The following is a 110,091-nucleotide window of genomic DNA, read 5'->3' on the forward strand; positions in this document are numbered from 1 at the left end:
CCGGCCCTCCAGCGCAGGGCTTTTCCTCCTCTATAGTATCAATGGATAGTTCTCTAGAAAATGCTGGCTCTGTCCAGGAAGTAACCAGATCCTGCCCCCTGGGAACCTGCAGTCTAGTTAGGGAGACTACATTTACTCATTCACTCAATAAATATTGATTGAGCACCTGGCCCTATCCTAGGTCCTTTTCTAGGCACACAAGACACAAGGGATGACCAAGCACACACGATCCCTCCCTTGCTGGATGGAGGGGAGCACAATACAAACTTATAGAAGTGCAGAGACCAGTGTGACTCAAGCTGTCCTGGGCGACTGACCATGGGGCAGCATTAACAGTGTCAGTTAGAGGAGCATCTGCTCACTAGTGGGTGAAGACTGAAGCATGAGCCTGCAGGGCTGTACTGCACACGAGGGGAACCCAAAACACAAGACATCCAGGCTGGAAGACGCAGTTCCCCCGGCAGAATGCTTGCCCTACACTTGCACAGTCCAGAGTTCAACTCCCAGGACTACATAAACCAGGTCTGGTAGCTCATGACACTTCTGAGGTAGAGACAGGAAGTTTAAACCCATCCTCTGCTACCCATTCAGTTTGAAGCTAGCCTGGGCTACCTTATCAAACAACAACAACAAAACAAAACAAACAAACAAAAAACAAAAAAAAGGGGGCTGGAGAAATGGTTCAGTGGTTAAGAGCACTGACTGCTCTTCCAGTGGACCCGGGTTCAATTCCCAGCACCCACATGGCGGCTCACAACTGTCTGTAACTCTAAGAGCTGACACCCTCATACAGACATACATGCAGGCTAAACACCAATGCACATTAAGTAAAAATAAATAAATTAAAAAAAAAAAAAGAAAGAAAAAGAAAGAAAACCAAAGGGCTGGAGAGATGGCTCGGCTGGGTTAAGAGTGCTCACCACTCTTCCAGAAGACTCACCCAGTGCCCATGTCAGGCAGGTAGCAACCACCTGTCACTGCAGCCCCCTGGGTGTCTGCTGCCCCTGACCTCCTCCTGCGCCTGCACTAACACACACACAGATACAGACACAGCACATAACTCAAAATGCCGGATGTGGTGGTGCACACCTTTAATCCCAGCACTCAGGGAGGCAGAGGCAGGCAGAGCTCTGAGTTTGAGGCCAGCCTGATCTCCAAAGCAAGTCCAGGACAGCCAGAGCTACATAGAGAAACCCTGTCTCAAAAAACATGCAAAAATAAAAATAAAAAAAGTCTTTAAAAAAAAGTATAAAAGCCAGATGTGGTGACACACACCTTTAGTCATGGCGCTCAGAAGAGAGGCGGTGGCGGGCAAATCTCTGAGTTAGAGGCCAACAATACCCCAACAAACACATACAATCATCAGAAAGTGTGAGGGTCAGCTTTCCCACTCCTGGAGCTCACAGGCATCAACCTGAAGTAGTTTGTGACAAAGGTGAGCATGGATGACAGCAGAGTCAGGGCTGGTTAAGATCTGAAGAGGTAGCCAGCCAGGCAGGGGTGGTGCACTTGGGAGGCAGAGGCAGGCAGATCTCTGAGTTTCAGGCCGGCCGCTCTACAGAGTTCCAGGACAGTGAGTTCTACCCAGAGAAACCTGTCTCCAAGAAACAACAAAACAAAACAAAAGAGATGAAGGCAATTTGAGCTGAAGAAGACCGGAAAGGATGGTCTCAGTAGAGGAAAAGTGTGGGAGGCACAGGCTTGCCTCTGCACAGCGCCTAGTGGTCATAGTGAGTTGAAAATGAGTCACAGTGAGTTGAAAATGAGGTGGCGGCTGAAGAGATGGCTCAGTGGTTAAGAGCACCAGCTGTTCTTCCAGAGGTCCTGTGTTCAATTCCCAGACAACCACATGGTGGCTCACAACCATCTGCAATGGGATCTGATCCCCTCTTCTAGGTGTGTGAAAACAGATCACTCATACATAAAAATAGAGAAATAAGTATTTTAAAATTTTATTTAAAAAAGACAATGAGGCGGCTTATAGACGCTGAGCTTGGAACTTTGAGTGCCACTTGAAAGGCTCCCTCACTGCTTCCTCACAGAGGGAGCCTTAAGGAAGTCCAGACTGACAGTCCAGGTGCAGCTTGGAAGGCTTGCCACCTCTCTCCAAGGATTTCAAAGTCTCCAAGACAGGTTTTCCCAGCCCTCCACGCTTGCCTCACTGTGTCTACTCAGAACACAAGTTCTATCTTACAAATCTGCAGTGCTGTTATCAGCAGGATGAATCATTTCTTCTTTCTCTCAAAGATTTATTTATTTTTATATGCACTACTGTTTGGCCTGCATGTATGTCTGTGTGAGGGTGTCAGATCCCCCAGAACTGGAGTTAACAGACAGTGGTGAGCTGCTACGTGGGTGCTGGGTATTGAACCGGGTCCTCTGGAAGAGCAGCCAGTGCTCTTAAACACTGAGCCATCTCTCCAGACTCCATCTTTATTTGTTTATTATCATTATTATTCGCATTACAGGGGACAGCCCAATGGCTCTGTGAGTTAAGGTACTTGTGGCCAAACCTGACAATTGATTCCAAGTTGTCCTCTGAATTCCACACATGTGTACCATAGAAAGTGTGAGCGTGCATGTGTGCGTGTGCCGCAATGTGTTACGCATGGAGGTCAGAGGACAAGTTGGGAAAGTCCTCTCCTTCTACCGTCCGGGTCCCTAGGACTGAACTCATGCTGTCAGGTTTAGCAGCAAGCCGCTACATATTCTACACTCACAGAATCAGCTCATGAGGCTTATTTTTCCTTCCTTCCTCCTTTTCTTTTCCTTCCTTCCTTCTCTCCCTTCTGGCACTAGTACCAAGGATATGAAACCCCGGTTTCTTTTTTCCTCTCTCTCTCACTCTCCAAGACAGGGTTTCTCTGTCCTAGAACTCGCTCTGTAGAACAGGCTAGCTTCAAACTCATAAAGATCCATCTGCCTCTGCCTCCAAAGTAATGGGATTAAAGTAATGTGCCACCATGGCCCAGCATGACAGGTTCTCACCATGTAGTCCAAGTTTGCCTTGAACTGGTTTTGAGGCCCAGAAGTTTTGGTTTCTTAAAAAACTCACTTATGTTATGTTAATATGTTTTTGTTCTAATCCCAAGTGTGGGATTTTGGTTTGGGCTTTAATTTGTCCATAGCTGACAACTCTCTCTCATGCGGGGTGTGGTCTTTGCCAGCTGGTAACATCCTGCCTCGTACAACATGGGCACGGTCGAGGGCGCTAAGGCTATAAATGAGGGCCCAGAAAGAGAAAGGGTTGTGGCAGTGGTGACAAGCGGCAGTCTGAAGAGACCAGAGATGGAGACCACCGCTTGGAGACAGACGACAAAGAGAAATATTTCAACACGGTGGCTTGGAAGACACTGCTTGCTTGCTGTGCCCACTGTTAACAAAGATTGGTATGACCCCCAACAGAACACTGACCCTAAACAGCCAGAAGAAGTAACAGGGTCTGCAACCCATCTCCCCACTAACCTTCTTTCTCCTACATAGGGTTGGGGGTTGTAAAGGAGAGGCTTTAAGGATAAAAAAGAGGTTACAGGGGGCTGGAGAGATGGCTCATCGGTTAAGAGCACTGAGTGCTCTTCCAGAGGTCCTGAGTTCAATTCCCAGCACCCACATGGTGGCTCACAACCATCTGCAATGGATCTGATTTCTTCTTCCAGTGTGCATGAAAAACAGAGTGTTCATGTACATAAAATAAATAAATCTTTAAAAAAAAAAAGAGTTTATATAACAGGTGTGGTGGAGCACCCCTGTAGTCCCAGCACTCAGAAGGCAGAAGCAGGCAGATCTTGTGAGTTCAAGGCCAGCCTGGTCTACAGAGCAAGTCCAGGACAGCCAAGACTACACAGAGAAACCCTGTCTCCAAAACAAACAAAGAACAAAACAAACAGGCTTTCCTGGGCCTGTGATCCTTCTGCCTCAGCAGTGCTGGGATTATCTGGCTCCAGTTTTTAATTTCTTCATTTTATCTTTTCTGCAAATCATAGTCCATTTTTCCTATCTAAATTTATAGTGTTGTATTTCTTTTTGTTTTGTTTTCTTTTTTGAGACATGATTTTTCTGTATAGCCTTGGAGGAAGACCAGGTTGACTTCGAACTCAGAGGAATCTGCCTTTCTCTGCCTCCTAAGTGCTGGGATTAAAGGCATGGGATACCCACTGTGCCCAGCTCGAGGTTGTCGTTCTTTTAGAGAAATTCAGTAAATAAAATCCTTGTGGTTGTTTGTTTTACACTTTTTTGTTGTTTTGTTTTGTTATTTGGACAAGGTTTCTTTGTGTAGCCCTGGCTGTCCTGGAATTCTCTTTGTAGAGGAATGGCCTCAAACTCACAGCATTCTGCCTGCCTCTGCCTCTAAGTGCTGGGACTGAAGGTGTGCACCACCACCCCTGGCTGTTGGACACATTTTGAGTTATGAGGTTTTTCTTGTTTTATGTGTTCTATGTATCACAGCCTAACCCTCAAACCTACTGTGTAGATAAAGGTGACCTTGATTTTTCTAACCCTGCTTCCTCTGCCTCTTCAACGCCAGGATTGCAGCCAGGAACCACACCAGGTCTATGGAGGTTGAACCAGGGCTTTGTGCTGGGCAAGTGCTCTATCAGCTGCGCCACATCCCCAGACCCTGAGCTGTGCTTCCTACATCACTTTCACCCTAGCAAATTTGGGTCACCCAGGCACAGGCTCTCAGATGCAAGGACCATGCTCCAACCCCTACAACCTCCTCCCAACAGCCATCCCAGGTCCTGATGCCTCAGAGTCCCAGCCTAACACTCCCCCGTGTGACTCTGGGCATGTAACCCCCTCTGTGCCTCAGCCTCTGTAAGATGAGAACAATGCCAAATGCCTGCATAATGGTTGAGCGGGGACTCGGTAAAGGAGCTTTGCGGCTTTAATGTGGTGTTGCAGCACGGGGTATGAGTCCATGTTGTTTTAATTATTTTATTATTTTCTGTGTACATATGTTACGTACCACTGTGTGCCTGGCACAAAGTAGGTCAGAAAGGGGCATCAGATCCCCCAGAACTGGAGTTACAGACAGCTGTACGTGATCTTAACCACTGGGCCACCTCTCCAACCCAGAGCACTAGCTGCTCTTCCAGAGGACTCGAGTTCAGTTCCCTGAACCCTTGCCAAGGAAGTCATAACTGTTTGTAGCGATACGGAGTCTGATGCTCCAGCCTCTGAGTGATTGCACTCCATGACCATACCCGTGCGTACACACACACACTCACACACTATTTTAAATGCTTTTATTTATCACGTGTACATGTGCGAGCCTGAGTATATGCAGCACACCACATGTGTATAGGTGTCTGAGGAGGCCAGAAAGAGTGTTAGATCCCTCAGATCAGGACTTACAGGCAGTTGTAAGCCACCTGATACGGGTGCTGGGAAATGAGCCTGAGTCCTTGGCAAGAGTAGCATGTGCTCTTAGCCACTGAGCCATTTCTCCCACTCCTACTTTTTGATACAGGGTTTCTCTGTGTAGCCCTGGCTAGCCTGGAACTTGCCGAACCATCTCTCCAGCCCCATCATCTGCTTTCTTACTCTTTCTCTCTTCCGGGAGCCTCCCCTTCCCCATTAAACGTCTTTGCTCCTGGACTCCAGGAGGGGTTTTCTGTCATCTTCTCTTTGCAGCTGTCTTCTTTCTGCCTGTCTCCCTCCCCCACTACCCCTCACACTCTTCACCTTTGTGTCTCTGGATCTCAAGGCTCAGCGCCCTGAGTTTCTCCTGGCCGGCCCGGCCCCTGATACCACCTCAGTTACAGCCACACCTGTAACCTATCTCTGCGTATCTCCGGGAGACTATGTTTCACTGTTTCCATAGTCTGCCCTGCCTCTGCCTACCTGGCTAGGGGGTGCTGATCTCCTACCCTGTTTCCCGACGACTCCTTCTCTCTCTGTAGCCCAAGCTGGCCTCAAACTCATGATCCTCCAACCTGCTCCTCCTGCCTCAGCTGCTGGGATCACAGGCAAGCAGCAACCACCAGGCCTTGCTTGGGTTTTTTTTTTTTTTTTTTTTTTTTATCCCCACAGCATTTACTGGGCAGCTATTTCACACCGGAGCCACCTGAGTCCCCGGAAGTATCTCGGTGACCAAGACAGGGCTCCTGCCAGCTCTCAGGGAGCACTCATTCTGGTGGCCGAAGAGACACCGAAGAGCAGAAACTCAGCAGTGTGGCTCTTAGTGTGCCTGAGGTCCCGAGTTCTGTCCCCAGAACTACAAAATGAAAACAAATGACCCCTATTACCTATGACTCTGGCTGCCCAATTGGTCCTACTAGGCCCTCGGCAGGCCTGAGGGCAAGCTGCTGAGTGTCCTTGACAAATCTGTGACTAAATATGGACTTTGTGTCCCTCAGGAATTAGATTCAAGTGTTTAACCCATTTGCTGTTTCTGAACAGTGTTCGTTCTGAGCCAGGCTGGGAGAGAAGTGATTAAAAACAAGACAGACAAACAAAAAAAGCCCTATGATGCTGAAGGGAGGCAACATTTGCTGGGCCCAGTGGGATGGGCTGGAAGCTCTGGTGTCCCATGAGGCAAGAAGACCCATCACCTCACCTTCTCCTCTCACTCTGGCCTATAGAGGATTAAAACAGATCTGAGCAGCTGTGATAATTTTATTTAAAAACTTATTTTGAGCTAACATTTGAAAAGGGTGATATTTTATGTAAAACTCAGGATTCCCTGCTTCTCAGGGGAAAAGTATCAGAAGTTCCGGCCCCATGGGACACATTCCACCTGCCAGTACCTGGTATCTCTGTAAGTGGGGGCTGTAACCCCAAGTCCTGGTTCACCCTTGAGGCAGAGGTCAAAGTCAAGGGCTCCTGTGTGGCTGCAGAGCTTCCCTGTGTGGTTCTGTTTGTGAGTGAGAAAGAGATGTCTTCCTTATCTCCATGGAGGGCAGGGTGAAGGTGGGGAATGGTGGCAACAAAAGACAGGGGCAGGGGCCGGAGTGCACCCTCCAAGCTCGCAGGCTTCACCTCACATCCTAGCTTCTCTACCCTGTGTGTCTTCCTGAGTGGCCCAGCCCTCTGACCGCCCCTCTGCTGAGCTTCTGTCCCCTCCACACTAGCAGCGAACCATGCTTCACACTAGAGGCGGGGCGTCTGAGCAAGAGCCATGTGATCCAGACAGAAAGAGACGAGGGAGCCACGAAGGAGTTCTTAGTCATTCTCAGCATACGTTTATTAGGTGCTTACTGTGTGCCAAGGTGTATGCTGGGGGCTAGGAACAGTAGAGCGACAGGGAAGGGCCAAGGTCAGCTGCTGAGTTATCAGTGACACTATTGACCCTGCTGAGTGTCAGAACACACCCTCAGCCTCATCCTAAGGCTTGGGCTGGGCCTTTAATATGGCCTGGATTCTGACCTGCCTAGATGCTCCTAGTAACAGAAAGGGACACAACGGGCCTTTCCTCCTCTGCCTCCTGGCGTTACAGCACAAGGCACCCCTAGACATCACTCTCAAGACAGACACACCAGGACATCTCAGCAAGAGCATGTGTGCGCGCACACATACACAGACACATTCCAGCACAAGGCAACCCTAGACATTGCTCTCAAGACAGACACACCAGGACATCTCAGCACCCGCACACACATGCACACACATTCTACAGCACACAGGCCACCCCTACACATCGTTCTCAATGCAGAAACACACATACACACGCACACATAAAGGAAGGCCTGGCCAAGCAGTCATTTGAAAAGGCAGTCATTAAAAAAGTGCTACCCCAGGACTGGGACTTTTGACCCCAAGGCTCTCTGGCCAAGCCTCTTACCAAATGTGAAAGTCAGAGCTAGAAAAGTAGGCAACTGGGCAAAGAGAAGGTAAGGCTTCACTGTAGGAGAGGCTCTGAGGGGACTGAGGTCAGCAGGACTGACCTTCCCACCCACCTGGCCACTAGGCCGGCATGGTCAGCCGCCTGAAGTCAGTGTCAGTCTGGAGGGAAGCGGTGCCTCCTTCCCTGTGCCGTCCGCCTTTCTCCAGGGCCCCGGAGGCTGTTCCTGCTGCACGTCACACACACTGCTGTTGGTGAGATCTACCTACAGGTCCCCTTAGCCACACCGGGAGAGCACAGACGCCTCCACCCCACGTGAGAAAATGACACTCAAGCTTTCCCTGAGAATGCAGTCTGGCTGCTCACGTGTGGGCTCCCCTCAGAGAACAGTCAAGGTTAGGGAGCTGCCCACAGTCCTGTCTCGGATCTGTCCATCTAAGAATGACTCACTGCAGGGACCAGGGCGTGCAAGATTGTTGTTGTGTTAGCAGGGCCACAATGCCTTCCTCACAGAGGACACTGACACTCAACACTCAAGCGACTTGTCCACACCCTGGGCCTCAGGGCAAATTAGAGCATGGGGATATAGTCTCAAGACCCTCAACCCAGGGAAAGGGCTACAGCCTGAGGATAAGGAAGCCCCCCTGGAATATTTGGGTGCTCTTGTGCTCACAGCCCACCATCTATGTGTGAGGGAAGTAGCCTTCACACTTGGGCTGGGCCCTTATCAGTTATCATGTCACAGATAAGGGCCTCACTGTCCCCAAAGCCCAGGAGAACCTCTTACCGCCCTTCATAGACAACAGCATTGAGACTATAATGGCCTGCTCTGTGGAGGCAGCTGCAGTGCTCTGAGCAGGGTTGTGCTGCAATTCAAGGTGTGTGTGGCCACCATCACTGGCCGGCTATGTACAAGCTTTCATCAGAACTTCTTGCGGGACAGAACACAGGAGGTAACCCCCCCCCCAGGGCCTTTACTGTCTTTGGTTCCAACCTCATGATATGTCCCTAGCACGGAGGCACTCTGTCAGTCAGCACCTCCTCAAACTACGTTCCTCCCCAGAGGGGCACCTTAACCTCTGGGAGGCACCAGAATCAAGCCAAGACACAGGTGAGACAGGCAGCCTGCCATCTGTTTTTGTTGTCTTAGAACACAGGAATCTCCTGGAAGCCAGGTTGGCTTCAAACTCACCCTGTGGCCAAGGATGATCTAAACTCATGTCACCACCTTCCAAGTGCTGGGATAACAGGTATGTGCCCCGTGCCCAGTGTGATTCAGAGCTGGGCATCAAACGCAGGGCTTTGTGTGAGCTAGGCAAACACGCTAACAACTGAACTACATCCACAACCAGCCCTGAGGCCTACAGTCTTAACATTGCAGGACCTTCCAAAAGTATGTCACACACGCAGGAGGAGCATGGCTCCCATCAGAGACTACTCTGCAGCATGTGTGTGAAAGCAGGGTCACAGCTCAGGCTGGAACATGCCACTCTTTGCCCCCTGGTACTGGCATTAACAGGACCATGCCACATTTCCACAGCTCAACCATTCAGACAGCAACGCAGAAAACATCCAATTTTTTTTTCCACATCCTTATAACACTTGTGTTTTTGCTTGTTTTTTAGGTCTCATTGAGTAGTCCTGTCCGGCCTGGAATGCGTGTGATGTAGACCAGGCTGGCCCTGAACTCGGAGGATCCTCCCGCCACCGTGCCTGATGCTACATGCCTTCTCAGACAGCTGCAATGTTCACGACCAGGGGAAAAGTGTTGTGGGTACTCCCTGTGAAGTAACTGCTCTGGCACTACCTCAGTATACCCTGACGTTTGACTAGTCCTTCTCAGAAACAAACCCACCAGTACTCTATCACAGACCAGTGTTCCGGGAGGTGGCTTGGAAAACCCAGATCCAGTTCTTTTGGGAAACAGGGCCTTGTCCATGCTAAGAATGAGCTCTACCACCAAGCCACGAGAAGCCTCAGAGAAAGCTACCAGTAGCTCACTGTTGTGGGGTTTATGATTTGAATGTCTGAGCAGACTGGAGCCGAGACTTGGCAGTCCACTATGACTACAGAGCCCGACCTTGGCCTGGGGGCAGCTCTTGTATCTTCCCTCACCACATCTCCACACTACTCAGTGGATGACTCCTGTAGTTGCCACGTAGCGTAACTCCTGGGTCACAAGGTGACAAGAAACAGTCAAGGCGGCTTCAGGCTTGGCCTGTCTAGTTGGAACAGACAGCAGTGAAGGCAGCCCACACGCCTCCAGTCCCATCTGCCTGAGGTACGGGGTAGGCAGGGCTTCTCTTTGCCTGTGGCCTTCCCTAGACTTCTCACTCGAAGCCAGGCTTGTCACCAGCAGAACACAAATGGGCTGGAACACAGCCCTGGAACTCTCCATGTAGACCAGGCTGGCCTCAGACTCGGCCTGCTTCAGCTTTCTAAGTGCTGGGATTAAAGCGTGTGTCACTGTGCCTGCCTTCTCTCCTCTTCCTTCCTGGAAGAACCTCTTACCCTGTCTTTCCTCGCAGTCAGAAAACAGGCACATACAATGGTAGTCAACTGGTGTGTGAGGAGGGGGCATCCGTTACCAACAGAAAAATGGATTTATTGCTTCATAAAAAGAATTCTGATGAAAATTAAAGAGGAAACCATAGACTTAAAAACCAACTCACCCCTCTTGGCACCCCAAGAGGTCTCAGACAGGGGTTCTAGGGGCCATTAAGGTGAGTGGGCTATTGAGCCAGGCAGGCCTGCTAGGCTTCTCCCACAAGAACAGCTCCAGGGCCCTGAATGCAGTCTGCCAGCAGGGGGCGCTGCAACCACACGGCCAAGCACAGAGCTCCATCAGAAAGCAAGGCTGACTGGGTAGGCTTGGCTGGCCTCTGGTCTGGTCCACTGGTACAGGCAGCCCCTGGGCTAAGCTCCCTACCGTAAACACACACGCACACACTCACCACATAAACACACACCCCTTGGTTACTCACTAATCCTCTTCCCTACTTGGGCTTGGCGCTTCACACCTACCACTCCCGACCTTGTTCCCACCCCAGAAAACAGCTGTGTGTGTGGGTGGAAGGGTGCCCTTGTGGTGTCCCCTAAGTTCCCTGCAGGTTGTAGGCTGGAACAAGGGTGGCAGTAGAGATGTACTTGCTACTCTGAGGAAGCCTTGCCCACGGCTCTTGAGGCCTTGTGTTAATATTCTGCCCTCCATCCCTTCCCCAGCCTCAGACAGTGGGGCTTCTCCACAGGCCTTCAAGGAAAAGACCAGGCGGTGGGGTGGGGTGGGGTGGGCGCTGGGATTACAAAGGGGATAGCACCAACAACAGGAAGCGGGTCCTTCCTTCCTCAGGCAGCCAGACTGGCCTGGGGAGGTGAGGGGCCAAGCAAGGGGAGCGCAGACAGTGCAAGCCTTTGTCTTCAGGTAGGCGTGGTCGGTGGACATGCAGCTCAGGGACAGGTCGTGTGGTCAGAGGATGGCGGCCCCTCCGCTTTGGCAAGAGGCAGAATCCAGATCAGTGAGAGAGCCTGCTTGACGGGGGGTGGGGGGGTCACCTTGGCTCCAGGTATAAGCTCCATGGAGAGCCAAGATCCCAGAGCCCCTGGGGTGACAGCTAGGCTAGGGCAGCCCAGCTTCTGGCAGTGGGAGGTTCACTGTCCTGGGCCCTCTCCTGTCCCCCCACACCAGCACTTCACAGCCGGGGGCCAGGGCTTTGTGAGGAAGTACGGGCTCCAGTGTAGCAAAGGGCAGGATCCAGGGAGCTCACGGGATCCTCTGGGGTGGGGAGATGACAGCACTCAGTCACTGAAGCTCAGGCAGGAGGCCACAGCTGAGGCGGCGGGCACTACACGAAAGCCTCCCGGTTGGAGGAGCCGTTGATCTTAAGGAACAGCTTGCTGTCTTCCCTCTTCTGTTGAAGCTGCCTCTCCAGCTGCCGCCGGTAGCAGATCAGGTAAAGTGGCAGGCAGAAGCCCAGCATGCTCATGATGAGCAGACCCACGTTCACCTGGGGAGGTGGGGAGGGGGCTGTCAGGGGCTGTATTCACCGCAGGGCAGCGCCCTCCCTCCTGGGCACACAGGTTTTCGGGGAGGAGGTAGTCAGAGGAGAAAGGAGTGAAAACTAAACAGGAAGTGTCAAGAGGTCGCAGGGCTGCCACTCCACATTCCAGTATCTAAATGTCCCAGTACTCCACGTGCCACTCAGCAGTCTTCAGGGACTGGGCTGGGACCGGACAACTCATGTCTGCATTAGAATGATGGGAAGCCTGGGATTCACCCCAGAATCAGATCCAGAGAGGCCATTTCTATCTCCTCCTGCCTAGCCACCACTCACAAGGAACCCCTGATTGCGTTCTGTCCAGCACTCCCACACTGCCTGCCGTCCTTGGGCTCCACTTCCCAGGAACAGAATGAAGAGACACCCTGACCCTTCTTACCCACAGAGGGTCTCCTCCAAGAGGACCCATCATGGCCAGAAACAGCGGCTGCTGCAGGAGAGCAAAGAGTGCGCTGACCAAAGACTGCAGTCCTGTGAGGCTACCAAACTGTGTGGAGGGGTACCTGTTGGGGCAAGGAGACCTGTCACAGCCAATGCCATTCGCTGGCTTCCCAAGCCCCTCACTGGCATGGCTCAGGCCTGCTGGTAGGCAGGGCTACCCCCCCCCCCCCGTGCCTGCTGGGAGCGCCTCGGGACGGTTGGGTGCTGATCCCTGAGGCTTCAGACTGCTCAGATGTGCCCTCCGTCTGTGGGTGTAGGGCTGAGCGGGGTGGAAAGTGTGGTGCCAGCAGAGTCTGTGGCTTGGGAAACACTCCCGGGGAGCAGGTTGGAGGCTGAGCATGGCTCTGCTGTAATCCCCCTCCAGGAGCATTGCACAATCACGGAAACTCAGCATCACAACTCTTGCCCGACTCCCTCACACCCTGCCAGGGCAGCCACAACTTCCTCTAGGACTGGGGAGGGCCACGCGGGGGACAGTAGGACCTGGAATGACCCCTGTAGGGTGCTGCTTAAAGAGGGAAGGAGTTCTGGGCCTGATCTCGGGGAACATCAGACTCTTGCCCAAGAAGTACAAGGGAGTCCTAAGCTAGGATAGGATAGGCTGCATTCCTGTCACAGACAGTGGGCTGAGCCCTGGGCAAGAGAGGCAGGAACAGCTGTGTAGCTTCTTGGAAAAGACACAGGCTTCACTGCAGCCAGGGTCCAGGGGGGCTATGGCCAGCGAACGGCCCTTTGAAACCCTGGGTGAGGACAGCCCAGGGTTTCTGGGACCAGTTACCCATGACACTGCCCCTACTAAATACACTTTAGTATTTAGCTTCAGGCAGCCAGAACCCAACCCTGTCCCAGTGAGCACCCAGGGATGGTGCCAGGAATTGGCTGAGTGGCAACCCCTAGGGCTCAAAGGCACTGACCCCAGCCGAGAGACTGACTTCGTGTTAAATGCCAAGGCTTGTGGGCACCCAACTGTCTGCCTACCAACTCACCTGCTGTCAGGTATGTATAATGGCCTTTTTCTGATACAGAGAGCCGAAACAGCCCTTGATGCCAATGAAACACAACAGAAGGGAAGGACGGGCCAGTTTCAGGGTCTCGGTGCCACCTGCGGTACCCTTGGGTTAGGGCCACCACACCACCCAGAGCCCCCGGGGACTTACACAGCAGCATATAGGCCCCCTACGGCAGAGTGGATGAATCCTCGCACAATTGTGTGCAGGACGAAGGAGAAGATCTGAGGGAGGGAAGGAGGGAGAGCAGAGTGTGAGCAAGAAAGCCTCCTCTGTCCTTTCCCTCTGGCTCCTGGAGACACAGGCACAGGAACTAGAGCCAGTTGGACGGCCCCAGCTCTCAGAGCAGAATTTCCTGTCCTTTTGTTTTGTTCTGTTTGAAACAGGGTCTCACTGTGTAGCCCTGGCTGCCCTAGAACTCTCCACGTAGACCAGGCTGGCCTCAAACTCACAAAGATCTGCCTGTCTCTGCCTCCACAGTGCTGGGATTAAAGTTATGTGCCGCTATGCTGGGCTGTTAATAGAACTATATCATTAAAAAAAATTTAGCAGTCATAGCTGAAAACCACAAGTTTTTATATATATACATAAATTTTACTTTTGTATACCAGTGTTTAGCCTGCACACACACACACATACACACACACACACACACATACACACACACACACCATAAGTGCACCTTGTGCCGGAGTCCAGAAGATGGCTCTAGATTCTTTGAAACTGGAGTTACAATGTGAGTCACCATGTGGGTGCTGGAAACTGAACTCAGGTCCTTGCATAACAGCTTTCATTGCTCTTAGTCACTGAGCCATCTCTTCAGGTCTGTCATTTTTTAAACTGGGGCCAGAGAGCTGGCTCAGCAGCTGAGAACACCGCCCGCTCTTCCAGAGGACCTGGTTCAATTCCCAACAACTTGGCAGCTAACAACTGTCTGCAACTCTAGTTCTAGGGGACCTAATGCCTTCTTCTGGCCTCTGTAGGCACCAGCACACACTTAGTACACATACACACACACACACACATTAAAAATTTTTGTTGTTGTTGTTCTGAGACAAGGTTTCTTTGTGTAGCCTTGACTGTTCTGGACTCACTTTGTAGACCAGGCTGTTCTGGAGCTCACAGCAATATGCCTGCCTCTGGGTCCCTGAGTGCTGGGATTACAGGCATCTGCCACCATTCCTGGCAACTTTTTTCTTTCATGTTTATTTACTTACTTATTTATTTTTTTGTGGGTTTTTTTTGTATTTCGAGACAAGGATTTTTCTGTATCGTCCTGGCTGTTCTGGAACTCGCTATGTAGACCAGGCTGGCCTTAAACTCCTACCTCTGCCTCCCAAGAACTGGGATAAACTTTTTTCTTTAAAGAATTACACTTACTTATTTTGTACATGCAGATGTCGGTGACTCTGTATGGGGATCAGAGGACTTTTGGGAGTTAGTTCTCTCCTGCCTGGCATGTGGGCCTCAGGGTCAAGGTCACCAGGCAAATATCTTCCACTTCTAAACCACCTTGCTGACCCTTTCATGAATTTTGTAGCCAGTTGCTATGTAGTCATTATGAAAATTTTAATTACATAAACTTGCAATTAAGAAATTGACTATCTTAAAACAAAGGTAATGAATGCTCCAAGTTTATCATTTCCTAATTCTTTCCCTAGTCTTACTACTGAATGTTCTGAGGGCATCTTCATGTATGTGTAGAAGAGAAATACCATATTGCTGTGGTTTACTGCGAACCCTTCCAAACTCCACACTCACTGGTGTTTTATTGAAAGCTTAAAGCCAGCCATGATAACAATATTCATACAAGGGACACTGCAAACAAATGCATAAAAGCGCAACATGCCCTTACCAAGCTCTACAAATCTGTATTTTATGTGAGGACTTTTCCGGAGGTCTCCCTGCCTGATGATCCAGGCTCTACTTACCGACTGTCAAGGGGCTGTCTTCACCTGCCTGGCACATCTCTATTACAGGGTTTTCAAGGCCTCTTCCTGGGAAGGCCACCACTGGCCAGCCCTGAGAGGCACTAGCCATCTTACTCTGCCAGAGGGCCCTGTGTCTGTCCTTAGTTTCTTTCATCTTGCATCAGCATCGAGGGCCTGCGCTCAGGGATGTGGGTGGTGGGGGCCCAGGGCTACCCTGGCAGGCTTGAAAGCTTATGCAGCTGTGGATGTATACAGGCTCTGTCTCTGCCTTCAGAGAGACTGTCTTCCACTGAGCATCTTCCCTCCGTTAGACGAGATGGTCTGGACAAAGGTCCTTGAGGCTCTTTGGCTGGTGCAAGTCTCCAGTGGTTTATCAGGTGTGCACACCCAGTGCTAGCACATACATGTTTCAGCAGCTGTGGGTGAGCACACCTGTGTGCTCAACATAGCTCAACACCTGGCACCTTGTAAACAAAGAGCCTCTTCGTTTCTTCCCGGAGCTGGCGTGAGACATCGCTGCACTTCGGCTGCACCCAGTGGGACGCCCAGGAGCCTCTCACGTGCGTCCTTCACCTTGTAAACTAGGGCTCTGGGCCTAAGCAGACTGCTAGAACATTTTCACAGCCCAAAGGGTGGGGCCCAGGCAGGTGCAAGTCTACTTGGCCTACAAACTCTAGCAAGTCAGGTTTCAAAGACTCAGAACTCTTGTGCAAGGCAAAGCATGGTGGTATGCTCTTGTAATCCCAGCACTTGAAGGGCCGAGGCAGGAGAATCAAGTCTGTGGCAAGCACAGAAAGACTCTGTCTCAAAAGACAAAAGATATCTTGTATAAAGGAATTAAGCCTTTGAACCCTGACACCAAGCCAGGATTGGTCACTCTGTGTTCCCTCCAGGATTACAGCCGTGTGGACACTGCCGTCTCTGCCACTAAGAGTGCTGGGGTTAAAAGCTTGTGTCACCACTCAGCCTCAGACAAAACCTCTTTAGACTGTCAAGATTTCAACGTCTGAGAAAATGTAAAATCACACAGTTCCGGGAAGCAGATGGTGGTGATACCCACAGCACACCAGGTGCCTAAGGACAGAGAACAATGTGCCTTCTTGGAGAAGAGTCCAAGAAAGCTAATCTTCGTAGCTCACCCTTTGCTTCAGTCCATAGCTGGGGAGTGGAAGAGGCTTAAGCAGACCGCCAGCAAACACTGGCAGCTGGCCAAACTGAACGAATGATGTCACATGCACGCGTTAGCCTCTAAACACCTCTCATCTGTGTCCCTCTCCCCAGACCTACCTGTAGAGGCAGATTAGGAATGAGGCAGGTGACCCCAAAGCCCACAAGCAGCACGTTTGTGAAGGCAAAGGCGCGCATGGCGTTAGTGACTTTCTGAATCTGCCTGTCTCGTCTGGGCTTCTTCTCCCCTCTGTGGAAAAAGCACACACAGAACTTAGGCTGTGGGGGTGCTCCCTAGAGGAAGGTGGGCCTTCCCCAGTGATCCCAGGTCACTCAACCCCATCTCAGAGCAGCACTAGGGATGCTCTCTGGCCTGCCGTCTCAGATGCTGGTTCAAGCGGAGGCTCGCACCTCCGAGAAGACGGCTTCACCCCGCAACCCTGCTCAGCGAGCTTGCTGACGGCGGGGGGGAAGGGGGAGGCGAGGAGCGGAGTGTGCCCCAGTGAGGATGCAGCAAAGCCTCACTGCACCCATATCTTGCAGGAAGCTGGTAATAAGCCAAATACAAGCGTGAGTTGGTTTCCCCTTGGAGGGCAGGATAGGGTGAGGGGAAACAAACACAGAGCAGATGGAACCAGGATGGCAGATAGCCTTTTGGCTCTAGGGCCTAACCTAGATAACAGAGAGTCTCTGTAATTATTTCCTCGTGGATTAACTATTACTGATTCCAGCCACACCACCCACACTGAAACCCCATGGATGATCACAAGAACGGATGGCAAATGTTCAAAAGAGGGCAGCAATTTGCAGGTCCACCACTTTCTAAGTATACCACCTCTGAGAGACTCAGACACCCAGCCCTGGTCCCCTCATCTGTAAAATGGGTACAGCATCAACACACGTTGCATCACAGTACCAAGCTGAAGTGAGACATTGTATGCGAAGTGCTTGGCATTGGGCCTGACACAATAAATACGGGCCTGTCATGAGATGGGCGTTGGAGAAAACAGCATTTAACTCATCCTCTGATCTTAGAGCCTAGCCCTTTCACAAAGCAGGCCTCCAGAGCCCTGCTTAATCTTCATAATCAGCACATCATTAGCACGCTTGGTTAGAGAAGCTGACAACCTCAGTGAGTGGAATGACCCCAGCCTCCTTGAGTGGCTTGTGCCAATGATGTGAGTGTCAGCCTGGAGTCCTGCGTTTCCCTCTGCTTCCATCTGTATCACTGTCTCCCAAACGTCATCACATCAGAAAATTCCACCGAGGCAGGAACGTGTGCTGGACTGGCAAGGCCCCTGAGGGCACCTCCTGCTCCTCCTGCCCGCCAGGCCCCGAGTGAGCAGGCTGCGGCCTACGTACTGAGCAGCGTCCTTCTCCTCAGGCTCCTCAGAGGTCTCTTCACACTCCTTCAGCCTCCAGTCCATGATGTAGCCGATGACAGGCGCGGTCAGCAGGCAGAGCAGCTGGAGTGCACCGAAGATGGACGTATAAAGGGCAACTGGGAGGGAGACGGCATGTCACGGGGGCTCCAGACACCGCCCTGGGGACCAGCTTCAGTGGGGTCTGCAGGTACTCAGGGGTCTGCCTTGGAGCCCCTGGTCACTATGGGTTGAAAGGAACCTACAGATTTTAACCTCTGAATTCAAAGCTAGAACGAAGGCCAGTTTTCTGCTCTAAACCTCTACTGCTTCCCCTCAAACAGCTAATGAAATCCAGTATGTCACAATGACCCCCACAGTCGAAGTTTCAGGAAGTCACTCTGACTGGAAAACCACAAAATCACCGATGCCCATGACTGGGGCTTTATATGTGACTAACCATCCTTTTCTGTCCCCAGAATTGTACCAGGAAGGCACCCTGTTCACAGGGACTCTGACGTCAGGGCTCCCATCTTCAAAGAGACTCAAAATTACAGGGGGGGCGGGGTATGAAAAATAGTTGACCGCTAAATACTCCACCCTTACCCCACCAGTTTAGTCAAAAGGGATGTTTGAAATCTGAGGCAAGAAGTCTCTGGGCTGAGCAGACAGTACTGAGGGTGTTGCAATTCCCCTAGGGACGACCCCCCTGCTTACCAGTTGCCATCACTTCATCGAGAAAGCAAAGGTGGGAAGGCAGAAAGGAGAGAGGTCAGCGACAGGAGTCCAAACAAGAAGGAAAGGGGCTAGCTAGTTGTTGGCTACCTAACGACACACACCCCACTTCCCACGAGACCCCAGAGCACTCAACAAAGGCCTTGCCCACTCCAGCTCTGGGGTCAGATGTGTGAGAGAGCCCAGCCTAGCTGATATTCTCCTGGCTGCTGGTTACTAATCACGGGCAGGCTGGTGAGTCAGGTCTGTGGCCCTAGCCAGGCACCATGATGGGGAAGTGGCATGCTGAAGGCAGAAGGCCTGGCAAAATCAAGAATTCTACCATGTGGCCCTGTGGGAAAGCTACTCTGTCACTGTTACCTCCTGCTGCACTCAGAGAGAAGGAAAGGTCAGAGGATCGGTGCCAGGCACACTGTCACCTGACCCCACAGCTCTCCCTAGACAGCCAGTCTTCTTCCCTTACCAGATCCCTGGGGGCTGGAGACACAGGGGCAGGGCCCTGTCCACTATACCCCAGACTCCCTCTCCTGATCTCCTCTACTTCTTGAAGTTGATCAATGTTTTTTTGTTTGTTTTGTTTTTTGAGACAGGGTCTCTCTGCATGGCCCTGGCTGTCCTGGAACACACTCTGTAGACCAGGGTGGCTTTGAACTCACAGAGATCTGTCTGCCTCTGCCTCCCAAATGCAGGGATTAAAGACATGCACAACCACTGCCTGGCTTCCCCCCCCCCCAAGATAAGGTCTCACTGTATAGCCCAACTGGTCTCAAAATCATAATCTTCCTGCTTCAGTCTGCCTAGTGTCTGAGACTGCAGAAGTGTATCAGATGCCCATCTTTTTTTCTGTTTTGTTTTTTCAAGACAATATTTCTCTGTGTATCTCTGGTTGTACTGGAACTCACTCTGTAGACCAGGCTAGCCTCCAACTCAACTTTGCCTCTGCCTCCCAAATGCTGGGATCAAAGGAGTATGCCACTATTCCCGGCTTGAGATGTCCTAACAGCTAAAGTGCTTGCCATGCAAGCTTCACACCCGCGGTCAGCCTCCGAAATCAACAGGAGACTTCCACATGAGCAACCAGCATCTTTACCTGATGAGCTCATCCTAGTGAAAGGCTTTTATTTGACTGAAATACCAGAAGACTAAGCTGGGTGTGATGGTAATGCCAGTACTTGGCTGAGACAGGAGGATCACCTCCTGTCTAAAGGTGACCTAGTCTACTAAACAACTTCCATGCCAGCCTAGGCTACTGCCTCTCAAAAAAAAAAAAGAAAGAAAAGGAACGATGCGGTCCACACTGCAGTCATAGCTACAGCACACTGAAGTAGGAGGCGCCTTGAGAGTCTGGGGGAAGCGGCAGGAAAGGCCACCCAGGCACACTCTCTAACTCACACAGGCCTCCAATATGCTCCGTAACCTCAGATGGCTTTGAACCTCCTATCTTCCTGCTTCCACCTCTGGAGTGCTGGGCGTAAAGGTATTCGGCACCAAGCCGATTTCTGTGGTGTGGTGTCACACATGCTAAGAGAGCACTCTCCCAAGCAAGCCACGTTTCCAGTCCAAACCCCATATCGTTTAAAAAAAAGGTTCCAGGGTTATAAAGTTAGGAGATTATAGCTGGGTAGTGGTGGCATACTCCTGTGATCCTAGCACTCAGGAGGCAGAGGCAGGCAGATCTCTGTGAGTTCAAGACCACCCTGGTCTTCAGAGTGAGTTCCAGGATAGCCAGGGCTACACTGAGAAACTCAAGTTTCAAAAAAAGAAAAAATAATAATAAATAAAAAAGAAACAAAACAAACAAACAAAAAAGCTAGGAAAATATCTTTAGACAAAGCTAAGGGTCATTTTCTCCTAAAGGACCCCGAGGCCATTACTGTGGCCTCATCATGATTTTCTTGCTCATTACATTCAGCATCCTTCCACTTTCTCTCCCCCACGGAGAAGCCAGAAGGTGCCTGGAGGTGAGAGCAAGCCTTCCTGTCCCTGCGGAAAACTGGTATTTGGCTCCTTGCAAGGACTGCATTATCTTTCCCTCAGTAAAAACAAGTTAGCCAACAAAAGAAAGTGGCAGGCTGGTGAGACAGAGAGGATTTGCTGAGTGTGTCTGTGCTGCCTGCTCTGGATGACTAAAGCTGAGTCAGCCGGGCCCTGGGGAAGTACTGACTTTCTCTTCAAAGCAGAGCCCCTCGCCAGCCCGAGACCTGCTGCTGTTTTCCTGTGTGTTATCGGTTGTTTCCCAGAGTGAACAAGCCTCAACTGGAGCTACTTGTTCCTGGGAAGCCTCTGTTTTCCCTGGTTCCCAGGGCAGGACAGAGCCTAGAATGGGCCCCCACTGACCAGAGTCCTCTGCCAGGACAAAGGTCCTCCCTCAGGCCCCAGGTTGTCCAAGCGCCAAGCCACCACTTCAGCTCAGGGATGTGATTGGGAGGGGCCGGGCTGCTGTCTTCTGCTCTGGGCAGTGTTTTCAGTACAGACACCGCCCTCAGCCTTCCCTGCTGGCACTGGAAACACACACACACCCCACACCCTAAACACATGGAGCTATTTCAGTCCTCTCCCTCCTTAGCAGGGAAACCCTGATGGGGACATGAAAGAACAGTCAGGCTGGCTGTGACAAAACCGCCCTGACAAGCCAGCAGTCTCAGATACAGCCCTACAGATCTGGCTTAACAGAGTAACACTTCAGCTGGTGGGGCTGGAGGGCTTCACCTAGCTGGTGACAGTGACAACACTGCCCTACCCTGGCGGGATACACCAAGGCCCAGAGGACACTTACCTGTCTTCTGGTCTCCGCTGACCAGGAATTCAAGGATGCTGTTCATGGCCCCCATGTAGAAGATGAGCCGTAGCTGGGTGACACACATGGTGACCAGGCTGAGCAGCAGGATGGGGCTGAACACGCTGTGCATGAATGAGGGGGCAGCTGTGGGAAGAAAACATGAGACTCAGGACCAAGACACGTGGCCCATCTAACATCCGGGCCCTGGGAAAGGGAAGAAGGCCCAGTATACAGGCTGTGCCGGAGGTGAGGGTCCAAGAAGAGCCCTGTTGAGGTCTGTGCTGAGCCTCATGAGCAGCCTCCCTAAGCTCTGTGAAACTCAGCACTGTGGCTGTAAAATAGGATGGATGGTACCTCTGCCCCTTTTGAGACAGAATAGGTATTCAGGGCCAGAATGCCCACAGAGCCTCAGCCAATGTTTGCTAATCCAGGAAGCCCTGGGCCACACCTGTAATGTAAATGAGGGTTTACCATCGCTCTCCCCACCCCCAGCTCCCGCCCCAGATCTCCTGGGCCAACCTGGAAGGTGAGAGCCATGTGTGGGTACCTGCAGCATCAGGCTGGCACTTCACCTCCAGGTCAACAGTGGAGAGGCACAGCTTGTGGCCCTCCTGCAGGGCAGCTTGCTCCTTGGTGCTCCTCATGGAGCTGCCCACGCTCAGGCGGCGCCCCACTGTGGTCACCTGCTTGTAGAACTGCTTCCCTGTGATCTTGTGGTCAAAGCCCAGCCAGCTGAACTTGATCTTCACCCTGGTGGCCACAGGACGAGTGTTTGTTGGTGCTTCCTAGGACCCTGGCCAGAGGGAGTGTAGGGCAGAGAGCACGCCTACTTACGTGTAGTCCATGTCTTCTGGGCCTGGGAAGGGCTCAAGTGGCCAGTTGAAGAAACAGTTGAGGAAAACCAGGCCAGAGCAGCCGGCCCAGACCACCAGGATGACAATGAAGGAGGCACCAGCATCATAGATTAGCTGTCAGGTGAGGGAGAAGTATTATCAACGGGAAGCCAGAACAGGCACTGGGAGCTCTCGCTGGGCTGGGCTGTATGAAAAGGCACAGCCTTGTGAGCTGGGCTGTTCAGCTATAGAAACTCACGTTCTGGCAATCCCAACCTGTCTGCCCCTGGAATCCAATTTGAACCAAATGTCACCATTAAAAGGTGATGATCACCTTATCACTGTCATGCCTGTCTTACTGGGTCAAAGGGAACAGTGCTGGCTAAGATTTTTCTGCTCCTTCTGAGGGTTTTTCTTCTTTGTTTTGGAACAGATTCTCATGTAGCTCTGGCTGGCTTCAAACTCCTGATCCTCCTGCCTCCACCTCCAGAGGACAAGCACAATCTTGCACTGATGTTTCTCTAGTCTTAAAATACACTTGCAGGAGCTCCGAGTCTGACCAACACCTCCCCTTTAGCTCCTCGTGAACTAGGCACAGACACTACTCAAGACTACTTTGGCCAGGTTGAGTGATGATCCTGGTGGAGGGCAGCTGGCTGTGCATTTTAGCACCAATTGTCACCATTTCCTTTTCTTTTCCTCTTCTCTATTTTCCTCTTCTCTATTTTTCACAGTCCTAGAAATTGAACTTACAACCTCCTGTGGGCTTGCCAATTGTCTGCCAGTGAGCTTTACTTAGGGCCCTTGAAAAACTATGAAACAGGCTAGAGAGATGGCTCAGAAGTTAAGAGCACTGGCTGCTCCTCTAGAGGACCAGGGTTCAATTCCCAGCAACCACATAGCAGCACCCAACTGTCTGTAACTCCGGTTCCAGGGATCCACTGTACCAGCCATGCACATGGTACACACATGCAAGATACCCGTACATAAAATAGTTATTTTATTATTTATATAGTATTCTGCCTGCATGTTAGCCTGCATGTCAGAAGAGGACACCAAAGCTGGGCAGTGGTGTTGCACACCTGTACTTCCAGGACTCGGGAGGCAGAGGCAGGTGGGTCTCTGTGAGTTTGAGGCCAGCCTGGTCTACAGAGCGAGTTCCAGGACAGCCAGGGCTACACAGAGAAATCCTGTCTCGAAAAACAAAATAAAACAAAACAAAAAAAGAGCACCAGATCTCATTATAGATGGTTGTGAGCCACCATGTGGTTGCTGAGAATTGAACTCAGGACTTTTGGAAGGATAGTCACTGCTCTTAACCTCTGAGCCATCTCTCCAGCTCATAAATAAACAAATCTTAAACAAACAAAACAAAACAACAAAAAAACTATGAGACAAGTACAGACTAACTGCCCAGGTTGCCCTTGAACGTGCCTTGTAGCCCAGGAAAGCCTTGAACTTGCCATCCCCTCCTGTCTCAGCTTCCTTAGTAGTCATGATTCCAGGCCTGTGCTCCTAAGCTTGTCTTGATCATCCTCATTTTTTTGCAGACCCAATGTGCGGGTCTGCTAAGTGCCCTGGCAAGTAGCTGCCAGCTACCTCGGTAAAGGCCAGCAGTTATACACAGAGGGCATTGACCTTCTGCTTCCTCCACCATCCAGGAGCAAGAGAAAGCTCACAGGAGGGATGGCCAAATTCCTACCACCCACCACAGGGATCCCCAGGTTCCCAGCCTCCACCTGTGGCGCCCTCTCATCATGGCATGTCTGTACCCCCAAATTCACCTTCTCCTTGATGCCAGTGCTCAGGGAGGAAAAGTCCCTGGTGGCATCCTGAGAGAGCGACAGAATAGGGGAGGGAACTGGGACTAGGAGATTTCGAGCCTAGGCTCCTTCCTGATCCCACGTGACTTCCACAGGCTCAGAAGCCTGCCTGGGAGGGAAACAGCTGAACCAACTTGGCGGACAGCAGAGCTCCGGCTGGCTAATGGGGAACAGCAGCCCAACATCAACAGGCTGGAGGCTCCCGGGACCAGAGACAAGCTCACCCACCCCGCTTTCCCTTCCCCATCCAGTCTGGGGTCACACACCACAGCACATCTCAAGCCCTCCTCTTCCAGGGGCCCCAGTGGTTTTCTTTCCTTGCGCCTGTGGCGCCAGGTGCATCCTGCCCAGGTGGGGGGCAGCTGAGGGGCCGCCGCTAGTGCTCACCATGACTTCTCTCTTCAGAGAGGCTGCAGAGGCCTAAGCCAAGGTCTCTGTCAGCCCCGATGCTAGGGAAAAGTACCATTAGGGGAGGCGAAGAGACTCCAGCTGGCCACACCCTCACCTTGATTCCTGGGAAGGTAACCGCCGAGGAAGCGTAGGATCCAATCATCAAGGCAATAAATGTGGACCGAAGGTCACCGAACATATTGGGCAGCTAAGGGCATGGATGAAGGAAAAAAGGCTTAGGTCACAGGTGTGTCTCGCCTTTTGACACTGTGACACAACACTGTCATCTGCAAAATTCATACCAGAGAACTATGCAATTGAGGTTACAAAAGTGGCAAGAAGGTCTCCTTTTAAGTAAGCTTATTGGGCTGCGATCATAGCTGTCCTGGGCCAAGTCTGGACTTGCCTGAGGGAGGAGGGAAGAGAGCAGCTAGCAATGGCCAGGCCTCACGTCTCACCTGCTCTCCCTCTGTGGAATTCACAGCATAACAGTCTAGGCAATTAACTGCACGATTTCCCTTCCCAGGCAGAGATAGAAAAGGGACACAGCATAAGGAAGAAATCCAACTCCAGAAGAAAAGACACGGCACTGACTGTCTGCTCTGGCCTCTACCACTCCTGACAGAGACCAGGGAGGGCCCTTAGCATATGTGAAGGAAGCGTCACAGAGCAAAGTTGTGAGCCGTAAGCACTCATTAAAGGGAGAAAGCCCGTTAAAAATAAGAATCTATTTGGGGAAAAGAGTGCCATTTTATAAATAAAAATATCCAAAGAGTCCCCAGAGGACTAGATGTCAGCAAAAGCTGCTTTCGGTTTTGAGAGAATGTTTCTGCAAGGTGCCAATCATGATCCTGACAAGGGAGGTGGCTCCCATTCCTGCCTCAAAGTTTTTGAGTGTAAGTAGAAGATTCTCTCCAACCTGACACTCCTGGGAGTCATCTGGTACTTCCAGAAAGCCAAGATTAGGAAAGCTTAGGCAGTCTTTAACATGACCACTGTGAGCATGGGTGCAAAGCAAGGGCTCATCTGGAATGATCTCAAAGCCAAACCCCAATGATTCTGCAGAAGCTCAGGCCTTCGAAGACACTCGGCCGGATCCATGGCTCCGCAGTTAAAAGCAACTGTTGCTCTTACAGAGGGCCTGGGTTCGGTTCCCAGCACCGACGGGACTCACAATCATCCTTAACACTTTCTTCTGGCCTCTGTGCACTGCACACACACTATACATACATTTGCACATGTAGACAAAACACTCATACACATAAATAAAATATCTTTAAAAAAAGGTATCCCAGGCATGGTGGCACATGTTGTTAATCCCAGCACTTGGGGGGCAGAGGCAGTCTGATCTCTGTGAGTTTGAGGCCAGCCTGGATGACAGAGTGAGTCCAGGACAGCCAAGGCACACAGAGAAGCCCTGTTTCGGAGAAGAAGAAGAAAAAAAAAATGACAACAAGCCATGGATGGATTCCCACACCCTGGAGTAGAGCACAGCCTGGCCTCAAGCAGCCACAGCTCTTCTCCCACCTCAGGAGCTTGGCGTGAACAGTGCCACTGGCACCGGGGACATTCTTTTCAGAGTTATGTCTACCTGTCTCATTAAATTCAGCTAGTGTGTGTGAGCCTAAACTACACTCCTTTCCTCACTAAGATTCCCCCAGAATCCCACATTCACCTAGGTGACTGAGAGAGGTCTCAAAGTTCCCTGAGGCTCACAGCATGACCCTAGCTCAAGACAAGAGAAGGCCACTGTGAGCCCATTCCTTCGCACTAAACCGGGGTAGCTGGAATGCTATGCCTGTCTCTCATTATTTCTGCCTGCTTTTGTTCATGATTAAATAAATAAGCAATGAACCTTATAAAAAAATTTTTAAATGTCTATACTCTGAGAGAAGCAGGGGCAGGAGAATCACTACCGGTGTGAGGAGGCCAGCTCTGTCTACATAGTTAATTTCAGGCCAACGAGGCTATACAGTGAGAGCCAACCTCAAAAGACAAAGGGAAGAGACAAAGGTGTAGCTGTGCAAGCCGTTAATCCCAGCACTCAGGAGGCAGAGGCAAGTGGATCTCTGTAAGTGCAAGACCAGCCTGGTCTACAGAGCAATTTCCAACCCTGCTTCAGTAAATTAGATAGATAGATAGATAGATAGATAGATAGACAGACAGACAGACAGACAGACAGACAGACAGACAGAGATAGATGCAAACATACATACATACATAGCCAGAGTGCTGGCGGGAAAGGGACTTGCTGCCAAGGCTGACAACCTACCTTCAACCCCTGGGAGCCACACAGTAGAGGGAGAGAGCCAAGCCTCACAAGCTGTCCTGTGACCTCCACACGTGCATGCACACACAGCCGCACTAGGGTGGCCATTCTAGGTTAGGCAGTAACAAGGCTTGGGGGAGCCCGGAGGGAGCTAGTATAACCTTCCAGAAGGAATAGACAGTACAGCCCCTTTGGAAAGAGTTGGTTTTTCAGACAATTAAAACAAAGTAACCCATCTATTCTCCTCTAGGTACTCCTAGGAGATAGAGAACTATGCTTTGCGCATCAATGTTTAGGACAGCACTCTTCATAATAGCGAAAGTGGAAACAGCCCACCACGGTGAACAGATAAACAAAAGGTGATAAATACATAACTGCCAACAGGAGAGAAGAACTGAGTGGTGCTCCATGGTGTGAGCCTGGGAAAACAGTACACGAGGGCTCAGGAGACCACACCTGGAGACATGGCTCCTTCCAGCACCCACGCGGTGGCTAACAACCACCTGGAACTCCAGCTCCAAAGGATCTGATGCCCTCTTCTGACTCCGCAGGCACTGCATGCATGCGGTGCACATACAAACATGCACGCAAAACACCTTTACTCAAATAATTTTCTTAAAAGAGCATGTTATATGCGTCCATTGTATCAAGTGCCCCAAGTAGACAAATTCAAAGAGTAGATTAGTGATAGGCAAAGGCCGGGGTACAGGATTTCTGTTTGGGGTGGTGGAGTTGACTGAAGGGATGACTACACACCTCTGTAAACACATTAAAACACATTGGAGCAGGGCGCAGTGCCTGCACTCTGGGAGGCAGAGGCAGGCGGATCTCTGTGCGTTCGAGGCCAGCCTGGTCTAAAAAGAAGTCCAGGAGAGCCAAGGCTACACAGAGAAACCCTGTCTCAAAAACCAAAACAACACAACTGCACGCTGGACTTGCATGCTCTAGGTGAAGTGAATGGTAAACAAATTCTAGGTGATTAGGACTTTTCAGAATATTAGTAAGAAACAGGATAGTTTGGGGGGGGGAAGGAACATTAACAAATTTATAAGTCTTATGGTACAAAGCCAGGGTGATGAGCTAAGCTTTTTCCAAATTCTTAGCACAGAAGCTTTTTCTCCTCATTCTAGACTTTCTGGGAGGGGTGGGAGGGGGACAAGTGAGGGGCATAGGAGACAAAGAAAATGTGACACGGCCAGGTGCACATGAACCCGCTCAGGTGAGCGCTGAGTTAACTGCTCCCTGCACACCTGCCTGGAAGGAATGGAGCAGTTCAAGGGCACACTCCCGTCCCACTGCGTGTATTCAGGCAGCAAAATACACCTGCGGGAAAGGCGTCTGTCCGGGAGAAGCACCGCGCAGCAACTGCCTGTGTGGAGAGAGGGAAACACTGCTGCAGGGGACTCCAGTCCACTCAGGAGGGTGGAGAAAGAAAGATGATCAAAGGGGTCACGCAGGGAGGCCAGTGCCCGTCCTCCTCCAGGCAGCGTCCACGCAAACACCGAGCATGCATTCCCGCACACAGCTACTATCCCTCAGGGAAAATTCCCCACATTAGAATCTGCCCTGAACCTTCAGCAGGGCTAGGAAACAGGCCAGAAAAGCAGAGCACGTGCTGACCGACCCTTTTCTTTCTTCTATCTTCATCTCAAGCCCACCGTAACCGTTACCCAGGATAGAGGCCAACGTAACAAGGGCCCTGCTCTGATCTCCTCACACCAGACGCCAGAGACAAAAGGGCAGTTCACCTGCTCCTGATGAAATCATTTGCCCTGGGCAGGATGGATAGCTGCAGCTGAGCTCTCCCTCCTGGCTACCTGCCTGGAGCATTTCTGATCAGTTTTCTGAGACAAGATCTCCTACGATCCTTCAATCTTTCACCTGGCCCCTCCCAAAGTGCTGGGAATACCGGCATGGGCCACAGCCTCCTACCTGGAAGAATGTTACCAAACCGAGAAAACTCATGTTATTTTGGCCGGCGTGCCCTTCTGAGGGGAGCACAGAGCCTCAGAGCAAACCACATTAAACGGCCTCCCGCCAACGCCCATTTCTTGTATTTTAAATTATGAATATTTTTTCTAATTACAAGAGGAATGCATGTCCACTATAAAACATTTGGAACAAAGACAACTTGTGGGAATTAGTTCTTTCCTTCCACCACTTGCATCCCAGGGACTGACCCTCGGGTCATCAGCCTTGGCAGCAAGCGCCTTGCTTCACCCACTGAACCATCTCACCAGCCCTACATACTGTTATACACTTTCTCCTTCTTCTGAGGAAGTTACACTATGTTGCCCAGGCTGATCTTGAACCCCTGGGCACACGTCATTTTTCTGCTTTAGTCTTTCTAACAGCTGGGACTACAGGGTTGCAACGCTGTATCCAACTAACCCTTCCCTCCCCCACCCCCCTTAACTTCTCTTTTCTTTGGGACAGGATTTCTCTGTACAGTAGCTCTAGCTGCCCTGGAACTCCTTTGTAGACCAGGCTAGCCTCAAATTCAAGTACATCCACCTGCCTTTGCCTCCTGAGTGCTGGGATTAAAGGGGTGCACCAGCTTCTTTACTCCCCCTTCTGTGTTGTTGCTAGTATTTTATATGTACGGGTGTTTTGACTGCATATATGTCTATGTACATGCATGCAGGGACCCAAGGGGCCAGGTGCTGGATGCCCTGAAACTGGAGTTATAGATGGTTGAGAGCTGCTGTGTGGGTGCTGGGAACCAAACTCAGGTCCTCTCACAGAGCAGACACTCCTAACCACTGAACCAACTGAACCATCATCTCTCCAGCCCCTTCATATTGGTTTTCACTTTTGCATGTTTCTTTGTTTTGGTTTTTTAAGATTGGGTTTCTCTGTGTAGCCTTGGCTGTCCTGTAGGACCAGGCTGGTCTCGAACTCACAGAGATCCGCCTGCCTCTGCCTCCCTGAGTGCTGGGATCACAGGCAAGTGCACCTTGTACAATCACGTTTGTTTTTAAGATATGGTCCCATGTAGCCAGGTTAAGCTTCATACTTGCTATTAGGGGCTGGAGAGATGACTCTCTGCCACCACCTCCTAAGAACTAGGATTACAGGCATGTGTCTTGACTTTTCCTTTCTGATCTATTATTATAAAGTATTTTCTAAACTATTTACTGTTCCTGACACAATTGAAAATAACTGCCTAGTAGTTCCTTATCTGATGGTCTGTAATTTAGGTCTCTGGTTTTAGACCATAGGTCCTTTTATGTTTATTCATACAAAGATTTAGTCATTTGGGATGGGGAGCGCCGTACTGGAACTGTAATGCGGGGCCTGTGCACACCTTAGGGAGTTCTCTACCACTGGGCTACATCTCCAGCGTTCCCTTTAAACGGGGCCTCACCAATCTGTCCAAGGTGGCCCCGAATCACTCTGCATCCTAAGCAGGGCTTTAACGAACCATCTTCCAACCCTAACCTCCAAGTCACTAGCATTGCAGGCCTTGCACGGCCAGGCCTGTCTAATTTGTTTTTAAAAAACAGGTTCTTACCATATTAGCTGTGAGGATCTTGAACTCATGATCTTCCTGCCTCAAGCTAGAGCATGAGCTTGAACCACCACATTCGGCTCAATGACTAATAGTCCAGGTGTGTTTCAGCTTAGGGACGACCTAGGCTTGCGCTGCTCTGTAGGGAGAGGGAGGATGTCCTTGACTAATGAAACCCAAAGCATAAACATCCTGACAACAGTCACAGAGCCAGGGTTTCCCTTTGGTACTGGTTACCTTGTACCTAAGTAGTAATGCTAATTGTGTTTTCTCCTTCAGGCTGCGTCCTTCTCTTTCCAAAGAGGTCCTGCCTGCCAGAGATTTCCCTCATTGGCTGGCTCAGGGGCGGCACCCTCAGATTTCCCTCCCATTAAATAGCATGTATACTAATAGCAACTATTTTTAGCACCTGTATCTGTAACATCTTCGAAACCATGAAAGCTACCGTCTAAATGTTCCTTGTCATGTTCATTCACTGCTTACAAAACTCTCAGTCTAAACCTGGCACGGTGCTCACCAGCCCTCAGGAGGGAGAAGTGGGAGGATTAGAAATTCACAATCATCCTCAGCCAGCCTATCTTAGAACAAAACATTTAAGAGTCAAAGGACTCCCTCAAGCTACTAATGGTCAAACTCAGGATTCAAAAGTGTAGCCAGTTCAAGGCCCGGCACAACCTTCTGTTTGGGTCTCAAGCCATTTCTCCTCACATGCCATCTTCCCCCCTTCCATGTCCCTTATGAGGCATCCTGTCTGATTCTAGCTCACTGGGGATTAGACCTCTGCCCTCAGCTGACCTGTGATCCAGGGCCATCCCACCTGGGGACCTGAGTCTGTATACAGACTCTCCCTGTTTCTTCCAGGTCTGGGTTCCCTCTCTCTCTCTCTCTTAGTCTCTCTTCCTTCTGCCCCTGCCCAGTCCTGTCAGATAGAGCGATGCCGAGAAGTGAGGGTGGCGGTGACAGCGACGTGGTTAGTGCTCGCTGAGTAGTAAGCTGACTTGCCTTAGCAGGGCTCGAGGGCATGCTGGAGGGAAACCAGCTCTGCTCCCAGAGAGAAAGCTGGAGCTGTGCTCCTGGCTCCCAGGCACACTCACAGGTAGGGCAGTCAGCCCCTCTCCCAGCTCTATGCTTTCTGCTCACAGCCACTTTGCTGCCTCGAATTCTGCTAAGCAGAACCTGTCCTGCGTGCCTGAACTCCTGGGCCTCCTGGTAGGCCTTCCCTCACCCTGATGACTCACCCTCCCTGAGTGCCTCAGCTGTACCATAAACAGGCCCAGCTGTGTCACATTCCCACAGGGGAAAACAGCAGCTGCGGGCAGCCCCTCCTCTGGTGTTCAGGCCACTGGACAGGAATCCCCACAGGCCACTGCCAAAAAGTTTGGACCTTTTTCCTTAGGGACCCTAAGAAGCACAAAGACGTGTGCATCTTTTCACAGGGAAGGCCGTGGGGTGACACTCCTTTTCCTAACCAAGGCTTCCTGGATCTATGCGCCCAGGGGATACACCCTGACTCTTGAATGAAGTTAGAGAAGCAGGCAGGGAGCAGGGGCTCACATTCTAAGCCTGTGGTCCTTCAAAGGAATGAGTTTTTTCCTCAGGTGGCTGGCATACACACCGAGTTCAGCAAAGCCTGTATAAGCCAGGACCTGGCCTACCTACCCTAGTACAGACTATCTACCCGGGAACTAGTCTGTACAAGTGGACCCAGCAAAGCTGGGTCATTCCCTAACTGAAACAAGCAGGCTCCCCTCAGCACACATCACGGGGAAGGTCCTTGCCGGTCACCTTTCCGCTTCACTGGTGCAGGGTGCAGGGGGAACTGCTTTCTCCCAGCCACCTCCCGTTCCACCTGCTAGACTCAGATCTGTGCCGACACCCCTACTGCCTCCTGTCAACCCCTGCACATGTCATTTGGGGGAAATCCATCAGGTAGAACCCCTCTGATGGGTCAAACTTCCCCAGGCCAATGCCATCAGCTCACTGCTTGGCTTCCCAAGGTATGGGTGGAAATAAGAAATCAGAGGTTAGGCGGCCTCTGGTCCTACCTACTTGGCACCTGGGCTGTACAGGTATGGAAGCAAATGAAACTCTGCCTGCCTGTAGAATGGGGCTGAGAAGGAAGGCTGCTGGACTCCCATCTGCTCACAGGGGCCGTTTGCATCCACACCTGTCCCTCGGGTCCTTAAAAAGAGGGATGTGCATGTACCGTTTTCTTCACGCTCCAATCTAATTCCCCTGGGATCGTTTCTTCCTCGGGTTTAAAGCCAACTTCAATGAACAAAATGGGAAAAGCTCACAGAGAGATTTTTTTCCCCCCTGGGCATTTTGTAACCACTTTTCTGTGAAGATTCAGACCAGAACTCCCCATCCCGCCCACACTGACAAGGGTCAGGGTAATGAAGTGGAAAAGATATGTTCACAATTTTGGCTGCATCTGCTCCCATCTCTAAGCAACCCAGGCCCTGGATTGTGGGGTGGTGGCCCAAAGACGCCATCAGCCACCGGCTGATGTTTGTGCTTCAGCTGATGGAGCGAGCTAAAGGGCTGTACAAACTAAAGACACTGAGCAAACAGACCGGAGTGTGCTGACCAGATGTCCGGGGGAGGCCAAGGCTCCACAGCACGGGTGTGTGCCTGCACCACCGGACTGGCGGGCCCCTCCCTCAGGGATGCCCAGGCTCCATGCTCCCAGAAACCTCAGAGAAACGGCTCTGTTGGGCAGCCTCTGAACCTTCACACTGAAAGAAAGGACTACCGCGGGAGGACAGGGTATAGACTCCCCAGGCTCTGTGAGGGTGGAGGGTGGGAGGTGAGAGTGGGTGAGGGTACGAGCTATGGGCCACCTCCTCCTGGTCTGTGAGGAAAAGGCATTTTGCCAAGTTGGGGCCCCTTCTCCAGCAATGGGTATAACAGCCCACAGCCCAGGTCACACAAAGCCCCTTGGGCCTGAGAAAGTCCCCAAATGAGGGTTTCCCTGACAACACATTTCCCCCACATCCCCAGGTTATCAAGGAGGCATTCTCTGTTTAAAAGTCCTTGCAGATTTGATTTAGAGAGTTCTAAAGGCAACCTTAAAAACTTCTTTGTCTCCAAAATGGAAAACACAGATGGGGGACACAAACAGAAAGTGCCATTGTGCTGCCAGTGCTGCGTCTCTAGGAGCTGGTCCTGACAGTTCTGCTTTCTAAAGGCCTGGGCTGTGTCAGAACCACATTAGTACTGCTCAGCAGAAAGCGTCACCAGCCCAGGAACACTGCCTAACAGCGTCAGTCTGTCCTCACTGACCCGCTTCCTACTCCCTCTGAGGAGAGATGAGGTCCCATGGGAAGCCTCGTGGAACCAGGGAATGTCCGAGGAGATCCTGCCAGCCTAGGGGGTGGAAAAGGCAACTCAAAAAGTGTCTAGAGAACTGGCCTGTACAACCTGGGGGTCTGAGGGGTGTTGATGCTCTGCCCTCAGGTGGAGAACAGTGTGGCTTCTCAGAGCCTTTAGACCAAAGGTTGGCAAATGTTTTCCATTTAGAGCCAGAAAGTAAACATTTCTCTATGGGCCATATGGTCTCTGTCATGACAGCCTGAAACCCCTGTGGCATGAAAGCATCCACAGACAGTATGTGAGCAAACAGGCATGATGTGGTTCAGGCAAGCCTTGTTTATACGAACAGGCAGAGGTCTGGAGATGGCTTGGAATAGCAGCTCACTGACCCCTGCTACAAGACAATAAAAGCCAGAGGACAAGCCCTATACTTCCCTTACAACGATGGCTCCCTCTTACCAAGTGCTTTACAAAGTGCCCATTCACACGAAGCCTGAAGTGACAGCCCGGAGCTACGAGAAACACACACACACACACACACACACACACACACACACACACACAGAGTGATGCTGAAAGCAACAGACATTCTACAAGCCAATGCCCCTGAACAGAACTGTATGTACACATTCGCTTGGGGTCTAAGTGCATAATTTTCTGGAGCCTATTCAGGACCATATTATTAAAATCTAAAAACCCTAGGTATATCCTTTACTCCTACAGAAAGATTATTTGTATTTTTCAAAGAGATTTTTACAAAGCATGAAGAAGAATAAGATGAAGAAGAAGGAGGAGGAGGAGGAGGAGGAGGAAGCAACACAAAGGAAAATTAGATAAACAATACAAGGAAGCAATTCTGAAAAAACACAGTGATGTCAGGGCCAGGGATGGTGAAACACATCCATCGTGGCACTTGAGAGGTGAAAGCTGGAGGATCGGGAGTGAAGGCCAGCCTGGGCTACACAGCAAGTTCAAATGCCACCACTGTCCAGCCAAACTGCCTAATGTTTAAAAGATGAAACAGCAATGCCAGGCCAGCCAGGGCTGCACAGTGAGACCTTGAAGAAATGAAACACAAATACGTAGAAGATGAAAGAAGACCAGCAAGATGTCTCCGTGTCTACAGACAAGTGATAAGCAAGTCCCTTCCTCAGAACCCATGCGGCCGAGGAGACCAGCTCAGAAAGCCGACCTATACACCCAAACAAACAAATCAAATCAAACACACATTAAGAATATGTTAAAGATGAATGATGTCTTGAAGGGGGTATGAAAAAGGAACTTTCAGACATGTTACTGGGACTATTAACTGAAGATAGTGAACTCCACTCCAGGAGTCTGCTTGAAAGCATATATTAAAATTTAAAACATGCAGCTGAGCGTGGTGGTGCACACCTGTAATCCCAGCACTCAGGGAGGTGGAGACAGGTGGATATCTGAGTTCGAGGCCAGCCTGATCTACAAAGTGAGTTCAGGACAGACAGGGCTACAGACAGAGAAACACTGTCTCAAAAAAACATTTTTAAAAAGAAAAAAATTAAACATGCTAATCCTGGGACCTAGAAATTCCACTTTCCAGAACTTCTTTTCACAGAAATACATACACAGACTGTACATCTCAATAGTGCTCACGAAGGGGAGAAGCGGAGACCAACCCGGACACCCTTGAGTGGGAAAGTAGGTGAATGAAGGACAGTCTGTCTCTACTGCAGGGTGGCACAGAACTCAGCAACAGCAGGGACAGTCGCTGGAAACTAAGAGTGCGGAGCTCTAGGTACTGGCAGGGACATGGAAGGCACATTGTGTAGATAAAGCCAGAGGAACAGGACTGATGTGCACAGACAAACCAATACTGAAGGGTGCGCTCTACAATCTGTGAAGGTAGACATTTAGAATTTCGCAGGCTATAATTCCAAAATGTTACACAACAACAAAACAAGAGAAGTCAAAAGAATACCTTTCCCTAAGAGTGTCTTAGACAAGAGCTTCCGGCTTCATTTTAAAGGCCCTCTTTAATGTTGCGGACATAGCAGGAGGGAATATGAACAAGCAGAAAGGTAAGAATGTGTGAAAATGTCATCATAAAATATACTATTCTGCATGCTAACTAAAAAGAGTGATGAAAACGGAGGTAGGCACACACAGAATAAAGGCTCCCTCTCTTTTCTGTGTTTTGGTTTTGGTTTGTTTCTTTGTTTTTGAGATAAAATCTGCTGTGTAGCCCAGGCAGACTTCAAAGTTTTGATTCTCCTATCCCGGCTTCCTGAGAACCCAGATTTCAGGCACATAACTGTATCTGCCCTACTGAATTTCTTTCTTAATTCTGGCATTGTTTTGTTTTGAGGTAGGAGTTGTTTGAGACAGGGTTTCCCTGTGAGCCTGGCTGTCCTGTAGCTCAATGTGTAGACCAGGCCTCGAACTCACAAAGATTCTCCAGCCTCTACCTTCAAGTGGTGGGATTAAAGGCCTGGACCCCACAGCAGGATCCTACAGGACTTTTTGTTTGTTTGCTTGCTTTGGTTTTTGAGACAGGGTTTCTCTGTGTAGCCTTTACTGTCCTAGAACTTGCTCTGTAGACCTGCCTCCCTCTGCCTCCTTAGCGCTGCGCATTAAAGGCCTGTACCACCACCACTGCTAGGATTTCTTAAAAGGAGGACCTCCCCATATGGTGTTTTTCGTCTATTTGTCTTTTACTGTTTGAGACAGGGTTGTGAGGAGCCCAGGGTAGCCTTGAACTTCCCATGTAACTGAGGATGACCTTGAACTCCCCGATCCTATGTTCCTTCTAATCATAGGGATTATAAGAACGTGGGCTCATATCTAGCTATTCTTTTTATTAGTTCAGGGCCACAGAGGCAAAGCCTCATTCTGTAGCCCACGCTGGCCTCCGTCACAGCAACTGTCTCACCTCTGCCTCCCAAGCGCTGGGATTACAAACCACCATATCCAGCTTGTCTCTTTATAAATGCAGTGCTGGAGTTGGTAGCTGGAGTCATATACATGCCAGGCAAGCACTCTGCCGCTGAGCTACACCCCAGCCCAGATTTATCCCATGCTTCATGATGACTAAGCATGCTAAGCATCATTCTGCATCTTAAGCTCCTCGAGTCCCAGGACCATCTCAAACTTAAATCCCTGAAATTCAGATGTGCTCTAACAGATGCCCAGCATGACTAAAACAACAGGGGCAATGCCGGGTTCTTATTTTTCATCTTGATAAAAAGGCCTGGCGGTTTTCATGCTGTCCAAGAACAAACAGAGCTGCACATGACTCCTGTTTCACATTTACACAACCTAGTGGAATCTGTGTACTTTTCACAGTAAGAACATAGTTCTCACTGTTTCAACATTTGTTTTCCTCTGGGATTACAAGAGGACAGACTACATTTATTTTTACTTTAAATGCATCTGATTTTTAAAAACAAAAATGTTCCAACAGGTACAGAATGAATCTGTGTGGCACCCGGCAGAGGTAAAGCAGAGCCTCTGGGTCACCACACCCAGGTCACAGCATACACATTGCTTACACTGCTTCACTGAACAGAGACTGCAATGACCTTTCACTGAACAGAGTAATGATGGATGCATGTCCACGGACACAGGCCCAGACAGTTAATCCTCCCTGACAGGCACAGCATAGGAAAGTGGAAAGAGATCTGGGCCTTCGGGCACAGAGATGCTAGCACTCCTTTATCAAAGGGCGGGAAGGTCCCCGAACTTTCTTAGGGCAAAAGAAACAGCTGGACTCCTGACTCAAGCATACTAGAAATCAGAACCATACTTCACCAGAAGCAGTAATGGCAGCTGGTGAATCCCCAGCCCTTCCTCAGAGATAAACTGAGTAGGGAAATGTCCCTGCCAATAGAAGCCTACAAATGGTACCCTTGCCTGATCATCCTCCCTCTAAGGAAGATGTTTCTATTCTTTAACTTTCTTCGGCTCTCCCTTCAGCCCTCCTCCCATTTTGTAGCATCCTGATGGTCATGGGAGAACATGCTCAAAGTTCCAAGAAACATCCCACCTATCTGGCCAGACATCTGTGCCCTAGCCAAGAATAGTGTGACAATGTTGCCACTCTGTGGGTTCCAGGCACCCACAGAGGTTGGGATGGGTAGTTCCAAATAGGCTTGTCTATAATTGACACTGTTAGCCAGAGTTCCCAGAGAGCCTCAGGACAGCAGCCATGGAAGATACCGTCTTCTCTGGGCACACGGATAATAACCTATATCCTCCATGCCAAAGGCAAGGCCAGAGGCAGTTGCAAGTGCCCCCGGGAGGCACGCCTGCTCGAGCCAGAACCCAGGAGACTGGCTCTGCCATCAGGCTACTGCACAAACAGCCCCTACACTGCCTGGGACATCCAAGCATGTGTATGTGAGAATGGAAGGAGAGGACCTGGAAACCAACACACACGCCCCAGATTCACAGTGTTCTCAGCTGAAAATGTTCCCTAACGAGCCAGTACTTACTGTTAGCGAGGTGAACGTCATGCACATCCCCCCAAAGCCGTTCAGAGCCAAGGCAATGAAGATGAGCACGGAGAGCGCTGAGGGCAGACAGAACGTCGTTAGTAGGGACCCAGGCAGCCCGACCCAGAAGGCTACAGAGAAGCTAAACGAAAGGACAAGCCATCCAGGGCTAATGACCCCTCAAGAACATTCTCTTTCTCGCCCTCATCCCTCTGCCCACCTCATGGAGCTTGAGTTCTAGCAAAAGATGGATGACCTCTCTCTTTCCTCTGTTAATCTAGCAGTAATCAAATGGCCCCCCAAAAGCTGCTCAGTCACCAAAACCCCAGGTTCCTGGAAATCAGTGGATGAGCCCGGAAAAGACCTTAGTGAAATTCAGGTCCTATTTTGGAGTTGTTATTAAAAGCCCTCACACTCCCTGACTGAGGATGGAGTCCAGGTGTTTCCTAGGCTGTTTTTCAAGGGCTGGCCTAGGCTGCCTTGAGGGCTCAGCTCAGCTGGGTGTGATGCATCAGGCCTGTAATCCCAGCCCTCAGGCTGAAGCAGGAGGACAGCAAGCTTGAGACAAGCTTGGGCTAGCTACCTCAGCCTCAAGTGTCCAAGTGCCGTGCATATTTGCTCGGTGGTAGAGGGCTTGCCTGGCATTTGCATGCCCTGGGTTCAGTTTCCCGTACTGAAGGAAAAAAAAAAAAAGAGGAGGAAGAGCAGAAGGCTCAGCCTACCATTTTTGCACCATGGAAGGCATGTAGCTGGCCTGGTCCTTAAAGCTTGTCTTTAAAGAGGCATCAACGAGGCTACCACTCACAGGTTTGTGGCTTGGGGATGAGACAGGAGCCTCATACACCCTGGAAACAACTCCCACACATTTGCTTGGGATGGTTGTTCTCTTACTAGCCATGCAGTTGAAAGAGCTAAATCCTAGGTAACAGACCACCAGAAAGCTGCCACAGCCACCCATGAGATTAGTGAGGAGAGGGCCAACAGGTAGCCCTTCTGGCTTGAACAGGTGACACCAGGCCTAATATAGCTGTTACACGTATATCACATACATGATGTATGGTACGTGTGTATATGCGATATATATGATGTATATAGAGATCATAAACATCACCATCCAACAGCAGGTGGGCCAGTCAACACCTGTGTATGATGGAGCTCTCCCCAGTTTCCGGCAAAAAGGAAGAAAGTCATACTCACAGTCTGGGCTACTTGCTCCATATGCAATCAGCAAGCAGGAGACGGCAAAGCAGGCACTACAACCAAACAGAAAGCGCACTGTTTATACGACAACAGCAATTGCTTTTAGTGTCGCATTACATGGGGGCAATTACTATGTGGCACTTCAAAATGTTTATAATCGTTACTTAACAATTCTAGGGAGACCTGGGAAATACGCCTCCTGAGGTATGCACCATAATCTAGAGGATGCTGATCCATGGCGACATTTTTCTGTGCTGAGAATTGAACCCTGGGTCGCTCATGTGCTACACAAGTGCTCAACCACTGAGCTGCATCCTCAGCCTCATTTTGTAATTGTTAAAATTTCATTAATTCTGCCAGGCTGTGGTGGTACTCGCCTTTAGTCCCACACTCGGGAGGCAGAGGCAGGCAGATCTCTGATTCAAGGCCAGCCTGGTCTACAGAGGGAGTTCCAAGGCCTACTCAGAGGCCTACTCAGAGGAACCCTGTCTGCAAAAACACTTTAACTAATTGATTAACTTTATTCTTAGTTGTTGTTTTTTTTTGTTTTGTTTTGCAGTGCTGGGAGTAGAACCCAGGGCCGTGCACACGTTAGGCAAGTGCTCTGATAATATTACGAATGGCATGTATGGGCTATAAAGTAGGTACAGAACACTTACCCAGCACACGTTAGGCAGACATTAGTGCAGCAACTCTCATCCCCCTACACACACACACATACATGCACAGGAGGAGGAAGAATGATGCATGAATAACTGATTTACATTTGTATATATTTATGTATGTTCAGCAACTTTTCTTTTTCTGGAGGAATTATAAGGCCAGAAGTCTCTGGAAACCAAAGCTCTATTCTGTTTATTTTATTTAGTGTGTGTAGGGGCACACATGTGTCGGTGTGCGCATCCCATGGCACGGGTATAGGGGTCAGAGGACAACTTGCAACTCTGCCTTCTACCATGTAGGTTCCCTGCACAGAACAATGATCATCAGGCTTGGGGGCAAAGCGTCTTTACCCGATGGGCCATCTCGAAGGCCCAAAAGCTAAAGTTAAAGACAAGCAAGTTGAGGGCCTCCCAGATGGGCTCACGCCCTCTGGCTGGCATGCAGAAGTGCATGCAGAACCCACCGAGGATCACAGAATCAAGCAATTCTGTGCCAGACAGTGCAATAGCCCTGCCCCAGGCAGGTATTTACAGAGCCCCACGGTGCACCTGCTAACACATTCCAAGATTCCAGTCAGCAGGGAATGCAGCTCAAGCTAGGACCCAGCCTCACCCTGCCTCAGGGAACCCATACTGACCTGCCCAGCAGCCTGAGTTTCCGTGGACCATACTTGTCCATGATGATGCCCAGGGGCAGGGTGATGGCGCTGAGCAGGAAGGAGCCCACGGTGAACGCCAAGTTCAGGATCTCATCCTGGGCCTTACAGCTGAGCCAGCCATTCACCAGGCTCACCTCCTCATGCTCTGGCTCTGCAGTGCTCCCAACTGTGCCGTTCGTGACGTTTTCTGCGTGTGTAAAGACAGACAGCACGGTAGGCATCCCCAGACACTCAAGAGCCAGACGCACCTTCAGAATTATACCACCGAGAAGGCCAAGGCTCGCCCCCAGTGCCGCACAGCTCTGGCAACTGACAAGACGTGGCTTGTTCTCCCAGACCCCCTGCAGCAACAGTGCAGATGTTTCTAACATTTGTAGAAGCCACAGAACAAAGAGTCAGTGAAGAAGGCATTCTTCCCTCAGAGGGCTCCCTGTGTCCCTTGAGGCAATCATTAGTCCCAGATAAGATTCCCATTCTAGCATGACGGCGGGTGCCTACTATCTCAGCACCTGGGAGGTAGACACGGGGGGGATCAGGGCTCAGAGTCATCCACAGACGAGGAGTCCGAGGGCAGCCTAGGCTACACCAGACCCTGCATCAAAAGGGCAAGTGGGTGGTGGGACAAGATGGCTCAGCAGGTAAAGGCACCTGCCACCAGCCTGATGACCTGAATTGGATCCCCAGGACACACATGTTGGGAGGTGAGGCCAACTCCCAAAAGCTTTCCTATGACTTCTGCTTATGTACTGTGCTATGCATGTACACACGTGCGCACACACACTAAACAAATGTAATACAGCAGGGCTGAAGCTGTGCACACTGGCACAGACCTTTAATCCCAGCACTCAGGAAGAAGAAGCAGGCGGCTCTCTCTGAGTTCAAGGCCAACCTGGTGTACAAAGTGAGTCTAGCTAGGACAGCCAAGGCTACACAGAGAAACCCTGTCAAGAAAGAAAGAAAGAAGGAAATAAAGGAAGGAAATTAATTAATTAACTTTGGACATGGTGTCAAAAGGGGGAGGCAGAGAAAGGTGAATCCTTGGGGCTCAGTGGTTAGTCTAACATTACTTGCCAAATTCCATGCGAGTAAGAAACACTGTTTCAAACAGTAACAAAAGCCGAGGTGGATAGCTCCCAAAGAAAGAACAGCTAGGGCTGTCTCTACATTTTATGCACACACATGGACATGCGCACACACCTATATGCACACTCATGCACATAATGCACATACACAGGGCATCTGGGCTCCAGAGTGACACCCTGTCTTAAAAAAACACCATTTCGGCTAGGTAGCGTCGGCCATGCCGTTAATCCCAGCACCTGGGACAGAAAGCCGGGTGCAATGGTGCACGCCTGCAATCCCAGCACTCTGGGAAGTGGGAGGCAGGGGCAGGCAGAGCTCTGCGAGGGTGTTTGTTTGTTTGTTTGTTTTTGGGGGGGTTTGTTTTTGTTTTCCCAGACAGGGTTTCTCTGCGTAGTCTTGGCTGTCCTGGACTTGGCTGGTAGAGCTGGCTGGCCTCCCGGGAGCACAGCACCCTGCTGGACCTCAGGTCAGGCTGAATGAGCCCGGACTTCTCAATCGCAGCACACGCTGTGGGCCACCCACTCCAGCACTTCCATACCTCCCACCACTGTGTACTGGGGACTGACCGCAGGCCCACAGCTACCCACCACGTAGCTTCACTCCCAGCCTGGGTTTTTGTTGTGTTATTGGCAGTTATTTTTCTTCCCTTTACAGAAAAGCACTTCCCACTGTCTCACTGTAGTCACTGTGTTGAGGACCACCCCCTCCCATTGCCTGTCGCCTCGGCAACACCTGCAGACCAGAGTCAAAACAGCACAAAAGGGAAGGGAGAAGTCCGGCACCAGCAGGAGGCAGGTGGGGACAGGCTGGGAATGGGACGGGAGACCTCTCCTTCCCGGGCCACTCCACAGTGACGCTGACTGATCCTGCAGAAGCAAGCGCAGCTCCACCAAAGAGCCAAGCTAACTGACCACCTCCCAGCTGCAGCCCTCTGGCCGCCAGGGCTGCTCGGCTGAGGTCTGCAAAGCCCTCAGGCCTCTCAGAGCCACCCAAGTTAACTGGAAAGAAAGCACTTGCCAACCTCCTCTGACCAATGAGACCCGCTAGGGAGGGGCATTCAGAGACCACAGTGGCCGACCTGCCTCTGGACTCTAACTTCCCTTCCCCTGCTTCCTGATGCAGATCCTTGGAAATGTGACTTGATCTTGCTTTGCTGGTTTCCTTATCTGTGACCTAGGCATGGTTGAATATACCGCTAGAGCTTTGGGGACGATCATGGGAGAAAAAACAGCGTCCTAGAGCTCCCAACAGGCACGTAAAGTACGTGGCAAGTACAGTCACTGCCCTGCTGGTGTCCGTCTGACTGGGGCTCAGGTGGGGGTGGTTTAATAGGATGGCAGCTTCCCATGGTGGCAAGCAACATGTGACAGCATGAGTGAGGGTTTGGCTGTTCCTGGGCTGAGTCTGAGGCTAGGAACTGTCTTCTGGCTGTGGTGCAGGATCTCAGCGGGCCCTGGCCACTGGAGCTCTTTACTGAATGAGTGGAAATAATGAATCAGATCCCAGTAGCCAAAAGGATCAAGAGGGGAACCACGCTGAAGACAGAGGGATTTAGGGAGCTCAGAGCCACAGGTTAACACCCAGAGCCTACACAAACAAGGCCTTTCAGGCCAGACAGCGGCTCCTGCCACTTTCAATCCCTTTTCCAAGACATCTTCCACACTGACAGCCAAACACACGGCAAGCAGGGTTCCCTGGGCCCGCTGGGCCCATGAGTTGTTGTGGCTGGCAGGTGTGAGGCAGCTCCTGGAAGGGAAGAGGCTGGTTTCGGGTGTCAGCCCTGCCAGCAGAACAGGAACTGGACCTGCAGTAGGGGACAGGGCCTGCAGCCAGCAAGGAGCATTTCCAGGCAATCACACAGGTATGAACCGGCCAGCACAGATGGGACAGAATGGACAAGTGGAGGAGGCACACCAGCCTGGGAGGCCTGACCGTGGCCAGGCAGGGTCTCAAGAACGGCAAGTGCTGTGAGCTCTCTGGTAACATGGAGCGGCCACATCCTTTGCAGCTAGACATCACTTTCTGAAGGCAGGCGAGCAGAGGCCCTGTTAGCAGGACTTTTAAGAACAGATACCGGTGGCTTGAAGTACTGGTCCCTGCTCCTGGATGTGACTCTAGCAGGAAGGAAGGAAGGATAGACAACCCTTCCTTCTGCCCCAGCCCCTCTCCTTGGACACCCCGCATCTAGCTGCAGACTGAACAGATCATCAAATAACCTCAGATATTTGTCCCCATGTGCTTACTTCTACCAAATCAGGAGGCTGAAGATGCCTTGGGATTTGAATTTATTTTTTAAACCATTTGAGTCATTGATGTTTTTCTTTTTTTTAAATAGGGGTTTGAATTTTTAAAGTCACATTCAGTTCTGTGTGTGTGTGTGTGTGTGTGCGTGCGTGTGTGTGTGTGTGCGCGTGTGTGTGTGTGTGTGTGTGCGCGTGTGTGTGTGTGTGTGCGTGCGTGTGTGTGTGTGCGTGTGTGTGTGTGTGCGTGTGTGTGTGTGCGTGTGTGTGTGTGCGTGTGTGTGTGCGTGCGCGTGTGTGTGTGCGTGTGTGTGTGCGTGTGTGTGTGTGTGCGTGTGTGTGTGTGTGCGTGTGTGTGTGCGTGTGTGCGTGTGTGTGTGTGTGCGTGTGTGTGTGTGTGTGTGTGTGCACTCGCACATGCATGCACATCTGTGTGAAGAGCACGAGTCACGTGCGTGGGGAAGGCAGAGAACAGCTTCAGGAGGGGGCTCTTCCCTCCTACCATGAGTCCTGGGTTAGCAAAGTCAGGCTGTCAGGCTTGGTGGCAAGTGCCCTCATCTGCTGAGCCATCTCACTGGCCCATTTTAGGATTAAAAAGATTTTTTTTAAAGATTTATTTTATGTGTATAAATATTTAGCCTGAATGTAGTTATGTGCAGCACATGTGTGCTGGTGCCGTTGGAGGTCAGAGGGCAGCACTGGATCCTCTAGAGCTTGAATTTCAGCAGTTGTGAGCCGCCGTGTGGGTGCTGGGAACTGAACCTAAGTCTTCTACAAGAGCAGCATGTGCTCTAACCACTGAGCAGTCTCTCCAGCCCTTAAGATTTTGTTTTTATTAAACTGCAGTGCTGAGAATTGAACCTAGGACCTGCTGCTGTAGCTCTGAGCCACACCCCAGCCAGTGCCTTGGGATTTTATTTTCTGTCTCTTGATAAGAAGAGTTATGGAGGCCAGGCATGGTGGTGCATATTTTTAATCTAAGCGCTTCAGAGGCAGAGGCAGGCAGATCCTTGAGTGTGAAGTCAGCCTAGTCTATAATTTGAGTTTTAGGACAGCCAGGGCTACATAGAGAAACCCTATCTCAAACAAAAAAACAAAAACAAAAAGACTTTGTGGAACTCTGTGGAAGAGTGCCTCTCAATGGGCTGTACTGGTCTTGTCTACCCCCTCCCCCAAAAAAAAATTCCTCCCTCTGTTAGGGGGCAGCTTGAGTGTCCCTAATGTGGGAGGAGACTAAACATCCAGGAAGCCTAGACTTCTGTTAGCAATAAACAGTCCACACAAATCTTGGTCACAATAGATGCCCACTCATACCCAGGCTGGAAAGGGACCAATCTAGGAAATGCCAAGCCCCAAGGTGTCCCCTGCTCAGTCTAGAGTGCAGCCAGCCCAGCCCAGGCCAGCCTGTTTATTAAACAGGTGTCTCGGCGTGGAGTGGTCAGAGCAGATCCCGCCAGGGAGGGCCAACGAGAAGGCAGGCAAGAGAGTGGTGTGCCAGAGTGTGCTGAGAACAGGACTAGGGCTGCCAGGCCCAGGACGGGAGAACAATGCCCTGTTCTGTTGGTCCCACTCACAAACAAAATCTTAACAGAGAAGGCAGAGGCGGCGAGAGGGTTCTGTGAGTGCTCAGGGCTCCCCTTGGCTTCTCTAAGGTCAGAGAGAGTTCTCCCCTCACCCCAGGCAAACAAAGAGAGTGGGGAACTCCAGAACATCTTCCTGATGGTGCTGAGGGAACAAAGAGGCACACAGATGGAGACAGGAGACACCGCTAAGTTCCTCAGCAGTCTTTTCTCTGGCTGGTGACTGAGGCCCTCCCCTCCACGGGGCTAACCCCTGGCCAGCCCTCCTGAGGGTACCTGGCCCAGCATCTCCTGCCTCTCTCCCATCCTTAGTCTATCCGGCAACAGGAAGCAGCATGTCAGCCCAGCAGGGGAGATGTGGGTGAGAGGTCGCCTAAGCCACAGAGCAAGCGGGAGGCAGGACACAGTCAGTACCACTGGGCCCTCGCATGGAGGTCCCAGCAGCAGCCTCCTGCTGACAGCCTGTGGCCTCTGTGTTCAGTGGTCTTCATTCCTCTGGCCACTGAGTGCCCTCTCACTCTGACCCCATATTCCATGCCAGGGCATGTGGAGTTTCAGATCAAGTGTGTGTCTTGTGAAAGGGCTTTCTTGGGGAGCTAGGTTCAAATGGAGACTGTCAGAGCCGGAGACTCTGTGATTACGCTATCCTCTGTTAGAGGCAGTGTGAGAGAACAAAGCTGGGAAAAAGCTGGGACACCAGAGGCTCTTCCTATCGCCTAGTGAGAATGGGGCTATCCCTCCCCTCTCTCACAAAGCCACGGAAAGCCTACCCAAGCTGACAGGACTTTCATGAGACACTAAGACAAAATAGGCTGACAGATGTCAGGGAGGGAAATCAGGTCATGAGAAGGGTAAGGGTGGTGGTGACAGCCAAGGGGACTCTCTGTGACATGTTTTTGAGGCTGTGGGTACAAACCTTTAGCCCTCTGACTATTTCTTTTGGAAGCTTTCTGATTTCAAAATAAACTAGACGTGAGCTAAAGGTGTAGCCGAGAGTGGAAGGACTGGTCCCTGGCACGTGTGAAGCCCTGCCTTTGAGGCCTAGCACTGGAAACGTAAATAAAAACAAAAACAAACCTTGGGGAGGGAAGTGAAAGCAGTGTGGTGACAAACACCTGTGATCCCAGCACTTCGAGGCCAGCCTGGTCCACATAGTGAGTTCCAAGCCAACCAGGGTTACATAACAAGAGGATGCGTTCAAGCAAGGTCAGCCTGAGCTATACAGTAAGGAGTATTCCCTGTCTCAAAGGAAAACACAAAGTCAAATTCCCAGATGAACAAGCTGGCTAAGATCTAAGGAAAGGCCTTAAAGCAGCACAGAATTCTTCCTGTCCACATCTCAAGGCCAGCTTTGTGTTGCTTCCCCACGGGGACAGTGGCTATCCCCCCCCCCCCAGAAGCACTGTCGAGGTCCTACCAGGTACCAGGAACACAGGACAGACGCTGGAGAGCAAAGCTCTCGCTGTACAGACGTGAGCATCTGACCCCAGCACCCATAAAAAGCTGTGAGCTCTGGGCTCAGGGACAGACCCTGCCTCCATGAGCAGACAGTGGAGCTGGCAGTGGTTGCACACACTGTTGATCCCAGCACTCAGACGCAGGAGGACTTCAGAGAGTTCAAGGCCAGCCTGGTCTACAGAGCAAGTTCCAGGATGGTCAAGGCTACACAGAGAAATCGTGTTTGGGGGTTGGGGGGAGAATGGAGATTAACCGATGAAGAATCCTGGCACATGCACACATGTCCATAAATGAGAATGCATACATGTACACATGTAACAGGGGTCCATCTTCACGTGAACACGTGTCTATAAACGTGAGAGCGTTACATGCACACACATAAAGGGAGGGGGGTCCGTCTTCATCTTCAGAGCAGGGCTGAACTCTAGCAGGGGCCATGGAGATTTCCATGTTCACAGTCCTCATACCACCCACACCCAGCACGTAGCAAGCCCTCAACTGTTCACAAGAGCCTGAGAGGTTCACTGACTCCTGGCAGGCCTCTGCCTCCCTGGCTTGCAGTTTTCCTTGCCTCCCAGCCCTTCCACCTGCCCAGCCATCTATCTCCCTTCCGCGCCAGCCTCTCTGTCTCCTCTGAGGTGTAGGATACGGCCTATTCTGGGCCCCCACACACGTGCACAGCAGCTCACCCTCTGTTACCCTTTGGGCTTGCACCTTAAGTTTAGGGACACCTCCCACCTGGGCACAACCAGATATCCACTGCTCGCCCCATCTTATGCCCACCACCACCCTGCTTCGTGGAGTCTGTATATCAGGACTTGTTGGCTAGGAACCCTACTCTAGCACCTCAGTAGTGTTTATTACACTGGCACAGTGGGACAGGCCTTTGATCCTCGCCTACATAGTGAGGGCTACACAGTAACTCTGTCCCAAAAAATAAACAAGCGAAAATGATGTTTAATGAATGTATGAGCTAAATAAGAAAAACAATATTCACAAAACAGCCCTAGCGCACGCTGCCCCGTCATAATCCACCAGAGTGCTAGGATGTGTCGGCACACACCGTTAGCCCCAGAACTCAGGAGGCAGAGGCAGGTGGACGGACCAGCCCATCGACACGGAGAATTCCAAACCAGCCAGAGTTATATGACGAAACCCTGTCTCTGAAACAAAACAACCCAAAATCCACCAAAGAACATGAAGGAAGAGGCCGGTCAGGTGAGTGACGATGGTAGCCAAAGGACTCAGTTTGGAAAAGCCTCTCTCTTCCCAGACTAGACGTCCAATTGTCCTCACCAGGAGGACACAAGAGGCCTCTAGTTACCAGATGAGTACTGCACAAAACTCTTGAAATGCCCAGACCCAGCTCCCAAGCCCATGTGATCTGCCCAAAGACACATCACCAAACTAGAACCCAATACCATGACTGTAGCCAGGTTCTGGCCAGAGTCCCAGTACAGTTCTGAAAACCCTTCAACAGGTTCAGGCAAATTTCCTTTAGTGAACAAACTCATGCCATCAATCTTAAAGACAATAAACAGCGGAGACCCTGTTGGGTCTCAACCAGCTGTATGCAGTCAGCTCTTTAAACGTCTAGAGCAGTGAAGACAGCCATCCGCCAAGGTTGACAATGTTGGGGCGCAGAGCAAACCTTGACCTTTACTTTGCCAGGCACTCCCAGTCAAGGAAGCACACAAGTTTCTGGCCCCAAAAGACAACAGGTTACCCAGACTCCAAGAAGCAAGGAGGCCAGAGAGATAAGTTGTGTGGATTCAGCAGGCTTTCCCTTGGAGGATGCTAGGTCAGCGGGTTTGCCAGATAATCAGAAAAACCTCCATCAGCCACAGGAGCAAAGGCATGGGATAAGAAGTTGATGTTCAACCCACGAGCCTGACCCTTCCCCTTCACTTCTGTTTGTAGGAGTGACCTGTCAAGCCTCTCAAGGGCTTAAATACCAACTCAGCACTGTGCTAACACAATCCCTGGACTCTTCTTACCCAACGGAAGGAAGAAAAGCTTTCCTTGGGAAAGCAGGTTCCAGCCCCACGGTGCCCAGGCCATTCAAGAAATTGTTAAGCGGACAAGCTGACATCACCAGCACCACGAGTCAAAAAAAAAAGGAAAGAAAAGAAATCTGACACAGCAGTCCTCTGGTCGGGATGAGGTACTAATAGTTTTGTCTGGGGTTAATGATTTTTTTCTTTCTTTCTGTGCTTTAAACCCCGATGTCTCCTGTAACGAAGGGAGAAACAGCCAAACGTGCCTCCCTGCCCCTTTCAGAAGGGCCTTTAATCTCCTACATCTCTTCCGGAAAACAGAAAGCGTGGTCAGGGAACAAGGTCTGACTCTCTCATCTCTCAAGATTTCTTGCTGATGTGGGGAAAGACCTGCCAAGAACCCTTAGGCTATTAGGAAATATTTTTGAGTGCTAAAGGCTAAAGGTTGGTTATAAACGATAGACTTTCTGCCCTCTCCCAGGTGGCCTTTGAATTCCCTCCCTTTCTCCTGCCTCTGCCCTCTGCTGCTAAGCTCTAAGGATCCTCTGGGCAGATCAGACAAGGGAAACAAAGACTGACTCCGAGTTACTGGCAGTGGGTCCAAAGCTTTCGCTTCCTGTTAAGAAGAGGCTGGGTGAGGTAGTACAGGCTTGCAATCTCAGCATTCAGGAGGCTGAGATGAAAGGTTTACAAACTAAAGGCTAGCCTGGGCTACAGAGCAACATACTGTCTGAAGAACAAAAGACAAAAAACAAACAAACACCTTTAGGACCCAGCAGTAGTTCACAAGCCTTTGGTCCTGGGAGGCAGAGCAGGTGGATCTCTGAGTTCAAAGCCAGCCTGGTCTACAGAGTAAGTCCTAGGACAGCTTGGGCTACACAGAGGAACCCTGTCTCAAAAACAAACGAACAACAAATAAAACCCCTTTAGAGGTGACACTAAGGGGGTTAAAACACTTGCCACAAGCCAGACAGTGGCAGCAAATGCCTTTAATCCCAGCACTCAGAAGGCAGAGACAGGTAGATCTCTGTGAGTTTGAAAGCCAGCCTGGTCTACAGAGCAAGATCTAGGACAGTCATGGCTACACAGACAAACCCTGTCTCAAAAAAACAAAACAAACAAACAAAAACCACTTGGCACCAAGTTTATCAACCTGAGTTCTACCTCATGAATTCACATGGCAGACGAGAAACAACAAAAAGTTGACCTCTGACTTCTGACACAGTGTCCTGCAGTTCCCCCATAAACGAAGAGTGTAAGAAAAAAAAATGTTAAAGTAAAAAAATAAACTAAAGGACTCTAGAAATAAAAAAGGCATGCCAGCTGTGACGTGAGGAGTCAAGCCTGGGCAGCTTCGTCAGAGAGGACTGAGGTGTGGTGTGAGGCACAGCAGAGACAAAGCGGCATCTCTTACCAAGGCCGCCTAAGGAGGAGGGAGAGGTTGGGGGCTGAATGGGCCCTGCTGATGACCCCACTGGCTACAGCAGTCGGTGGGAAGACAGGAGTGAAGAAGGAAGGATGAGGAAGCGGGGGACCCATCCCCAGCCTGCCTTCAGAACGTCAGTGGAGCTAAGCAAGCACCCTTTTCATCACTGTCCCCTTCCTCTTTCTCCCCACTAGGTTTTGGAAGCCACTGAGATGTTCTCACAGCTCAGCAGAGGAAATGGCCTTTGGAGAATCATAAAGCAGCAAAAACAGACAAGAAATTATATCTTGTCAAGCCTTTAAGGAGGCTCCATAACGGCCCAACTTAAAAACCTGCAGACCCAGATAAACCTTCCTTTGGGTGGAGGCGAGGCCACTTCCTCTCTCTCACTGTACCCCGGCCCATGAATCGAGTTCCTCTTTCTTACACGGTTACTGCAAGGCAAGCGTTTCTGCAGGCCCGAGGCCAGGAGGCCAGAACTATTCCTGACTGCACGCAGGGGTCCTGCGTCCATTAGTCTGCACCTTCCGCAAATGGATCTCTGGTCCCAGCCTCAGTTTCTCAATCCAGAAAAGGGGAAGATGACAGTGAGATGCACCCCCAGGGCTGCATGAGGATCAAATGGGCCTTTTGGCACTCGGAGGCGCTGTGCAACAAGCGGGCATCACGGGCTCCGGCCGGCGCCACCGCCCGCCCCCTCCCGCAGACCCCCTCGAGGAACCGGCCGCCCACCGCGTCTCACCTGGCTTGGTACACAGGTAGGAGTAGAAGCCCTCCGACTTGAGCATGATGAGCAGCGAGCCCCAGCCCAGGAGGACTGCCGAGAAGAGGAGGTTCTCCAGCACAGCGGTGCAGGCCATCCACCAGCGGCGCCGATGGGCAGTGGCCAGGGTGGGCGCCATGGCGGTGCGGCAGCGCTGGCTCGGCTCTGCAGACACCTGCGCACAGACCGCAGCCTCAACGGCGGCTCCCGGCCCCAGCGGCCCCTGCAGCCCCAGCTACGCGGCACGCCGCACAAGCGGCCCCTCGCCCCGTCCCGTACCTGGGCCACCCCTACTGGCAGGTACCGCTACCTCCGGCCCCAGCAGGGCCCCGCTGGCCAAGTGGAGAGCTTCTCCCTCACTTCACTCGGAGGTAAACTGAGGCATGGCACTGGGAAAGGGACTAACGCGTGCTCAAGGACGCGGAGGTGGTCCTGACACCAGGCGAGGCTGGCGGCCGGGAAGGGAGGCAGTCCGCGGGGAGGTCACCTGAGCAGGGGCACACCTGAGAGCTGCCACTCCCAGGGACCCTGACAGGCGCCCGCCCGCCCGCGCTCGCGACCCTTCCCTGGAGCTCGCTCCTTCAACCACAAGATCAGCGCTGGGAGGCCCCGGAACGGCCCGCCCACGGCGCGCTCATTGGCGGGGCCGCACAGGAACTGCCGCACCATTGGCCAGTGTCTAGGTCGCTAGGCGCTACCGCCACGCGAACCCCGCGTGGGAGAGGCGAAGCCGGTTCAAACCGGCGGCGCGAGCCAGGCGCGCGACCCCCGCGCCAGGCTGTCACCCCAGCGATCGGCCCGTTGCCGTGAGCGCGCGCCCCGTCCCGCCAGCTCGCCCCGTCCCTCTCCCGCTCGGGGTCCGGCCCGTGAGCGGCTGCAGGTGCCCGCACCCTGGTCGGGGGCCCGGATCCCGGGAAGCCAGCTCACCCAGCTCCTCCCGGCGTGTGTCGGGCCCGCCCGGCGCCTTTTCTGTCCCCTTTATTTCCAGCCCTTTTATTCCTACCCTAAGATGAAAAACACTGCTGCCCGTTGATTGGCTGAGTGGGGCTGGAAACAGGCGCTGGCCAATCAGCGGCTACCCGGCCGCCCCCCGGCGAGCAGAAGCCGGTTCCGGCCGGACTTGGAGACAAACAAGAGGGATGGGGGGGCTGGGGGTCGGCTCGGGCGGGCCCTGCTCTGCCCGGTGGGGCGGGGGCGCTTCTGGACGCGGCGCCCCCGGGCGTGGCCCCGCACGTCCTCCTATGGAGTCCCCGGCCCGCGTTTCGGGGAGTCCCGCTCTGCGCCGAGCCGGGCTCCAGCCGGGCGGGTGTGCCCGCGGCGTGGACGCCGTCCCCGCCCCGGGGAAGCCGGCCGGACGCTGCGGCCCCGCGGGCACTACGGCCCCTCTGTGCCGCGCCGCCCGCCCCGCTCCTCGCTTTGTGTCGGGGTTCCTGGGCGCTTTGCCCGGTTGCCGCATCCAGGCGCCGTCTAAGGGATCGGGGCGCCCTGACCCCGGTCCCGGCATCGCCGACCGCACCCCTGCTAGAGCTGATGTACCCGGCCCTTGCCCCAGGCGCCTCCTGCCTGGTCCTCAATCGGAACCCCTGAGGGACCCGTAGTCAGGGTTGGGACCCAGGCGCCCTGGTCCCCCGCGCAGACGGCACCCTCCCTGTGCCCTGCGCGCTTTCCTCGGTGCCCTCGAAGGCCGGTCACCTTGCCCTGCCCTCCCCCTCTTCCAGATGTCCCGTTCCTGTGGCTGGCACTCTCCTCGCCACCTTCCTGCTGTGGGCAGCCCCTAGTCAGAGAGGTGGCTTTGGAGAGCCTGGCGGGTCGCTAGGGGTCTGGAGGGCCCCGTCCTCTCTGTGCCATCAGAGAGCGGCGCTGCCCAGGACCTGCCGGGGCGGGGGTGGAGGCTCGGCACCCTGACCCCCAGCCTCTCGACGCCCCTCGGAGTCTCCGCGCTGCTGTCGGGCGGTGGGAGTTCCCCGCGGCCCGGCTCTGCGGCCCTCAGCGCGCTGCGCCCCCTGGTGCCCCGACCTTCGCTGGCCGGCTGGCCTGCCCATGCCCCACCGCGCCTGGTAGGCTGCCCGTGGGTTCCGAGCCTGAGGACCCACCCTCTCACGCCCTAAGCTGGACCTGTCACCAGCCAACATAGTCAGCCCTGCAGTCCTTTCCCCGAACCGTCTGCTTGAGGACTTCAGACGTATCTTTAAAATAGTTTCCCCTTTAAAAGTGTGGCCCCCTTCTCCCTCAGATTTTAGTACCATCTGTTTGGGAGGGGGCTGTCGGAAACAGGGTCTCGCTGAGTAGCTCAGGCTGTCCTGGAACTCGCTGTATAGACCAGGCTGGCCTCTGCCTCCTGGGCTCAAAGGTGTGTGGCACCATACTGAGCTAATAACGTCTAATGAAGGTAGACTGTATGCTTAACTTTTTAACAGAAAAGGCGGATTATCTACTGAGTCTTTCTCTCCCCCCGCCCCGCCCCCACCGCACCCGTATAACCTATGGTCCAGTTTATCTAATCTGCCCATTTCTGTGCCTGGGACACAGCCATTCATCCAGCAATCTCTGCATCGCATATCCACCCCACAGTGAATTGTGGGAAATGTAAACCTGACCTGCATAAACCTGACCTCTTGCTAGATCCTGTAAAAACTCTACCGTTTGTTCTGCGAGATAAAGTGCAAGTTCCCTGAGTGACTCGCCCACGTACTTTCCACACAGCAGCCTTTTCCTCCCCGTGGCCCTGGAAGCTCCATCCTGTCGAATCGCTGAGATGCTGGGTTTCCTCTTCCCTCTCTAGGGACCCTTTCTTGGGCAGCACTTCCTCTGGGAAGTGCTTCCTCCTTAGCCACGCTTTATAACGCCTTTTGCTCTTTGCCTGATTATAATGCCTTATAATATGTATCCCCATTTTCCACTGACTGTGAAGTCCTTGGGGGCAGACAGGCCCTAGTCCTTGGTACTGCTGGCCTTGCTCACACTAAACTCAAAGCAGGTGCACACAAGTTTGTGGAATGAAAACATGAGCAAGTGAAAAGTACCATGTTGTAGGTCGAGAGAACACGGGGCACTGGAAGGGCGATGGTTATATCGATGACAATCACCTTTGACGGCAGCTAAACCTCTACAAGGTGCTTTTCCAGTCTCTGTGTGGCTTCATCCACTCTGGACAGAGCCGACATCCTTACGTCCCTGAAAAGCTGAAGATTTAGGCGGCCCTCCAGAAGTAACAAAACAAGAAGTGACTCTTGAGACGCCGGGTCCATCTAAATGCAACTTTTTTTGTATTTTTAAAGTTAGGAGTGCCCAAACTAGACTTCCAGGACCTTTGGCAAATCTTAGTAAGTACCATAGCAGGAATTACCCATGGAGGCCAGAAGAGGGCATCAGGTGAACTGGAACTTGAGTTATCTGGCTGAATTGCCAAGGGGATGGAAACCTCCTCAAAGGCAGCAAATGACACTTGTTTCTTTTCTTTCTCTCTCTCTCTCTCTCTCTCTCTCTCTCTCTCTCTCTCTCTCTCTCTCTCTCTCTCTAGCTGTCCTGGAACTCTGTGTAAACCAGGATGGCTCTAGACTCACAGAGACTCGCCTGGGATTAAAGGTGTGCTTTAATCCAGAGTGTTGGGTAGTCCCAGCACTGGCTAGTCCCCTCAGTTTAAAAGAACCCACATCCCCACAAGCTTGTTTTGGAAGACCATTTGGAGAGATTATATATATTCCTTAATGTTATGGTGTCCCCAGCATCTCACTAAGGAAGTTCTCTAACACACTCTTAACCCACAACATCAAACTTTGTAATGAAACAATTGGAAACAACTAGCCAAGGTGGGGGTAGCAGTGGCTTGGGAGGCAGAGGCAGGTAGATGTCTGAGTCTGAGGCCAGCCTGCTCGAGGACAAAGTTCCGGGACACCAGGAGAAATCCAGGAGGGTGGGTTATGATCTCCATTTTTGTCAGACAATGGAATGCCGTGTTATTTTGGTTTGGAGACAAAGTTCTTCGTGGCCTTGCTAGCCTGGCCTCCCTTGCTATGTAGCAGATAACCTTGATCTTTTGCTCGTCCTGCCCCCACTTCCTGGTGCTGAGATTAAGGCCATGGACCACCACATCCGGGTTTTTGTTTGCTATTGTTTCTTCATTGCCACCAAATTTTTGTGGAAAAGGCTTTCTATTCACTGATGTCTAAAGATAAAGCCAGGCATGGTACAGGTTTTTAATGCTGAGCAGGAGGCAGAAGCAGGTGGATTTCTGTGAGTTCCAGGAGAGTCAGTCAGGCTACATGGTGAGATCCTATCTCAAATAATAATAATAATAATAATAATAACATAATTTGTAAGACACACAGAAAGGGATGGTTTTCAACATGTATCCTGAGACAAAAAGTTTATTAAAAAACGAAAAAGGTGAAGCTGGCCAAGGTGGTCTGGTAGGTAAAGGCATTTGCTCAAAAGCCTCATGACCTGGAATCCACAAGGTAGCAAGAAAGCAGCCATACCCAGTAGCCCAGCAGCTGTCCTGTAAGCTTCCCAGAAATGCATAGAAAAGGTGCATGCACAGGAATGCAAGGTCCCAAAGGGGCGTGTGGAGAGATGGCTCGGTGGTCAGGAGCGCTTGTTGCCGTAGAGAACCCAGGGCTTGCTGCCCACCCCCACAGGGTGCCTCACAGCTGTCTATAACCCCACCTCCAAGAGGTCCACTACCCTCTTCTGACCTCTTAGGGCACCAGGCACACACGTGGGAACAGACACATGCAGACAAAACTCTCACCTACATAAATCTTAAATTTGGGGGGGTGAGGGTCTGAGACAAGGTTTCTCTGTGTAGCCCTGGCTGTCCCAAAACTCACTCTGTAGACCAGGCTGGCCTCAAACTAGGAAATCCACCTGCCTCTGCCTCTCAAATGCTGGGATCAAAGGTGTGCACCACCACCGCCTGGCATTTGAAAAATTATCTTAAGAAAAAAATGAGAAGTTGGGGTCAGTGATGTACTTTGGCGGCAGAGCACGGTAGGAGTGGGACCCTGGGCCCTCTCTCCAGCACCAGACGGAAAATACAGCAACGGAAGAGCAGGCACTGCACTATGCTCCCCAACCTGCTAGTTACGTCACACTCACATACCAGGTTTTTACATTTCAATTGTATTTCATAAGTGTGTGTGTTTTGCAAGCATGTGTGGCCTGTAAGCAACTTCATGCCTAGGGTCCTCAGAGGCCAGGTTGTAAGCTACCGTGTGGGTGCTAGGAATCAAACATTCGTCTGCTGGAGAACAGTCAGTGTTCTGACTAAGCTGTCTCTCCAAGAAACATGACCCACGTAAGGACTATTTCTGAATAACATATTTAGCCGCTGTGCAGAAACCGGGTATAAGAAGTATCTGTTTATTGGGGTGTGGTGGTGCACGCCTGTAATCCCAGCACTTGGGGAGGCAGAGGCAGGCGGATCTCTGTGAGTTCGAGATTAGCCTGGTCGACAAAGTGAGTCCAGGACAGCCAGGGATACACAGAGAAACCCTGTCTCAAAAAACAAAAACAAGAACGGCTAATGAGATGGCTCAATGGTTAGAAACACGTGGGTCCCAGACCTGGGTTCCATCCCCAGACGCATGGGGTGACAGGAAGGCACATAACCCCACCCAAATAAATCAATCAATTTTCTAAAAGAAATATTTGTTTAATCAATCCTTACCATCAAACATTTAGGCTGTTTTCCATTTCAGAAAAAAAAAATATATATATATGTTTTGAAGTGATGGAAAGAATAGTTTCGGGACAGAGTCCAGGACAGCAGAGGAAAAGTCCTGTAGCCATCTCCTTCCTCTGACCCCGTTTTGCAGAGCTTCTCCCAGGCCTTGCGGGCCCGCCTGGGGACACTGCTGGGCAGACCCACAGTGGCCAGTGGCCCCTAACCCTTGTCTCTTCCCGGGCATCGTTCCGGTGTAGTCTGTCGCAGCTTTGTCCTCATTTCCCAGCACAAAGCCAGGTCTGGTCCATAGCAGTTTCAGTATCCCCTTGTCCCCACATCCCCATCCACACTTTTCCCACTCACCAAGTTCCAGGTCCTCAGTGCTGTGGTGGCACAGACATGGGCCCGACATTCTCATATAGGGGCTCCTCTTGCTCCTTCTCTTCGGCCTGCTTTTGGGAACCCTGTTTCTGGGAACTGTTTCCAGCGACGGGCTCCTGGACTGTCCCCAGACTCTCAGTGCCATCGCCCTGACCTCTGGATTCTTCCCCTGACCTAACTGCGGTGGACTCCATGACTCTAGAAAGCACAGCCCCTGGAGCTGACCCAGGCCCAGGGCTGCCCTGGTTCCGACCCAGAGATCGGCGTAAAGGCTTAGGGATGACGCTCTTGACCTTGGGTGCTGCCTGCTCTTTCTGGCAGTTTCCCAAATGACGAAAGACAGACCAGACGGGGCCCTCGGGTTTCTGGGGTGTCCCTGCCAGCATATAGATCGTAGCCACGGAGCCCGAGCCCTCCTGGATACCGCCATCAGCGCTTTCCACACACTCTGCTACTGTCTGGCTCCCACAGGGAAGTTGGTGGTGACTAGCAGCTGCATCTCTGGGGCTGGTGGCCGTAGGAGCCTCTCCCTCTGCGTTTGCTTGCTCCAGGCCTGCAGACTCCTCAGCCTCCTGGCTTTCAGGGCGCGGATGAGCACCTTTGGAGAGTCTCTTGGGTTTTCGTACTGGGCTGGAGAGATCCGCTGAGCTTCGGCCATTCTGTGGTGCAAACTTGGTGCCTTCAGCAAAGGAGACGGATGGCCTCTTGGCCCGAGCCAGGCTGGAGGTGCGTGGGATGGGAAATGGTGTGGAGGCATCCTCAGGGGAAGGGAAGGGGCCTCCAGGAAGGCTGGCTGCTGGTGGCTCTTCTTGAGTCACAGGGACCGTCTCTGTCAGGGGAGAAGACAACTTGTGCAAGGCTGGGTGCGCTGCTCTGATCCATCTACCCAGCGTGGAGAATCTTCCCAGAGGCCTCAAGATGTGGCAAGAAAGAGGGAGGCAAGGGAGGGGCTGGCGCAGTAGACACCTCCACTCCTTTCTCCCCACCCCTCCTCACTTTGCACCACTGCACACCGTTCCGAGAACACTGTCGCTACCGTCTAATCTTCACTCGGGTAATCCCTGCTTCTCCTGCTGAACTCAACGCAGTGTCTCTAACAGACAGTCCTCACCCCAGTGACCCCGGGCAGGGGTAGCTTTGGAGTCCCTCCTTTTGCTATATGCTCCACTAAAGCGTGACTGCTGTACTGTCCTCCGAACCAAGCACCAGCCAGGGTGGAGTGGTCACCTGTGTCCTTGGAGAAAGACTCTCCCACCTGCTGCTGGCTGCTTCCAACCCCTCATGGAGAGGTGCGAGGGTCAGGAGCTCCTCGCCTGAGTGTCCGGCCCTCCCGCCCACCTGCAACTCTGCCATTACTGCATGTGGCCTCTGGGGAGGGCTGGACTATATAGGCTGGGGAGTGCACAGGAGAGGAGGACACATTACATGGCTGGGTGTTGCATCCGTGTGAGTAAAGGCTTTCTGACATGGCCCCTGTAAATAACCCCTCGCCTGGGCGCTATATGAAAACCCGCTAAACTCCGTGGTTCCCAGAATGAGCTTCGGCGGCATCATGCCTAGGTCTGTTGTTGGAACCTTAACTTTAGAAGAAAGGGTAGACATTGCTCATGTCTCCCCGCAACCCGGGAGGGAATTTTAGCAACAATAACCCATTCTGTCCTCTATTGTCTGGTGACATATCTTGTTATTTATTTTTATTATTTATTTATTCATTCATTTATTTTGGAACAGGGCCTCTTTGCATACTTCTGGCTAGTCTGAAACTCACTATGTAAACCAAGCTGGCCTTGAACTTGAACTCATAGAGATCCACCTGCCCCTGCCCCCAAATGCTGGGACTAAAGGCATGCACCACCATACCTGGCATAGTATACCTTTTTACCGCCCACCAGACTACAGGCTTGATGAGGACAGACACTGCTTCGTTCTGAACTTGTTCTCAGAGGCAGAAACTGCACAGACACACACCCACCGGGGGAGCACCCACGGCGCCATCTGCCGCAGCGGGCTGAACAAGCTGTTGGGGGCTACCTTCTCGGGGTGGCATGAAGTAGGCGTGAGCTTCATCCTCTTCTCCAGAGTCGGGGTCAGAAGAGAAGGAGTCATCAGAGGCCCAGCCGGCAGAGGGCGGCTCGATGAAGCTGTGGTTGAAGGGCACCTCCGGATCGTGGTGAGAAACTGTAGGGGTCCAGGTCAGGTGTGGGGCCTCACGGGAAATCTCAGCCCGTCTCGGCCCTGCACCCTGACCCTGACGCCCAGTGCCCACTCACCTGTCACCCAGGGGAGCTTGTAGTTGCTGAGGGAGCCACAGGGCAGTGCTGAGCCCAGGCTGGTGAGGGCCCCCCACACCTGCTGCTTCATCCGGAACAAGGCAGCTCCATTTCTCTCTGGCCTGAGAGGGTGGCAGAAAGAGGGTGATCAGGGTACGAGACCTAAGGGGCCGGTGTCAGCTGGCAGGATGGGACAGGTGACCACATCCACCGCACCGGCCTGCGCTGATGACGGAATAAAATCCAGACTATGGAGTGAACCATCTAAGTCATAGAAGGCAACGTGGCTCCAGAGCAGCCATTCTCAACCTGGAGGTTGTGACCCCTTTGGCAAACTTCTACCTCCAAAGACATTATGATTCATAACAGTAGGAAAATTATCAGGGTGTGGTGGCGCACATCTTTAACCCCAGCACTTAGGGAGGCAGAGGCAGGAGGATCTCTATGAGTTTGAGGCCAGCCTGGTCTACAAAGCGAGTACAGGACAGCTAAGACGACACAGAGAAACCCTGTCTCAAAAAATGCAAAACAAAACAAAACAAAACAAAACAAAACAGTAGAATAATTAGTTATGAAGTAGCAACAGGAACAATTTTATGGTTGGGGTCACCACAGCATGAGGAACTGTATTAAAGGGTCGCAGCATGGAAGGTTGAAAGCCACTGCTCCAGAGCCAGTCAGGTCTGAGTAACCATGTTGGCTCTGATTTCCCTTCTCATGGCCTCAGTTGTAAATCTGACAGAACTTTTAGCAGGGCCCAGCATCAAGTACCAGAATTAGGTACCTGCAATGGTTTCTCAAAAAATGTAGCTCTTATGACTGACATCTTAGCTGAATCCCAGGAACCTGCCTTTGTCCCTACTCTACTCCACCCCCAAACTCTGCCAGCTTGTCAGAGTTCTCTGACGCCTTTGGACAAGTTGTCACCTTCTTCTGGGGGTAGCAGGGTGGGCTGCTTCCCTGCCCCCTCCAGCCCCAGTGCCCCACAACACAGAGGCCAAAGCCAAGGATTAGGGTCCAGTATGACGGCACATTCCTGGAATCCTAGCACTCGAGGGGCCAAGGCATGAAGACATCCAGCTCACGACAGCCTGAGCTACATAGTGAGGTATTTTCTCAAAACACAAGCAAACAAGGCTGAGGGTGTAGCTCAGGAGCAGAACCCTCGCTCAGCGTGTGCAGGCCTTGATTCATAGCATGACGCAAAGCATCTGCCAGGCGGGGCCTCTGTGTGGGCCAGGAGCAGCTGAGAGGCCATGAGCCTCAGTAAGTCGAGGAAATCAGTCCTCTCACCACCACATTCCCTGTTCCAAACTTCCATGGTGTGGTGAGTGTCCAGGGGGCCAGGAGATATGAAGAAGAACACAATAGATGGGCACGTTCTCCTGGGCCTCTCTGGTCCTTCCTCCATAGTGCATCTCTCTAGCCGTGCCCTCTGCAAAACCACAGCTCAGACTTTCCTGACGCTTTGAGATCTGGCCTCGTCCCTTCTCTGCTGAGCTGTGTGGATTCTCCTCAGCCCCCACCCTTGCAGCGTAGTCAGGAGCTCAGCCTTCTGCTGCAGGTTTGACTCTGAGTCCCCTACTACCGAGCCCCCCCCCACCCCCCCCCCGCTCATGTTCACGTGACCCAGGCACTTCCTTGTCAAAGGCTTCTAAAGAAGACAAGTGGTTCCAGGCTCCGGTCTGTGCCAAGCATCTCTACCGAAGAGTGGCAGGCTCACCCCTTCCTACCCTCAAAGGAGCACACGCAGTGGCCAGTGCTAACCTGTCCTTGGGGTCCAGTCGGGTGGTTGAGCAGCAGTAGGCACAGCAGCTGATCCCCATGAGGAGCAGCAGCACAGGTACCAGGATGCCTGCAATGAGGGCGCTTCTACCATGACGGCCTAGGAACACAGGAGACAGTCACATAAGCAAGCCTTTGAGGACCCCATCCCTGAAGCATGCCCATCTTTCCCCTCAGCTGAGACCCCTATGCCTCACGGCAATCACCAAATGTTCCCTCATCCTCCCTCCACTCACCTAGTTGGCAGGCTCCAGACACAGGGTGGCAGAGCCCCTCTGGACACTGGCAGGGGAGAGAGCAGTTGTTTCCATGGAAGCCAGATGGGCAGGAACTGTTGCAGCTAGGGGTACGTAATAGGAAGGCAGGCTGAAGGCACCACAGAGGGGAAGGTAAAATAGATTTCTGGATGCTGTCTCCAGCCCCTGCCAGGTGACCCTCTGACTTCTAAGTCACATCCTAAGTGGCCCTGCAGTATTGAGAGTGCTTCACTGTAGAGACTTTGGGTGACAACCCTCATTCCTCAGCCTTAATGTGGCAGAAGCAAGATGCCTTGTATCCAGGACCTGCCCTGCGCCCAACTCCCTGATCCTCTACCCCACCCCCTCCTTTGTAAAACAGGTCTTCTCCTCTCGATGCTATGTGTTATCCTTTAGGTGGACGCCTGCTGGAGCTGCTGACTGCTTGCTACCCAAAGGACTAGAGGGACACAGCGGGGTCTGGGTCCCACTTCTGAGGGGAGTCCTCATGGGAACGAGCCACCAACCTCCTCTTTTTATCCTGATTTTTTTTTCCCTTTAAAATTTCATTTTAGGAGTCTGGATGGGTGGCTCAGAGGTTAAGAGCTCTGGCTGCTCTTCCAAAGGTCCTGAGTTCAATTCCCAGCAACCACATGGTGGCTCACAACCATCTATAGTGGGATCTGGTGCCCTCTTCTGTCGTGCAGGTGTACATGCAGACAGAACAATGTATACATAATAAATCTTAAAAAAAATTCATTTTAGGGGGCTGAAGGGATGGCTCTACAGTTAAGAGCACTCACTGACTGCTCTTTCAGAAGACCCAGGAGGATCCAGGTTCAATCTCCAGCACCCACATGGCAGTTCACAACTGTCTGTAACTCCAAGATCTGACACCCTCACACAGATATACATGCAGGCAAAACACCAATGCACATAAATATGAAAATAAATAAAATGTTTAAAATTTGTATTTTATTTTTTTTCTTTAGTTTTAAAAAATCTCATTATTTTTTAGTCCTTTTAGATTAACCTCTGACTTTCCTTAGAAGATGCTACCCCACACAGAACTAACTTCTTGGTTACAGGGTGGGAGAAAGGGTTTCTGGGAAGTAGGGAGGCTCAGTGAGAAAAATTTAGGAAACATCACACAGAGGCCTGACCTCACCTCCCACAATCCCCTGTCCCCAAGGCCTCGTTCTTACCTGGTCCCCCAGTAGCCAGCACTGCAGACACATTCTCCTGTCAGCGGATCGCAGGTCCCCTGACCACAGGCCGGGCAGGTGGAGCTGCAGCCCTCACCAAAGGTACCGAGGGGACAAGGTTTCTCACACCTGGGGCCACATAGGGGAAGCAGGACTCAGGTTGGGAGGACAGGAAGGCCCTACAGCCTCTCCCATGTTCCCAGACATGGCTCCCTGCAGCAAAGCTCAGGTCTACATGGCCTTGAAGCTGGAGCCAAACCCAAGTGGATGACATACTACAGGTCCCTGAAGGGAGAAGGAAAGAAGAGCCCTCAGAACCTTCTCTTTCCCTCACGCTGGCCAGGAAGCAGTCCCTGAGCTGTGTGGATGTGCACTTTGCAAAAGTGGAAGCTCTCCGAAAAAAAGCGGCTGAGAGGAGGGGTCTAGGAGAGAAATGTGTTCTGAGCAAAGCCCCTCACCTGCGTCCCTGCCGCCCGGGGTCACAGCGCTGGCAGTACCCACTTTCTACATGACAGGGCTCTCCAAGCCTGCAGCGGGGGCACCGCTCAGTGCAGCTCTCCCCGAAGGTGCCAGGAGGGCATGGCTGCTTGCACTGGGTCCCATTCCAGCCCGGCCTGCAGGACTCACAGTTGCCTGTGACTGGAGAGCACGTTGCATTCTGCTCACAGTGGCCACAGCTGGCAAGAAAAAGCATCCATGGGAGCACTGGGTCAGACTGAGCACCACACCTTCCAACTGTGAACTCAGAGCACTGGACAAACCCGGGCCCCGCCCCAGATGGACCCCTCAGGGCAGAGCCTCAGTTTCTCTGTGTTGTACATGGAAAGGTTTGACAGGTGATCTCTGATCTCAGAGGGATCACAGGCTCCCATCTCACTCCTGACTCTCAGCTCTGTGACTCATCCTTCCCCGGGTTCAGGAGCTGCCAGCACAGCCAGAGCAGCCCACTTCCCTCCCGCCCTTCACCTCCCTCCCCCCAGCTCTCTTCCTCCCCTCTCTTTGTTCCACTTCCCATACCACACAGTCTCTGAGTGGCTGTGGGCTGGGCCACATAAGAAACTGCCTAGGAGGCTGTGAGAGAAGAGTCACGTGAGCACAGGAGTTTGAGACTAGCCCGGGCAACAGATAGAAACCCTGTCCTTTTTCACTTTTACTTTTGTAAGGTACATTAGTTTAACTATAACGGGAAAATCTACAGACTCACTCTTCTCGAACACACACGGTACAGCCTTGGCAGTAGCCAGTGGAAACCTGGTCTTTTTATTTTTTTTAAATGTGTATGGGTATTTTTACATGCATGTATATCTGTGCATGTATGTCCATCTTGAGTGCCTGGTGACCAAGGAGGCTTCAGCACTCCTGAAACTGGGGTTACTGATGATTTCAAGCCATCATGTGTGTGCTGGGAGCTGACCCGGGTCCTCTGCAAGAGCGGCCAGTGCTTTTAACTGCTGAGCCATCTCTCCAGCCCCGAAGACTCTGCCTTTCTAAAAGTTAAATAATAATGGCTGTAATGGCACATGCCTTTAATTTCAGCACCGGAAAAATGTAGCAGGGCAGGCAGATCTCTGTGAGTCTGAAGTCAACCTTGTCTTTATAATGAGACCTTGTCTCAAAAAGAAATACATAGGGCTGGGCAGTGGTGGTGCACGCCTTTAACCCCAGCAAAGGTAGGTGGATCTGCATGGTCTACAGAGCTAGATTAGGACAACCAGGACTACACAGAGAAACCCCATGTCAAAACAAAAACAAAAACAAAACCCAAAAAACAAAACAAAAAACAGGAAGGAAGGAAGGAAGGAAGGAAGGAAGGAAGGCAGGAAGGAAGACATAGGTGGTGGAGAGACAGCTCAATAGTTAAGAACACTTGCCATGGTAGAGCAGTGGCTCTCAGCCTGTGGGTCATGACCCCTCTTGGGGGATCAGAGGAGCCTTTCACAGGGTCACACATCAGATATCCTGCACATCAAATATTTACATCGCTATTCAGTAGCAAAATTATAATTATGAAGTACAATGAAAATGATTTTATGGTGGGGGCCACCACAGCGTGAGGAACTGTTGTGGTGTAGCTTTGGATGGTTGAGAACCACTGTCGTGGAGGGATGGGGTTCAGTTCCAGCACCCACATGGTGACTTACAGGGCTATGTAACTCCAGTTCTAGGGGAGCTGGTGTCCTCTTCTGGACTCTGCAGGTATTCAGTGCAGACACACATGCTGGCAAAACACCCACATGCATAAAATAAAATAAAGATCTTTTTAAATTATTAAAAATAATAAATGAAAATATAAAGAAAATAGGAATTATTTTATCAGAATAGTTTTGGGATTAACTCATCGTAGTTTTCCATTTATTCTAATAGGTACTCGATTCCTCTCTCCTGATGCTTAATCATCTGGGAGAAGAGGAGGTCATAAAGTCAGTTTAGCTGAGCTGGGTGTGGTGGCTCATGTTCATAACCCCAGACCTCTGGGGGCAGAGTCAGGAGGAGCTCTGCAAAGTGCACACTGGCCTGAGCTACACAAAAAGATGTTGACTTTAAAAAAACAAAACAAAAAATCAGTTTGGCTGATTTTGACTAGCATTCAGGGAGGGAAAAAAAAAATACTAAAAGCTGGGAGTCCTTGCTTGGACCTGAAATCTCAGTGCTCAGGAAGCAGAGGGGAAGATGGCCCGGGTCATACAGTGAGTCCCAGACCTGCCTCAAAAATACCAAAGAAAAGGGAGGAGCTAGCTTCAGTGCTACATGCCAGCAATCCCTGCATTTGGAAGGTAGAGGCAGGAGGATCGAAAGTTTGAGGTCAATCTAATCCACATGAGATTGGAACCCACACCAAAACCAAACCAATCCAAAGAAGGAAGAAAACAAAGAAATAAAGAAAAAGATAACAGTACATTCTTACAATTCTGCAGTTTGTGTTGCCTGGTTACCTTTGACTCAGGCTGTTCCAAACACTCACTACATGTATTATAGGCTATAATGTCTGCTCTACATTTTGCTCTCAGACCTTGCTGGTGTTGGGAGCTGAACCGAGGGCTCAGCGCATGCCAGGCCAGCTCTCTATTGCCAGTCTGTATCCTCAGACCCATTCTGTGTTCTAAATGTAACTTCTTGCTACTTTGTGGGGAGGGGAATCATCCAGTGTCTTCACATAGGCCAGACTAGCCTCAGACTTGCTGTGTTGCCAAAGGTGATATTAAAGTGACCCTCAGCCCACTCTGTTACTACTGATCCTACACAGAACAGTGCTACCTCAGTCTGTAGCCCAGGCTGACATCTAATGTGTGACCCTTCTGCCTCTGCTTTCCAAGTGCCTACCCCACCACAACGGGCTGCAGGTTATCTATCTGTCTATCTGTCTGTCTGTCTATCTATCTATCTATCTATCTATCATCTATCTGTCTATCTATCTATCTATCATTTATCTATCCATCTATCCGTCTATCATCTATCTATCATCTATCTTTCTATCATCTATCTATCTATCATCTATCTATCTATCTATTATTTATTTTTAGAGTCTCACTTATGCAGTTCAGCCTGGCTTGAACTTGCTAAGTAAACCAGGCTAGAAATGAAGGGAATTCTCTCACAGGGAATCCTTTTGCCTCAGTTTCCTGAGTGCTGGGATTACAGGGGATAGATAGATAGATAGATAGATAGACAGACAGACTGAGAGACAGAGACAGAGTTTCCCTATGTCGTTCTGGATGTCCTGGAACTATGTAAATCACTCTGGCCTCAAATGCACTGAGATCCACCTGCCTCTGCTCATCAGAGCTGGGATTAAAGGCATGCTCTAATACACACACACACATACACACACACACACACACACCTCTGTGGTGATATGCGTGCCAGCTTGCAGAGGACAGCAAACGTGAGAACAACACTCAGGTCCTCTAACAGAGCAGTACAACCAAGTCTTAAGTCCTGAGCTGTTTCCCCAGTCCACTGGTTTGTATTTTGTCACATTAATGGGCTGAAAGAAGTAGGCTTGAACAGACCTAGATGTATGAAGGTGTTTTTTTTCTTTCACCCCAGCCTTGTACCCATCTTATTTCTTGCCCACCTCTGCCTGCAGCTCCCCTTACCTTTCTCTGCACTGTACCCCATAGCGGCCAGGGCCGCAGGGCAGCTCACATCGGGCGCCGTGGAAGCCGGGAGGGCAGGAGCAGTGGCCGGAAGCGCCGCTGCACTGACCTCGCACACACTGGCAGCTGCGGCTGCAGTCCGGCCCCCACCAGCCCGGCAGGCAGGTGCAGCGGCCGGTGTCCTGCAGGCAGGGCGAGGTGTGGCACTGGCAGCTGAAGCTGCAGCGGCGGCCCCACCAGCCGGCCGGGCAGACGCAGGCTCCCGTGGCCTGGTCACAGCGCGCCGCTGGGTTGCACTGGCACGGGCGACGGCACGTGGGTGACCACCAGCCGGGGTCGCAGCGGCACAAGCCCGTCTTCGGGTCACACTGTCCGTGGGGGCCACAGCTGCAGGTGAACTCACAGAGCCTGCCCCAGTAGCTGGGCTGGCATTGGCACACTCCGGTGGCCGGTTCACACTGGCCGCGTGGATAGCAGGGGCAGATCTCCCGGCAGTCGGGCCCCCAGTACTGGCCTGGACAGCCTGTGAGGTTAGGAATGGGAGATCAGTGGGTTCAGGACTGGACACGGGTTTTTGCCCTGGCCCTTCTTCAAGGAGAAGGACACAGGCCTGATCTTCAGGAGCCACGGACAGACCCTGAGAACCTCTTCTCCTGGGACTCAGCTCATTTCCGGGCTCCAGATTCAGACGACAAACCCCCAGCCTTGGCTTATCCTCCATCTCACAGTCCAGAACACAGATCTCGGTTTGACAGTGATGTGCCGGGTCTCACAGGCGGATGGGATTTCATTCACGTCCCTCCCCATTACTGGCATCGGGATTTGGGGTCCCTGCCACTCACCCCTTCTTGAGAGCCTGGTTCCAGTCTCCCTCTACCTGTCACTCAAGTGTGAGGTAGAGCAGAGCTCACAGGGCCCGCCTCCCTGCCGCTTTATTTGTCCTTACTGAGTTTAAAGTGAAGGTGCCAGATAAGCAAGGCTCTGTGGCTGTGGGTAAAACCAGCCAGCCAGGGCATTTTCCAGGGTCACTTCCCATTTCTGAGCCCCTTTTCTCATCGAAGCTTAGGGGATTTTGGCCTTACCAAATTTACATCTCTAATTGCTTTGCCAACTTCCTGCCCCTTACCCAGCTCTGCCCAGCAACCTCACCCGTCCATGGGAACTCACGGGAGCTGCAGTGGGCTCCGAAGAATCCAGGTTTGCATCGACAGAAGCCTGGCTTCACGCACACCTCATCTTTCCTGCAGGCATCAGGCCCCTCACAGATGGCTGAAAAACATCCAACCCAGGCTAGAAAGGACTGGGCAACCAAGAAGTAAGGGGCACCCCTGACCCTCTCACCCCCTTCAAAGCCACCCTTAGTGCCCGAGAGCAGTGACGTGTCTTAGGGTGGACTCGGGGTCGGGGGTGACAGAGTAGGAAGGGCTCTCATTGGGTCCTATCCTTCCTTTTCCTTGGCTCGGGGACCGTCCTGGCTACTCACGGATAGAGCACTCTTGATCTTTCTGCTTCCAGCCTGGACAGCACTGGATCTCAGAGGGGCTGAGGGCAGAAGGGGACAGCAGGCCCCATGGTGTGGGTCACCAACGCTGGCTGTGATGTGGCAGTCTTCCCCAGTTCCACTTTGGAAATCTAGCCCTGGTGTCATAGCCCACGAGTCATAGTGTCCATGTCCCCAAACCCTCTTTTCTCCTTCCCTGGCCTTCCCACCACCTGCCCTGGCCACCTGTCATCTGCTAGGCCCCCTTTCTTCAGGCCCATGAGCTCCCACCCACTTCTTTATGTTCCAAAATGACTCCACGTGAGTCAGCCACCATCTCGATCAGGCGGGCTCCCACAGGACCCACCTGCTGCCTGTACAGACATGCTGACCAGTTGGGTCTAGTGTGGCTCCCTGGGTCCCCCGAGTCCAGAGCAGCAGCAGTGGGAACAGCAGCCCTAATCCCATGGCGGCCAGTGTACTAGGAGGGCCTGGTTTGCTCACAGCTCCCAACCCCCTCCCTGCTTCCTCCCAAGGCTTTTCCTGAGGAAGCCAGGATAGAGGGCGGGCTGCTATGAGGCACCTCCCTGAGAGGGCAGGCAGCTAAGTGTGCAGAAATGAAATAGAAAATACAACTGATAGTGAAAAGCAAGTGAACATAGTCTGAAGGAGGCCAAAAGATTGGAGCCACAGGCTCCCTACGTGTTGCAGACAGGCAAAGGGGTGGGAGCCACATTCCCAAAACAAAGAGACAGTCCTCACCCCCAGTGGGGAGTCAGGGAGACCTTGTAATGAACCATCCCCATGCCTCTGCTCCTGGCAGGGCCCAGAGGTAACACAGACCACTGACAGACAGCATTTTTAGGGGTACTATGGATATTTATTGTACTGGTCACCTGCACAAACAGGCAAGCAACCCTCTGTCTCACAATGGGGAAAGCAGAGCTCAGAGATACCTTTACCTCTGGCTCTGCAGTGTGGTACAGAGATGTCAAGAAAGGGAGCCAGGCTGAAATCCCATCATGCCCAGTGCAGGCAAGGTCTAGAGAAGAGCTTCATCTTTGTTTGAAGTCACACATCCATACACAGCCAGAACCCAAAGTTAGGCCTCTCATATAGCTGAAGCCCTCCAATCAAGACATCCATTGAAAGCTGAGAAGGCCTAGTCAGGAGCTGGGGGCAGGAAGGCTGCCTGAAGGTTCTAGGTGGGGTTGCTGTGTGACCTCTTCTCCTTCCTGTAGCCTGCTGGGAGCTGTGTTGCTGGTCTCAGCTTCAGGGCCCCCAGTTTCACCCCGATACCATAAGCCAAAGCTGGAAGGAGAGCAAAGAGAGGCACATTGAGCCAGGAAGGTAGAGATGCCAAGGATGCTGGAGGTAGAGAGGTCAAAAGGGGGCTCTGGAGGAAGGAGGACAGCGCAGGTCAGTGGGAACAGCAGGCATGTTGGGCAGAGAAGCAGGGGGATGACAGATCTTGGGAGGCCCGCAGAAAAGGCAGTGGAACAGAAAGAAAGGGTAGAAAGAAAGGGCAGAAGTACCAGGCAAGCCCCCCCTTCACCTTCCACCCGCTCCTCCAACATACAAATTCTGGATTCTGGACTCAGGATTTAGGGGAACATCTTCCTTGTCATTGGAGAGCAGGAGCCAGGAGCCATCCTCATCATCACTAAGATAAAAGTAAGGGCTGTACATCAGGGCCTATGTGATACTATGGCCTCAGGCTGGGGAGACACTGAAGGGACACAGGATACCATGAGGCTTTCCCTTTATGGCCTGGCAGACAGCCCCTCACAAGGCTGCACCGCATCCTTTAGTGAAGGGATCCAGCCAAGGAAGGAATCAAGGATATGGAGAAGCAGCATCAACACTCTCTTCAGCAGGATGCACAGCAGCCAGGGCAGGTGGGAGCAGTGGGCTCCAGAGGCCAGGACAGCAGCTGGACAGCAAGCCCAGCGAGTGCAGGGCCTGGCTAAGCTGGGCCATCAGGCGAAGCAGAAGTGCAGCAGTCCGAAGGGTTCGTTCAGTGGGTATGGAGGTAGGGTCTTACCTGCTCTCCGCTTCCTCTGGTGTCCCTAACATCTTGGCCTTGATCTTCCTCCGCTGTTTTTTGACTGCCACCTTCATGGCCTCAAGCAGAAGCCCAGGGACCCGGTGATCTGTGAGCAGCTCTCTAAGGAAGAGGGTGGGAGGAGGAACAAAGTGGGAATGCCAACAGTAGGCTTCAGTCAAGTAGCTGAGCTCTGCTCATTGTTCGCCCTGGAAACACCTGAAGGCTCTATATTGCCAACAGCTCTGAACTGAGCTTGGATGGCCCTCCTACTTCTGGCCTGCTGGTCCGGCTTGGTGACCCTTGGTGCTGCCTTGTTTGAATGAGGTTCCAGAAGGGCAGGGACTATGGGATTTACTTCTTCCTAGAGCCTGAGCAGGACACTGGCAAATGTCACCGCTGATCTATAAATGATCCAAAGAATAAGGTGGGGTGACCCGTAGCCAGGAACAGGCATCCTGGCTTCTGGTCCCTCACCGCTGGAAGTAGGCCAATTCCTCCTTGAGCAAGAATACGTTGGCTTTGAGCTCATTCCGCTCCTGGAGGATCTGCTCAAGCTCCTCCCGGCTGAAGCCACACTGAACGGCCTCTGGAGTGTGCTCTGGCTGCTTCTGAGCATCCACCTGGGCAAGGTCAGAGAGCCACCCTTAGCTCCCCCTAAGTCCCAGCGCTCACAGTAAAGTTAGGGGGCATGTCTGCTAGGAAAACTTAGGGGACAAGGCTGGTGCTACAGGAGGTCTGTTGCGGCCTTCTGACATCCTGGGTATCTTCAGTGCTGCCTGGCACACCCAGGCCGGGTCCACCAAGGACTGAATGCTGTGAGCTCTGGGATGTATCCTGACTCCGCTTCGGCTCTCACCGGGTCATCCGGGGTTGCCGCTTCGGGCTCCAGCCTCTGTTCTTCAGTCAGCTGGCGGGAGCCATTCCGAATTAGTTGGCTCTCCCTCTCCCGGTCCTGCGCCGCCCTCAATTGGGTCTGCACCGCGGCCAGCTTGTGCCGCAGGTCAGAATTGACCAGCAGGAGACGCTGCAGCTGCTCCTGAAGCTGGGGGTGGCGCGAGAGAGCTAGTGGGAGGAGCTCTGGGGCCCGGCCCCGCCCCGCCCCGCCCCGCCCCGCCCCGCGCTCCCGTCCACCCCCGCCCTCACCGCCTCGGTCTCCTGGCTCCGGCGCAGCAGATCTCGGCTGTGTGCCCGAAGCTCGTCCCGCTGTCGGTCTGTCACCTCCTTGAGCTGTCGCAGCAGCGCTCGCTCTTCTGAGGAAGGGGTGTTCTTAGCACCACCGGCCTCTGGGGTGCGCGGCCCCGGCTGCCCCTAGCTCGCTCTGCTCCGGAGGGACCCGCACTCACCCTGCGGCCCCGAGCCTAGTTCCCGGCGGAGGCGCTGGTTCTCCTCGCGCAGCCACCGCAGCTCCAGTTCGGCCTGCTGTGCGGACACCTGCAGCTGGGGACCAGGGGGCTCAGGGTTAGGGCCTGCCGGCTGCCGGGGGGTAAAAGGAGCAGCCGGTGACTCACCGAGTCCGGAGCCGGCCCCACGGCGGCCTTTTCCAAGAGCTCTAGGGCCCGCACCACTAGTGGCACCAGCCCAGCCGCCGCGTCGGGTCCGAAACGGCGTGCCAGCTCCTGTAGCTCAGTGCCCAGAGCCCCTGCTAGATGGTACACGAGCTCCGCGGCTGACCCCGCGCCCACTGCAGAGCCCTGGCTGGGTGGTCCGGGCGCTACCCTCCTGGGCTCCATTTTTGCTCTTCAGGCCAAAAGCCACCCCCACCTAAACTGGGGCAGGAAAAAGCCAAACAATTCCCGCCCAGGAAGTTTAGGGCCATTAAGGGGCGGAGTAGAAGCGACAAGGGAGGAGCAAATTAGGAGCCCTGGGGTGGGAGAGTGCCCAGGGCCCTTTGAGTCCTTTTCTGGTCCACCTACAAGGTCACTGGATACAGGACAGCCAATTTCCAGGCAGGTATCCAAGAACTGAGGACCAGGGTTTTAAGTGGTCACTTTAGGCAAGCCCTTCCCATAGCGCCTGACCCAGGCTCCACCCCTGGACTTGGCTGCCAAGCACTCCACAGAGGTGAAAGACTGAAGGTCAGCAAGCCGCCTCTGCTCCGCTGCAGGGACAGCCACTTAAGTATGTTACCCCACCAGGAACGACACAGTTCACAAGTGAACTAGTCTGGCCACTACAGCTACAGAAGGACCAGAGTCCTGGAAGTGATGTTGAGAATAGGTGGTTTCCAGGTACTTTACAGAGAAACCAGCAGATATGGTCAAGGTAGGAGAGTGTGAAGGCCAGCCCCAACTCTGCTCCTGAGAATACAGTCTCAAAGCCCCAGTGGAGAGAGGGCCTCAAAGGCCTGAAGGGAGGGTCTAGTCCCTTGCTGAGAACTGCCCAAGCTAGCCCCCAATCCCCAAACTCATCTACACCCAGAATTTGAACTCATAATAGCACGAAAAGAGAAGCACTCCTGTTTATACAAAATTTATTACATTTTGTTCAGGATTACAATCTATCAACAACTCAAGCACAAACACAAAGGGGGCCAGGCCGCTGAATGTCAGCAGCCTGTCTGTGGGGAGGGCGTTTGAGAGGCTCCAGCCTTTGGGAATCTGAAGCAAAAGGAAGCAAGGAGGTAACTAGGCATAGAGGTCCTCCCTGTCTGCGGAGTAGACCTCACCCTCCTGCAGGAGGGCAAAGTTGAGGAAATGGGAAGGCCTGTGGACCTCATGGTAGAATTCCTTGGGGTTTGCCAGCTGCAGCTCGTATTTCATGTTGGGATCATGCCGAACACCTTTGGGGAAGGGGAAACAGCAGATGTTAACAAAGGGCTTCCTGCCTCAGCCAGCCGGGGCCCCGTGTCCATTTCCAGGGCAGCCAGACCCCGAGAGCTAGGTGTCCTGGCTTCACCCAGCCCCAGCCCCAGCCTGCCCAAACTTCCCGTGCTGCTGCCACACGCAGCCACATACCCATAAAGTTGTAGTTCCAGGAGGACTGGGCAGGGACCATAAAGAAGCCGAGGAATCGGTCGGACAGGAGCATCTGGACCCTCTCATAGTGTGAGGGTAGGTAGCCTTTGGGGTTGTTGCCTTTATCTGTGTTCTGTCGGCCCCACTCATAGCCACTAGGGGTTAGCTTGTAGGCCGTCAGGGTGCAGGAGCCTGGTGTGAAGCTGGGGGAGGGGAAGACAGGCCAAGAGCTCAGACCACCGATCCAAGTCCTGGCCTGCAGCACCCATCCTAGGACATTTCCACTAAAGGAGGCCCACACCCACCTGCAGGTGATGATGATTGTCTTCTCACCGTCCCAGGATGGGTTGTCAGCCATAATCTTGGCATGAGTTGTGACGTCTTGGGGCGACAGCTGGGGAGACTCGTTGGGCTGAGTGTGGACCCAGCCTAAGGGCTCCGTCTCCTGCCAAAGAGCGATGAGAGGTCAACATGGCTGGGGACAAAGAGCAATGAGGGGTTCAACATGGCTGGGGGCAAAGGTCACCGCGGGGTACAGGACAGCAACTCGATCTCGAGGTCCACCACCACAGACCTTGAGGTACTCGTGCTGGGGCAGCTGGCTCGGCAGGTGCACAGTCTGGTGAGTGCCCCACTGTGGCACCATCACAATACAGCGGATCTCCTTCACCTGAGGGTTATCTGGAGGGCTCACCCCATACAGGTACCCTGCAATCTAGAAATGAGGGATCAGAAACTATTAGTACCAACCCAGGATGCTAGAATTTCTTCCCATTCCTCAGGCAAAAAAAAAAAAAAAAAAAAAAAAGTGGTTTTTCAAAATATAGTCAATCCCCCTCGGGCAGAATCATTTGGTTACTTGTTCAAAATGTTACACGTGGAACCCCTCTCAAACTGTCCCCAGGATCTGGGGGAACCAAACTTAGGTCATCAGGTTTGGTGGCAAGTGCCTTGAAACCAGAAGTTTTAAAATTTTTATCGCTGGGGCTCAGTGGTTAAGAGTATTGGTAGTTCTTCCAGAGGACATGGTGGCTTACCATTGTCTGTAACTCCAGTTCCAGGGAGCCTGACACCCTCTTCTGCCCTCTCCAGGGTCTGCATGCATATGATGCAGATATACAGTCAAAACACCCACATATAAACATGTTAATGTACTGCTATTCTGTATGTGCATACAAGAGGACTTGGGTGTGGCCCTGAGTGTGTGGGAAGGTCAAGGAAGCTTCTATGGGATGGGTTCTCTCCTCCTCTTTTTACAGGGGTTCTGAGTAATCAAACTCAGGTTGTCAGGCTTGTGTGAAAGTGTTTTACCTCCTGGCTGTCCTGGGACTCACTATGTAGACGAAGTTGGTTGGCCTCAAATGCACTTGGTAAAGGAGACTCAAACATGTATTTACTGAGTGTGTGTTAATGTACATGTGTGTCACTCTGGATTTATGGAGGTCACAAGACTTTGCAGGAGTCAATTCTCTCCATCTACCATGTAGATTCTGAAGATATCTACCCAAAGAACTCTTTCACTAGGCATTATTTTCATGCAAGCATATAATGGATTTTTGTGTATTTCTTTGAGAAAAGACTTACTTGGTACCGGCTGGACTAGAACTCAACATTCAGGAGCTGGCTTTGAGTTCCTGATACTCCACCTCTACTTCTCGGAGTCTGGGACACAAGACCTGTGCCACTGTATCCAGCCAAGATACAACTGTTGAAGTGGAAGCTGCCTTTAAACTCCCAGCAACCCTCCTGCTTCAGCCATCCAAATGCTGAGATAAGGTGTGTACCACTGTGCCCACCCAGCTGTGTTTAATGTGCTGAAAGGTTTTCCCAACCCTAAGGTCCTCAGTATTTTCTTCTAATACTCTAGTTTACTATTAAAAAAAAAAAAAAAAGATTTATTTATTTTTTATTTTATATTTATTTTTAATTATATGGTATTTTGCCTGCATGAATGTCTATGTGAGGGTGTTGGATCCCTTGGAATTAGAGTTACTGATGGCCATGTGAGTGCTGGGAATTGAACCTGGGTCCTTTGAAAGAATAGCCAGTGCTCTTAACCACTGAGCCATCTCTCCAGTCTGGTTTACTATTTTACTTATATTTAGTCTTAGATTTTACTTTTTTGAGTGGTGTGAAGAAAGGACCCTATACATTTTTATCTCGATATCATAAAGTTTAAAGACATATATAAGATTTGACAGGGCACAGCAACTACATATGTATCTGAATCTATTTGTTATTCTCTGCCAATAAATTTTACCCCAATAATATTTTCTCTTAATTGCCATAGCTTTATGAAATGTTTTGATACCCTCTTGTTTGGACTGTCCTTTTCAAGTTATTCATTCACCCATAAACTTTGAAACCAGCACTTCAAAGTTTCTGAAATTATCAAATGAAATAACTCTAGCAACAGATTAAGTGGGCTCCCGGTATGGTCTAGGTGTGTGCCTACTCACTTGGGCACGGAGATCAGAAATGCAGATGAACTTCTTGAGCACATTCTTGGGAAGAATGTAAGTGTAACCAGTTTCCTTAATGTCATCAGATGAAACATAAATGTGATTGGTCCGTAGATGCAGGTTGGCAGCGGAGATGGCCCTAGAAAAGAGACAGGGAATGTCAGCCTCTCAGCCCACGCATGCTCAGCAACGTTGGCCTGTGCACCCCACCTTCGTGCCCTCCACAATACCTGACTCTCCATTCAGTCTTCGATGAGAAGGTCTGGGTCTCATAGTTGCTGGTGGTGGAGGTGATGATCTCATCGCCATGCTTGTTAACTGTTCTTGTCTGTGTGGCGGTGAGCTGGGACTGTTCCTTGGTCTGCTTCTCAATCTCGGCTATCTGCTGCCGCTGCTGTGATGGGGCCGAGATCTCCATTCCGAGGATGATGTCCCGGATTTCCGATTGTGTCAGTGATGCCACGTTCACACTGTGGGGACACTGTAAGTTACACAGGGTCCCTTCCCCATTGTCACTTGGGTGTTGATGGCAAGTAGAACTGGGTAAACAGGGCATACTTTGCCAAGATAAACCTCAAGTAACATTTCTTTTTATTTTTAAATTTATTTACTCTGGAGGAGGGGGACACAATGCAAGCAGAGAGGTCAAAAGACAACTTACAGGACGTTTCTCCTCCACCTTGTGGGTTCTAGGGACTGAGCTCAGGTTCTTGGTTGCAAGCACCTTTATCCCTGAGCCATCCTTTTTTGACCCTTCTAAGAAAAGCATGGAAGGGAGATGCTCTGACACTAAATCACTGTACCCCAAGCAGCACGACAATGATGCCCTGTACTCTTAGCTACTCGGCATCTGTAACTCTTACTTTTCTCACACAAAAACCTGCCCTGACACTGGTCAACTCTCAAAAATGGAAACCCCAAATTGGGTGCAGTAAGACATATCAATAATCCAGCAGTTGGAAGGTTAAGGCAAGAGTTGGGGGTTCAAGACAAGCCAGGAATACATAATGAAACCCTGTCTCAAATAAAAGAGAATTTGAAAGAGCAAGAACAGAAGAGAGAGCATAATCTGTTCAAAATGGCATCAGCACCTTCACTGAGAATTAGTGGCTAACAGTGGGGCTAGACACTGACTTCATTTCTTCCTAAGCACTTCTGACACTTTATTTCTGTTTTGAGAGATGACCTCATGGTGGCCCAGATTAACCTCTAAATCATGTAGTTGAAGATAAACTTGAATTTCTGATCCTCTTGCCTCTACCTACAAAGTGCTGGATTACAGGTATGCATTAGCAAACACAGCTACATACCAAATACTCCCAGAACCCCTATTTTGAGCTGCCTACCTCAGCCTTTCTGCACCATGGCCGGGCCCTACTCACTTGTTTTTCTTGCCATAGTCAGCCAAGATCAGGTCCTTCAGCTGCACCTCCACCTTGATCCACTCCTCGTCAGTCAGCGTGGGCCAGATGTGATGGGGCTCCGTAATAGTAGTTTTATCTGGCTTCAGGATCACCTTTGCCCTATCGTTGTTCACGTGCAAAGCGCGCAGAATCAGGATGAGACGGGAAAAGGCCTGGGGAAAGAGATGTGGAAGAGCATGGGTACTGTCAGCCTAATGAGGATTTCCCTCCTTTACCCTAGCCTCGAAGGAAAGCAAGTACTGTCTCCAAATTCCTAATGCCAACCAATGTTCTTTCTCTTCGTATGCATAGGCCAAGAATCTGAAAATGACCTCATCAAGTGAGTTGTGGAGAACCCTGAGGTACAGAATCTTCTGGCTCCAAATCTACCCCAGAGAGATCCTCTTTCTCAGGTATCAAATTACCGTGTAGGATGAGATAGTCTTGAGCCAGTCATCATAGAGGTTGAAGAGAACCATCTGGGGCTCTGTGGCTTTAAGGATGAGATCCCCAAACTTCTCCACCTTGAGACAAGCCTGGAAGGGTAGCTGGAGCTCCGATCCTTTGATCACAATATTGGGGAAGTCCAGTAAGTGTACCTACGGCAAAGACCAGTTAGAAATAAAGCAAGGAGGGCTCAGGTCTACTTTCTCCTACTGTGTCCGCCTCTCACCTCCAGCGGATCCAGCATGCCCTTCCTGGTGACAATAATCTGTTTAGGTTGTTCCTCCACAGGCAGAGAGCGGATCAAGGCAGCCACTTCCTCAGCTGTCTTCCACTTGGCCAACTAACAACCAAGAAAAAAAAAAACAAAACAAAATTGACTTTACCTTTCTTCAATTAGTTAGAAAAAAAAAAATCCTAATTTTGAAATAAATTGTTTCTATAATGAAATTGGGTGCTGAAGTTAGTAATTAGAGAAAGGTGTCTCTATACTTAATAATGAACTATAGTTCAGAAACAACAAAATACAAAAGGGGCCAGAGCAATGGCTCACAGATTAAGAGCATGTATTGCTTTTACAGACGACCTGAGTTTGGTTCCCAGCACCCACATTAGGCAGCTCACAACTGCCTATAACTCTACTTCCATAGTTGATGCCTCTTGGCCTCTCTAGGTGCCCTCTCCAACACATTCAAGTAACCACACACCCACATACAATTGAAATAAAGACATGATCTTTTCAGAGACATGATCTCACCATGCAGTCCTGGCTAGCCTAGGACTCAGTATGTAGACCAGGCTGGCTTTAAACTCACAAAGATATACCTAGCTCTTCCTTCCAAATGTTGGGATTAAAGGTACGTACCACCATGACCAGCCTAATAAGATAATTTTTTAAAAATCTAAATAAGCAGGGTGGTGGTAATGCTGGCCTTTAATTCTAGCATTCAGGAGGTTAGCCTGGACTAGAGAGAGAGAGAGAGAGAGAGAGAGAGAGAGAGAGAGAGAGAGAGAGTTCTAAGACAGCTAGGGATACACAGCAAAACCCTGTCTTGGGGGGAAAAATATAAATAGAAGTTAAACTACTAAAAGCCGCATAAAGAAATTAGTCTTGGGCTGGACAGACTCAGTGGTTAAGAGCTCAGTGGTTAAGAGCACTGTCTGCTCTTCCAGAGGTCCTGAGTTCAATTCCCAGCAACCACATGGTGACTCACAACCATTTATACTGTCATCTGGTACCCTCTTCTGGTGTGCAGGTATACATGCAGATAAAGAGTCTTAATGGATAAGACTGTGGCGAACAAAGTAAAAAAAGAAAGTTCATTCTAGAAAAATAAAGGCGGTAGAGGCGCATGCCTTTAATCCAGCACTTGGCAGGCAGAAGCAGGTGGATCTCTGTGAGTTCTAGGCCAGCCTGGTTTCCAAATCAAGTCCAGGACAGCCATGGCTACATGTCTCAGAAAGAAAAGAAAAAACCCTGGGACTTTGGGAGAGCAGGATCTTGGCATAATTACTTCAATAGCTGGGTCCAGGAAGCCATAGAAAGATGATGTTTAGTGGCTCTTTCAAGACAGAGGACAGACGTGAGAAGCTTAACAGGCAAAAAGCCAAGCTCAGAGGTAACGGAGCCTTCACATGCTTCCCTGGAGGCTAGAGACTGCTTCACTGAATCAAGTGCTTGCCAGGCACGTGTGAAGGCCAGGGTCTGGGACCACTTGTAATTCTAACACTCAAGAAGCAAGTAAGCTGGCCGGCTCTACACTCAGCTCAAGTATTCAAGTACTCAAGCAGATTCACACAAAACAATGTCTCCACCACCTTTCTGACTGTGTGCAGCCCCGGCTGGCCTCAACCCTATGGCAATAATCTTCCTGAATACTCAGATATATGCCACCATACCCAGCAATGCTATCTTTCAAAAAAGAAATACGTCCTTTTTATCATGCTCCCCTGCCCCCTACCAAAAATGACACAACAATTTTCCTATCATTTTAAGCTACTTACCTGACCCAAACGCTTCTGTCCAGCCCACACGGATGTGTGAATTATCTTGAGGAACAGCTGCCCCGTGCGTGGATTGAAGATGAAGATGGCCCCATTGATGGGTTTGGTTGTCAAGTTCCCCTCAAAGGTCTAAAGAACAATTATATTAGCATGGCCTAGACATAATCACCTGACGTCATGCGATGTCATGTGATGTGCACACACACTTGTGTCTTACTCTCGTGCAGGCATCTGAAGGCTGCAGGCCCACACTGCATCCAACACTCACCTTGTGGATAGTCACTCTGTAGACGTTGGTGTCATCCACAAACCAGATGATCTGGTTAGAGAAGAGTTCACCATAATTCTGAGAGGACAGATAAGGCTCAGTGGGCTCAGATGAATACAACTGCAATCCTTTGCGGATCCGTTCACGTAACACATACAGTGCAGGATTTGCCTTCATGATCTTGGCCATGGCCTGCTGTATGAGAGGCTTGCTGCCTGGGAACCAGTTTCCATAGGCACTGTAAGGGTGAAGGAATCACAAGAACGTAGGCAGAGAGCCCCAGGAAAAGGTGAAAGGAGCAAACAGATAAAGATGATTGGTCAGGCTTATGTCCTCATCTAACAGACATGCATACAAAGAGAAGAGCCAGTCAGTGACCCAGAAGACAAAACCTCACTCTAGCCAGGCAGACTAAAACTGGTGTAAAGTAAAGGGCTAATATGTAGGGCATGGTAGCACACCTTTAGTACCAGCACCCGGGAAGCTGAGGCAGGCAGATCTCTGTGAGTTGGGAGGCCAGCCTGGTCTATATAGTGAGTTCCAGGACACCCTGGGCTACATAGTGAGACCTTGCTTCAAATAAATAAAACAAAACAAACATAGGAAGCACAGGGTTCATGTGAGCCCTAACTTACCTGTGTAGATTGTAGGCCAGGTCAATAGCAATGAGCACGCCAGTGGGCGAAGGGTAGATACTCATGTTGTCAGTGGTGTAGTCCAGGAACTTGGCCCGTGCGTATCGCTCAATATCATGGGAATCATAGTCTCCCCAGCGTAACTGGATGTCAATCCAGTACTTCTGTGTGGTGGTGCTGTCCATCACATCCCTAAGAGCGGAAAAGTTCAAGTCTCCAGGAAACCACAACATAAACAATGTCTTGAAATCTTAAGAACTCCCAAATACTGCACCTAAATTTCAAAACCAGCCCCCTACTCATTCTAGATCAGCAGAACCCTGCGCCATGGAATGGTGGTGCAACCCTTTAATCCCAGCACTCGGGAGGCATAGGTATGCAGATTGCTAAATTCAAGGCCCGCCTGATCTACATAATGAGTCCAGGACTGCCAGCGCTACATAGAGAAACCCTGTCTCAAAACAAAAAGAAAAACAAGTAAACAGATCAGCAAGACCCCCAAGGGATGGGCAGATCTGACTGCTGATGACTTACAGGTAACTCTGTTACAGAGTAACACTGGCTCCAAGTTTAAAAGAATGTCAGCTGGGAACGGTGCCCACTCTTGAACAGCATTATTTTGGGGGGGAAGTAAGGGAGCCCAAGGCAATAGGATCATAAGGCCAAAGCCAGAATAACAAAACAAATAAGGCAGAGGAAATCCTATAAGTAACATGGCTATCATAGTAACAGCAAGGTTCCTTTCCTGGCACCTAAAGCTGGGCCACAAAACACTTACTTGGAGTCTGCCAGCAGTGATGGCCGGGAGACATTCCACTTATAGGAAGCAAAGAGTAGTATATCTGCACAAGAAGAGTTCATCTTATAGGATTTTCGGGGATGGATTGTCTCCTTTTGTACTGTCTCAATTTCTAGTGCATCCAGTTCCTGATCAAAGACCTGGAGATAAAGATGAAAGGCTGTAACTCACTACAGAAACCCACTTATACTGAGAGTGAGAGAATTTAGATGAGGCAATACTCTAATCTTTCATGTGTCCAGGATAAATTTCCCATACTCAAAAAAGTAAGCGGGTAGCCAGGTGTGGTGGGGCACGCCTGTAGTCCCAGCACTCAGGGAGAGGCAGATCTCTCTGAGTTTGAGGCCAGCACAGTCTACAAAGTGAGTCCAGGACAGCCATGGATACACAGAGAAACCCTGTCTCAAACAAACAAACAAGTTGGCTGTTTATGGTGGTGCATGCTTTTAATCCCAGCCCTTGGGAGGCAGAGGTAGGCAGATCTCTGTGAGTTCAAGGCCAGCCTGGTCTACATAAGGAACTAGGCCAGGGCCATCTTAAAAAATATAGGAAATAGCAAGCTGATGTGACTCTGTGGTCTGTCACCCCTCAACTGCTGCCCACCTGGCATAAGTCCATCACGATGCTCTCGTGGATCTTCTGCCACAGGTGAGCCCGGAATATCTGGATGAGGGAGATCTTCAGTGTAGGAATCTTGCCATGCATGAAGATTCCTGTCAAGTCCAGCTGCACCTGGAAGCCTACATATACCTGCCAGGAAAGAGAATTGACTTTAGAGACCAGAGACCAGGGGAGGCAAGAGGACTGGAGGCAAGAGGAACAGCTTTTTCTTGCCTCCTCTGTTAAGGAATCAACTTACATTGGCTCTGTTGATTGTTGGGGACCACCAAAGGGTGAATCTACGATTAGGAATCTGGTTTAATCCTGATCGCTGAGCATTGGTCAGCTTCTTCCACTTCATGGATTCCTCAAAGCCACTGGCTTTCTCCCTGTGGAGCAGGGGAACCAAGTAAGATCATGCCTGTCCACCTCCCAGAGGTGCCTAACCTTCACAAGGTACCTGAGAAGCAGCAGGCCACTACAGCACAGAAGTGACGAACTCAGGTGTGACTCACCCCTGTAGAGAGGGCAGGGTCCTTACCAGAACAGACCTTCCCAGGTAGGGAAGTATGTGCCCTTGAAGAGGGTGTGCTCCAGAATGCCCTCCACGCCGCCCAGGGCCTGAATCATGTCTGTGCGGTAGTTGTTGAGGTTCCAGAGCTTGCCATCGTGCCGCTGGTGTGTCCACCAAAAGGGGTTCTGCTTCAAAACCTACACAATGAGGCAAGCATGGTGAAGTGAGCGCCTGGCTGCCGGCCACCCCAAGTGACAAAGCTATCCTGACGTGGAGAAACTTGCTCTACCTCCCGCTCCACATACCTGGTACTGCTTAAAGTCAGTTCGGACACGCCAGCCCTTATCATAAGCCAACGTGTGCCGGTCCTTCTGGAAGAGGGTATTGATCCGGGGTATGCCTCGATCCCATGAATCTTCTAAATCTTCTAAAGTCAACCGTCTGCCAGAAAAAATAAAGTCAACATCCCTTCTCACAAAAAGAGAAACATTCAACATTCTTTGGCCAAAGATAAAAGCAGAATCAGTCTTAACTCCTTAAAGACATACTCTGCCCATGACCTCCACATAAGACTCAGTGTTGTGACCCAACCCCAGCCCTGAGACTGGCACACCCTCCTGCATGCCCACCTGTTCTGCGCAATTGCCTCCTGTCTCTTGAGTGCATACTCAGCCCAGACCCGTTGAGAGTCAATGAACTCGCTCTCCCATGGCTGTATGTAGCGGTACAAGTTGGGAATCAGTTGGTCTTCTTCATGACTCATTCCTGACCGGAAGTGTGTGATACCCACATCTGTTTGCTTAGACCACCTATTTTAGAAAATTGAGACAAGAGATAAAAGTAAAAACCAGAAATAACTAAACACCCACTTCCTCAGAGTCTATACAATCAGACTAACCCTGCAGGCTGTCAATCAAGCCGTACCTGAGGTCAGACTGGGGGATAAGCACATGGCCCATTGAGAGCATGCCAAGCCCTCCCAGCTCTTTAGGGGTGTAGAACACAACTGGGGGGAACCGACTTGGCATCTTGGAGTTCAGTCCAATCTTGATCCGGGTCTGGATCTTGTTCTCACACTTTACCAGTAAGTCTAGGAGTTCCTGTGTATTCACCACAGCCTCTCGAAAATATGTCATAAGGCCAATGAGAGCTGTATTCCACTTATTCACAATCTAAAGTTAGTGGGAAAGAATAAATTCCATCTGAGCAACACAGGTCTTCTAGTTAGTTACTAACAATGAAAGCAAAGTGAACAAAATTTTACATAACTTTTCATCTGTAATATTAATACACTAAAGGAAAAAAAAACTGCAGTTATTTCCCTCATGTTTAGAATAAGCTGTCAAACTTAGTGATTTTAAATACACTATTCCTTCGAGAACAACAGAAACTTGGGGGATGATCAGATCAAAGAAGCAAACCGAATTCCTGACTTCAGGAAGATAAAGAACTGATAAAGGCAGCCATAGAGCCTTTACAAAGCAAAGTAAAACTGTCATTCAGACTACGTAACTAGGGGCAGTGCTCTATTTCCCTAGACCTCATCAAGGTCGTGTTTAAACAGCCCAACCTGTATTTCAATTAGGGCCATGACTGAAGAGAAGGGTCACATTCATGCTTGACTTAAGTGTAGTGCACATACCTAAAGCAGGGGTGGTGACCCAAGGTGGAGTTACACAACAGTGTAACTCTAACAAAACTGAGAGAAAGGAGAACTGAGGACAGTAAAGCCGTAGCAGTGAAGGACACCTGCAGTCTCAGCTGTTGAGGAGGTTGAGGTTAGTGGATCACCTGAGCCCAAGAGCTCAAGACCAGTCTGGGCAAAAGCCTTACTCAAAGATAAATGGAGCTAAGGGTTCTTGCTGCCACGACAGGAGGACTGCAGGTTGATCCCTGGGACCCCACAGGGAAGGAGAAAAGTGACTCCTGCAAGTTGTCCTCTGACCTCCACACACAGGTTATGGTATGAGTACACAAGGCAACATAAATAAAAACGAGGAAGAGGAATTTTAAGGTCCACTGTGAACTTTCCTTCTACTAACCTCAGGGGGATAAAATTAGGAGTTTTCTGGTGTATATGGATATGATGTATATACCTGTATGTATACATGTATTTGTGGGAAGATGTATATATGGAAGCCTGAAATCAAAGCCAGGTAGCTTATGCCTAAATCCCAGTACTTAGGAGGATGAGTCAGAGGATAAGAGTTCAAAATCCCAGCCTGGATAATAAATAAAGCTTTTTTCAAGCAAGCAAACAAATGAACAAAACAAACAAACAAAAAGGAAAGGAGAAAAAGTAAATAAGTTAAATCCAACATTATGCTTCTATCTCTGATCTAATTAATAAAATCCCTTTGTAAAATAACACGGTTTATTGGCTTACAATACGCATTACTTCATGAATTTTCACAAAAGGCCCCTGAGCATGGCGCTTAGGGTTATCCTCATGTTATAGGTAAGGCAAGGGTGGAGAACCCACCCAGAGCCTTACTGTAACAGACCCAACAATCCAACCTGACTCTAGACTGTGTACCATGATTGTGAAGCACCTCCCCGAACCCTCAGTCACTCCTCCATCAGGCTCTGAGCAGAGCACATTGCTGGAGCTCACTGGCTTCCAGCTGACCCCAGGCTCTGGGGGAGACCCTGCCTCAAAGGAACAGGAAGAACATGATGGGGCAGTACAACACCCCACCCCCACCCAGTCTCTCTCTTATCCTCTTTTATACACACACACACATCTCTTTAAAGGAGGGGGCATCAGGAATGGGAGAATAAAAGAGGTAGTAAGAGGTTAATAGGTTATAATGCATTGTACACAAGTAAATTTTAAAAAAAATGAGTAACAGAAAATAGCCTAAATAAATAAATTAATAAATAAATAAGCAAGCCCTGTCTTGATATGCAGCTCCCTCTAGAAGGCTTCTAACACATCTACTCCAGTTCCGGCAAACTCAAGTCCTATCTCCACTCGCCTCCCATAAAGTTTTATCCACACCATCTGGCTTCCATCCCAACTATTTCTGAAATAGCTCTAAGGTCACCAATGACGTCTTAACGGCCAATTCCATTGGCTCCCAGTCAGTCCTTATCTAACCAAACTGTTCTTAGGCAACTGTTGCTCTTAAACACCTGCTCGATTCTGGACTTCAGTCCCTGACAACCCTAATGTCCTCCCTACATCCCAGCACTGTCTCGGTTCTGGTCAGAACACCCCAGTGTTTCCCATCACCCTAATCTGTCTCTTCTCACTCCTCCTGGCAGTCTCACTCACCCTTGGGCTTTCAACCTTCACACCAAGAATTATAAAACTGCCCCACAGTAGTGGCACACACCTTCAATCTCAGCACTCAGGAGGCAAAAGCAGGCAGATTTCTGTGAGTCTGAGACCATCCTGATCTACAGGTCAAGTTCCAGGACAGCCAGGAACAGGCTACATAAGAAAAAACCTTGTCTTGGGAAAAAAAAAATTTAGTAAGTACAGACTGCTTTACATATTTATATTTGCTGAAAATTCTTTTTTCAAAGGTCTAGAAAATACCCAACTCCACAATTTACTGCAGTAAACCTTAAACTTCTTATAGCTACGCAAGCACCATGATAATCACATCTCCACACCTTTGCTAAAGCTAAACACCTGCTGTTTCTCGTAGAAGCCTGTCTTTTTCCACATTCAGACAGAACCAGAACTCATGAACGCCAGTATTCTCAGCTTCCCAAATAATGCAACAAACAGCTCCATCAACAACACAGCATATTAGTGGTTCTCTGATCATGTTCGTATCTCTCAAAGGGAAGGTGTTCTAGCAGCTAGCAGCTAGGATATAAGAAACACCTACAGCACAAAGAGGAGATCAACCTAGAAGAATAAGCTTATTCCTCAGAGCTATTATCTTAAAAATTGCATCATGGGAGATTTGACCTTGCAAGACCTTGCAAATATTCACAACTAACAAATCTTCAGATTTCCTCTGGGCTCCAAAAACAGGAAAAAAATAAACACAAACAAACAAACAATCCTGCCTTTTAATTAATAGTATTCTATGCCACCCACTAAAATATAAGCTGTTTGATGCAGATAATAAGCCTAATGGAAAATGCAAAATAGATGCTTCTGCTCAAACTATAGGCTCTACTTTTGTTTTAGTTTAAAATCATCAAACCCAGCCAGGTGTGGTAGCTCATGCCTATAATCCCAGCACTCTAGGAGGCAGAGACAGGTGGACTGTTGTGAGTTCAAGGCCAGCCTAGTGTACAAAGTGAGTCCAAGACAGTCAAGGCCACACAGAGAAACCCTATCTTGAAAAACAAACAAATCATCAAACCCCACAGATGCAGCCTGTTAAATTCTTGCAGGGAATTCTCAGAAATAAAGCCCAATTGATCCAACATTCTAAGTTACCATCCCATCACACATGAACATTGGTATACTAGGGAAAGTTGGCAATGGAGCTCAAACCAGGGGAGGATTGAAAGGGAAATAGATGGACCCTACGTACCTTGGTAAAAGTGGTGGAGCCAGAGGCCATCAGAATCTGCCGCACTCGGTTATGGAAACGTTGCATTGACTCATCATCCACACGCAGGAAACACTGAGCTGTCCGCTCCTTGGTAACCTAACCACAAAGTCCATGTTAACTTGTTTCAGAGACCTCAGAGGGGCCGCCGAGATGGCTCACAGCAGGCAAAGTGCCTGATACCAAGCTTTATTTTCTGACTTCAATTCCCAGAAACTACATAGTAGAAGTGACAACAAGTTGTCCTCTGACCGCCACACAAGTGCATGGCATAAATAATTACAAAATGCCAGACGTGGTAGTGCATGCATTTAATCCCAGTACTCAAGGAAGCAGAGGTGGGGGTGAATCATAATGAATTTAAGGCTAACCTGGCCAACCAGAGCTACACAATGAAACGCTGTCTCAAAACAAACAAACAAAAAAACAAACAAACAAAAAAAAACAAAAACAAATAGAACATGGCAGCACATGCCTTTAATCCTAACACTTGAGAGATAGTGACAGAGGCAAGCTGATCTCTGAGACAATCAGGGTCAGCCAGGGGTTACACAGACAGACCCTGTTTATACAAGCAAGGGTTAACTGTAACTAAGCTCAACCCACCCAAGGCTCACTAAGCTGATAATGAAAAGGTATGACTAATGCCCGAATTACAGGGGTGGTAACATGATGTCCTTCTTAGTGCGTACCTCATTCTGTAGGTTCCAGACCCCGTCCTTGTGGGTGAACTCCTCATAGCTGGTACGGCACTTAGGCAAGATGCGGCACTCAAAGCCACACATGTTGAAGAGCAGGTTGGGGTTGTCTTTACTGTACACAGACACAAAGCTATTCTCCCACTGGACTGTAGTCACTGAGCGCGGCAGCCGGTTTTTGATGTCCCAGAACACTGCCCGACCCCTGTCCACAGAGAACATGAAGGCATTTCAGTCTGTTGAAGACAGCTGCATTCAAAGCCCAGGCAGATGACTCCCCAGCAAGCCTATATTCCTCCCGCCCAAGATACATCCTCCTCAATACTAACTGCTCTCTGGGTCCCTAGGATTAATGCCCCTCCAACGCCCACAAACCCAACTGAGACTCACAGGTTGACATCATGCTTCATGAGGCGCATGCGGGCATCTCGGGGCCAGCATTTCTTGTTATTGTAGCCAACAATATTTTCATTGTTGGGGTCTGGATGCTCTGTCAGATAACGCTGGATCAGATCCCGAGCCTCATCTGCTGTGAACCTAAAGAGAAGGCGGACCCTTTGAGAACTCCAGCTCCATAGGCGAGGACCCTATGCCACTCTAGGCTTCACTTTACTTTACAGCCCAACTCAGCAATTAGTCACTAAGCTGTAAGAGCCACTTTACAGACAGGACACACTTCCCTGTTCTGTGAGTTAAAGGATCTGCCCAGGTCCATTACCTGAAGAAAATATGGATGCGATCAATGTATCTACAGAAGAGTCGGATTGGGTGTGCAGCCTCGGTGGCTATGTCCTGGAAACTGAGGAAGTCATTTGGCATCTGAGGAGGCCCAGCCATCTCACTGGCCCGGTGTAATCCCAATACAAGCAAATCCATCACCAAGCCATAGTACTGTACAATGAATGAGGCAAACTGCAGGCCTCTGATGATCCCATATGAATTTGTATGGTTCATGTCCTAGTGAAGAAAAAAAAAAAAAAGAACCACAACCCTTAGTTATGGCTATGGCTGGTTATGTCCCAGGAGCTTCAGGATCCAAACTCCTTCATTCTCCCTCAGCAAATCCTAACTTAATGGGGCAGCAACCCCTTAACACATTTTCTTGCTCCAAGACAGACCTTATAGTTAATGACGACATTGTTCTTGGCTGTCATGTAGTCAGCTATGTTGTGGTCCACAATGAGTCGCAGCAGCCTATTGAGCAGGGTCAAATCAATCTTTTCATACATCTTCTCAAAGCGGGACTCCAACATGACATTGCACTCGCCCTCACTGGTCTCCCACACATCCTGCAGGTTATTGATGCCTAAAAAAGTAAAATGACAATGCTACAGCAAATTTTCAGGACTGTAACCACAGCAGCTCTCAACACATTCCAAGACCCTCTACTACTCACCCAACCATCCTGGTTGCTACAAGTGTCAGCTTTGCTCAAGTACTATTCACTTTTTTTTTTTTTTTTTTTTTTGGTGTGAGTACACACAGGGCTCCCTGTGTAGCCCTGGCTGTCCTGGAACTCACTCTGTAGACCAGGCTGGCCTCGAACTCAAAACATCTACCTGCCTCTGCCTCCTGAGTACTGGGATTAAAGCCATGTGCCAGCACTTCCTGGCAGTACTATTCACTCACTCTTACCATGCAATAAGAATAAGATGGATTATGCAGCCTAGGTATGAATTTTTACACAGAACTCGATTATCCCCTTTCTCTGCAGAGGGTAATTCCAGCAAAGTCTTACCTTGGCACCACTTGTAAACAAGCAGTGGAGGCGGTTCTGTGTCAGCAGGCTTGATCCAGGGTGGGAAAAGACGGCGCTTATCTGCTTCATACCACAGGTATTGGTCCAGGTAGGCATCAGTTATTTTCTCCAGTGGTTCCACATCATACACTGGCACCAGGTGGCTATAGAGATCCATGAACTCAATGCCCACCTGTGGGAGAAGGAGCCTGGTTCACATCGATTCACCTAAACCAGTTTGGCACCCTCTAGATGCCAAGAATAAATAGCACAGACCAAAAGAAAGCTTAGGAAGCATCTCACTCACTTCCTTAAAGGCTCTCTGTGTGAGGAGGTGACGCTTGATGCGGGACAAAGCCTCATGGGGGTTGTCATAGGCTTGCTCGATCAGACCCAACTCCTCCCTCTGAGACTGGTTTAACCTCGACTTCACACTAAAAAGCAAAAGAAAAAGCAAATGAGAAAACCCAAGAAGACGCTAAACCAGAAAGGACTATACCCTTCTCTCTGTTATGCTCCCAGAGGAACCCTTCCAGCCAATCCTCACCTATAAGCTTCCTTGAGGCGCTCTAGAGCCAAGATGAGTAACTTGGTGTCATGTTTGTAGGAGAGTGGGGGGAATGGGATGGGTGAGAATCTACGGCTCTCCAGCCAATGCACAGTGGTGGTATACACTGCCACTGCTTCCTCTGCTGTGATGTAAGGCCCATCCTGCAGGGTGAACATGAAGTCAGTCTCCCATTAGCATCCAAACCAGGCCAAAGCATGAGGCCCACTGTGCAGTCCACCTTAGCCCCAGCCCTCACACCCAGTGTAGATGGCCCAACCTTCAGGTAATTGTGCTGCCTCTCCTGTTCTGCCTTCAGGTACAGGCGGGTGAGGCGGCCCAAGTTCTTTTTGCAAACAGTCTTGTCCACAGTGGCCCCACGGCGGATCCGTTCACGGTTGTAGTGGGCAGTATTGGTCCACCAGTCAGCCTTGGCCTTAACGTACCGAAGAATCATGTTCTCTATAGGTGTTGGCAGTCCTGGGACCTGAAAATACAAACAAATGAAAAAGTAATATGAACCAAGCAGTGTTTCATGTGGGTACACCAGCATAAAGGCAAAAGCAGATTCTCCTGAATCTGAGATCAGCCAAGCCTGCACAGACTTACAGGTCAGCCAGGAGCACACTACCTCAGGAAACGAGGGTAGGGAGTGACAGAAGGTGGAGAGCCCTCTGAGAGCTCAGGAAGATGAATGGCTATGCCTCCATGGAGGTGGGGGAGAGCTACCTTCCAAGGAATGTTGGCCTTCCAGCAGCGCCAGGCTTCACTGAGGTGCTGCAGAATTGTTCGGGCCTTGTTCTGTTTGATGCCTTCAGGCATCATGTCCAAAATGTCGTGCATCACAGCTGCCCTAAGCTCGAGGTCAAAGTGAGACTCCACTCGTTGCTTTGTTACTGTCTTTGCCACTCCCTTTGAGTGACGGCCTAGAAGTAAAGGGATAGACCAGAGACTAAATCAATAAATACTAACAAGTATCCACATGCTCCACACATGCGAAAAGACAAGCCACCTCAGACAGTCACCACAATATACATGCAAGATAGCGCAAAATCCCAGAGAGTGCCTCAAGAACCAGAACACTAGGTCAGACTCATTGGAAATGGACTCAGAAGCGAAGATAACTGACAGATGCAAATAAAAACATGGGGCAACAGGCACATACAATCTACCCTTGACACAATGAGATAAGCTTGGGTAAGGAAAATCACTCACCTTCAAACTGTCGGGCCAGGAGGTTGCCCAGCCATCGCTCTAGCAAAGGAGTAATTCCACGCATGAAAAACAGCCAGACCCGCCAGCCAGCCGCCCAGAAACCACAGCCAGGGCCTTTCCCTACAGGGCCCTATAATCAAGCATAAGTCAGGAACATAAATGAACTATTCTTTTGGGAAACTATAGAAAGAAAACTGGATAAAGATCGTCTGCTAGGCTGCTGAGGGGACAGTAAATGCTCTTGGGTCTTTCCAGTCTACAACAGGGAGGTGTAAGAGAGCTTCCAGGCAGAAAGCGAGGCTCCTAAATGGATTCAATGGTGGGTGTCAGGGGAAATACTGAGACTTATCGAGTATAGTAATAACATAGTCGAGAGACTCTCTCCAAAGAGGTCCTGGGAAAGAGCTCTACCTTAAAGGGAAAAGCAAAAGAGCATCTAAACAGGCTGGAGCGAGAGCAGGGTCTCACCGTGTTGAAGCGGTAATAGATGAGATGTTTCAAGTCCTTGCACATGCGGATCTGCCGCATCAGCTTGTATTTGTATCGATACATGCCGGTCAACTGCCCCACGTGAGCGAATATATACTGCAACCCATCTGCCAACTGCAATAAATCACCCATCAGACTTAGAGTCTGAGCCAGCTCCACAGCCAGCACAGGCTTCAGCCTGCATCCCCACCTGAGCAGCGGTCCGGCCAACATAGCCTCACCTGGAAGGCATCCACATTGCCCAAGCGATATTGAACATGACTATCCACAACCAGCTTAGTCAAACGAAGCACTTCCCGACACAGATGGAAAGCATTGCCAAAACGAGATTTTTTTCTTTCCTGAAAATGTCAAGAACAGAAAGAACATTAAAGACAGACCACAAAAGGAGCTATGCCACAGTGCCATCCAACCCTAGGTCGTGAGGCCTGAGGTAGGCACCTTGGTGGTGAGCGTCTTGACAGGCTTCAGGTTGAAGTTATAATCCAAGTGCAGGTAGTTGAGGTTCTTCCGGTGGATGAGGAGGTTGAGCATGTTGTAGCCCTGGCGGCAGACCTGCAGCCCCACCTCCACCCAGTCCAGCTTTGTGGACTGAAAGAACTTGGTAGCTTTGAATGAGCGGAATAGGTAGCTGGCAAAAACAAAGAAGGGAGTTAAAGTGACATACTGACACTTTTGGAACAAGCTGAACAGGGACCTCCAGCACCTTACCGCTTCTTCTGGGCTTTGGGAGGCCGATGCTTCAGGGCATTCAGCACATAGTACTTAAGCAGCTTCTGATAGGAGACTCGAACTTTCACAGGCTGCCCAGCAGGACAGTGCTCCCGATACCTGGTTAAACAAGCCCATCAGAGCTTTGCTCACCTCTCCTTCTGGACACTCTTCAAAAGGCTACATGCCATCCAGACATTCTCTTCTCCTGCACTATGCGTCTACTCCCTTAGGTAGAAACCTTACCAGTTCTTGACAAGGGGTATATCCAGGGCCCGGCGGGTACGACCAGAGCGTAGGTTGAAGGGCCGTGGTGCCCAGAGCAGGGCAATGCCATTGGCCGTATTGTCTGTATAGAGGGGCGTGTCCTTCAGGAAGGGCTCCACAAACTCCGGGAGTTCAAACTCCTCATCATCATCAGGCAGTGGTTCCTGGCTCTGAAAAAGAAATCCTCAAGGGTTCACTTTCCACTCACTGAGTGCAGAACTGAGATAAGCAGAGAACTCTCTGGGATCAGGCACAGCAGCTCCATGTGCCGTGATGACAGGGATGCCTGACAAGATGCCCTGCAAGGTCAGCCAAGGAGCCAAGGGGCAGGGAAGACAGAGTTAGGTAGGAAACCAACCCACTTGCTTTCCACTAAAAGCCTCCCACAGAAGCTCCAGAGCACAGCATAGGAGGGGGCCACTGCAATCAGGTCCCAACCAAACTCCAATGAGCTTGGGAGCTTGAGACCCCAGCACTTAGGAGGAGCTAAGACAAAGGGACAGAGAGTGCAAAACAAACCTGGAACCACACAGTAAATTTGTGCCAACCAGCACTGATGTCCAAAAATAAAAAAGGGGGGCATGGATTGCTGAGTGGGAGAAAACTTGCCTACCATGTACCAGACCCCGAGCTCAATCTTCAGGACTCCCACTCCCCACCACTGCCCAAAGCATGCAGTTCATCTTACCTTGACTGAGTGTCTGTGGGAGATGGGGTTGATCAGAGGATCAAAGTAGAAAGCTGGCAAATCAGGATCCTCAGTCTTGATGAACACAACGTTAGGAGTGTGGTACCTACGATGACAGGAAGACTCGGCCAATGTTCTGCTCTGGCTCAAACTATAACCTGGCCTTCCCCCTTCTATCTGCTTTGTTCCGGGCATCTTACCAGGTCAGGTGGACGTGGTGCGGAAGGTTGTTGTACAGGTAAGGAAAAGCAATCTTGTACTCAGTTCGAATAGGCTGACGGATGATGATCTTATTAATATCATTGAATTCATTCCAGTCTTCATCCCTAGAATAGGAAATTGAGTAGTTCCCCTGTTAGACAGGATCTTGAGGATAAATATTAGATTTTAATACACATCAGGTACCTAAAATTGATATTCCCCCCAACTTACTGCAGGTTGATATCGCGAACAAGAGGTTCAAATTTAGGTCCCCCAGGAATGGCCATGTTGAGTGCCTTAGAGGTAAAGAAAGCCTTCAGATCAAACAGATAGAAGTAGTTGTCATCCACCAAGTCGGTCAGAAGCTGATTGGCCAATCGGTAGAGAGTGGACATCATTGGCAAGGTAAACTGCCAGCGTTGGTAGGTGGAACCATTAACATACCTAGGGAAAAGATGGAGGGCCCACGTCAACTTATCTGCTGCCTTCCCACAGCTTCTGTTTCCAGAACTTGGGGCATCAGTTCCACTCACTTCCTACTGTCCCTCAGTGGCTGGTGGTCATAGAACCAGTCCAGCACAGGAGCATCCTCCTCAGGGTCCAGCTCTAGCTGAATGGCTTCCAGCGGCTCAACATCCAAGATGTTGTCGGCATAATCCAGGGGCGGCTCCTCATCATCAAAAGGGGGGAAACGCATCCTCTTGAAATGCCTCCTGTCTCTTTTTTCTCGACGCATCATGATCCACATTGACCTGGAAGGCAAGACCACCACACAGCAGTTTCTATCTTCAGCTGCCACTGCCAACACCCACAGCCCCCGGCACCACACTTCAGCCCTTCTCACCCCCACTGGGAAATGTAAACCGGCTCGATAACCCAGGGAATCTCGTTGACAAAGGAAATGGCTCCAGTGATGTGGTACAGAACAGGCACATCCCGAATCTGCTCCCAAGGCATGGGCATGTTCTCTAAGAGCTTGAGAACCGCATGAGGCATATACTTGAGGGCTCTGCAACGTCAGGAAGAGGGACAATTAGAAACGACTAACCGTGCTGCTCTATTCCACAGTAAATGCTTCCTTCATAGCCCAAAGCTCCAAATTAAGAATCAAGGCCTGTAGGAGTCTTGGCTCCCATCTCCACCTTCATCTAATACCACTCTCCCTTTTAAATGTCATAGTTCACAATACTGGACTCAACCTCTATAAATCAACAATGGTCCCTTTGAAGGCAACCTCCTCTGCCCTTCCTAGAAGTACCAACATATGCATTGTGTTATACTGTAACCATTTGCCTCTCCTGCCACTGAACAGTATACTCCTAACAGGAGACGACTAATACTATCTATTCTGAGGGCCAAGAACGAGTTTCAATAATAATAATAATGTTTGTTGCTGCTTGAAACAGGGTCTTACCATATGGCTGGTCTGGAACTCACTAAGTAGAACACAAAGTTCACCTGTCTCTGTCTCCCATGAGCAGGGACTAAAGGCCTCTGCCACCATATCTGGCTTTTGTTATTTTTTATGGTGCATCTCATAGAATAATACAAGCTGGCCCCAAGCCTGTGATCCTCTTGCCTCTGTAGCCCAAATGCTGAGATTACAGGCAAATACTACTATACTACTCTGGCTGGTTAAGAAATATTTTGTGTTTTGTTTTCTCAAAATGGGTTCTCTCTGTGTAGTCCTGGCTGTCCTGGAACTAACTCTGTAGACCAGGCTGGCCTCGAACTCAGAGATCTACCTGCCTCTGCTACCCAAGTGGTAGGATAGTGCCACTACTACCCAGCAAAGAATTATTTTTGAAACAAAACTTCCAAGGCTTTCTATACCAGTTAATTTTTTTGTTTTCTTTTTCAAGACCAGGTTTCTCTGTATAACAGCCCTGACTGTCCTGACATCTCTTTGTAGACTAGGCTGGCCAACTCACAGAAATCCGTCTGCCAGGTGCTGGGATTGAATGGGTGAGCCACCACGCTCTGCCCCATACCAAGTAATTAACAGACCAAATTTCTGTATCCAAAAGGAATATTAAGAATCTCTGTTAAGCCTAGGGTTGAAGAATTTACAGTGGTACAGAGAAGTAAACACCCTAACCCCCAAATTCTGGTGGCTGAAAAGCTAAAGGCATCCAGAGTGCCTAGTGTCTCAATCTGAGCCTCCAACAGTTCAACAACAATAAACATTTTACAATGACATTAGCAGGGCAAAGCAAAACAATAAATGGCAATAAGTGGAAATTGTCATGGAATCCTGGCAGTCCCTGCCTTGCTCTTACAATATCCTATATGTGGTCAAGAGCCATGTTCCATGCTGGGCATGGTGGTACCTGCCTTTAATCCCAGCACTCAGAGACATGGGGATCTCTGTGGGTTTGAAGCCAGCCTGGTCTACACAGCAAATTCCAGGACAGCCAGGGCCACACACACAAAAAAAAAGTCCAAATGATAGTTCCTCTATCCAACACTGTCAATGAAGGGGCACAGTAATAATCCTAGGATGTTGCTTACCCCAAATAGACCCTTTTGTCGTGACGGAACTTCCTGTTGGTCATGTCACCATGGTCTCGGATGATCTTCCTGACATGTTCTGGGGGCATGTCCTCCTTCTGAGCATCCACAAACCCAAATTTCCGCTTCTCTGCATAGCGCTTGGCTTGCAACTGCTGCCATTTTCGAGCTATAGAAGCACCTCAGTATAAAAGGCTGCACACCTTTACCCTAATATCCCCAAACCCTTGGGGTGTCCCCCTGACCTGCGAATGTTGTGGGAAACAGGAATACTCCCTGCCACTTGACTCCCCCAAACTACCGGACATTTTTGCTATACATGTCTAATTGTCTAATTCCTTCCTAGTAATGCAAACCCTATAATGGAAGTTTTGTCTCCATTGCCATATCACACACACACACAAATCAGCTCCTGCAAAGAGGAGCTTCCAACCTTTCAGTGATTTGACTAAATAATAAAAAGTGAACTACTGCTAACGAGGGAGCGGCCCCCGACGACCCGCCCACAGAGGCAATAATGAAACCCGCCTGCACGTTCCTCCCCGCGCGCGCCGTCCCCACTCGCCGCTCACCTTTCTCCTGCAGCTTCTCCTCTGACATGTAGTCCGGCAGCGGGGCCAGAGGGCCGGGCACCGGGTTACCCGGCCCTCGGTAAGGAAACACCCCGGCCATGCCGGGAGACTCCGGGAAGGAGAGGGAAGCCAACACTAAGCAGCTAGGCCCGGGCCCACACGGGGAAGATGGAACGCGTCCGGGGGCCTCTGGCCTCCGCGCCGGCCGGGCTGAGCGCTCGCGGCCGGGTCCTGGCGCAGCTCCTCAGGCCGCTCGGCCCACCCGACCGCCTGCAGCCCAGCTCGGACGTCCGCCACCCGCCTGCCGCCCCTCACTCAGGGAGCCGCTCAGCCCGCAGAGCAATGGCGGAAAGACGACGTCCGCACCGCGTTCCCAACTCCAGGAAGTGCGCAACCGACTTCAGAAGCCCACCCAATAGGCGCCGAGATTTTCTGACGGACGAGCAAGAGCCCCAATTGAGGTTGCAGTCTGCGCTGAGGAGGCGGGACTAAAGGCAGATTTCACCGCGAGCTGTGCTGTCTGTGTAGGCTTCCGCTAGTAGGATCAGCCTAAGTGGTCTGTAATAGAATTGACGTTTAATTGGCGACAGAAGCCAAAGTCATAACCATTTTAGCAAATTTGGCTGCGTTGCACATTTTCCTGTATTTATTCGCATGAGTTCCGAGCTGGTATATAATACTAGCTCCAACTCAATGAGCCCTTTGTTCTTCTGTTCAGTACATTATCATTAGAGTGCCCACTGTGTACCAAGGAGTCCAACAACTCTTGGCATCCCGAGGCCGCAGGAAGGTGGACAAGAATGCAAAATCCGGAATGGGAATGTGCCTCAGACTGCCTGCCTAGTGAACAGAAGGCCCATGATTCATTCCATCTCTAGCATTGCACAAACCCAGGGGCCATGTCTGTAATCCCAGCACTCTCGAGGTGGAGGCAGGAGCATCAGAAATACAAGGTCTGAGTCTGGAAAGATGGCGAGTGATTAGAAGCATTGGCTGTTCTTCCAGCGGACCTGGATCGATTCCCAGCACTCATAGGGTGACTTACAGCTGTCTATAATTCTGAGTCTAGGTGATCTGATACCCTTTTCTGGCCTCTGAGGATTCTGCATATATGTGGTACACATACATGAACCCAAACACCCATATACATCAAATGAAACTTTTTTTTTTAAAGAAACTGAAGGTCAGTCTCAGCCAGCCTAGTCTAGTATTGTAGGAACATCAGTTTTCTAGTTTGATTGTCATACTACGGTTATATATAAGTTCAGAAGGTGAAGAGATGGCAGGATAGTTAACATGCAAGTTCCAGGACAGCCAAGGCTGCAGAGAGAGACTATATAAAAACTAAACTAAAATTAAAAAAAAAATCCTTCCTTGGATAGGGGAGGAGATAGCCTAGACAAATTTAAAATGTCTTAGGGGGGTTGCATTGGTAGTGTATTTCTTTCATTTCTCTTTATCTGGCAATGGTCACTCTAACTCATGTTATAGACAAAAATTAATTAGTGACTCATGGGCCTACAAGGGCCTTAGAAAAACTCTTAGAAGAAAATATAGGAGCAGGACTGGGGATGTCGCTCAAAATAGAGCATTCCCAAGAATTGCAAGGAGGGAACAGTACAATAGACTGATGAAGATGGGTGGGTGAGATTTGACTTAAGAAACAAAGTAATTCCAGGTGTCGAAAACTGCTACAATAGAACTCTTTTGTTCACTCTTCTCTTTTCAATGCTGAGAATTGAGCCCAGGACTTGACACAAACTAGAGGACCCTCTACTACTAAGTTATGTCCGCAGACACCAAGCATGAACATGTGGAAAGAACACTTTCCAACCCAGGGAAGCTGAGGCAGGAAGAGGGCAAAATGAAGGCCAATCTGGGCAAGACTGTGTTAGAAGAGAGTGAGGAGGAGGAAACCAAAGGAGGAGAGGAGAAGAGAGAGGAGAGCAAAGTAGAAAGGGGAAGGGGCAAAACCGGAGAGAGGGAGGAAAGGAAAGGATCAAATTCAGGAAGAAAAAACTAACTCTATAGACACAGCCAGCTGACAAGTCTGGCAACAGTAGTGAGTCCAGCTTCAGCGTTATCATGGCCACAATAGTGAAGTCCTTGCAATAATTGTTACTATGTGTTAAACTCCATGTTCTGATAATGTGCCAGAAGAGTTTGTGGTTTCATTCATAGTATTGCAGGAACGACAGTATTCTAGTTTGATTGTCATCCTATGGTTATACATAGGAAGTTTTCAGAAGTTGAAGAGATGGCAGGATGGTTAACAGTGCTTGTTGATCTTGTAAGAGACCTGGCTTTGGTTCCCATCACCTACATGGCATTTCATAATCACCTGTAACTCCAGCTCCAGGCAATCCAGCACTCCCTTCTGGCCTCTATAGGCCAGATACTCATACATATGCACAAAATGAAAACACCTTTTTAAAAGTGTTAAACATTTTTTTTTTATTTTGTTTTGTTTTGAGACAGGATTTCTCTGTGTATCCCTGGCTCTCCTAGAACTTGCTATGTATACAGATCAAACTGGCCTTGAACTCAAAGATCTGCCTCCCAAGAAGCTGGTATCAAAGATGTTTGCCCCCACTACTCAGCAAAAGTGTTAAATTTTTCAAACAAAATGAAGAGTGTATAGAAACTCACTACATTGTTCTCCTTTTTAGTATTAATTTTAAGTATAAAATTGATACTTTAAAATTGTATTTTTATTGTTATACCAAGAAATGTTTAACACACATATATACATATGTATATATGTACATATATATATACATACATCCATATATGTATATATATATATAATGTCTGCACAATCTTCTAAATCACATTACTGAAACAATTTCCATCTCATTCATTTAAAGTGTACAATTAGACAAGTTTTAGTATGTTAATTGAGTTATTACCTTTTTGTCTTTGTTTTTTTGAAACAGGGTTTCTCTGTGTAACCCTTGCTGTCCTGGACTCGAATTGTAAACCAGGCTGGCTTCGAACTATAAAGATCCACCTGCCTCTGCCTCCAGAGCACTGGGATTACAGGTGTGCGCCACTGCACCCAGCGAGTTATTACCACTTTTTTAGTTCTAGAACATTCTCATCATCCCATAAAGAAATGTTGTAGCTATTAGAACTCCCCACTTCTCCATGGCCCCATGTTTCCGTCTTGGAGTTCACATGTTCAATATTTCATGCAGATACTGTTGAGCAGCGAGGTCTGTTGTGCCTGGCTTCTTTTACCCAGCATGCCTTAGTTAAAGTTGACCCTTGTTTTATCATGTGTATCTTCTTTGAGAAATTGTATGCCTGTTAATGTTAATGTACTGTTAACATTGGGGACAGAGGCAGGTGAATTGCCAAGAGTTTTTAAAAGGGATGTGAAAAGATGGCTTTTGCAGAGGATCTAGGACACTGCTCACAATCATCTGTAGCAATGGTTCCAGGGCATCTGGATGCCCCCTTCTGGCTTCCTTGGGTTTCAAGCACACAAGTGGTCCACAGACATACATGTATTCAAAACAACCATACACATAAGATAACAAAAAAATTTAAAGGCTCGTCTACTCAGATCTCTTGCTCTTGTTTGTTGAAACTGTGTAGTCCAACCTCATGGCTATCCTTCTGTCTCAGTTTCTGGGTGCTATAAGTATATACCTTCATGCCCAGGCTCTGTGCTGCTTTGTTTTGTTTTGTTTTGTTTTGTTTTGTTTTTCAAGACAGGGTTTCTCCGTGTAACCCTGGCTGACTGGACTCACTCTGTAGACCAGGCTGGCCTTAAACTCAGAGATCTGCCTCCCTCTGCCTCTCGTGTGAAGGTTTTTTCTTTCATTCATTCTTTTCTTTTTGTTTGTTTTTGTCTGTGCTTCTTTTTTTTTTTTTTAAAGCAGACTGAGTCACTTTATTTTTTTGGTATTAAAAATCCTAAATATGGTAGCCATAGCTGGAGCCTGAGTCATCTGAACAGAAACTCCTAGTGGGTTTTCACAAGATGGCCAGTAATTCCTGATAAGGAAACTTGGTGAACACAGTCAATTAACAGAGGTCAAGGACAAAGACAATTATAGGAATTCCTTCCTTCCTTCCTTCCTTCCTTCCTTCCTTCCTTCCTTCCTTTCTTCCTTCCTTCCTTCCTTCCTTCCTTCCTTCCTTCCTTCCTTCCACTTGTTGAGACAGGATTCCATACAGACCAGCAGACCAGACTGGCCTCAAACTCTCTATGTCACTGAACTTTTGATCCTCCTGCCTCTACTTCCCAATTGCTGGTGTTACAGGTGTGCGCCACCACAATTAATTTATCCAGTGCTGAGGATCGAACTCAGAACTTTGTATATGCTAGATAAGCATTGTATTAGCTGAGTTACATCCCCAGGCTCTGGTTCAGAGGATCTGTGTTTCTGTATTCATGATCTAATGTGGGGATTGAACCCAGGGCCTTGCAGTGCATGCTAGGAAAACACTCTGCTTCTGAGTTACAGACCCAGCCTCCTCTTTTAAATCTTTTATTTTAAGTATACATGTATGTATGTACACCACATGTGTGCCTGGTGCCTACAGAAGACAGAACCTTGGACTCCCTGTAACTGGAGTTACAGATCATTGTGGATGTGGGAACTCAAACCACTGAGCCATATCTCCAGCCCCTCCTTTTCATTTATTACTTACCTGTTTGTGAATATGCTTTGCCTGTAGGTATGTATGTGCTCCATATTCATGCCTGGTACCAAGAGACCAGAAAAGGGCATTGGATACCCTGAAACTATACAGATGGCTGTGAGCACCGATGTGGGTGCTGGGAATTGAGATGTCCCTTGCAAGAGGAGTATTTTAACCACTGAACCAGCTTCCCCTTGCCCTGGCTTTTACAGAGTCTCATTAAGCCTTCCAAGCTGCCCTCTAACTCTGGGGCCCAGGCAGGCCTCGAACTAGTGGGTTGCCCTCTCTCAATCTACCTGGTAGCTTGGATTTCAGGCCTGTGCCACCAGATCTAGCTCCTTTAATGACACAGCATTTCTAACTTGGATCAAGTCCAACTTGTTGATCTCCTTTATCACTTATGGTTTTGTAGTGTCAATGATTCACACGCCTGTCACGAAGGCCTCATCCTCCTCCTCTGTCTCTTTCCATGTTGGTGGTAACTGGAGACTGAACCCCTAGCCTTATGCAGGCCAGGAAAGTGTTTTCACACCGGGTTACACCCCAATCCTCTATTCCTGATTTCTTCTAAGATCTTTCGTATGATTCACATCAAGTTAATTTCTGGTGTGATGCAGAAATCTAAATGTTTTCTTTTCATGAGAATACCTATAATTTCAATGTGCTGGCTAGTTGTTGTTATTTTTTTTTTTTAATACAGTATTCTGCCTGCAAGTGCACCAGATCAGGGCACCATTATAGATCTCATTATAGATAGTTGTGAGCCACCATGTGGTTGTGGGGGAATTGAACTCAGGACCTTTGGAAGTATAGCTAGTGCTCTTAACCTCTGAGCCATCTCTCCAGATCTATTGCTGTCTAGTTTTTATGTCAACATGACACAAGCTAGAGCCCTTTTGGAGGAGTGAACCCCAATTGAAATAAAAATACCCCCAACAGGTTGGCTGGTAGGCAAGCCTGTGGTGCATTTTCTTACTTTCTGGTTGATGTGGGAGGGCCCTCTTCATTGTGCCGCCCCTGGACTAGCGGTCCTGGGTGCTATGTGCAAGCCAGTAAGCAGCTCCATGACCTCTGCATCAGCTCCTGCCTCCAGGATCCAGCCCTGTTTGGGTGTCCACCCCGCCTTGCCTCAGTGATGGACAGCGCTATAGAAGTGAAAGCTGAAATCAACAGTTTCCTCCCCAGGCTGCTGTGGTTATGACATTTTCTCACAGCAGTAAACACCCCAAGACACTCAGCACAGATCATAGGAAAGGCCATTCTTTCTTTATGAAACGCCTTGATACTTTTGTGTAAAATCAACTGACCACGTGTTTAATTTTACTCCAGTGCCATTCACTGATGTAAAAGCTTGCTTGCCTTCCTATCTGTGTCATTGTTGCATATATACATCAAAATCACTTTCTTTTAAAAAAGATTTATTATTTATACAGTATTCTGCCTGCATGTGAGCCAGGAGGCCAGAAGAGGGCACCAGATGGCGTTATAGATGGTTGTGAGCCACCATGTGGTTGCTGGGAATTGAACTCAGGACCTTTAGGAAGAACAGCCAGTGCTCTTAACCTCTGAGCCATCTCTCCAGCCCTAAAAAACCACTTTCAACATAAAAGTTTACTAATACAATTTTGGTTTTATTTATTATTAATGTGTGTGTGGAAGGGATAGTCATTCTCTGGCACACATGTGGAGCTCCGAGGACAACTCCATAGAGCTGGCTCTCTCCCTCCACCTTTACACGGCTTCCAGCCAATGAACTCAGGTCCTCAGGCTTGCGAGGTAAACTTCCTCACCTGCGGAGCCATCTTGCAGGCCCTTGTCTGTTTTGTGATAGCGAGAACTGAACGTGGGGACAGCGGTGCTGCTATAGGTCTTTAATCCCAGAGCTTGGAAGACAGAGCACCCACAGGGCAGCTCACAACTCCTGTCACCCCAGACACTCTCCTCTGGCTTCCTCATGTTCCTGTGCACACATGGCATGCATTCGCACAAACACGTATAAATAAACAAAAATAAAATTTAAAAGGAAAGGAAAAAATCGAGCAATAGGTCCGGGAGTGTAGCCCACTGGCAGAGTACCTGCCATCCTGGGTTCAGTCCTCAGCGCCACAGAGGAAAAAACCGAAAAGAAAAAAGAAAGAAAAATAGAGCCAGGTGCAGTGGCACACTACAGAGCAGCTGTTTCTCTGGTGAGATTTCACTGTTCTGGCCATGAAGCAGAGCAGCTGTGTGCCTCACACAAAATCCTAACGGTAAATCACAAGGCTCGCCCACTCCCAAAGTCACCCAGGAGGCAAGCACCTGCTGGCTGGGTGCTGGAACTCTTTGGTGATGCATTTTCTCCCTGAGTCATCCATGCTGGGGATGGAGCTCCTAGAAACACAGCTGTCCAAGGTTACCTTTGCTCTTGTAAGCGATCCTGATAGTGCAGGCTAGCTTGAACAGTATCCTTTCTTTGGTTTGTCAACGTCCCCTCTCTCCAGAGTTGGATAGACCTAACAAGGAAATAGAGAAAGTTGGGCTGGCAGGATGACTCCCTTGCTACCAAGGCTGGCTGACCCTGAGTTCCACCTCTGTGACCCACACAGTAGGAGGAAAAACCCGACTCCCTTGACTTATCCTCTGAACTCTGCACACACGTGCTGTGGTGCTCACAGACATGGTTCCCCCCCACAAATAAATAAATATGATTAAAAAAAAACTTTAAAGAGAAAGCAATAAAGTCTGATAAAGCTTGTGACAAGGCGGGAAGCGTCTGCCCTGTCTCCTCAGAAGGAGGCCGATTTCAGCCTGTGTCATGGCATGTCTGTATTCGGACATGGAGGGTTCAAAAATGCCCTGGGCTATACAGTGAGACTGTGTTTTAAGGCTGTTCATTGACTTAACTGGTTCTTTTAGTATGTATTTCCACATGGCATTTACAGTATTTTCCGACTAAGAAGCACGGCTACTTTTTGGGCCTTCACTTTCAGGAGTTATTTATTCACCTTCCATTAGAGAAAAGGGATGGCTCTTGTCTCAACAAAACAATCAAGGAGAATCGAGCACTGCTTCCAATTATAATTATGCAAAAAAAAAAGACTTTGTTGTTTTAAAGATTTATTTATTGTGTATACAATGTTCTGCCTGCATGTACACCTGCACTCCAGAAGAGGGCACCAGATCTCATTATAGATGGTTGTGAGCCACCATGTGGTACTGGGAATTGAACTCAGGACCTTTGGAAGAGCAGCCAGTGCTATTAACTTGTGAGTCACCTCTCCAACCCCAGACTTACTTTGTTTAAGTCAAGGTGTCACAATGTAGCCCTGGCTGCTCTGGCTTTATAGAGCATCTGACCTTGACCTGATAGACATCTGCCTGCCTCTGCCTCTAGGTACCTTGGTTGGCTTAAATTTTTATTTTTATTTTTATTTTTGAGATGGGGTCTCTTCTAACCCAAACTGGCTTCAAACTCAAGAGGTGAGGATGACTTGATCCTGCTGCCTGATTTCTCAAGTGCTGGGCTTGCTGCTCATGTGCTCTACCATGCCTGGTGTATGCAATCATGCAGGGCTAGGGATGGAGTCTAGGAATTAGTGTGTTAGACAAGTATTCTACAACTAAGCTATAGCCCCAGCTATTATTATCATCCAAATGTGAGTCTTTCTGGGAGAAGCCGGGAGTGGGTGGGACTACACGGGGAGCTGGAGAAGAGCTCAGGGGACTAAGGTAAAATATTTAGTTCAGGTTTGAGATGAGCATGAATACAAAGTGAACCTCTGTCACAAGAAAAGAATGGGAGGAAGAGAGAGAGAAGCACCAGATAGTTAATAAACTGGAAAGAGCTATACAAAGAGTAAAGCAGACAGTACCAAGCATGAAGAAAGACAAAGGGAGGTTGTCGGAAACACGAGTTTTGCTTTTATTTTAAGGAGGGAGCTAAGCTAGACAAGATGCCCTTTATACATGAATGAAAGTGTCAAACAACAAATTCAATAAATTTTAAGGAAAGAACAGGAGGAAGATGGGGTACATCTCAGTGGTGGAACATATTACAAGACACTGGGACTCCTGCTCCGGACACACAGGCCATTGGATGTCTCAAGCAGGAAAAGACATGATAGACTGGCTCTTTAACAGACCGTGTGCAGAATATCTGTAAGGCTGTCATTGTCACCTGGGCTAGAGCCAATAGTTATTTAAATGAGGATGGGACAGCAGAGATGGAAAAAGAGAGAGGGGATGTGAGAGGCATGCTGAACGTTTTGGTTTACTGCGCATGTGTATAGGGTCTACGGGGGTCGGGAAGCTAGAGAAGGTAGCCTGTGTTCCTATTTATGTAATGAGCACATGGCAGTTGCTATGCACAGCCTGGAAGATAATGGAGAGGATTCAGGCTCGGGTAGAGAGGTACTGAGTGAGGTTCTGACTCAGATGTCAGGATGCAACAAGCCTACCTCGGTATGTAGAGTTTTTCTTCCCAGGCTACAGGTCCTTTGCATCGCCTGCCTCTGTATTCATCATTCTCATCCCATCCTCTGAATGGTCCCCACTTCTCCAGTTTAACAAGATGCTGACTGCTGGCTCCTAAGGTCAGGGGTCTGGCTCGTCTACTCACTGTTATTACACCTCACCCTGCTCACTTGGGACACAGTGGATCCTTTATAAATATTTAAGAGAGAAACAAAAAAAGAAAAAAATGAAATAAGTCACTTGGAATGACAAAATAAAATGACACTGCTTCTTTAGATCCCAGTGCTGGTAGTTAAACTTGACAGTTTGTAAATATTTTAAAAATCAATTTAAAATGGATCAAAGACCTTAATTTCAAACCCAAAACACTGACAGTTCTAGAAGAAAACATAGATGATAGCCTTCAAGATATTGGTATATGCAAGAACTGTTTGAATAGAACAGCAACAGCACAGGCACTAACCAGCAGCAGCAGGCAGGGCTCTGTGTGAAAATGAAAAGTTGCAAAGGAAACAACTGGCAGAGTTAACAAACGGCACGCAGGATGGGAGAAAATCTTTATCAGTTACACTTAGGCAAAAGGCTCATAGCCAGAAACTGCAAAGAACTGCACAAATTAAATATCAAGGAAATAAAACTGCGAACCAACAAATGGGCAAATAAACAGAATAAACAGTTTAAAAACAAACAAACAAACAAACAAACAACACAAACAGGCAATAACTATTTTAAAGAGTGTTCAACATCCCCAGCCATCAGGGAAAGACAAATTCAAACTGCTCTGAGATACCATCTTACCCCAGTCAGAACGGCTGACATCAACAAATCTGACAACTAATGTGGGAGAGGATGTGGAGAGACAGGACCATTATTCACCGTCAGTGGGGGTGCAAATTAGTACAGCCATGGTGCAAATCAGTTTGGAGGTTCTCCACCTGTGACCCCACTATTTCTGGTTCTGTACCCAGAGAACAATACACCCTACCATGGAGGTATCTGCACCCCTATGCTTATCGCTGCTTTATTTACTAGACCAAGAAAGTTGGAGCCAACCAAGTTGCTCCTCAACAGATATACAAAGAGTACAAAGAGTAAAGCAGTAAAGGGTAATGAAAAATTGGTGTCTATATAAAATGCAGTACTAGCCGGACCTGGTGGCTCATGCCTGTAATCCCAGCACTCAGAGAGGCAGAGGCAGGGGGATCTCTATGAGTTTGACACCAGCCTGGTCCTCAAAGTAAGTCCAAGATAGCCAAGGCTGTCTCAAAAAACAAAACAAGCTCTGAAGAAAAATGTAATCACAAAATTTGTGGGAAAATGGAAGGACTTAGTATGTATAATATTAAACAACGTCATACAATCTTAGAAAAAAACATGCATGTTCTCCCTGATATGCAGAATCTGGACAATAACATGCATTTACATAAACAACTGTAAATGTGGGTTCAGTATAACATAGAAAAGAGAACAAGAAAGGACTAAAGGTGAGACTGAATTACAGGGACTAGACAGGAATTAGGAGGGAGGATTAAAGCTAAGTATGCTTCTAAACCTAACTCTGCCATGGGCGTTTCTGTTCTCAGTAGTGGACGTGGACAAATGCATAAAATATATTCTCTAATGAAAGCACGGAATTCAATGTGAAGCTCCACAGCTTCTGCTCCAAATGGCTACTGTAACTGTGGACACATCCACTGAGTTGTACAGCCTTTGGGTCGGGTTAATTTCAGTTTGCATGTTTTTATTTGTAACATGTTTTCTTATCAAAAAATGTTTAAATTTATTTAAAAAGTTAAATAAAGGGGCTGGAGAGATGGCTCAGAGGTTAAGAGCAATGGCTGATCTTTCAAAGGTCCTGAGTTCAGATCCTAGCAACCACACGGTGGCTCACAACCATCTATAACGAGATCTGGTGCCCTCCTCTGGTGTGACGGCACACATGCAGGCAGAACACTGTATAAATAATAATAAATGATTAAAAAAAGTTAAAAAATTAAATCAAGTATCAAAATATTTAAATTATTTCAAATAGTATTTTCTGTTGAAATAGATAGGGCTATACTAGAAATAGAACGCAAAGTTTATATGAATTTCTTTCTTTTTTTGCTTTTCCAAGACAGGGTTTCTCTGTGTAGCCTTGGCTATCCTGGACTCACTTTGTAGACCAGGCTGGGCTTGAACTGACAGAGATCCGCCTCTGCCTCCCCAGGTGCTGGGATTACAGGTGTACGCCCAGATGTTCATATAAATTTTTAAGATCCGATCTACAGCAAAGGAACAGTGCTGTAGCTGTCTTAAGCTGGCCCATTGTTCTCCTCTTCTCTAGGGCCCCAGTGACCCTTGGATTGCACATGTTGAGGGGGCAAAGACTTAGCTTTAGGGGAAGGAAGGGCAGGAGGTGGAGACAGAGCATGTTCAGCCCACTGGCTAAACAGGTGAGTTCATGGCACTCCAGCTAACTGTCTCCTCTGGAACCACCCAGAGGTGGGACCTGCAGGTCCCTCAGCCACAAGGACTGGCACAGTTGGCTAGTGAAGGTCAAGGAGATGAAGTTCTCTCGAGGGCGTGAGCAGGTGGGCCTGACTGAGAGGGAAAACACAGAAATCTGCAGCTGGAGGCATGGCTCCACCGTTAAGACACGCTGCTCTCGAGACGAACTGGTTTCGATCCCGGCACCCACACTGGACAGCTTGCAGTTGTTTGTGACTTCATTTCCAGGGCAGCCAACCAACAGCCTCTTCTGGTCTCTTCGGCACCAGGCAACCAGGCCTGTACGTGGTGCACACATGTACATGCGCTAACAGTCGTACATCAAATGAAGCTAAATAAATCTTGAGCCTAGTGTGGAGTGCACACCTTGAATCCTAGCTCTTGGGAGGCAGAGGCGAATGGATCTCTGCTTTGAAGCCACTGTGCATTCCAGGACAGCCAGGGCTGCATAGGAAACACACAGATCTCTTCCCTGGAATCTCAGCTGTTATCCCAAGGTTCGCGGTTTTGGTGGTGGACAGGGAGCACTTTCCAGGGATACGTACAGGTATCCCTGTACTCTAAACACACATGGCTTGTACCCTTATCTCTGCAGAAAGAACTCCCTGAGGCTGAGAGTCGGTGTCTGAGTCCTCCAGAAGGTGTGTGGTGGTATCCCAGCTCGGAGGCAGGTACTGCTCAACTACGCCGGCTTCGGTGGCGGTCACATCTGTAGAGGAGAGCTGACAGGATGCAGCCCTGAATGTTGCGAGCCGCGTGATCGTCTCGCCAGCAAGAACGCACACGGACAACAGGATCCTTCTGCAACAGGCTTTATTACAGTCAAGCCAGTCAAGCGATGAAAGGAGGAGAGCCCCGAAGTGGCGCTGTTTATATAAGCCCTGGTTGCACCTAAGTGACGTGAAGTGACATGTCATACCCTGATTGGCTGCTCACTCATCACCCCGTCTGACGGCCCGGGCTTGGGAGGTGGCTTGGCGCGCTTTCGCAACTCGCACATGCGCTCTAGAGGTTCTTTACAGTTCTGAGGGCAGATGTCAGCGCCATTAGATGGTGTCTGAATCTCAGCTCTCCACACCTGAACACAGACTGCAGCCCTGAACACAGACTGCCATCTTGAAAAGTGCAGAAATCAATAGTCGCTAAGTTGTTCTGGCTGACTTTCAAACCTAAACTTCCTGATGTGGAAATGCCATTTCGGAGGTAATTTCTCTGAACTGATCGATCTTCGTCATCAGTCTCTTGCTCCTCCACTTTGGAGTCTCTCCACTCTCAACTCTTCTCATACCCACTTAAGCAAATCTGAGGGTTTTTTTCCCCTTGAGTTTCATTTTTCCAGTTATCCTCACTAATAACTCTCTCTCTCTCTCTCTCTCTCTCTCTCTCTCTCTCTCTCTCTCTCTCTCTCTTTCTCTCCCTCCCTCCCTCCTCTCTTCTCTGTTTTTCTGTAGCCCAGCCTTGTCTTGAATGCATCACACACTTGAGGCTAGCCTTGAACTCCTCACCTCCTATCTTCGCCTCCCAAGGGCTAGGATTACAGGTGTGTGTCCTCAGGACTCATTATTGGGTTTGTTCTTTTTGTTTGTTTGTTTTCTGGAACAAGGTTTCTCTGTGGAGCCCTGGCTGCCATGGAACTCAGTCTGTAGACCTGACTGGTCTTGAACTCAGAGAATCTGCTCCTTTTGGGCTCCAATATTTTTTTTTTTTGAAAAAAATATACAGGGGTTTCTCTGTGTAATAGCTCTGGCTGTCCTGGACTCACTTTATGATCGTGATCTCGAACTCACGAAAATCTTCCTGCCTCTGCCTCCCAAATGCTGAGATTAAAGGTGTATGCCACCACACCTGACACTAAAATAATTTTTAGGAAAAAAAAATCTTTAGCTGGATGGTGGTGGCACAGGCCCTTAGTCCCAGCACTTGGGAGGCAGAGGCAGGTAGATCTCTGTGAGTTTGAGGCCAGACTGGTCTACAGAGCAAGTTCCAGGACAACAGCCAGGGCTACACTATTTACAAAAACAAAACAAAACAAAAATAATAGTAAAAATCTCCTTATGTTTCTTGATGTAGTTTCTTGATTGTGTGAATGTGTGTAGGCACCATGCATATGGCATGCCTATGAGGTCAAAGGGTGCCTATTTTCACCAGCTGGT

The 110,091-nt window shown here is 50.0% G+C and overlaps 4 protein-coding genes across 9 annotated transcripts; all 4 read right to left on the bottom strand.

The window, feature by feature from the left end:
• Positions 1–7,161: 7,161 nt before the first annotated feature.
• Slc43a2 (solute carrier family 43 member 2) lies at positions 7,162–51,982 on the bottom strand. Of its 3 annotated transcripts, none has more exons than XM_021634149.2 (14): positions 51,865–51,982; positions 50,917–51,112; positions 40,370–40,577; positions 39,067–39,122; positions 37,870–37,946; positions 24,421–24,513; positions 22,094–22,227; positions 21,807–22,009; positions 21,257–21,403; positions 17,747–17,885; positions 16,505–16,634; positions 13,437–13,510; positions 12,218–12,341; positions 7,162–11,787 (listed from the first exon to the last, which is right to left on the bottom strand). In XM_021634149.2, exons 2-14 carry the CDS (start codon positions 51,074–51,076, stop codon positions 11,626–11,628), a joined length of 1,707 nt encoding a protein of 568 aa, XP_021489824.1. In that variant the 5' UTR covers positions 51,077–51,112; positions 51,865–51,982; the 3' UTR covers positions 7,162–11,625. The 3 variants fall into 3 exon arrangements, with proteins under 3 accessions (XP_021489824.1, XP_060243280.1, XP_021489753.1); XM_060387297.1 differs by lacking the exon at positions 51,865–51,982 and adding an exon at positions 51,248–51,740; XM_021634078.2 differs by lacking the exon at positions 51,865–51,982 and adding an exon at positions 51,217–51,740.
• Positions 51,983–56,569: 4,587 nt separating this feature from the next.
• On the bottom strand, positions 56,570–68,764 carry Scarf1 (scavenger receptor class F member 1). The gene is made up of 11 exons (XM_021633727.2): positions 68,424–68,764; positions 68,060–68,118; positions 67,744–67,845; positions 66,577–67,099; positions 62,938–63,156; positions 62,480–62,608; positions 61,275–61,378; positions 61,021–61,138; positions 59,254–59,375; positions 59,015–59,161; positions 56,570–57,812 (listed from the first exon to the last, which is right to left on the bottom strand). The coding sequence occupies exons 1-11, from the start codon at positions 68,522–68,524 to the stop codon at positions 56,980–56,982; spliced, it is 2,457 nt and encodes an 818-aa protein (XP_021489402.1). The 5' UTR covers positions 68,525–68,764; the 3' UTR covers positions 56,570–56,979.
• Positions 68,765–68,914: 150 nt separating this feature from the next.
• Rilp (Rab interacting lysosomal protein) lies at positions 68,915–72,021 on the bottom strand. Of its 4 annotated transcripts, none has more exons than XM_060387300.1 (8): positions 71,612–72,021; positions 71,447–71,534; positions 71,247–71,350; positions 70,960–71,145; positions 70,578–70,723; positions 70,101–70,223; positions 69,636–69,719; positions 68,915–69,367 (listed from the first exon to the last, which is right to left on the bottom strand). In XM_060387300.1, exons 1-8 carry the CDS (start codon positions 71,831–71,833, stop codon positions 69,223–69,225), a joined length of 1,098 nt encoding a protein of 365 aa, XP_060243283.1. In that variant the 5' UTR covers positions 71,834–72,021; the 3' UTR covers positions 68,915–69,222. The 4 variants fall into 4 exon arrangements, with proteins under 4 accessions (XP_060243283.1, XP_060243282.1, XP_060243281.1 ...); XM_060387299.1 differs by having other exon boundaries at positions 71,247–71,353; positions 71,612–72,019; XM_060387298.1 differs by having other exon boundaries at positions 71,447–71,540; positions 71,612–72,017.
• Positions 72,022–72,556: 535 nt separating this feature from the next.
• On the bottom strand, positions 72,557–96,757 carry Prpf8 (pre-mRNA processing factor 8). Its single transcript, XM_021633606.2, has 42 exons — positions 96,344–96,757; positions 95,772–95,940; positions 94,105–94,269; positions 93,794–94,012; positions 93,492–93,704; positions 93,260–93,385; positions 93,060–93,165; positions 92,351–92,541; positions 92,105–92,224; positions 91,835–92,024; positions 91,615–91,734; positions 91,373–91,507; positions 90,905–91,034; positions 90,419–90,615; positions 89,970–90,176; positions 89,690–89,853; positions 89,450–89,576; positions 89,143–89,335; positions 88,523–88,710; positions 88,123–88,361; positions 87,795–87,941; positions 87,399–87,609; positions 86,689–86,805; positions 83,111–83,358; positions 82,816–82,995; positions 82,492–82,627; positions 82,214–82,383; positions 81,932–82,061; positions 81,676–81,822; positions 81,052–81,212; positions 80,274–80,465; positions 79,639–79,876; positions 79,371–79,499; positions 77,596–77,709; positions 77,348–77,521; positions 76,902–77,095; positions 75,750–75,989; positions 75,517–75,658; positions 73,632–73,772; positions 73,363–73,502; positions 73,058–73,260; positions 72,557–72,882 (listed from the first exon to the last, which is right to left on the bottom strand). The coding sequence occupies exons 1-42, from the start codon at positions 96,441–96,443 to the stop codon at positions 72,728–72,730; spliced, it is 7,008 nt and encodes a 2,335-aa protein (XP_021489281.1). The 5' UTR covers positions 96,444–96,757; the 3' UTR covers positions 72,557–72,727.
• Positions 96,758–110,091: the final 13,334 nt, after the last annotated feature.

This window comes from Meriones unguiculatus, chromosome 7, assembly GCF_030254825.1.
Source record: "Meriones unguiculatus strain TT.TT164.6M chromosome 7, Bangor_MerUng_6.1, whole genome shotgun sequence".
NCBI classification, from domain to species: domain Eukaryota; kingdom Metazoa; phylum Chordata; class Mammalia; order Rodentia; family Muridae; genus Meriones; species Meriones unguiculatus.

Excerpts from the sequence above, each read along its gene's own strand:
- Slc43a2 (XM_021634149.2), bottom strand. The coding sequence starts at position 51,076 with ATGGCGCCCACCCTGGCCACTGCCCATCGGCGCCGCTGGTGGATGGCC. Across the intron at positions 22,228-24,420 it reads TTACCTTCCCAGGAATCAAG|CTAATCTATGATGCTGGTGC; the intron begins GTGAGGGTGTGG and ends CTCACCTGACAG. Across the intron at positions 13,511-16,504 it reads TTCCTAATCTGCCTCTACAG|ATCTTCTCCTTCGTCCTGCA; the intron begins GTAGGTCTGGGG and ends TCCCTCCCTCAG.
- Scarf1 (XM_021633727.2), bottom strand. The coding sequence starts at position 68,524 with ATGGGATTAGGGCTGCTGTTCCCACTGCTGCTGCTCTGGACTCGGGGG. Across the intron at positions 63,157-66,576 it reads GGGGTACAGTGCAGAGAAAG|CTGTGGCCACTGTGAGCAGA; the intron begins GTAAGGGGAGCT and ends TTTTCTTGCCAG. Across the intron at positions 61,379-62,479 it reads GCTGGCTACTGGGGGACCAG|CTGCAACAGTTCCTGCCCAT; the intron begins GTAAGAACGAGG and ends ACGTACCCCTAG.
- Rilp (XM_021633861.2), bottom strand. The coding sequence starts at position 71,833 with ATGGAGCCCAGGAGGGTAGCGCCCGGACCACCCAGCCAGGGCTCTGCA. Across the intron at positions 71,354-71,446 it reads ACTAGGCTCGGGGCCGCAGG|AAGAGCGAGCGCTGCTGCGA; the intron begins GTGAGTGCGGGT and ends CCCCTTCCTCAG. Across the intron at positions 69,368-69,635 it reads GAGTCCAGAATCCAGAATTT|CTTTGGCTTATGGTATCGGG; the intron begins GTATGTTGGAGG and ends CTCTCCTTCCAG.
- Prpf8 (XM_021633606.2), bottom strand. The coding sequence starts at position 96,443 with ATGGCCGGGGTGTTTCCTTACCGAGGGCCGGGTAACCCGGTGCCCGGC. Across the intron at positions 87,942-88,122 it reads CGCATCCATATTTTCTTCAG|GTTCACAGCAGATGAGGCTC; the intron begins GTAATGGACCTG and ends CCTTCTCTTTAG. Across the intron at positions 73,503-73,631 it reads CCCAGCACGAGTACCTCAAG|GAGACGGAGCCCTTAGGCTG; the intron begins GTCTGTGGTGGT and ends GCTCTTTGGCAG.